A 144,179-nucleotide genomic window follows, 5' to 3' on the forward strand; every position below is an offset into this window, starting at 1 on the left:
TATCTGTCTGCCAAAACCCAATAAAAACATTTAGACAAAAACAAAAAAAAGACACTGCTGTTCTAAATGTGTCCACTGGATGTCGCAATAGCAATTCTGTTACGCAAGCATACTATACCTGACAGCTGGCCCGGAGCTGCCTTGTCGTTCTGCCTGTTACGTCTTCTACCACGCTTTCATTGCCCCAACATGTCTCTGTCAAAAAAGAGAAAAGTGGACACAGAGTGCAGAGTTTTCCATAATGTCAGTCACTTCAGTTCATAAGGTTGGTTTGTTGAAATTGTTCATGCATTTTTCATGCATCATGCACAATTTTTATTTTTCTATCAATAAATAGAGTAGCCTGAAAGGCAGGGATTTACTCAACCCTCTTGAATAGTTTCTACCTCAGTATGTGGTGAGTTAGCTCAGGATTAAGATGTGGAAATGATAAATGCAGTATTTGATACCTAGAAGAGTATTTCAATCCCACATAGGCTGTGACTTAAAGTTGTATGCCTTTGTAGTTACACTGAGATGAAGTCTAAGTTTCAATCACTGAGGCATAGTTTTCTTGAAATTGCACCATTTTTTTCCTCAGAATGTTCAACTAAGTGTTCTGTAAAGAGCATTATTTGTGGTGTGTACATTTTCAGAATATGCTTGTACTATTTTGGACCAAAGTAAAACAAAGGAAATAAATCTGAAGTTGCCGTTATTTTTAAGTTATTATGCCATGATTTTACCGGTCCGGCCCACTTCGGAATAGATTTTCCTCCATGTGGCCCCTGAGCTAAAATGAGTTTGACACCCCTGAGGGGTATTCCACCAAACTCGCTAATTAAGGCGGCGCTTACCTGGTTAAGCCTGGTTAGAACTAACGCCAACTTCCACTTGCGGCTAAACCCATTCCATTAACGCATTTCAGCCGCGCCTTGTTAAGGCTAATTCAAACCAGGTTAACGTTGTCGTGTGTTACGCGCGTTCACGGGATATAAAGCCAGCCCAGAACCGTGAATGTCGAATCATTGAGAAAATGGCCGAAAAGACCAGAGCAAAAATTATTGATGGAACTGTACGAGGAGTACAAACCCATCATAACCAAAAAAAGGGAATACTGTAGTAATAAATAAAAATTGCGCGGCTGCTTGGGCAAGAATTGCCGAGCGATTAAATGCGTAAGTACCGTCAAGAGTAACACGTTCTAATACTGACAAGGATTTCCTGAATGTGAGGATAGTGTAGACGTAACGTGCCAGCCAGGGTTCAATTCCTGACTATGGAAGTTTGTGAAATTTCTTTCTTTAGCCAGAACTGAGTTTTAGTGTGAAGTATTTCTCTCTCTCTCTCTCTCTCTCTCTCTCTCTCTCTCTCTCTCTCTCTTTTTAGATAGGCCCTTTATCATTGGGATCTATAACATGCTATTAATAATAACATCTTTATGCCTATCATGTTTTTGCAAGTTATATTTGGGTTCTGGGGAAATTGTATGACATATTTATCATAGTTAAAGTAAAATTTGGTCTAATTCTGTGATCTAAAGACAATCATGCAAGCAAAAAAAAACATACATATCCTCGCCGGGTTTTGAACCCGGGCTGCCTGCGTTTGGGGGTAGGTGCATCACCACTCACCTAACTGGGGGGCGAACAACCTGCAAAATACATGTATTCAGATAATAATATGGCAAGTCGGTGTTCAGGAAATGAACGATTTATTCATATTTTTTTTAATTGCAAGCATGTATTCTTAGACACTTGATGAAAATATATTCTGTTTGTACTTCATATATGTAATTTTGGTAATTTTTGGTCTTTCACGTGACGAAATCACGAGGACTAGGCTTGGCGGAACCTTCTGCTGGTACAGTTGTTTCCGACAGATGGACTTCTCTGAAACCCCGCTTAAGTAAGCCTGATTGAGTTTGGTCGGATAAATTCCCATGGTTACTTCGCGGAGAGTGCCTCAAGTCACGTTGAAGGAACGCAACTCTGGCTAAAGGTAGCGAGGCTTATCAATATTAGCCCGGCTTTGCGCTTAGCGAGTTTGATGGAATACCCCTCTGCCCTAGTGTATGTGTTGTTCGGACCCTCCTCACAAAGGATGCAACACAACTCTTGGTCCAAGCACTGGTCATCTCCCGCCTTGACTACTGCAACTCTCTCCTGGCCGGACTCCCGGCCTCTGCGATTAAACCATTGCAGCGTATCCAGAACGCTGCAGCACGTCTTATCTTCAATCTACCCAAATTCTCCCATGTGACCCCCCTCCTCCGTGATCTTCACTGGCTCCCTGTTGCAGCAGGCAAGACGATCTTCAAGACGATGACACTGGCCTTCAGGGCCATGAATGGAACGGCACCCATCTACCTTCAAACACTGGTCAAACCTCATGCCCCGAAGCGAGCACTTCGCTCCTCTACTTCAGCTGGCCGGCTGGTACCACCATCGCTGAAATCAAACAAATGTCGCTCAGCAAAGTCCAGACTCTTCTCTGTTCTGGCGCCTCAGTGGTGGAACGAACTCCCGACCAATGTCAGGACAGCTGAGTCATTTGCCATTTTCCGAAAAAGGCTCAAGACTCACCTGTTCAGACTTCACCTCGACTAGCATGACCCTGCCCCCCCCCCAAAAAACAAAACAAAAAAAACCTTACCTATAGCACTCTGATCGTAGCACTGTTGCTCTTGAACTACTAGTTTACTCAGATGAGGACCTAACACTTGTTCTATTTTTAGCTCTTACTTTATCGGCAATGATTCGTTGTGGTTTCCTTGTTTCCTTCTTTTGACAAATGTACTTATTGTAAGTCGCTTTGGACAAAAGCGTCTGCTAAATGACCTAAATGTCAATGTAAATGTAATGTTCCCCTGTCTGTTTGGCTCCTCCTGTGTCCCTCCCCCTGTCTGTTCTGTGTGTATGCATGTGGGCGTGGTCTCTTTCCAACAGGCAGCAGCCAGGTCGATCCAATAGGCAATCAACCAGCTATAAAGCTACTGGATTCCCTTCCGGCAGATCGTTGATTCAGTATACGTGGTTGTACTCCTCATGGTTCGCCTCTGTACCTTTTTGGATTCTGTGCTCCAGTACTAGCTTGTGTGGCTAACTCCCTGTGTTTTTCCAGTCGACTCAGATTGCCGCGTTCGCCTAGCAGCCTGTGCTGCTTCTCTGCACCCTTCAACCCTTACAGAGCCTAGTGATCTGGTGTATAATGAGAACAGAAGCGGTCCTAATACTGAGCCTTGAGGGACACCCATGTCCAGAGAACAGGGTTTGGACATAGAGCCATTCCATGTGACCTGAAAGGTGCGATTTGTATTTGGTATGATGTGAACCAGGTGAGAGCAGAGTCAGTTATGTGTCTCGCAGGGACTCTGTCACTGTGAGGAGGGCCGTCTCAGTGGAGTGAGCAGTCCTGAATCCAGATTGATTAGGGTCAAGGAGGTTGTTCTGTGAGAGATAGGATGACAGTTGGTTGTAGGCGGCACGTTCCAAGGTTTTAAGGCTCGGTTATGCTTCCGCGTAGTGATCACGCAATGGCCACGCAATGGCCACGCAGTTGCTGGGAGACCATGATGGTTCTGCGTTGGGTTTACGTGTCGAAATGCAATTCAATGCCACACCGGTAAAGGGCGCTATGTTTTTTGTAAAGAATGACCAAACGGCCGAGACTCTTGACGTATATCGTCGTTAGCCTCGTTATAGCGATTATTTGTTCACTTTTTTAAGAACTTGGTGTTTTATTTCTTTGTGCAAAAGCGACAAGGTGCGAACAATAAAACGAGGTGCAAACAATAAAAGTAGCCTATTAACAGTTTAAATGGCGGTGTTTATGAGTGGAAACCGGAAAAGCGGTCTCCAGCGGATGTAGCTAGCGGACCAATCACAGCCAATGCCGCTGCGTTGGTGTTGTGTCGCCTCGACGCGCGTCTAAGATTTTTGGGAGGTGCACGTCAGGCCCTTGCGTTGGACGTAAGGGGGGGAACATGGAGAAGAGTTTCCTGGGGTTGGAGGCAGAAAAGTCGATCTTTGCCAGATAGAAGGCAGATAAAGCTGCTGAAACAGTTGAGGTGAAGTCAGAGAGGAGGTGGTGGTAGTGAGCAAGGTCCTCGTGCTGGCCTGATTCCTTCCATTTTCTCTCTGCTCCCCTCGCAACACTGATCTGTTGGTTCGCAGAGATTCGTACAGCCAGGGAGGGGAGGGAGATGATCGCGCTGGTTGTGAGATGGGGGGACAGAGAGTGTCCAAAGAAGAGGAGAGTGAAGACATCAGGATGGAGGAGGCTTCCTCAGTAGGCATTAAGGAGAATTGTTCTGTGGATGATAGTGATGAAAGAACAGTTGAGGAGAGAGCGGAGGGAGTGAGGGATTTCAGGTTGCGGCGGCTGGTGACAGTTCGAGGCGTAGAGGGGAGGGATGTGGTGGGCTTCATGGGGAGGGAGAAAGTCACAAAGTGGTGATCGGACAAGGTGAGCGGGATAACAGAGAGTGCCGAGATGCCACAGGATCTTGTGAAGATAAGGTCAAGTTGGTTCCTGGCCCGGTGAGTGGGTGGAGAGGGGGAGAGTGTGAGGTCAAATGTGGAGAAAAAGTCAATGCATTCAGATGAGTGCAGCTTTCCCGGGTGGATGTTGAAGTCACCAAGGACGACAAGTGGTTTGCCATCATCAGAGACGGCGTGGAATTCAAGTGCAGATCAGGGTAGGTGGTCCAGGGAAGGACTATCACTGCCATGCACCAGCACACTGTTTATTAAAGTCTAACGACACTGGGATTTATTTGCTTTGCACCAATACCAATGAATTGTATTCTACATTGTTTCATCAATCAGCTGCATATTTAAAATGCTTGCACATATCCTGTAGATAATTAAGAAGTCAGGATACGCAAGAGCACACAGAAGCCATATTCACTGAAGAGAGGAAGGACAAGAGATAACACTGATTTACTCAGAGTTGAGGGAGTCAGAAGAGGAACTTCAAACAAAGCAGATGCGCATGAGCAGATGAGCAGAAACAGGCAGACGGGTCAATCTTTTTTCTACAGGGTGTCGATTTCAGGAAACAAGGTGTTGTGTTGCCATGGAGCGGGGCCAGCGAAGGGAGGGCCAAAGTCTAAACCACAGTTCCTCCCCACCTTTTTTTTTTTTAACTCAAAAGTATGTTTTATTATTATATATACTGTATATATATATATATATATATATATATATTGACTATTATTTATTGATTGTATAGAGTTTTTAGTTTTTTTTGTGCGTGTGATTATGTGTGACTTGGAATTGTATACTATCTACTGCGCAACAAATTGCCCCATTTCGAACAATTTAAGTATTTGAACTTGAACTTGAACTATTACACTTTGCTGCAAGAAATTGTCCATCTTTTTCAGGGCGATTGGTTCCAGTTAAATTCCATCCATCGAGCCGATCCCAGCTGACATTGCGCGAAGGCGGGGTTTCCACCTGGACAGGTTGCCAGTCCATCGCAGGCCCGACATGTAGAGACAGACAACCATTCATGCTCACATTCACACCTATGGGCAATTTGGAGTCATCAATGAACCTATTCCCATCCTGCATGTCTTTGGACTGTGGGAGGAAGCCGAAAACCTGGAGAGAACCCACACTTACACGGGGAGAACATGCAATCTCCACACAGAAGGAACCCAAACTCAACCCAGGAATCAAACCTGGGACCCTCTTGTTGTGAGGCAACAGTGCTCAGTGCACTACACCACGGTGCAGCCCTGCAGTTAACGTCCTAGTTGTTTATCAGCTTTGATGCCTGCGATTTTTCAAACAGAAAAAGTCCTTGAGCTCTTGATTTTACTTAATGATGGAATTCTGAATAAATAGTTAACAGTACGTCGTAGTCTGTCTCCTCTTTAGTCTGTCTCACACATCTCAAACAAACGAACGCACTTAACACAAGTAAGCCTTGATTCTGAGAGTGTAGTCCTCTGGCAGGACAGTAGGGTTTAACCTGTCTTCTAGTCAGGCCCGCCGACGGGCCGTTTTGCACTAGTTTTCCCATTCATTCTGTTTACTCGCATATTATTTTTATGTGTCTGAGTCATATTACACATCATTTGAAAGCTACGAGTCTCGCGAATCGAAAAAGTACGCCGTTTTATGCTCACGGAAAACACATCAAAAGCAAACACAAGTCCAAAAAGTCCATGTTGCATGCTAATCCTTATATCTAGAGAACGGTAAGAGTCCAACGAACAAAAGTAGCTACTTCGTTTAGTGCCACGAGCACGCGATCTCCGGTAATCATCCATAACACGCCATGTGTTGACGTTGTGAGTTTCTGAACAAAAGATTGTTTATAGCTGTTTATCGCTAGTTATCGCTCTTCGATGACGGACTTTGCTAACTCCGTGTAGCGCTACTTCCTGGCGACAAAACAAGCCCCCTTCCACGATCCTACGATCCGGATTGGCTGAAAAATCTGTCCATCAAGAGAGCCAGTGCGTCACTGCCTCTCGGCTGACCAACCACGAGAATCCCCAGGCAGAGAGCCAATAGGCAGAGGAGTACATTTTTGACTGACAGGTCTTATAGCCAATGAGTTTACGATTCCAGCGGTATCTTACATGAGGGGAGGGGGCTTGAGGCTGAGAGCGCAGCAGCTCAGAAAGGTCAGACTGTGACCTGCAGATATGATAGTTATGCAGCGTCTCATTACAGAAGACATTAAAAAAATGTTGGTTTTATTAGTAGTAGTTGTAGAACTGGTGAAATAAACAACAAAAAAAGTAGAATTATATACCTAAAAATACCCATAATCTCATTTGGAACACTTTGTTCCAGATGCAGCTCCGTCTGACATTGCCCTACAACACTGCACTTGCAAAGCTCATTTTTGGGTGTCTTTTTATCTACTTTCTACCAGTTGTTGGTCAGGCTTGTGGCTGTGGCTTCATTCAACTTTTAGGCCTATCTATAACAGCCACAGCGAACTTGTTTCATTCAAAAAGAAAAATTATTTAGGCGAGGCAAAAAAAATGCAATTTCCACTATGTTTGAGCTGCAGTAACTCAGTGTCAGTAACACTTAGAGTATATCTGACACCTGCAGAAGAAAATTCAAAGGGTTATCTTTCAGGAATGCTCAGCTTTGTGCCTGTAGTCATAAGGGTTCAAAAACAGTAACTTAATAAGTAACAGTAACAGTAATTTTACTTTGGGTATGTCGTTTTCAGCCTTTTCTTCAAAAATAGGACGGCAAAGCAAGCGGGATCAGCTCTTTCATGTATGATGGTACCTGACCATTAATAGCCTTGTAAATGAGGAGAAGGATCTTAAATTCTATTCTGGATTTAACTGGGAGCCAGTGCAGAGAAGCTAATACAGGAGGAACGTGATCTCTTCTTGTAAATTTAGTTAGAACACGTGCTGCAGCATTCTGGACCAGCTGGAGAGATTTAAGGGATTTATTGGAACAGCCTGATAATAAGGAATTGCAATAATTAAGCCTTGACGTAAAAACTGCATGGATTTGTTTTTCTGCATCTTTTTGAGACAGCATGGGCCTGAAAGAAGGATGTCATTGTCATTGTGTTTAATGTGTGAGTTAATAAACAGAAGTATACTGAAGCCAGCAGAAAGGCAGAGCTGTGTACACTTTGATACCATTTTATGTATTGCTAGTAATATCCTTGTTATTCAACAACGTTAGCTGATATCTTTCTCATATTGTTCAAGCCTGTTCTAGTTCGTATATTTCTAACGGACATCTCACCATGTTCATTTATTATTGTAATGCTCTTACGCCCTATCTATTGCGCTACGCAATAAGATTCAATTTAAACATTCATGATATTATGGTAAAGATGTTTCACAGAATTGATCAAATAGAAACAGATGCAAATTTGAGTTTGCATACATGCATGTCATATTACTCCATAATGTGTACTTTTTCTCCTGCAGCTACTTGGGTTGGAGGTGCCTTTATCATTGGAGTCGCAGAGTCGGTTTATGACCCCACCAAGGGTCTGATCTGGGCTCTCATTCCTCTGCAAACGTCACTTTCCTTTATCATCGGCAAGTCTCTCTGAATATCTATCAACATTATTGAGTCTTCAGGTCCTTTTTAGCAGCATTCAAATAATAATAAAAACCCTGTTTGTCAGAGGTACACTCTGACTTCTCTGAGTTCACATTAATCTCTAAAGGAAACTTTTAATGGATTACAAGATGATTCAGATTTTTGGATTCTGATTAGTGCTTTTGTTCGTCTGTCTCTCTGATAATACCGTCCACATTGAACTGTGTTGTATGTTATACAGGGTCCAGTATGAAAAAGGGTTTCCCGCATTACTGATTTCCTTGAGTACACACATGCAGTATCACTCAAATAAACCCTTTCAGGGTCTGACCCATCTCCATCCATTTTCTCCAATCATGCTTTTCTCCATCCTGTGTTATGTCTGTGTGCTCCAGGATCCACCATGAAGACGGTTTTAGATCTGCCCTTCAGTGTCTGCATCTGGATCTCTGCTGCCGTGGCAATCATCTACACCGTTCTTGGAGGTCTCTATTCAGTGGCTTACACTGATGTCATCCAGATGTCACTGGTGCTTCTCAGCTTGGTGAGTTTTACACAATGAAACATGTGTTCTTCTTTATTTAGATGTTCTTGAGTGTTTCCCTCTCTTCACAGTGGCTGTGTGTCCCTTTTGTACTGAGTGATCTTTATACAAACATCACTGAAGCAGCGTTCAACCACACACATCAGGCCTCCTGGCTCGGCCAGCTGGAGTCTGATGATGTCGGGAGATGGATTGATACTTTTCTAGTGATGGTAGGATCAATAACAACTCAGTATGTGTTAAACGTGTGACCACTCAACCACCATAGTGTTTCATGTGGTTTAAAGTTTTGTTAGAAACAGATGATTGTCTGATATCGGCAATAAAAGAAACTATTCACTCATTGAGCAACAGAACAGATATTTGGTTATGATTATTTTAAAACCCAGCTCCTATTTTCTGTTTGATCAATACATCAGCATCGTAAGGTCGGCAACATTCCTAAGATATCACATGTAAATTGATGTTATATGAAGGTGAGGACAGATATGAACTTGGTTTCTCTCACCTTTCTAGAGCGTGGGCAATATGGCAATTCAGGATTTCCATCAGAGGACACTGTCCTCCTGCTCCACATCTACGTCCAGAATCAGCTGTTTTATAGCAGCAGGAGGCGTGATCATTGCTGGAATCCCATCTATCCTTATTGGAGCTGTTGCAGCTTCAACAGGTGATTGTGATCTTTATGCCATGTTGCTTATATCGGCAATGCTGTTGTCTTTAGTGATAATCATTTTCTACTATTATTTCTGCCATAACTACTCTCATTAAACATATCATTTATGTCCTATGGATTGACTATCTTGTCATGTTTGTTGTTTATTCTGTTATTGCAGTATTTATTATGGCATTTCATTCTATATTTCAGACTGGAATTCCACCTCTTATGGTTCTCCTCCTCCACATGAGCGGGGCGAAGCGGCCATGGTGTTGCCCATCATCCTTCAGAATTTAACCCCAACCTACATTTCTGCTTTTGGCATCGGAGCCATTGCTGCTGCCGTGATGTCATCCGCTGACTCGTTCCTCTTGTCTGCAACCACCATCTTCACCAGCAACATCTACCAGACCATCAGGAGTCAGGTGCATTACCATGTGTTTTACTATTTTCATCCCTCATCACCTTCATTCTTACTTATCCCCCACCCTTTTCCCCAAACTAAGCATGGATTGACTGTTCGTGAGGTATACAGGTACACGTATTTCCCTTCTATGCCCATCATCTGCCTGTATTTCATTGTACTGTATTATGTACTTTGCTTTTTAGGCTTCAGATAGAGAGCTGCATTTTTGTCTGGAGAAAGGAAGGAAGCTGCTTTGTATCTTGTTGGTAAGTCAGAAACTAATTGTAGATTTGGGTTTAGGCATTCTGTGAGTAGAGCTAGTTGTAGCATTTAGTCTTGTCTCGATAGCTTGTTGTTTAAATTCTTGTGAAGCTGATCTTACTGAGTGGGCAATTACCTAGTTTCAGCCAGCTCAGATAGTCAATAGACTTGATTGGAGGGAGGGGCCTCAGTCTGCGCATGAGGTAAACCAAGCACTTAAGAGCTTGTCACTACAGCGTCAGCTGCCGCGTCAGGACAGCCGAACGAAGACAAGGGAGTCTATCTGTGGGAGTCCATCGAGGAAGTCCATTGAGGTAGGCGTAACATCTCAACCACCACCCATCATAGCCATGTGTCCTATTCCAGTCAAGACATCAAACCAGAGAAGATTTCGCCAGAGATCCATCGCTCAAGGCTTTAACCGATCCAATCTCTGCCACCCACCATTCTCCACCGGTACAGAACTTGAAGTACTAGGGGGGCTATGGAACTGCGAGTCTGCAGTCAAGAAGGCGGACACCATCTCAGCGTATGCCTCCCTGCAGACCCTCCACTTCCTGGCCCTTACTGACACCTGAATCACCCCAGAAAACACTGCCACTCCAGCTGCTCTTTCAACTGCCTACTCGTTTTCACACTCCCCAAGACGAACAGGGCGAGGAGGAGGAACTGGGCTCCTCATCTCACCCAGGTGGTCGTACCAGTTCCTTCCTCTGGACCACCTACCCCAATCTGCACTTGAATTCCCTTCCTTTCAAGCTCAACATCATAGTGATCTATCGCCCACCCGGTCCTCTCTGTGACTTTTTAGATGAGATGGATGCCCTCCTGAGCTGCTCCCCTGATGATGGCACACCACTCGTTGTCCTGGTTCACATCATACCTGACAAATCGCACCTTCACATGGAATGGCTCTGTGTCCAAACCCTGTTCTCTGGACATGGGTGTCCCTCAAGGCTCAGTATTAGGACTGCTTCTGTTCTCATTATTTACCAGATCACTGGGCTCTGTAATCACATCACATGGATTCTCTTACCATTGTTATGCAGATGACACCCAGCTATTCCTCTCTTTTCCCCCAACCTCCGACACTCACATTGCAACTCGCATCTCGGACTGTCTGGCTGACATCTCCGTCTGGACAAGTGCACATCACCTCAAGCTTAACCTGAATAAACCCAAACTCCTCTTCATCCCGGGGAAAGACTGCCCTCGCATGGACCTGTCGGTCACTGTCGAGGACATCACAGTATTGCCTTCCTCAACTGCGAGGAACCTGGGGGTAATCCTCGATGACCAACTATCCTGCACCCCCAACATCACTGCTGTGGCCCGATCCTGCAGATTTGCCCTCTACAATATCCCCAGGATTCGGACTTTCCTCACAAAGGATGAAACGCAACTCCTGGTCCAAGCCCTGGTCATCTCCCGCCTTGACTACTGCAACTCTCTCCTGGCTGGACTCCCGGCCTCTGCGACTAAACCATTGCAGCGTATCCAGAACGCTGCAGCACGCCTTGTCTTCAATCTACCCAAATTCTCCCATGTGATCCCCCTCGTCCGTGACCTCCACTGGCTCCCTGTTGCAGCATGCATCCAATTCAAGACGATGGCACTGGCCTTCAAGGCTATCAATGGAACGGCACCCATCTACCTTCAAACACTGGTCAAACCACACGCCCCGAAGCAAGCACTTCGCTAGCCATCTGGTACCACCACCGCTGACATCAAACAAATGTGGCTCAGCAAAGTCAGACTTCACCTCGACTCTGCATAGCATGACCCACTAGATTTAAAATGGGGCTACCATCAATTTGAACTGACTCCTGATTCACGTGACATCACCACATTTGCCGTGCACAACGGAGTGTACAGGTACAAAAGACTTTTGTTTGGTGTGTCATCAGCCAGCGAACAGTATCAGCATTAGCTGGTATCGAAGGAGTAGAGAACATATGTGTTGATGTGATCATACACGCACCTGACCAAGAGACTCACAACAGACGGCTGCACGGAGTCATGGAAAGACTCAGGGACACAGGATTAACACTGAATCCGGAAAAGTGCCAATTCAATATGGACAGACTGATTTTCATGGGTATTCTGCTATCGGAAAGGGGCATTGGTCCAACAGAGGAGAGAGTGCGAGCTGTGACAGAAGCACGGGAGCCAGAGACCACCACAGAGGTGCGTAGCTTCCTTGGGCTCGTTGGATACAGCAGCCGATTTATCCCACAGTTTGCAACTCTGTCAGAGCCACTCAGGCGCCTGACCAGGAAAGACATACATTTAAATTTTGGGCCAGAGCAAAAACAAGCTTCCAGCGCTCTCAGAGCAGCACTTGCGAAAGCAACCACCCTTGCTTACTTTGACAAAGAGACACCAATCAGGTAATAGCCGATGCAAGCCCTGTCGGGCTAGGCACAGTCTTAGTGCAGAAACAGAAGGGAATTAAGGTCCCTGTGTGCTATGTAAGCCATAGCTGAGTGTGAACGGAGATACTCTCAGATAGAGAGAGAGGCACTAGGCCTAGTATGGGCCTGTGAGAGGCTTCACCCATACTTGTACGGGCGACAGTTTGACCTAGTCACAGACCATAAGCCACTGGAAGTAATATATGGTCCCCGCTCAGAACCATGTGCACGAATAGAGCGGTTGGTTCTTCGCCTACAGCCGTACCAGTTCAAAGTAGTACACATAGCAGGAAAAAGCAATATCGCTGACTCGCTATCAAGATTTCTGCCAAACACAGGTGAACAGGCAAAACATGCACACGGAGCTGAGGAGTACGTAAGATTTGTGGCAGTGAACGCAACTCCAAAAGCACTCACCACTCCAGAAGTGGAGGAAGCATCTGCCACTGATCAAGAGCTCCAAGAGGTGCGTAAAGCCATAGAGACTGGACATTTTGAAAAGTGCCAACCGTATGCTGTTGTTGCAAATGAGCTGTGCAAAATAGTATATCTTGTTCTGAGAGGCAGTGGCGCCGCCAGCCGGAATCCTGTACGCACTGTGCGTACTTTTTTTGAAGGTGGGCTAGATATTTAAATTTCAGCGGGTGACACCAAACAACGTCTGCCCAAGCAAGTCAGAGCTTTTCTTTCGCTCACACAGTGGAGAGACGCAGCCGCATTTGAGAGGACGATCGTGCGTGTGTGCGTAATAGCGCATAGCGTGTGTTGGTCCCTCTCCACTACACAATACAGCTCGGCTCTAGTCTCGTCACCTCTCTGCTGCTGAGCACTGTGGGCCGAGCCGATGCATGTCTCTCTCCCCTGGCCGGGAGAGTTATCATACCGTACTGTGCGTGTGTGTCCAAGCGTGTGTGTGCGTGCGTAGTGCTCACAAGCGTGCGCTTGTGTTTAGGGCGGGGATGGAGGGCACAAAAAAAATATTTGCACCGGGGCCTATCACCATGATATACGTTGTATTTTGCCGTTTCTGTGTGTACATTGAAATTGAATCCTGGCGGCGCCACTGCTGAGAGGCACGCGTATAGTGCTACCCCAGGCAGTGCGAACACGCAACATCTGAGGACTAAAGTGTGATGGCCGGTTGTGGACAGAGCAGCTGAAAGACATTGTAAAGCCTGCCACGGATGCCAAATAGTTGCTAGACCTGACCCACCTGAACCACTGAGACCCACACCGCTACCTGATGGCCGTCGCAGTTGACCTACTGGGACCTCGTCCGTCCAATCACTCGATTCTGGTGGTAGTAGACTACTTTAGTCGATATTATGAGTATGATGTTATAACCACCACCACAGCAGAGAAAGTTATCGACAGTCTGGAGTCAATCTTCAGCAGACACGGACTGCCAGTCACATGCAAGTCAGACAATGCTCTACAGTTCAGATCTGAACAGTTCAGACTGTTCTGTGAAAAAAATGGCATAACACACTTGAAAACCACTCCAAAATATGCTCAGGCCAATGGAGAGGTTGAGCGTCACAACGCATCACTCATGAAAAGGATGAGGATTGCTCAGTCAGATGGACTGGACTGGAAAAAAGAACTGAGAAAGTATGTGTCAGTCTATAGGAGCATCATCCATCCAACAACAGGTAAAAGCCCTGCTGAACTGCCTTTCAAGCGAAAAGTAAGGGGAAAGCTGCCTGAACTGATTGAAGTACACACTGATCAGGAAGTGTGTGATCGTGACACTGAGCAAAAGACAAAGAGCAAGCTGTATGCAGACACTCACAGAGGTGCACAGTTATCCGAGGTCAGTGTTGGTGACACAGTGCTCTTGAGACAAGACAAAACTGACAAATTCTCCACCATATTCAGTGCAACACCACAAAAAATCATCAGCAAGACAGGAAACAAGGTGGTTGTTGAATCGCCAACAGGAGCGAGATATGCAAGAAATACCACTTTTGTGTGCAAAGAAAATGGACTGAAACAAGGGACATACCAAGAAAAGGGGGAAATACAGGAAGCCAAGGATGACGCCGGAACCAGCGAGGCGTTAGAGGAACACACACACACCACTGACACAGACACACAGAGTCCACAAACCCAAAAGGACATAGACACACAGATACAAACACACATACCATCCAGGCCGCAAAGGATCAAACGAAAACCCAAGGGGTTGTCTGATTTTATTCTTGAATGATTTTAAAAAAAAAGGAAAAAAAGAGTTTTCACATTGTTCATGTGGCATAACCTGTATGTAAGATATGTGTTTGATTTCTAGCAATAGAAGAAAATATTGCAGTTCAGACATTGGAAGTTTCTTAAATGAGAGCAGTATGTTCACAGAGTAATTAAGTGATTTTGATAACCTAAGCACATGTTTGTTTGTGGAGATGTTATGGAACAGATCTGACTACGTGGAAAGTATGTGGTTTAAGAATTCCTGAAATGTGAATTATAATCTTGGTTTTATTTTCTGTAACTGAAAGTTTGATTCTAAGAAAAGGGGGGACATCATGTCCGTGATTAACATGCTGACCTATCAGAATGTCCAGGGGTATTATGGGTAGGGCGGAGAAAGTTGTATTCTATTAAATTTGCGTTTGGTAAGCAACAGACGTGTCTGTGTGTGGTCCATATTATTAAGATTCAATTCTGCAATATCTCCTTAATTCAGAAGTAAAGTTGAGATATAACATGACCGTTTAGGGCTTCCGTAGATTTTCACTCGCAGAGTGTAATTTTAACACATTCTGATTTAAATGCCGTTCAGTGTTGGAGTTATTTGACAGAGTTGATCACATCAGCGTTAACCCAACTCTGCAGAGATGTAATTAAGCTCCGCCCATGCATTTCTCTTCTTCGGTTGGAGACAGAGGATACAACTCAGCGCCATTTTCTCCCTCTCATGCAGTACTACACGGTAAGTGCAATTAAGTCAAACTTACTGAACCAATTATAAATTGATGCTGTGAAGTTCAGTATGAACAATGAAACATCTACAGAGAATATATGCCTTACAAAACCGTGTTTGTTGCCAGGACTGAACAGCAAATTTGGCCTGGTGATTAGCTAGCTAGCATTCTATGGCAAGCAAGCTAAAAGTTTGCTACTAAAACCCTCGTCAACTTTATCAATGATAATTTAACAATTCACATGCATGCTTAAAGTGAGGAAAAACAAAGCTTTATGTTTTTTTTACTGTATAAAATCTTGTTTGAGGCTGGAGCTAACAGTCTTTTTTTTTTGCCTTCACTTTGAACATCAAAGGGGGCAAAAATCATGTCCCAACATGCAGACGGGCGTTTCTAGTACTGTATTTGGTGACCCATCAGATTCTGTGACCTGCAGTGTTGGAAAAGTACTTTCTTAAGTAAAAGTATATAAGTATTACCAGTTAATGTACTTAAATTACTAGATTAAAGCTTAAGTACAAAATTAGCAGAAAATCAGGCTGTAACTGATATATTAAATACATTTTACATTTAAAGGAGAAATCCGGCCATTTTTGACCCCATTTTTGTTATCCCCAGGGTCATCCCGACTTATTAGAAGCAAAAAACCTGACAAAAAAACGACGTTGCCTAGCCTGAGATCTGTACCTGCCTGGCAGCCTTCAAGACTCGCTCCAATGCTAACCCATTGGGGCAACTTTTATCTGCTTTTCTAGGCCTCAGAAAATGGTAAATGGTCCTCATTTATATAGCGCTTTTATCCAAAGCACGTTACAGTAATGACTGACATTCACCCATTCATGCACACATTCACACACCGACGGCGGAGTCAACCCTAATTGCTCCTGACAGCCAGCTCGTCAGGAGCAATTAGGGTGAGGTGTCTTGTTCAGGGACACCAGGCACTCAGCTAGGAGGAGCCGGGGATTGAACCAGCAATCTTGCGGTAGCCAGCCAACCCACTCTACCTCCTGAGCTAAACCCCCCTAAAATAATTCCAAGACCTATGCAACACAAGTTGGGTCCGTACGAGACACTACAGCACTCGTTTGGCTCAAATAGTGTGGCCGAACGACATAAATGTGTGTTTTTGCATGGAGTTACTCACCTCAAATCACCCCGTAGACATTAGCAGTAGGTAGCCGAGCGCCTGTCATCCCTCCCAGTCACCGCAGAAACGAAAACATTTTCCTCATAGTTTTGATTTTGTATCCATAAAGAAACAATCGAGCAGTGCAGTCTTCATGTCCATAATAAATCCACAAAGCTGTTATGTCCATATGTATGACTATGTTACAACATAGCAACCATTGCTTACAGCTAGTAACGTGCCGGGTGAACACTCGTCCGTCCGACTCACCGCAGAAACAAAAACGTTTTCCTCGTAGATTTTGTATCCATAAAGAAACGATCGAGCAGTGCAGTCGTCATGTCCACGTCAATTTTTGTCGGGTTTTTTGCGTCTAATAAGTCAGGATGAGCCTGGGGACAACGAAAATGGGGTCAAAAATGACCGGATTTCTCCTTTAAGTGCATCATTAAATTCTGATGAGTTGACGCATAAGCAGCATTTTAATAACTTGTAGTACTTTGACCAACACTGCAGGTCACAGCATCTGATTGGTCACCAAAAATGGTGTAACACTGTCGACATAGCTTTAATTTTTACCGTTCTTCCTATAAATGTTTATTTACTTTGTCAAACTTCCTCGCATGTCTCGGTAAAAATGCAGGTCCAGGTGAAGTACAGCAAACAGCAGAAGTATGTTAGGTTGGATGAGGATGAAGGGTAGTTTGACTTTCTGCAATTCCATGAAAAGGTTAGCATGGCTTAGAAAAAAGGTTTAAACCACACTCATGTTCTTTTAAAAGCTCATTCTGCAAGCTCCTTAAAGGAAAACACCACCGCATTTCCATACTGAACTATGTTCTGCTTAGACGAGGTGATACATACCTCCCTCTCCTCTGTGCGTGCACTCAATGGCTCTTGCGCGCACTCCACGCAGCGCTAATTTGCTAGCATGTAGCTTGTCCTTAGGATCCAAAGGGGGGTGAAGTTAGAAGCGACCAAGCACTTCCACGTTGTCCCTATTTAAATACGGTTACGTGAGTAGTTACACGACCCAAGTTTGGTTACACAAAATGAAACATGCCAATTTTTCTAAGCGGATAACAAGGATAACTATATAGTATGGCGGAATAACAACTGGAAGCACTTCGACGTCGGCGCAGTAATATCATCACTCAAAACATGACGGGACTATATACCTTCTGCTTGTTTTCACAACCCTGTACGATGCACGTTATAACCATGATGTTTGATTGTTCACAAACTATCTTACTACAACCTGATGCTTCCTCAACTGTGCACAAACTACTACAGGTAGTGCAGGCGACGGTGTGCAGGTCACGTAGGTTCTATTGACGGAAGTAAGAGGGGGAGCGGAGTGATGATATTACTGCGCCGACGTCGAAGAGCCATTGAGTGCACGCACAGAGGACAGGGAGGTATGTATCACCTCGTCTAAGATCAGAGCAGAACATAGTTCAGTATGGAAATGCGGTGGTGTTTTCCTTTAATGTTGTCGATTCTGATTTCTTTACATGCCTTTAGCAGACTCTTTTATACTGTAAATGGGGGTAAATTGCGAAACATTTTCAGTTCTGCATTGTGTGCTTCATAGTGTGAAGCATAATATACACCAAAACAGTCAATAAAAAAGACAATCATCAATTTTTAAATTTGGACTTAAGAGGGAATGGGTTTTGTGAATGCTCTAGGTCTATTTAATGATTATACAGTGGGGAGATTTAACGTGAACATTTATTCGCTGTCAGGCAAGAAACACTTCTGACTTCAAAAGCACATTCAGTTTTATCTTACTATCTTTTCCAGTTATCGAGAGATTTTGCCTGCCAAGTGCCAACTGATGCAAAAGTTATATACAAGGATGCAACAGGGACAGATGTTGATGCAGAAATATTCAGTGACCTCGTTGGACAAGGCAATGTGGTTCTGACAGTTTTCTCAGGTCAGGGTGAGATGTCAAGGCAGGTATAATAAAGCACTGTACACCTTACAGAGAATAATTATTTACATTTTTTCTATGCCTTTAGAATTCTCTGATTGCTCCTTGTCTTCTGCTTCTGAGACGTCTGACTCAAGCTTCAGCTCAAGTGCATCAACTGTAATCGTAGATGAGGTCCCTAGCAAGAGACAAAGAATAGAGGATACACGTGATGCTGTCTGCTAAACAGGTTTCTTAATACTTTCACATTTTTTTCACTCTGAGTCTCTAGAAAAGCTGTTTATCACCGTGTTTTGTATTCTGATGTTTTTGTTTTTTTATTAGTGGATTGAAGCTGTGCTGAGAAGCAAGTCTGGAGGTGAAGAAGTACTAAAGGAGTACCAGTAACAACAGAAAGCCTAACAGATGCTGCAAGAAGACAAATGGTTAACATCCTGGTGGCTCACATGATTGACAATGATGGGTATGTCTGTATTATATTGTTTTAATTTGTACCAACTAACTGCATGGTTAACTACTTATTTACTATTGCACTAATAATGTAATATCTCCTCTCAGGCACCTCCCCACTAAAGCAATCAGAGAAGATTTTGCACATGGGATAGTGATGCTGTTCCCTTCCCTCAAGGATCCATACTCCAAGAAGGGCTATGTAATAGGCATTATTATTGTTTACACTTTTATGTCATGTTGTGACACCAAACTGTGTGGACGACATTGATATTTGAATTCCGTGAGATTTCTCATGGACCACACATTTAATTTTTTTAAATTTTATTTTAGGAACACTTCTATGATGCTGCAAGCAGCACAGGATACATTTCTTGGCGTCTGAAAACAGTCCAGAGGAAGATTCGTCAAATATCTGCACTGCCACCAAGTAGCCAAATTCACTTTTCTCAGGGAGGCCCACATTTCCAAAGGTCTGTTAATGTTGAAAGGCAGCTTGATGGTGATGCTTGCCAAGAGGCCATGTCTTTGCTCAACCATAGCCTACTGCAGAGAATGTCCTGATTTTCCAGAAGATGAGAGCAGCACCGTCAGAAGCTTGTTAATGACCCAGGCAGAAGTGTTGATATCCTCTCCAGCTTCCCAAGATTCCTGGATACAAAGGGATTGGTAAGTTTGGGATGAGATGTTTAATGGCTTGAAATTTGAAAGTATTTCCTGTAGTAGTAGTTTAATATCTTCTTTCTCAAAGGTGGACCAAGTCTTTACTCTCCTATTTGATGACGAAACATCCTCCAGGCTTCTTCAGAAATGGGATTTGTGTCACGACCTGGGACAGACTGAGGGACTCAAATGCACGACTCTGTTCTTGGTGTTCAACAAAAAGTATTTATTTTCCTTTTCTTTCGTGGAACAAACAAAAAACGCTCTCAAAAGAGGTTGCAAATAAACAAACAAAAGGCGCTCACAAAGAGGATCAAATACAACGACCTACACCAGATACTGAACAGGAGTACACCTAAACTGGGCGAACGCATCCATGACATGAACAAGACGAACTGACAAGGACAAAGGGAGACGAGGACTATTTATACATGAGGGGAGTGAACACAGGTGAAGCCAATCAGGGGCGGGGCAGACAATTACCAAGGCGGGAAAATAACACAAAGGGAGGAAGTCTGGGTCTGAAACGAGAGGGAAAAGGTGAGTACAAAAATAAAACAGGAAGTGCTTGAACACAAAACACTGAACATGAACATGACTAACTTCAACATACTTGACGAGACATAATTTGTTCTTCAAGCCAAATGTCATAAAAGAGGCTAAGCGGCTCACGTCAACACCAGAGTTGCGTCGCTTGGTGCATTTAGCAGAAAGTCACCCAGGAAATGATCTTGATGAGGCAACAAGTGAGTTTTTTTGTTTTGTTTTGTTTTGCTTATTTTAATGCATTTGCTATAATTGCAGTTAAACTGTAACTGCAATAATATTTCATTTGTTTATTCTGTGTATCTCTGAACGTTGACCTGATTTTTGGGGTAAATGTGACTAATAGATGGATGACTGTTCAAAACTTTCTCATAATGCCTCCCTGTTATTCAAACTTGAAAAGTATTAAATTTGAAGAGTTTTCAGTTAATTCTTGTGACTCTTTGTCCTCAGCCTACGACCAAGAAATGGCCTCCCTGTTGTTGCTGTTACATCTCCGTCCACCACCTCCAGGGGGACTGAAGTCTCCAAAAATTAGTGCATGTGATGCAGTTGAGAGACTTGTTGTCTTTCATAAGGTAATTATATTATTAAGGTGATTATAATAATTTGTCACGTCACCTTCTTAGCCACATATGTAAATGAGGGTTGTTAAAAAGTGGATGGAATTGTAATTAAGTCTTCATTCCCATCTTGTACTAGCCAATGAGAAGATGTTGGAATAATCACTTCTGTAATGTACTTTTCTCTGTGGCTGCACATTATTCTTGTGTCTAATGTTCAGTTTTCTGATCTCAACCCTAGTCATGCTGCAGTTTGGAGGAGCATTTCCGCAACAAGCGGGGTCTGCAGCCGTACCTCCTTGCTGTTGGGCGTCAGAAGAGCAAGATTGACAGCTTCTATATCACCATGGATAAGCGTCTCATCCCATGCAAGGCAAACCGCTCCCTCGGGGCATGTGATGAACTTTTCAAAGCACATTTTGTTTTTGATTTGTCATACGATGTTGCACTTGTGAATTTTTACACATTCCTGCATGACAACAGTGTATAGCATTGATGTCGGGAAAATGAACCAGTCACCCAGAGTTAGAGAGCAAGACTGCATAACCAGCCAGTAGCACTCTCACCCTGTGAGTAAGAAGCTATAACAATGCTGACCTGTTTCATGTGTCAGAATAATTATCCCAGCAGTTGATTTCACATTTAAGAGTTGAACATGGCTACTATACTGGACCCAAGTTCAAATTGAATTTTGATGACCATCATCATGCATTCAGAGTATTACGAAGTGTGGAAAGATGTCTATTAAAAATCTCTGAGCTTAAATTCCATAAACCGTTTGATATTCAAAGCTCATACAATGTTTCAGATGAAAGTTTGTACATTATACCTTCATTCACAATGTTTTAATTCAACTGACTGCAAGGGAGAAAAGGCACAAATAATGTATTTGAAAATGACTTTGTTTATTGGAATTAATTCTTGTTAATATAGTATATATTAAATAAATTAGTAATTAATATTTAATACATTAAAAAATAATTGTAACATTTTTTCAGAGTAGATAATTGACACTTTAGGGAGTGAAAATAACACTACCCAAATAGTTAAAAAAAAATTAACTCGGAGCAGTGTTAGTTGTCTAATCCCTTAGTGTTACTTTAACTCCGTTTTGCGAGTTAACGAAGGAACTCTGGCAGAGTGTTAAATGTTTAACTATTTTGAAAGTGTTAATTTAACTAGAAAGTGTGGAGCGATATAAACCCTCAAAAAGTGTTGAAATCAACTCTGTGGGAGATAATTCAACACTGGACTTTTTGCTGTGGAGGAGCTTGAGGGCTGAAAGCCCTGGCACCCACTGTACTTTTGAAGACTTTAGGAACGACAAGTAACCCTTTATTCTGAGAGCATAGTGCTCTAGGCAGTAAGGTTTAATCAGCTCTTTCAGGTATGATGGTACCTGACCATTAAGAGCCTTGTAAGTGAGGAGAAGAATTTTAAATTATATTCTGGATTTTACTGGGAGCCAGTGCAGAGAAGCTAATACAGGAGAAACATGATCCCTTCTTCTAGTTTTAGTTAGAACACGTGCTGCAGCATTCTGGACCAGCTGGAGAGATTTATGGGATTTATTGGAACAGCCTGATAATAAGGAATTGCAATAATCCAGCCTTGAGGTAAGAAATGCATGGATGAGTTTTTCTGCATCTTTTTGAGACAGCATTGGCCTGAAAGAAGGATGTCCTTGTAATTTATTTAATGTGTGGGTTAAAGGACAGATACCGATCAAAGATAACTCCAAGGTTTCTTATGGTGGTGTGTGAGGCAATTGCAATCCCATCAATAGTAGGAATATCATTAGACAATGAAGTGTTGACAGTTGTCCTTTTACCTTTTTACTAAGGACACCTGGCATTCTATACTGACTTGGTGAAATGCCTTCTTGTATCGCAGGGTGTTTCTGTAAAAGCTGGAACAGTGAAGTCAAGACATTAGTCACCTTCATAGGCAAAACCACAATGGCTCTCAATATCGGCGGACTGTTGGTGATGGTGGCATTCTACCTGCTTGTGCTGGGAATCGGCATCTGGGCATCTGTGAAATCTAAGAAGATGGAGACAAATGCACACGGTGGACAGGCAGAGGTTTCTTTTCTTGCTAACCGGAGTGTCGGCTTGACAATTGGAGCCTTCACCATGACGGGTGAGTTTTGGTTTAGGGCCGCACAATGAATCATTTACTTAAATTTGTCATTGCCATGTCAAGTTTTCTATCAACACACTATTAATAAATAATAAATAAATAGGAATGTATTATAGATTGCAATAAAAGGAAATGCCAATAAGTCTATCATGTTGAATTTTCATGATCAGGATAATCGTGATGATAAAATCCCATATCATTCCATCCATAGTGCTAATTTCTTTCCTTTAAAAAAAGAAAAAATTCAGCCAGTAATTTATTGTGTTTACAGTTTTTCTCCATTGGTTTGGCTCATTTCTTGAAACAGAAATGACATTCTGAAAACTCTAAGATCATTTGGCATAACAGTCTTACAGTTCAGCACAACACCATGGCTCACCTGCAAAAGCTCATATCTCTCCCAAAACACTCATGTATCAAAACCAAATTTCTTTCTCATATAAATGCATCATGCCTTTGGCATTGTAAAGACTGCAAGTCAAAATGTTTGGATGTTTTGTCACTATGGCAGAGGACCATTGAAATATCCCTCATGTCCACTAAGTCTTAGCCCAGTCCTTCATTGACAATGGTTACTGTACTAGTTTTTTTGTCTAGCTAACAGAATACAATTGTGTGTAAAACTGAAAAAAAGATAGGATTTTATGGTAAGAGTAGCCTCCAAGGTTTGACATCACACATTGCACTCAGACTGCCAAGGAAATTGTAACCATTATTATTCACAAACTCCTCACCCTCCCGGCCGTACTCCTCGCCCTCCTGGCCACCGTCCTCACCCTCCTAGCCTTCCTCCTCACCCTCCTGGCCGTCCTCCTCACCCTCCTAGCCTTCCTCCTCACCCTCCTGGCCGTCCTCCTCACCCTCCTGGCCGTCCTCCTCGCCCTCCTGGCCACCGTCCTCACCCTCCTGGCTGTCCTCCTCACCCTCCTGACCGTCCTCCTCACCCTCCTGGCCTTCCTCCTCACCCTCCTGACCGTCCTCCTCACCCTCCTGACCGTCCTCCTCGCCCTTCTGGCCACCGTCCTCACCCTCCTGACCGTCCTCCTCACCCTCCTGGCTGTCCTCTTCACCCTCCTGGCCGTCCTCCTCACCCTCCTGGCCATCCGCTGCTGTCTGTCTGGCCACAGATTCTCATCCACATCTTCTCCCTTGCGATGCAACGAGGGAAGAAACAGCGTGCATGTCGCAACCATCCCCTACACTGATCTCCTGTTATGTCTTCACACGCAGCGTCCATTGCATGGAGCAGGGACCTTTGATTTTGCGCCTGAAGCTCATACACTCTCCACCTCCAAGCGGAGAAAAACTCTTCAATGGGATTTAGGAAAGGAGAGTAAGGTGGTATAAACACCATGACCATCCTTGGATGGGTAGTGAACCAGGCCCTGATGAGCAGGCCACGGTGGAAATTCACATTGTCCCACACAATAACATAGCTTGGTAGGTGAGGCCCTACGAGACCTCTCTCATTTTCAGGGATCAAATCTAAATAAAGGCGATCCAAGAAGATGAGGAGCTTCTGTGTGTTGTATGGGCCAAGACTGGGAATGTGAGTGGCCACACCATTCTCAGAAATGGCAGCACACATAGTTATATTGCCCCCTCGCTGGCCTGGGACAGCCACCGTGGCCCGGTGGCCAATAATATTGCGGCCACGTCTTCGGCCCTTGGCCAGGTTGAAACCAGCCTCATCCACAAACACAAGGATATGAGGGGTCTCATTTCCTTCCAATGCCATTATTCACTACAAAAAGAAAACATCAAATATATTCTTCAAATGATAATTGTATCATACAGTAAGCTGCAGTTTTCTGTTGCAGTTTTGAGGCAAAATGTTGATGTCAGATAAAGCAAATACAGGTAAAATGGGTACTGAGGCCAAAAACATTTGGGAACCACTGCTTAATTGTAAAAAGGTTATAATGATAGACAAGATAACTGACTTACATGTACATACTGGTACCGCAGCTCTTTCACTCTATCAGAGTTCCTCTCAAATGGTACCCTGTAAAGTTGCTTCATGGTCATCTGATGCTTCTTCAATACCCGGTCTATTGTGGAGATGCTTATAGAGTTGACATTATGGAATATGGCATTGTCTTGTAGGATCACGGATCTGTCTCAATGTGATGGCATTATTTGCTATCACAATGTTACAGATCTCTTGTTCTTGTTGTTGATTGAGAAGTTTTCTTCTGCCACCCGTGCCAGGTTGTCGTTCAATCCTAGACATAGAATTCAAAGGACAACACTCCTTTCGTAATGTATGCCTTATGTATTTCTTACAGACTGAGTTACCAATTAAATTGTATTGTTGCTTTACTTACAGTAATTTTACCACTATTCTAATGCATCACTGAACAGTGACTGGAATACTACTGTAAACTGTATCATCAATAATTCCATAGTTTATTTTCTCCAACATTTTTCTTGTCATTATTAGTATCATACCATCCCATTGAGGTACGTTACTGCAGGCCTAAAACACACAAACAGACACACACACACACACACACACACACACACACACACACACACACACACACACACACACACACACACACAGTAAATGAATACGTAAATTAGTAAATAAACACATTTCTTGTTTTATGCACACACAGTGTCCTGTCCTACAGTATACAACATATAATTCAATTATTGACTGATGTGAGTACATACTTGTTTTCCCTGCGAAAGGTTTGGATGATGGAGGAGACTGTAGAGCGAGGTACATTAGGCTGCACTCTGAGACCTGCCTCCACCATTGTGAGGCGGTGGTTGACAACATGGTCTATAGTTGTGGCCCGAATTTCATCCGGGACAACATGGTGTCTTCGTGCTCCTCGGCCTCTTCCCCCTATTCCACCACCACACACCCTTACTCTTCTTCTTCTTCCTGGAGCAGGCAGTTGCCCTTGTTCATTTGCTTGGCCAGGTGAAAATCATCTTTTGTGAATTGATCTTAATGCCTTAATTAAAAAAATGAGGAAAAATCCTACCTTTTAGGACACCAATTTTCTTTGTGAATGAATAATGTATCGTAAAGAAATAAATGTTCTTCATTAAAATACAGGGTGCATAAGTATGGGCACCCCTATGTTAAACTCCCATAGAGGCAGGCAGATTTTTATTTTTAAAGGCCAGTTATTACATGAATCCACTATGCATTCTGATAAAGTCACCTAGGCCTTTGGAGTTAAAATAAAATCCAAATCCTCACATACCCTTCACATACCTAGAGAAAATCATGGTGCTTTTCAGTTAGCCTATTTTAGCCTAGGTTTGATTTGCATTGAGAAATCATTAGGCTAACTAGCATGCTATAGGCTATCTGAAAAGCACCATGCCAGTCTCTAGGTATGTGAAGGGTATGTGAGGATTTGGATTTTATTTTAATTCCAAAGGCCTAGGTGACTTTATCAGAATGCATAGTATCATGGATCCATGTAATAACTGGCCTTTAAAAATAAAAATCTGCCTGCCTCTATGGGAGTTTAACATAGGGGTGCCCATACTTATGCACCCTGTATTTTAATGAAAAACATTTATTTCTTTACGACACATTATTCATTCACAAAGAAAATTGGTGTCCTAAAAGGTAGGATTTTTCCTCATTTTTTTAATTAAGGCATTAAGATCAATTCACAAAAGATGATTTTTTTTATTCCTCTTTAGCATAACTTAGGCATGGGGTGCCTAAACTTATGCATAGCACTGTTTATATATATATATATATATATATATATATATATATATATATATATATATATATATATATATATATATATATATATATATAGACTGAGAATCGACAATCAGTTTAGATCAACAAGATCTATTCACTTGGAAATTGTGCTAAATGTAGGCTACCTGTACTTAATCATTTGCAAAGATGTAATGAGATATTGAGACATGTAAGACAATTGCAATTTGATGAAATTAATGAGCAATTCTGTTGTGAGCAATTGCCAAGTGGTTTGGAGATTTGTCCATGTTGTTTTGAGAATGTAATTTCTGTTTCAAGAAAAGAGCCAAACCAATGGAGAAAAACTGTAATAAACAGAAGTAAACTGAAGCCAGCAGGAAGGCAGAGCTGTGTACACTTTAATATCAGTTTATTTATTGCTAGTAATATCCTTGTTATTCAACAATGTTAGCTGATATATTTCTCATATTGTTCAAGCCTATTCTAGTTCGTATATTTCTAACGGACATCTCACCATGTTCATTTATTATTTTAATGCTCTTACGCCCTATCTATTGCGCTACGCAATAAGATTCATTTTAAACAATTATGATATTATGATAAGGATGTTTCACAGAATTGATCAAACAGATAGAAATTTGAGTTTGCGTACATAGGCTACGTGTCATATTACTCCATAATGTGTACTTTTTCTCCTGCAGCTACTTGGGTTGGAGGTGCCTTCATCATTGGAGTCGCAGAGTCGGTTTATGACCCCACCAAGGGTCTGATCTGGGCTCTCATTCCTCTGCAAACGTCACTTTCCTTTATCATTGGCAAGTCTCTCTGAATATCTATCAACATTATTGAGCCTTCGGGTCCTTTTTAGCAGCATTCAAATAATAATAAAAACCTGTTTGTCAGAGGTACACTCTGACTTCTTGGAGTTCACATTAATCTCTAAAGTAAACTTTTAATGGATTACAAGATGATTCAGCTTTTTGGATCCTGATTAATGCTTTTGTCCGTCTGTCTCTCTGATAATACCGTCCACATTGAACTGTGTTGTATGTTATACAGGGTCCAGTATGAAAAAGGGTTTCCTTTTCTCTCTTTTTCCTCCTTTTGAAGGTGGACTGTTCTTCGCAAAGCCAATGAGGGAGAACAATTACGTCAGTATGATGGAGCCATTTCAGAGGAAGTATGGAAAAGCACTGACTGCGTGTCTTGCCATCATTCCAGTCATAAGTGAAGTTGTCTGGATTCCCGCATTACTGATTTCGTTGGGTACACACATGCAGTATCACTCAAATTAACCCTTTCAGGGTCTGACCCATCTCCATCCATTTTCTCCAATCATGCTTTTCTCCATCCTATGTTATGTCTGTGTGCTCCAGGATCCACCATGAGGACGGTTTTAGATCTGCCCTTCAGTGTCTGCATCTGGATCTCTGCTGCCGTGGCAATCATCTACACCGTTCTTGGAGGTCTCTATTCAGTGGCTTACACTGATGTCATCCAGATGTCACTGGTGCTTCTCAGCTTGGTGAGTTTTACACAATGAAACTGCACAATGTTGTTTCACATGTGTTCTTCTTTATTTAGATGTTCTTGAGTGTTTCCCTCTCTTCACAGTGGCTGTGTGTCCCTTTTGTACTGACGAGTGATCTTTATACAAACATCACTGAAGCAGCGTTCAACCACACACATCAGGCCTCCTGGCTCGGCCAGCTGGAGTCTGATGATGTCGGGAAATGGATTGATACTTTTCTAGTGATGGTAGGATCAATAATAACTCAGTATGTGTGAAACGTGTGACCACTCAACCACCATAGTGGTTTAAAGTTTTACATTTAGGGCATTTAGCAGATGCTTTTGTCCAAAGTGACTTACAATAAGTACATTTGTCAAAAGAAAGAAACCACAACATATCATTGCCGATAAAGTAAGAGCTAAAAAATAGAAACAAATGTTCGTCCTTGTCTGAGTAAAGTAGTAGCTGTTCAGCAAACACCAAATAGGTAAGGGGTTTTTTTTAGGGGGGGGGGGGGGGGGGGGGGGGTGTTAGTGGGTCATGCTATGCAGAGTCGAGGTGAAGTCTGAACAGGTGAGTCTTGAGCCTTTTTCGGAAAATGGCAAATGACTCTGTTGTCCTGACATTAGTCGGGAGTTCGTTCCACCACTGAGGACCAGAACAGAGAAGAGTCTGGACTTTGCTGAGCGACATTTGTTTGATTTCAGCGATGGTGGTACCAGCCGGCCAGCTGAAGTAGACAAGGCGTGCTGCAGCGTTCTGGATACGCTGCAATGGTTTAATCGCAGAGGCCGGGAGTCCAGCCAGGAGAGAGTTGCGGTAGTCAAGGCGGGAGATGACCAGTGCTTGGACCAGGAGTTGCGTTGCATCCTTTGTGAGGAAGGTCCAAATCCTGCGGATATTGTAGAGGGCAAATCTGCAGGATCGGGCCACAGCAGTGATGTTGGGGGTGCAGGATAGTTGGTCATCGAGGATTAAGCCCAGGTTCCTCGCAGCTGACGACGGCAATAGTGTGATGCCCTCAACAGTGACCAACAGGTCCATGCGAGGGCAGTCTTTCCCCGGGATGAAGAGGAGTTCGGTTTTATTCAGGTTAAGCTTGAGGTGATGTGCAGTTGTCCAGACAGAGATGTCAGCCAGACAGTCCGAGATGCGAGTTGCAATGTGAGTGTAAGAGGTTGGGGGAAAAGAGAGGAATAGCTGGGTGTCATCAGCGTAGCAATGGTAGGAGAATCCATGTGATGTGATTACAGAGCCCAGTGATCTGGTGTATAGTGAGAACAGAAGCGGTCCTAATACTGAGCCTTGAGGGAAAGTTCTGTGAGAAACAGAGAAACAGATATGCAGATGATTGTCTGATATATATCGGCAATAACAGAAAAAAGATTTACTCATGAGCAACAGAACACATATTTGGTTATGATTATTTTACACCCCAGCTCCTGTTTTGTGTTTGAACAATACATCAGCATTGTAAGGTCGGCAACATTCCTAAGATATCACATGTAAATTGATATATATGAAGGTGAGGACAGATATGAACTTGGTTTCTCTCACCTTATAGAGCGTGGGCAATATGGCAATTCAGGATTTCCATCAGAGGACACTGTCCTCCTGCTCCGCATCTACGTCCAGAATCAGCTGTTTTATAGCAGCGGGAGGCGTGATCATTGCTGGAATCCCATCTATCCTTATTGGAGCTGTTGCAGCTTCAACAGGTGATTGTGATCTTTATCATTATCATTATGTAATGTTGCTTATATCGGCAATGCTGTTGTAGTGATAATCATTTTCTACTATTATTTCTGCCATAACTACTCTCATTACACGTATCATTTATGTCCTATGGATTGACTATCTTGTCATGTTTGTTGTTTATTCTGTTATTGCAGTATTTATTATGGCATTTTATTCTATATTTCAGACTGGAATTCCACCTCTTATGGTTCTCCTCCTCCACATGAGCGGGGCGAAGCGGCCATGGTGTTGCCCATCATCCTTCAGAATTTAACCCCGACCTACATTTCTGCTTTTGGCATCGGAGCCATTGCTGCTGCCGTGATGTCATCCGCTGACTCGTTCCTCTTGTCTGCAACCACCATCTTCACCAGCAGCATCTACCAGACCATCAGGAGTCAGGTGCATTACCATGTGTTTTACTATTTTCATCCCTCTTCACCTTCATTCTTACCAATCCCCCACCCTTTTCGTCAAACTAAGCATGGATTGACTGTTCATGAGATATACAGGTACACGTATTTACTTCTATGCCCATCATCATATTTCATTGTATTGTATTATGTACTTTGCTTTTTAGGCTTCAGATAGAGAGCTGCGGTGGGTGATTCGTCTCTTCATAGTGGTGGCAGGACTTGTGGGAACATCCCTCACCTACCTGGACATCAGTATCATGATGTTCTGGATCCTGGGCTCGGACCTGTCTTACACCATTGTATTTCCCCAGCTGATATGTATCCTCTTTGTTAAGGTTTCCAACGGTTACGGGGCGATCGCAGGCTACCTTGTCGCGGTGGTGATGAGAGTGTTGTGTGGAGAGCCGCTGTTAGGGCTCCCTGTTGTTCTGCATTTCCCAGGTTGCGTTTTAGAAGATGGCGTTTACATTCAGCGTTCTCCTGTCAAGACTCTTTGCATGCTGACTGCTTTAGCCTCCATTGTGACATTTTCATATGTGGCCTCACTCCTGTTCAACAAGCGGATCCTTCCTGAGAGGTTGGATGTGTTTAAGGTGAAGTGTCAGGATGCAACAACACCAGCAGGTGGTGCCAGAGAGGTCAATAGTGATGAGCCTGATGAAAATGATGAAGTTGCCTCTGAGCCAATGCTGGATACAAAATGCTAAATAGTTTTATTCACATGTCTTTGTGGATATTATTGTTAGGTTATAACCACAGACATCTCATCATTGATTAGTGTGCATTATCGTTATGGAAACAAAAAATTAGCATTAAAGTATTGTTAGACATAATGCAAACAGTAGTTGCTGTTAATTTGTAGGTTGTATGGATTGAATGCAAAACACAAACTGTTGGGAACACATTGCTTTTTTTAGAAGAGAAATATTCGGTTTTACATGTAAAGTGAGTTACAATGACAATGGAGGCAGATTACAATGTGATTATGTTCAGGAGAGGTGTGCACCGTGATATCCGTCATAGTAATATTTTGGACTTGTTACAAATAAGGTTTTAATAAATGAAATAATGCTTTAATTAAATTCATACTTCAACTGTCAAGATGCATATCTCTGAAGTTCCCTTTTGACTCTGGTTTGGTAATTGATGGTCTTTTTTTTGACACACAATGTTTTTTTAATTTGTCAGGTTATTCTGCTGTGTCATGTCATTTTCTTTACCATACATTCTCAATACATTGAGAAACAAAGTAAGTGTCCAAAGTAACAATTTTATGATTTAATTATTGTTTTAAGTGGATGGGACTTGTCCCACCCTTATACAATGGTTCTGACGATTAAAGCATTTCGTTTTTTTAAATCAATCAACTGTTTCCCCATGGGAAAATTACTAGACTAACGGGTACAACACATTTATTTTAAAGGTATTATTTCCCCCAGATGTTTTGCCAATAAATGTTATCTAACTAAAGAAGGGGGGAAAGGAAAACGTTGAGTGATCGTGTTTATCATTAGCGCGAGCTCTGGCTGCAGTGTCAGTGTTCTACCACCAGGATCGTCACACGAACAAGTGTGAAGGAACAACTGAACAGTAAACTGACCGACTATTATCAACTGTCCGGTTAACTGACGTATAAACGCAGTGGAGGGATATCATTTAATCAAGAGTAACGGTCAAGGTAGGTAACGATGTATTGTTGTATTGTAATTACACTAGGGTTTTAGTGCGGTAACAATATCAGTAGTACAAGTTAGGAGGTGGTTAGCAGCATGCTAGCAGGCCGCGGAGCCTCGTGTTTTCTTGAGTAAGTAGGGCCGGGCCGAAGAGCATCGACGGGGCCGAGGTCTGCTAACGAGGTTGCGATCAAACAAAAAGGAACTACACGTTTCACGAAGCTTGAGAAACTTAAATGTGCACATTGTACGTGGTTTACTCACGACGTAGAAATGTAATCCAGTAGAAAACAGGAACTTTTTTCTGACTCTGACAAAGAAATTAAGACTAATAAATTAGTTAATTTAAGAACCGCCGAAACTGAGTGTCTCTACAAAGCCCCACTTTTAATCTCATGTTTACTGGAGATGTGCTCATAAATCGGAAGTAGTCTGGAAATGAGTAATTCAGCATGAAAAGGGAATAAATAACTTAGTCGACTAAGACCTAAACAACTTATTAGTCGATAAAGAGGGAGTGGTATACATTTGATTAGATGCATATTCATTTCTCCTAATTTTTTTCCCTCTGTAGTAATTCTGAAAAAGCCAATGAACATTTCCTCACATTGCACTGGCGTTGAATACTTAAAATCTATTTATTTATTTATTTTGAGTCTTAGACTATTTTTCATCATACAAGTCATTTTGCCATTACAATAACTACCGTCCACTACTCTTCCCAGCCAGTCAGCAGTTTGAAATGCATTTCTAGGCAGGGTTTGAATAAAAAAAAAAAAAACGAAAACATTTTTGCGTGGAACAAAATTACATTTCCTGGCCCAAATACATTATGGGGAAATGATGCCAGGTTGGATCTTTTTGTATCTCAATTTCCGCTAAAGCCTGGTGAGGGCATTCCTGCTGTCCCAACATGTCCAGATCACATCCATGTCGAGCCGTGATCGAGCCTCGTTGGCCCTGGTTGCCATTGGATCGTGTCCCTGTCATAGTACTTGGTTTTGACAGCGATGAGTCATCCTGGACTAGTAGCGGCATGTCTACACAGAGCTGTGTGATTAGATCAGCTGGTACTTTCAGTTTAACCATGAACACAACACACTGCTGCTGACTCAACCCTGAGTGGCTCTGTTAGGCTCTGATAGGCCCCAGCTCGGCTTGGCTGGGCCCTTTAGGCTGGTCTAGTCCTGACATGTCTGAGCAGATCTATAAGGAGCTGCAGCGCTGCTCTGATCCACTCTGACTGCACTTTATCTTTACTTTGCACAGAATGCACTGCTGATACTTTCTACTCTGTATATACAGGTAAGACTGTTTATTTCTATCTGACTTATATTCAAAAACACTGTGTGCATGATGCATAACTATATAGCTAAAAAGACTGATTCATAATAGAAAAATAACTAATGTAACTGTTTCCCTGATGATGTATTGTTTTACATTTTTGTTGTAAATTAGTGATCCCAAGAGAATCGAACTAAACTGGAAAAAAAATGACTGGTTTCATTTTTAGTCAGTTTTTCAGGGATCATGTATAATAGAGGTGAGGTTATTGCAGTGAAGTTTTTAAATAATTTTATGTCATATTGTCTTCATTGATTTGGCATGTTGTGACATATCCATTTGGGACTTCGTTTGATTAATTTGGCAGTCATCATTTGGCTTTTAAGTTGTGAAATGTGCTGATCACAATATATTTAAGAGCATATTGAAATAGATTTTGTCCAACGAACGGCTGGAAACCTATAATAGATGACTAGAAAAACCATCAAATATTTACATTTGTTGCAGAATGCAATAGTATATCAGCTGAGTCACTCTGACAGAGATCTTTGGTCTGAGGGGTTTCAGTGAGACTTTGTGTCTTTCAACATCAGCAAGTAGAAGTTACCTTAATGCTAAAGAGGAATACTGGCTGTATAATGTAAAAGGTGACTCTCATATGTTTTTATAGTGGAAATTATCCCCCACCCAGTTTCCATCACGCAGCTGTTTTCAGCAAAAATAAACCCACTGACTGTACACATCTCGTCTGGCAGACAGACAAGATGAACATAATGAAGCATTATTCCACATCCAACATATTTTCATAAGAGTGCTTTCACAGGGTTTTCACTGTTATCCATCAAGTGATTTCTCAAAGCCTATTGGCATTCTCTCAACTTGTTGTATTGATTATTTAAATTAAGTTGCTTTGTTTTAATTTACTACTTCTACTTTTTCTTTCTCATATAGCTCCTTTTGCTCAGAGTTTTACAGCTGTTTTATTTTTCCAATTGGTTTGGTTTAAATGCCATTTTTATTTCTGTCTTGTAAAGCACTTTTGTAACTTTGTTTCGAATAGTAAAAAAGTATTAGAGTAAATAGTAAACTACTTAGTAGCGAAAGAACATGATATTTTTCTCATGAGTAGATGAAGATCAAAACAGTTAAAATAGAAGCACATATTTGACTTAAATTCATTAGGTTGTCAGAAATATGACTCCAATAACTAGTGATGTGTGATGCCACTTTGTTTTGTTTCCTTTCCGATCCGAAACCAAGTAAAACCCAGGCTGGTATCACCGATACCAAAACCGATACCTTTTCTGTATTTTATATTTATGATTTTGCAACTTCTACAATCAGGACCGACTGTTACAAAGCAATTTCCCGGTGGAGATTAATAGGTTTTCTTCTTCTGATTCTGTATTCAGAAAAAGGAAATAAAACGTAGGCTGTACCCATGTGGTTGATATAGCAATCAGTCATTCACAGAGCCATAGTGCCTTTTGACTGTAACAGGCGGAAGGAGAAGTAGTTCCTCTCACAAGGTATTTTTCCTGGTGATAGCGTTCTTACTTTCTGATGTGTCCCCTTGATGATAATAATACACATTTAGCCCAAATGACAGAGTTTACATATGGATATTTTAATATGACAATCAAAATCCTAGAACAGAAAACGTTGGGATTGTAAGTATCGATATTTTGGTATCGATCCACACGTCACTACCAATAACTGCTTCCATTGCTGTGTGTCTGCTGGATGTGTAAATAAGCAATGGTTTGCAAACCTGAGGGGTATTCCACCAAACTCGCTAATTAAAGCGGCGCTTACCTGGTTAAGCCTGGTTAGAACTAACGCCAACTTCCACTTGCGGCTAAACCCGTTCCATTAACGCATTTCAGCCGCGCCTTGTTAAGGCTAATTCAAGCCAGGTTAAAGTTGTCTTGTGTTACGCCGTTCACGGGATATGAAGCCAGACCAGAACCGTGAATGTCGAATCATCGAGAAAATGGCAGAAAAGACCAGCGCAAAAAATATTGATGGAACTGTATGAGGAGTAGGGCTGGGCGATATGACCTCAAATCAATATCACGATATATTGAGGAACTCACCTCGATAACGATAAATGAACGATAAGTAAACCCCCCACCCCCCCCGCGCCTAAAAAAAAGCCACTTTAAAGGTCTGTAAAACTACACTGTAGTTAAGATTTGTATTATTTATTTGGTAGTATAAAATAACAAAGTATTAAAAATACAGTCTCTACAAACAAATTCAAAATATGGAGTTGTCAAGTAATCAGGTTCTCTATAACGGGAGAAACAAGTTTACATTTCACATTTTTCTGATCGACATCGTCCTCGCTGAACCCAAAATGTTGCCAAACGATCGATGACGCATTTCTTTTGGGAACGAGGTGCTCTTCCTCCTCGACCAGATTTACTTCGGCTGCCGCGGCAGCAGCCGCTTCATCGTTTAAACCGGCGGGCTCCATTTTCGTCTCAAGGTGCGTGTCCACAGGGGCGATTTTAAACGCGTGTGGACGCGCCGCTTCCCAGTATTGCACGCTTGGCGGGCTGCCACTAGAGGATGATTGACAGGCGCTCTCCTTTAAACAACACATTTTTGCGAGCGTTCGCGAGCGTTCCCGAGGTGGCGAGTCGAGCCCGGCGCCTCTGATTAGCATAAAGTAGATTCGACTTCAATTTTAGGCAAATGAGGAGCGGCCAACTCGCGCGCCGTCTCTCGACATTCGCCGCGACGCTACCAGAATGCATTGCACAGCTTTTCACATAGACAATGAATGGGACGCGGGGAAACACCGCTGCCTGTGGACACGCACCTTCACCCACACTTTCCCTTCTTGTTACAGACTGGATGGGGTGGAGTCACGTGACTGCACACGCTGTATACGTAGTACAGTACAGCCGAGCGTCTTAAAGGGACATGAACATACTGGTAGCCGATTATCGGCACCGATATTCAGCATTTTGACGCAAATCGGCATCAGCCTTTTTCTTTAATCCGACGGCCGATAAGAGATCAATTTAAAACTGGGTTATTTTGGCTCTGATGGAGCTGCGCCTCTCTGTCTGCAGCCACTACTCTGTCTCCAGCATTGTCCCACCCACAGCACCATCTGATTGGTTACACACAGAGCCATGGCATGGGTAACAGCCAATCAGCAGTGAAAGCTGTGCATGCTCAGTGCTGCTCACACACGCGGCGGCGAGGAGAAAAAGTTTTGCCGAGTGGAGAAGCTGCGGAGGGCAGATATACGTTTCGAAAATAAGTTAACGCAGCAGACTCTCCTGAAATTTTAATAAACATCCCAGTCCTTTACAACTCACAACTACTAGTAACGTTACCATGAGCCGTCATAAGAGCGTCATAACGCCGTAATGGTTTGCGCTAGAAACATGCGTTTTTTTTCCTCTTAAACTATAGAAACGGGGCTAAATAACGGTACCCTGCTTGCTCATGTGAGCGATTTATTTCTGACAACAAAACGAATGCGTAAAGTTGTAAAATATGTGACTAGATGTCTCCTCGTCTCCGTGACGCATTTCTCCGTTTTGTTTATGTATATCGTTGATCACTTCTCATCCGCCATCTTGCTAGTGACGTATAGAGTTACGTTTATGTCTCGGACACTCCTATTGGCTCCCGTAGCAGCTTTTACAGCCAATCGGAAAGCCTGATTTACGCTTGGCCGTGAGTTGTTGTGTTTGCCCAAACGGGAGACACAGAGGAGTTCAGAGCAGAGCAAATGACGGTCAAAAAGTTACTGTAGTGATAGAGAAAGTTAAATACATAAATGGCACAGAAGAAGTACACTATATACACACATTTAGGGCAGGGAGAGGAAAGGACCATTGCTGGCAAAACAAAACGCCCATGGACACTACCCAAAATAATATCCATATTTCATAGACAGAAGCAGCTTATTATTATTAATATTATTATATTATACATGTTGCAATTCTGAAAAGCTGTTTAATAAACATATGCTTAAAGGCATTTAAAAGAAGTTAAGTGTTGGTGTATTATTCAAAATTTTGACACCAGTATTTTCACTTTTACTGCAAATGAATATCGGCTCCGAATATCGGTTATCGGCCTCCTTGACTACTAATAATCGGTATCGGTATCGGCCCTGAAAAAACCATATCGGTCTATCTCTAATGGTTACTTAGCGGAGAGTGCCTCAAGTCACGTTGATGGAACGCAACTCTCGCTAAAGGTAGCGAGGCTTATCGAAATTAGCCCGGCTTTGCACTTAGCGAGTTTGATGGAATACCCCTCTAGCAAGTTCACTTCTTGTTACATTTGTAATAATACAATCAAACTGGTAATCTGTCATGTTAAAAGAGAGTCCAGTCGGTCAGTCTCAAAGATGGCTAAATACTCAACAATGTCAGTTACACAACATCTATCTTAGCTAACAGGTCTTGAGGAATGGCACTACATTTAGTTTCCTCAACAACAACAAAAGGCCTTGGATGGAAAGTTGAATTTGAAATGTGTGTTCGTATTTCCTCCTGTAGGGAGTAAATGTATTCGTGTGTGGTTGTGGTCAGGAGACCTGAACGTGGGATTGTTGTGAACATTGTTGTGAATTGTTGTGCTACAGGAGCTGTGATGCTCCATGCCATTTAGCACACCTTCAATGAACTTAAAATCATTTTTCATTGGTTAATCTATCCACACATTTTCTTCTACATCATGGGGAACGATGATCATTGTTTTCCATCACTCTTTCACACTCGTACAGATATTGAATTAGTGTTCTAATTAGCTGTTTGTATGCAGGAACGATCAGCTTTACGATGTCAGCTGACGGGGAGCTCAACACAGACGCCGCTGACGACAACAAACTGGTGAGAGATCGGGTTACTAACCCTACTTTACTTTCCTACTTCTTTACTTAACTGGTTGATTTAGGGTTTGTGTTAACGTCTCCCTCTTTGTGTATTTAGGTCAGACCAAAGGTCGAGTTTCATACTTTACTGCAACATGCAGGAGCCACGAAAGACGTTTTCACCATGAAGGAGGTACTGTTTGTCTGTGGTGTCATATTTATAAATGGGAACGTGGAAAATAAATACTCATCTAAATCAAGTTTCCTGTCGGGAGCTGGCTGTTGTCTGAGGTCTGGTTTTTGCATGTGTCCCGTGATGCATCTGTGGTGTTTTGTCTTTGTAGGTGATGTTCTACTTGGGTCAGTACATCTTCCAAAAGCAGCTGTATGACCAGAAGCAGCAGCACATCGTCCACTGCTCCCAGGATGCACTGGGGCGGGTGCTGGGAGTCGACAGCTTCTCCGTTAAAGAGCCACGGTGAGCAGAAAACAGGAAGTTGATGATTCATTGTCACCGTTTGTTTCTACTCTGCAACGTTGGTTTCTTAAAGAAGAGTTTCTCAGTAATGGAAAGCATCATATTTTGTACTTTTAACCATAAAACTTCTTTATTGATGATTCAATAAATCAGGTGTTACAGCAGCACAAAGACAGACATAACACAGATAAAGGGAGGGGAAAACAATTCCAAGTATATCAAATAAGATAAAAGATTACATGACTTAGTGCACCAACATCCAGTTCACACGACTAGTGTTGTATTTGAACATAATCCACTGTACCATATTATTATAGTACAGTAATAAAGCATAGAATATAAAATAGTTAAAGGATAGTAATACATAATGTGTGTGTGTCTCTACACAAAAAAAAGAAAAGAATGAACGAACGAACACAAACGCTTGTTTAAAGGCCCGGCCCGACCCACGGGAAATTTCCCACCACTACCCTCGGGATATATATATATATATATATATAGACGCTGAACGCTGAACAATCATTGCAAATACAAACTTTGCTATCCGTTTCCGACACCTTAAAAAACGTACACACCGCCGACATTCTCCCTTGCTCTGCTGCAAGTTGAAGTAGGTGATGTGTGGCGTTGCGATGCGCATGCAATCCTCACGCCCTCCGGCATTTAATCTGATTTAATCAAGGAAGTAGCCGTCTTTATTTATCGGTTTAATATATCGGCCGATACCGATACCTTGCCGATAATATCGTGTGTGTGTGTGTGTGTGTGTGTGTGTGTGTGTGTGTGTGTGTGTGTGTGTGTGTGTGTGTGTGTGTGTGTGTGTGTGTGTGTGTGTGTGTGTGTGTGTGTGTGTGTGTGTGTGTGTGTGTGTGTGTGTGTGTGTGTGTGTGTGTGTGTGTGTGTGTGTGTGTGTGTGTGTGTGTGTGTGTGTGTGTTGCAGTCTTTGGCTGTGAGGTAATTACTATTAATTGTATTTATTTTTCAGAGTTCTGTTTGCTATGATTACCAAGAACCTGGTGGCGGTGAAGAATCAAGGTAGGACTGCTCTTCTTTCTCTGTGTCTCCATGCGACTGTCACCACCCCACACTGCAGACTTCAGTTAGTGCTTCCAACGCCACACAGGACTTTGTGTGGACCATCACAACGTCACTGAGAAAAGTTCCTCTAATTCACAGCCAATACATTTTTTTTTTATGTATTACAATGTTTGAATTGTACATGTAATACTACCAAAAATAGTTGGTTATAGTGCACGGAGTAATTCAAAATAATAAACTACAGATTTTATGCGTGTGCTACAATAATGTTAATAGTGTTTTGGAAAAATACCTGTTAACTGCATTTGCAGTGAAACAAGTGAGGTCTATTCTCTTCTTCATTCAACTTCTTGTTCTGTTTTTCTTCTTCTCCCCTTTTATTTTTTCTCCAAACCTGATGATGATGATGATGATGGTGATGATGAAGAGTGGAGATGAATTTTGAGCTCTTTGATGTCACCATCTCCTCATGCGTTTCCATGTGTTCTCAGCTTCCTCCTTCCCCATCTTTCAGACTGAACTCAACCCGTCTTTCTCTCTGTTTTTTCCAGAGTCACCGCCAAGCCTGAGTGAACCACACAGCGACAGTCAGACAGACAGGGGGACAGAGGTACGACGCAGTCTAATGATACAGCCGGGAACATGAGTGTTGTTCCACTTCATTCAAAGTATTTTAGGACATATTTGTGGTGTTGTTTTTGAGCACATAACTTCACATTAGGTTCACTGTCTGGAGCATTTTGGAATGAAATATATCAACTTGTCTGGAATCGTAGTACTAAAAGACAATAACTCATTAAAAGCATGTAGCACATCATCTCCTCCAGGGTTAATATGGCCAAAAGCAAGGAAAACAAAGTTGACTATTCACCTTGTTTAAGTTCTAAACAATAATTTAAAAGATCACAACAAATTGGAGACTGGATTTGTGTTTGTGCTTTTAGGAGGCAGATTCAGAAAGTTGCTCTTCATCGTCAGACCTGAGGGGAAGGCGGAGGAGGAGGAGGAGAAGCTGCAGGAGCAGTGACCCAGGTGAGTTTGTCCTCTGAGGCGCCGTCACCCCGAATCAGAGCTCATAAACAAAACTTGTGACATTAAACCCCACCCACCGGTTCTCCTCAGGGCCCTCCCACAGTTCAGAGGGCGACGAAGGTGAAGGGGGGTCGGGGGAAGAGGAGGAAGAAGGCGGCAGGAAGAGGAGGAGGTCCGACAGCTACTCCCTGACCTTTGACGAAAGCCTTTCCTGGTGCGTGATTGGTGGACTGGGAAGTGTACGGGACAGACACAGCAGCAAGTCATCAGACTCACACAGCACAGTGAGTGTTCTACAAGCACATCATGTTCTTCACGAGGTGTTTTTGTATTGGTTTGTAACACAGACTTTGTGTTTAGTCCGGGAGGTCAGAGGTCACGGTTGCAGCCTCAGACACAGAAAGCGACAACTTCAGCGTGGAATTTGAGGTGGAGTCCATCGACTCTGACGACTACAATGAAGACGACGCCTCGCTGTCTGCAGACGACCAGGTAAACATCTCCAACACTTCACCGCTGAATCCCTCCAGGATGCGTCTGGTGACGGGAGGCAGTTTCCACGTCTACTGGTCTGGGGTCTGCACTTCCACCAGCTTGAGTTCATGCAAGCCACCATTTGCACTCAGACATGTTCTGGTAAATCAGGGTGCTAAATCCAGCTTGCATTAGTAATAACCAATGTGACAACATGGTGAATACAATATTGTAGTTATTCACTCATGCATGTGTTCATCATCTTCCACTCGGAGTGGCTGCTGAGTCAAGTGTGACACCTAGTGGTTTAAATGTAGTATACCAGTCCAGTCAGCTGTTTTGCCTAAAGTTGAGCTGAAATGAAAAATGCCCTTTTAGGTCACACCCTGGTTATATTATTTACCTATTTACCTATATATGCTGAAAAAGCTTGTTTTGTATTTTTAACATCCAAATCCAATATCTTTTTTCAATTTTTTTTTCATTTTGTTTTTCAATTTTAACAAATTGCATTCCTCCCAATGTTCACACCAGCCTGAAGCAACTGGTGACATTCAGAATTGTTCTTACTGTCAACAAATCCAATAAAAAGATTAAACAACAATGAATGTATCTAAATACTGTAGTGAGTAGCAGCTCCATTAAACACATCAATGAGCCTCACTGCTCTTCCTCCATCACCATAAACACACTGTAGTTTATTCTGACTCAACCTCCCATACAAATACTAGAGCACCAAATGTGGATTCATCTGCTGTTGGAGAAAGTCCCCAACACCTCCTGTTTGATTAAAAGATGACTAAACCCTTTTTTTAAATATATCTTTATAAAATATATCTATATACTTGGGAGATGTTTTAATATCAAGTCCGACAGTATTGAGGGACTAATACAATGTTGGATTTTGGTCTTTTCATGGAATTTAGAAAAATACCCAACTTTATCTTTTACTGCTGTGACAGACTTTGCCAATTTGAATTTGTTTATATTAATTGAGAATTTCAGTGATATCTCAGTGAGATGTTTTAATTATTATTATTATTATTATTATAAACTCAGGGTGTATGTTTTTATCTGTGTTCAGGTATATGAGGTCACCATATTCGAGGCAGAGGATAACGACTCCTTTGATGAAGACACAGAGATCACTGAAGCTGTGAGTCGACACAAAAACACACAAACACACACAAAAACACACACACACAGATACACTGCTCTTCCACACTGTATGACTAAACAGCGTGTTTCCTTCTCAGGACTACTGGCGCTGTGCAAAGTGTGACGAGTTGAACCCACCTCTCCCCAGAAACTGTCTCCGCTGCTGGACACTGCGCCAGGATTGGCTGTCTGGGGTGTCCCTCAATTTAACAAAGTCCGCCTCCTGCAGTCCTAAAGCCCTGCCCCTAAAGCCAACCGACCAATCGGCAGCCAAAGAAAGCCCAGGTAGGGGGAAACTACGCTGATTGAATGACAAACTAACATTAAAAAGGATTGATGGATGGACGGACTTGATGAATCCTGTATTTTGTGCTACAGCAGCTCTTTATCCCACTATAGTTTAATCTAGACAGGATGGGGGTTGCACAGATCAGATTCATACTTGATTGATCCCTGGGGAATTTGGGTCACATTTACTTGACAGACATTCATGTGATTTATTTTTGTTACTTATTATTGACATCAAGCCAGTATTTAAGTGTCATAACGGTTAAAGTAAGAATTATGGCAAATAAACAACTGTTGAATATTTATCATTTTCAAAATAAATTTACAAAAAAATGTGCATCTGTATTTTCTTTGATTTCCCTATCTGTCTGGGATTTTATGTACCGTTATACCCCTATAAATTAGACATAATCGTGCAACTGCTTTTTGCTGTTTTTGTATTCAATTAAATAAGTTAATATAGTAGTATAACAGTGTGCTAATTCACTAGGGGTGGGTAAAAATATCGATTCAGCAATGCATTGCGATTCTTTTCCCCGCAATTCAATATCGATTCAGCAATCTTCTGAATCGATTCAAGCCCCTGGCCAGTGGGGGCGCTGTGACCGACACCCTCGTGTGATTCGCGCTGTACGGACGGGGGCCGCACTAGACCAAACCATTACAATATGGCGACCGGAGTGAGTACACACCGGCCGTGGAAGCGCCGCGAATAGGCGCGTAGCGGAGCCCGCTTCCTTTCGGCGCCCCTGTTAAGCTATGGTGTCGTTCACACCAGACACGGAGCGCCGCGAATAGGCGCGGCCGTCCCGCGCCGTGAAGCGATCGTTCCGGCGTCTGCTCTATTTTTTGCGCGTCCCGCGAGCGAACGCGTCAGTTCTGGCAGTAAATCACACAGTAGCTGTGTCCCAATTCAGGGTCTGCAGCCACAGCTAAAGAAACACGAGACAATCTGGCCAATTTTCAAAATAAAAGCAATTTTCAAAATAAAATACCGCGATTGACAAATGCGATCATAGTTGTGTATCTCAACTCGCACTGGGAAACAGGAAGAGAAAATACATTTAATAAATGAGTGAAGAGTAGATAAACAAATATGTGCATTTCAACGGTATATCTGCACTACTACTGTCTACTACCATAGCTTCCGCGGCGGTTACATGCACTGTAGTTCAGTGTTTAAGTAGTGTCCTGTTTTATCATGCTATGAGTTATACCACGGCTGTTCATAAGGCATGAAACTAAATAAATTATTTGAAAAAATGATCTGGTACTCTTACTTGTGTATTTCTACTTGAAACTGAATCGATATCAAAGCATTTCAATCAATATCGAATCGAATCGATATTGAATCGAATCGTGACCCAACGAATCGAAATCGAATCGAATCGTGAGATTCTAAACAATACCCAGCCCTATAATTCACCTTGTGGAGGTTATAGAAGGAGCAATATAAGATATAACAATATCACAAAACATCACATTTATCAATAACAAAGTGATTGAGTAAAAAGACTTGTAGAATTTAAGTCCATAAATGTCTCAAAACAAGTTTTAAATTTAGTTGAGAAATCACACGGACCCAGATTCAGCTTACTTCTCCTCCAAGTCTTTACTGATTGATGTTTCTCCTGAAGGTTCTGATGTCGAGGAGAACGAAGGACTCGATGTTCCCGATGGGAAAAGAGCGAAAACTCCTCTCCTGACGCCCTGCCTGTCGGACTCCACCTCCTCTGCACCAAACTCCCAGGATCTACTCTCCTCCTCCCAGTCGTCCTCCTCCCAGCAGAAGCTTTGGACTCCCGACTCCCAGCCCTCCTCCTCCTACTCCTCCTTGGACTCCCAGGAGCTTCTCCCGTCTTCCCCCACCACCTCTCCTCTTCCCGTGGTTCCCGAGCTGGAACGCAGCGTGTCGGCAGAGTGGCGGCTGCCGGACTCGTGCCTCGACCCCTGTCTCATCTGTCAGTCCCGGCCGAAGAACGGCTGCATCGTCCATGGACGAACGGGACACCTGATGTCCTGCTACGTCTGCGCCAGGAAGCTGAAGAAGAGGAACAAGCTGTGTCCCGTCTGCAGACTGCCCATCCAGTCAGTCATCCTCACCTACCTCAGCTGAGATGCCCGGTCTGTCTGTCCTCAGCTGAGACGCCCGGTCTGTCCTCAGCTGAGACGCCCTCCATACACGTAATACCAGTAACCATAGAATAACATTGATCATTTACCAAATTAAAAGTTTTACTTTCACTCCTCTCCTTCTGTCCGTAGGCACATGTCCACTATTTCTATCTCTCTTAGTCTCTGAATATAATTAATTTAGTTCTATATTAAAACTGTTTTTGCCAACAAAAAAAAACATGAAAAGACCAAAACCAACAATATTTTTGTCCATCTTGTGATACTTTCTGCTACTCATTGGTTCCCATTGACGATGGAAATCTTTAGATGCGACTCACATCTGGGCACTATAGTTTTGTATAGGGCTGAAACAATAGGTTTATTTGCCCGTTCTCTATTTTGTCTTATTGTGAAAAGCCTAGAATGTGACGTATTCAAGCTTGTTGGTTGTGAACCTCACTCCCAATTTGAAAGATTTACAGTAAAATAAAACAGGGAAAAGGAGCAAAAAGTAATATTTGATTGACAATCCATTCAGCATTTTTGGATTGAGGTCAGCAACAGATGCATTTGTGGGGTACTATTTCCAGCGGTGGATTAATTCACATTTAGTGCAGTGGGGCGGTGTCGGGCTTCAAGTTTTGGATTAACATACAATACATTGGCCGCGTTTCCCAGATTCGTTAAGAAGCTCTTAAGTGCTAAGATCGTCTTTGGAGCGCTCTTAAGAACGCTGTGAAAGAAGGATGTGTTTCCCAGAGTCGCTCTTAGCCTAAGAAGATCGAGCTGACCCACTGCGAGCTGAAAAAAAACTTTTCATTGAATTACACGTTTAAGTTTTCCACACACATCTGCATATATGAGTTTATAGTACTACACATAAAAACACATCAACAACCCTGTGGCATTTCACAGATATCAAGGAAACAGATGTAATTGAACTCAGCTAAACCTCATCCAGAGAGGCTCCACCTGCTACTCTATATAAAGGCGTTGCCAAAGTCCGCGCGTGTGAGTAACCATGGCTGCAATACAGCACATTCTCGCTGCGAACCAACAGCGTCGCCGTGCGCGAAGCCAGACGGTTTCCATAAACGCATACGTGCATCAGCACTTCTCCCCACTGGACGTTCTGTCAGACCGGGCTGTCCAGACAAAGTACCGGCTGGAGGTGCAGCTCCTGGCTGCGCTGCGTTTTTACGCAGTGGGGAGCTTCCTGGAGGTGGTGGGGGACGGCACCGGCCTCAGCAAGGCGTCGATGTCACGGAGTGTGGCAGCTGTGACACCGATTCTCCTGCGCCATGCCCGGACCCACATAAAGATGCCCACCACACGGGACGATGTCCGCCAGGTCCACCAAGGGTTCCACGCAGTGGCTGGGATCCCCCGGGTGATCGGTGTGGTGGATGGCACCCTCATTCCATTCTCACATGTGTGTGCCTATATCCACGGGGGTATATATGCGCTAATGGGCTTGATTACTACTTGGATACAGCTGTTGGTACAAACACACACACACAATACATGCGTAGCCTAATTGCACCTGTGTGAGGCGACCACGGGGCACTGTGTGTGACTTACCGGTATGCGCTGATAAAGAGGTGGGTGATCGATTTACCTGGCATCCATTGATTCAGTTTCAGCACCACCGCGGTGGACAGCTCCCACTAAGAGCTTCTTAAGAAGCTTCTTTGGCTTGATCTTAAGGTTCTGCTAAGAAGGCAGTTAAGAACGCGTCTGGGAAACACCCGTATCTTAGCGCTCCTTCTTAGCCGAACCCTTCTTAAGAGCCTTCTTAAGTCCTTAAGAACGATCGAATCTGGGAAACGCGGCCATTGTTAGTTTTGATCTGTTAATGGTTCAAGTTGACAAAATTATTACTTTTATCCTTTAAATGATGCTTAAACATCGATGTCAATTAAATTATTTTTCATTTATAACAAATCTTTGTTTTCAACGGCTTCAACTCACATTTAGAAAAAGGAACACTCAATAACCTTCCTGATTTATTTTTTACCCAAAGTCAGATGAGGTCAAATCGGTTTTATCTCCAGTCCAACAGATGCTTAAAAACTGTTTATATTTAAAACAAATATAGCTGCCAAAAGTCATTTCCACCATCTTTTCTTCTGAATTTGGGTTAAAAAAAAGAAGCCAAATCAGGACTCCCCAAAATGTCTGATTGTTCCTTTTAAAAACTGTCTTAAGATCCGGTAACACCATTTTATGTAATGTTTTATTTTATGGGTCTATAATAATATATTAACAATTCCTGGAAAGAATCATTTGATAAATTAAAAGGAAAATAGAATTTCCTCTAAAGCGTCCTGTGTAAACCTAAATCCATCCGTTGATGATTTCTTTATAAGCATACTAATGAAATGCTTGGAAGTCTATTTTCCACATACTGACATAGTTCTTTCCAGAGATATTAGGAAATTATACAGCTATGACGGACCCATAATATAAAGCTTTGCCTAATTTTACAGGTCTGTAATTTCCTAATGCTTTCAGTTTCCTGCAGAGACGCATGTCATTTGGTTGTAATTATAGTAAATTAGGAATTTCCTTGAATGACAAATTGTCATTAATTTATCTTTATTTGCCATATTAGATTTGATTTTTATGCTTGCATTGTTGCACTGACTAAAGATCCAGGTTCAACTGCACCTGTAATTAACTCCCGATGACATCATCCTACCAGGAAACTTCCAGGGTAAATATTAGGAAATTACAGCCCCATAAACTGAGGTGTTACCCAACATGTTTATTTATTACATGTTTATACAAGATGCTTGTGTATATTTAAGAAGAGAGTTTTATATGAGCTCTTAAAATAGAAAGATGAATAAATGAGATCTCTAATATTTTCTGTTAAAGATTTTCTGTGAACTCAATAAAGTTTAACGTCTGTTAACATGTACCATGAGCCTGTTATTCATTCTAATATATAGATAATATTTTTCAGATATATTTATGAATTAATACGAACCGATATGTAATAATGCCTGACATTTCAACATTGTACGCTATCATGTTGGCATTTCCAAGTGTATAAAGGTGCCCCAGTGGCGGATGGATGAACTGCAACTGTTATGACTGGATGGCAGCCTTTTCATTCCCAGTCTCTGTCTCTGCTCACCCCCACGCAGAAACATCCATCCATCACTTTGTCACAAAGCAAGTCGCACAATTGGACTCTGTCATATACTAACATCCATCTATCGTCTACCATTATCCTGAATTCAGGGTCGCGGGGGGCTGGAGCCAATCCCAGCTGTCATTGGGCGAAGACAGGGTACACCCTGGACAGGTAACCTGTCTATCACAGGGCTGACATGTAGAGACAAACAAACATTCACGCTCACATTCACACCTACGGGCAATTTAGAGTCACCAATTTACCTATCCCCATCCTGCATGTCTTTGGACTGTGGGAGGAAGCTGGAGAACCCAGAGAGAACCCATGCTTACACGGGGAGAACATGCAAACTCCACACAGAAGGAACCCGGGGCCGACCCGGGAATCGAACCGGGTCGGATCAAACACAAAACACGACAGTCCCACCCACTCCACCACCAAGTACAATATCACTATATAAATACAAGTGTTTTCCGTTCCAGTGCTTTCTCTTTTTTTATTGTCCTGAACGCCATGTCAGCTGTTTCAGGAAAGGTCTGCATGGATGCCTTCATCTAAAAACACTCAATATATGATTTACATATGATAACTGTGAATTAATCAATAGTGAATTAAAAACCCATCCATCCATCCATTTTCTACCGCTTATCCTGTATTTAGGGTCATGGGGGGGCTGGAGCCGATCCCAGCTGTCATTGGGCGAAGGCAGGGTACACCCTGGACAGGTCGCCAGTCTATCACAGGGCCAACATGTAGAGACAAACAAGCAGTCACGCTCACATTCACACCTACGGTCAATTTAGAGTCACCAATCAACCTATCCCCATCCTGCATGTCTTTGGACTGTGGGAGGAAGCCAGAGAACCCGGAGAGAACCCACGCTTACACGGGGAGAACATGCAAACTCCACACAGAAGGAACCCGGGGCCGACCCGGGGATTGAACCCTGGAGAAGCCCGAATTAAAAACCCCTTAAATATAAATAATTCATTGATGTAATTTTTACAATGAATGTATTTCAAGAAACACTACACCACAGCTACCTCCGTCTTGCTGGACTGTTGTCCAACGTGTCCTCTGGATCTGATCTCCACCCAGTCTGTTCTCATTTTGAAGTTCTCACTGTGTAAGAATTGTTTGCTACATATAATAATGCATACACATGAAATATATGTACACAATATTTGATACAAATATTAAATGTCTTTGTAAGAACTTTGTAAGTTGTTGGGCCACTACGTTTTCACGCAAGAACAATGTGCTCCTTGGCATTTAAATGTCCGGACCTAAAGTGCCACCTTCATGGTTGTACATCATATCCTGATATGAACAGTATTCCACAAATATAATGGACTTATTTTTAAATACATGTGGCTTTTTGAGGAACCAATGCTAAGTTTACATGTTTAATACCACATTAATTGAAGCAGAACACAAAACACAAGTAGTTTTTTCCATTTCAACCAGCTCAGTCACGGTCTTAAACCACCTTCAACATGTGATGGATTTCGATGCCTGTCAAGCCGTTCAAATAAAGACATAGTCTGGGTCAACCTGGACAAGAATCCTTTCAAACTTTCTTAAAACCTCTCAAGGATTTGTAAAATTTGTTACAGATCAATGCTGACCCCTGAACAATATAGTTGAATAACCCTGGTATAGATTATTGAAAGAAACTTAAAAGTCAAGAGTATACGATGTAGGAATAAGTCAGAGTCATTGTAAAGTATCAGGGAAAAAGTAATAAAAAAAGTAATTGTTAAAATAAATAAAAACTTAAATGTTTTTATAAAAAGGCATGATATAGTTTATTGTAAAAAGAGTATGTCTTAAAAAAAACGTCATTGTATGTATTTTTTTAAGTCATACAATTCACATTAACGTTACACCCCTAAAACAGGACATACAGTAGGTGTTCAGGTTTTAAGCACAGCACAGTTTGCCATTGAAATGTTATTCATGAGTCATTTTATTATTTAGACAGAAAAAGTCATAGTATATTATTTCATTAAATGTCAAAAAGTCATAATATAATCTGTCATTGAAAAATGATTTTTTTAGTAGTTATAATATAGTAGGTGGTAAATTCATATTAAAGTATGTCATAAAAAAGTCAAAAGGGCTTGACATAGTATAGGATGTCATGAAAAACGCTCTAAAAATCTTCATAAAAAAGTAATGTGTTTCATAAAGTCAAACTATAGTAAGACAATACATTTCATAAAGAAGACAAAATCTAATTCATTTTAGTTATTTTTTATTTCCCTTCTTCTAAAGTATGACACTTGATGTTCCGCAACAAAACTTAATTTAGGGGACAAAACAATTGAATAAAAATATACTTACATTTTCAAACATGTGCCAGTAAAAAAAAACAGCAACATCATCATATGATTCCATAATAAAAACAATCAAAACCAATTAGTAATCTAACAAGGTGGTTTAAGATGTTACATTCATGGCTTATTGTGTTATGATGGAGTGTGTTAACTCACACACCAGAACATCAGATTATTTCCTAATATTTAAAAAAAAATGGCAGCAGATGTTGCGACAGACAGCAGTTTATGTTTAGATATAAATATATGACAGCCCATTCCGACATCAAAAACCAATTAAACACAAAAGCTACTTGAGTGTTATAATATATTTGATTTCAAGCATGTGACCAGAGGACAGTGTATACAGAAAAGAGCAACAACAAAGACTAAACGTTTGGCTAAAACCTCCATTAGTAACATTTCAATTCAAGAACTGAATATACACTTGTGTATAAATCATTTATGAGATACTAATGAGAAGTTGATATATTTAATCATACCTAACCTCATATGTTTTGATTTTTTTGGTTTTGTTTTGCTGTAATGGGCTTTCATACATAATACTCCCCCCAACACAAAAATATTTTTGACAAATTCCTTAAGTTTGTTCCCTGCGGCCACAGTGTGAACAGAAACATAGACTATTCTTTTTGACTCGAGCGTTACATTTTTTTTTTTTTTTTTAAATATGAAGTTAAGTTAGAACACACTGATATTTGGGGAAATCCACTTGTCTAAAAATATCAATTTTATTGTCTTCAGCTAATTAAAAATAAATGTTCTCTTCCGTTATCTTAGTGTACATGCAGAAATTCTTATATTTGCTGAATATATTTATTATTTAACCTTTGTCACTAATTATGAATTCCACTGTATTTCTAAGACCAGCCCTATGTAGGTGAGACGAGTGGGAAGCAGTGGGATTCATAATAACGCAGTACACACCAGGCTGTGTATTAAGTGTACTAATGGCATGACATATCAACCAAAGTATCAGCGTGTTCCTCCACAGTAAATGCACAAGGTAAGTTACAGAGCATGACCATTACATGTTACATGGGTTAAACGTGCAGTGCTGAGTGGGTGTTGCCAGGCACCGATGGGGGCGTGGCCATGTGTGTTCAGGCAGTGGTGGCAGCCTCCTTCCTGCCGATCTGACAGTAAAGAATCATGGACAGGACCATTCCGAAAATCTGCAGACAGTGAGAAAATGTTTTAAAAACCGTCATCATAAAAATAGAATTATTAAAATGTTGTGTTTAATTAAAACACTCTCTATTTGTATTATAACGTCTTGACTTTAAAATGATCTCCAAACATGACTTAGCTGAGGTTTAGACTGGTCTGGGTCTTTGTTTGTACCAGGGATTTCTATTTATAGAGTAAATCTTTATTTTGGTGTACCCCAGGGTTTGATCCTGGGCTTACTTGTTTTCCGTAATTAGATTTTACAAACAAGGCAGGTGTTTTCCTGAAGTACAAAATGCATTATTACAGTGTCAAAATACTGTGCAACAAGTAAATGTCTATACTGAAAATGTAGACATTTAGTATTTGTACTATTTGTATTTGTAAACTTTTTCAAATACTAGCATCAAAATATGCCTAAAGTACCAAAAGTAAAATTACTCACTATGCAGAGTGACCCATTTCAGATTAAATCCACTTGTTCATTATATGTTGTATAATAATCTGAATTAACATTTCACTAAGGCTAGAAGTATAAAATAGCATAACACTGAAATACTCAAGTAAAGTAAAAATTTACTTGACTATATTTTCTTTTCAAAATGTTTTTTATACAGAACATTTATTTCAACTCACACACAACTTAGTTACCTTAAACATTCTTTCAATTTCTTTTTGTGAGTCTAATTTAGTTTTCTGTACTTCTAATCTTTTGTATTGCATGTTTTGTATGTTAACTGGCTCCATGATATATTTGTACAAATATGTGTGTGTGTGTGTGTGTGTGTGTGTGTGTGTGTGTGTGTGTGTGTGTGTGTGTGTGTGTATGAGAGAGAAAGAGAGAGAGAGAGAGAGAGCTCACCAGCAGGATGGCGATAGCAAAAGCAATCCCCAGCACCACCACCATGTCTTTCTCCATCAGATTGATGATTTGTGTGGAACAGGGCTGCAGGAGGAGAGCATGATATCATACTTTCATCATCATACTGTTCTCGTCCATGTTGCATCAAAACATTAAATTGGCCCTGAATCCTTCAATGGTGCAAAAAATATTCAAAACTATATGAAAAGGTTTATAGAATTATAGCATAGCATGTCAAAACAGTCATTGAACAGTATGCAACAAAAATATAATACAAAAATCATAGTATGTGTCATTAAAATGTCATAGAAAAGAATGTATAAGTAATAAATAAATCAGAATATATATCATAAAAATATTTTTTAATTAAATAAAAAAAAACTATTAATTAACAGTATGTCATGACATGAAAGTTGTGATATAGATATCCTGAAAATTACATATAACTGTTGTAAAAAGTTATAGTATAGTATGTCATTCAAATGTAAAAAAAAAAGTCATAATGTAGAACGTAAAAAGACATATGTCACAAAATGTCAAAAAGTACAGTATCTCATAAAATATGATAAAATAGTAATATTGAATGAAATGTCAGTGGTGACGTGAAAGATTAAAATCTAGAGAGAACACGAGTAGCGTCCACAGCTACGTCCTTGTGGGGTTCTGGTCTCTGGTCTCTGGTCTCTGGTCTCACCGTGTTGTAGATGGCGGCCGACTTGCAGTCTGACTCGGTGGCATTGCAGCGGCAGGAGTCGGGTACTTTAGTCCAGTCTGATGGTCCATTCACGAGACCGCAGCACTTCAGCTGGGAGGAAAATACAACAACGCATGAGATTGTTCTGTTTGCTCAGTCTTCATAAGAGTATTTTACAAGCGCTAAAACCATTTTTACAATACTTTTAACAATGTTCCTAAACTCGTAACGCAACATCACATCTACCAGACACAAATGTCAAAACAATAACTCCAACATTCATTTTCAAAATACAATGTTACATTTTCACAATACACTATGTCTACCAAACACCAACACGTTTTCTTCCAACAGGAACATTTAGTCACTCATAGCACAATGTCATAAATAACAATAACACCAGATGAAATCACAGAAACTGCATTATTGTATACTGTATGTCAGGTCTGTCCTTATACAATAGACACTATATTGTAGAGATCATAGATTGTGTAATGCACTGCAGTTTTTTTTTAAGTTTCTCTACATTTGTGTTTCATTAGGATTAGTAAATGCATGCATTTTGCTGTAGAAATTCAACTTAAAATTGTCGGCGCTCGGGCCCTAAAAATGAATGACCCATCTCAGAGTAGCGATATAGAATGTACGGTTTATGAAAAAAAAATACACTCTTCCTTGTCCTTGTACTCGTCTTCCTCTCCCTTGTTCTGGTACTCGTCTTCCTCTCCCTTGTTCTGGTACTCGTTTTCCTCTCCCTTCTCCTGGTACTTGTCTTCCTCTCCCTTCTCCTAGTACTTGTCTTCTTCTCCCTTGTTCTGGTACTTGTCTTCCTCTCCCTTGTTCTAGTACTAGTCTTCTTCTCCCTTGTTCTGGTACTTGTCTTCCTCTCCCTTGTTCTAGTACTAGTCTTCTTCTCCCTTGTTCTGGTACTTGTCTTCCTCTCCCTTGTCCTGGTACTCGTTTTCCTCTCCCTTCTCCTGGTGCTTGTCCTCCTCTCTCTTTTCCTGGTACTTGTCTTCCTCTCCCTTGTCCTGGTACTCATCTTCCTCTCCCTTGTCCTGGTACTTGTCTTCCTCTCCCTAGTCCTCATACACATCTTCCTCTCCCTTGTCCTGGTACTTGTCTTCCTCTACCTTGTCCTGGTACTTGTCTTCCTCATTCTTTTCCTGGTACTTGTCTTCCTTTCCCTTGTCCTGGTACTCATCTTCCTCTCCCTTGTCCTGGTACTCATCTTCCTCTCCCTTGTCCTGGTGCTTGTCTTCCTCTCCCTTGTCCTGGTACTCATCTTCCTCTCCTTTGTCCTGGTACTTGTCTTCCTCTCCCTAGTCATCATACACATCTTCCTTTCCCTTGTCCTAGTACTTGTCTTCCTCTCCCTTGTCCTGGTACTCATCTTCCTCTCCCTTGTCCTGGTGCTTGTCTTCCTCTCCCTTGTCCTGGTACTCATCTTCCTCTCCCTTGTCCTGGTACTCATCTTCCTCTCCCTTGTCCTGGTGCTTGTCTTCCTCTCCCTTGTCCTGGTACTCATCTTCCTCTCCTTTGTCCTGGTACTTGTCTTCCTCTCCCTTGTCCTGGTACTATTCTTTCTCTCCCTCTTTCAGGCATTTTTCTTCCTTTCTTTGTGTTGCTCTATTTTGTTCCTTTTCCACACAGATCAGCCAAAAGAGATTATCTTTTACTGGAGACACTTGAGTGTGTATCTGAGGTGCGATTCAGCTGTGACTGATCTATTTGCATAATTTCAGCTGTTTGTCAGTAGCAATGGAAAAAAAATACACGAGACATATTTGTGTTCCAATCTAGAATATGAATTGCAGTTCACTTTCACTTTAGTGTATACATTGTTAAGATTCATTTCAACTTTATTGTTACTGTGCAGAGTACATTTACAGAGACAACAAAATACCTGCCTGCGTGTGTGTGTGTGTGTGTGTGTGTATGTGTATGTGTGTTACCTCCCGTTGCAGTATCTCCAGGTCTTTCTTCACATCCTCTGGTTGTGATGACAGTGGCGTGAACTTCTCTAGACGCTTCTTCACCCAGTCCTTCACCTGAACCCCAAACACAGAGAAACACATCAGTAGTGATCCGACCAGCAGACGTGCCGACCAGCAGGCGACTCGTTTCCTGTCCTACCTTCTTCTCCTCCACGGCTCCCAGGATACCCAGCGCCAGCAGGAGGATGAAGATGATGAGGAGGCTGATGAAGAACTAAGGAAATGGAGGAGGAAAAGAAAAGGGCTGTTGATTTCTGTGTAATTACGTGAAGATGAAAATTATCCATCCATTGTCTCCTGCTTATCCTGTATTCAGGGTTGCGGGGGGGCTGGAGCCATGAAAATTATGTTTTCTAAAATGATCTCAAAATACATAAATGAGCTCAAATGTTGACGAATCAATAATATACATTCTCAAACAGTGACCTTTATGTAGGTCCTAACTCCATAGTATGACATTTTATCACCATACAAGTAACGTCAAATGTCAAATATAATGAGATTGATTCCCACCATCAGCAGCATGCAGCGGTTCTCTCGGATGGCTCCACAGCAGCCCAGGAAGCCCAGCACCATGATGATGACCCCGATGGCGATCATCAGGTCGATGCCAGGAATAGTTTCATTGGTGATCTGGTGGGAGACAGTCAGGGATCTGATCTCAATCATTCAATTACGTTTGTGTGATCGGCTCGATGAAACAAGAAGACACTGATGCTAAATATGACTTTTGTCTCACCAGGTTTCCGTCCTTGTGGACTTTCAGGTAGATGGAGACACCGAGGATGATGCAACCACTCAACTGCAGAAAGAGAAGGATGAAATGAATTTCATTTAAAAAAAAAAAGTATTTACTGACTCTGGGGACATCTGGTGGAGAAAACCTTCAGCAACTCAATCTCCAAACTCCACAATGTCAATTTTACATCTCAAAAATCAGCATATTGGTGATCCCTTGGGGATGAACATTTAATCATCCATCCATCCATCTATCTTCTACCGCTTATCCTGTATTTAGGGTCACGGGGGGCTGGAGCCGATCCCAGCTGTAACATTTAATCAATTCATTTAATTTAAAAAGCCAATTGGCCTTCCCTCATTGACAGCCTCAGGACAAAAAGAGACACCTTCTTCAGCTTGATTTTTGTTTCTTCCACATAAAAAAGGTAATTTCAAATGCTGAGCACACCGATTCAAAATACAAAGGAACAAACTACATGTAACTGTATGTAGATGCCTGAATATACGACTTATATGTGATAATTGAACATGATTCCAACACCGTCATAGCAGCCTCCACTCTTCTGTTTGTCATGTGATAATTAAAGATTAGATGGAACTGTAACTATGGAAGCCAAGTGAAAAAAATTCCCAAAACAAATTCTGATGATTCATTTTCAGTGTGAATTAAATAGTTTTCTGTTCTTTTGTCAGGATTTTGTTGTTGTACTAGTTTGTGCCACAAGAGGCCGAACTGCACCTTTACCACATGGTCCTAATAAGACTAAAACATTTCATTTCTCTTCACTCTAAACACAAATATATTGTGTGTTTGTATGTAAATTAAAACATGTGGAAGAAAACCTGAATGCTTGCCTGGATCTGGACCAGGACTCTCTGAGGCCTACATGGAGAGGCTTTAGTACAGCAGGGTTAAGGACTAACGAGACATGTATTATTCAACACTGCCTGAAGACAATTAGCAGACAACAAACAGGCTACTATGAGTTATTATCTGCCATCAATATTTCTGTCTGCAGGCAGCAGAGACAAGACAGAGCCGGAAACCAGGAACGAGAGACCAGAAACCAGACTACAGCGTTAACTTTGCACAAACACAGAGCGGCTAATTACAGCTTAATGTTGATGAAATGTGAATGAAGAAACATACAGAAACAGGCTGCTCCACCTCAAAACAAATTCTGTAATTTTGTCACTATGAGAATTACTAATATCAAAATGTTATCATATTGATTTTGCATGTTTTCCTTATGCAAAGTGTCCTAAAGTTATATATAAATGAACGCAATACTATTTTTTTTATAAATAAGTAAAAGCTTGTTCTGATCCTCAAAATACATAAATAAGATTAGATTTGAGAATGCAAAGTTTCTAAACAGTAAATTAATTTACTTCTTGATGTCATAAAATAACACCTTATTATTATTATTATTATTATTATTATTATTATTATTATTATTATTATTATTATTATTATTATTAATAATAATAATATTATTATTATCATCATTTAATAATATATCACTTGCTAATAAAATAGCAAGAAGACTATAAATAAATCAGTTAGTTGATTGATAGACATTCTAACAGGAACTACTGTATTTTTAAAAACAATTGTGTGAGTAAAACGTTTTGTTTTAGATTTGGGAGTGTTAGGTATACACCATAAAAATCAAATTTCCTTTTTTTTCTTACACTTAATGAACCAAAAAAAAAACGGATCAAGAAAATAATCTAACAATGATGAAAATAATCATGAGCTTTACTCTTAAACCAAACTATAAATAAAACCAAAAACTACAGTAAAGTCAAAACGATGGATGAGTCATTCCACTTCTGAATGAACATAAACAGACGTGACAAACAAAAAGAGGATGTGACCTCTGTGATTACAGCACACACACACACACACACACACACACACACACACAGACAAGAAGGCAATACAAGATATGAGTCAACGTTTATTTATTTTTCGTTGGGTTGTCAAATGGGATTTTCAAAGCTAAACAATTAATCCAGAAGAAAATGTAGCAACAATGACAATAATCAAGAGTTTACTCCAACTTCTTTATCCCATTTTATTGAATGTCCATATTTTCCATTTACTTCCCATTAACTGTGTTGTATCTCTGAAAATGTTTTATACTATAAATAAAAACTTAAAACTACAGTTAATAAAAAATCATAACAGATTAGTTTCAGCTAAAAGACGAAGCTTGAAACCAACAAAGAAGTCAAAGAATAGTATTATTATATTATTCCATAATTACAGAAAACCTGTATTGTATTGCTCATCGTCACAGAAAGTAGACGCAGCTCAACTACTTCTCTGAACTCTCACTTTGCAGTTAAAGATCCAAACATTTGCACATTTATTTCCACCACTCTGTTAGAATAAAATAAAATGTCATTTACCATCAAATTCAGCTCCAAAAGGAACCAAACAGGTTTTTGTGTGTTTGTAGGACAGACGGTTTCAGTAGCCACGTTCTCATTGTTTGAACAACAAACACAAAGTCTGCTGGTGGAAACTCTGAAACCCTCCATCGGTGTCACCTGTTTGTTGTTGATACGTGAGCCCTCATCACATAAAGAGCTGGAAGAAAACTCAAACTCAACCTGCTTTCAGAGCAGTCTCATATTCTACTCCATTACGTTCACTTCCTTTCACTCTTCACTTCTGAACTTTGTCACATTACTTTACAAATTAAGATTTCTTTTGTACACAATCATCTAGGAGTCAAAAAACCTGATGTTTTGTAATAAATTTAACCTGACTATTTATAAAAGTAAAGCTGAAACAATGAGTCCACTGAGAGAAAATGATATGAAACTTTTTTTCAGAATTTTTTTATTTTGACCTTTTGTTGTTGTTTTGGGTTCCAGATGTAATAATGTTAAAGTGGCAGTCTGTAACATTTTCATCTATTTAATTGTCTTTTTGTGATATTCATGGACAGGATATCGAGGAGTAGTTGGGGGGAGGAGGGTTTGCAGTTCGGTGTGCTGCGGATCACATCGCTGCTTTTTGCAGATGATGTGGTCCTGCATCATCGGTCTCGGTCTGTGACCTCCAGCACTCACTGGATCGCTTCACAGTCGAATGTGAAGCAGTTGGGATTTGAGGAACAGCACCTCTATATCTGAGGTCATGGTGCTCAGCAGGAAACCGGTGGATTGCCTGCTCCGGGAAGGGAATGAGTCCTTACCCCAAGTGAAGGAGTTCAAGTACCTTGTTTGCGAGTGAGGGGACAATGGAACATGAGATTGGCCGGAGAATCGGAGCAGCGGGGGTGGTATTGCATTCGCTGTATTGCACCAAAAAAGAGCTGAGCAGGAAGGCAAAGCTCTTGATCTACCAGTCAATCTTCGTTCCTACCCTCACCTATGGTCATGAGGGATGGGTCATGACTGAAAGAACTAGATCGTGGGTACAAGCGGCCGAAATGAGTTTCCTCAGGAGGATGGCTGGCGTCTCCCTTAGAGATAGGGTTAGAAGCTCAGTCATCCGTGAGGGACTCGGAGTAGAGCCGCTGCTCCTTTGCGTCGAAAGGAGACAGCTGAGGTGGTTCAGTCATCTGGTAAGGATGCCCCCTGGGCACCTGCCTAGGGAGGTGGTTCAGGCGCAACCAGCTGGGAGGAGGCCACACTGGCCTGGGAACGCCTCGGGATCCCCCAGTCAGATTTGGCTGATGTGGCCCAGGAAAGGGAAGCTTGGGGTTACCTGTTAAAGCTGCTGCCCCCGCGACTCGACACCAGATAAGCGGTAGACGACGAAATGAGATGAGATAATTGTCTTTTAAGTTCCTATCTATCACAGAGTGAGTTAAAACAATGGTGGTTGATCATGTGACCACTAATGAAAGTGCTTGTTGCTGCTTTGCCCAGAAATAGGATCTCCATGACTGTGGTGACATTCCCTCTAAACTCTAAATGAGTTTTATCTTTTTCCGTCAGTCAGCAGCGGTTGGTCTGCAGGTGGAGCTACTCACAGAAGTATGCTGTGTTTACTTGGAATGGGAAATCGGTAACTTCCAACTGCGTCCCAAGAAAAAGAAACAAACTAATGGAAGTGAAGAAGGAAAGTCATCAAGAAGCGTTTGGGTTGATTTCAGTTGGAATTGAAAATATGAAAATAAGCGTTAATGTTTGTGAAAGAGCTACAGCAGCTTTATCTGTAGTAACACTTTCAATGTGTGACTTTTACTTGTCGTGGACTACTTTTACAGTGTAGTATATGACACTGTCATATACTACACCTCCACCTTTACCTGGATGTGGAGCCGTGATTTATGAGCAGGTGTTTTCATTGAAGGGTGTTGCCGCAAAAACACACAACACTGCACGCTAACATTCAAAGTGTATGTTTGTTCTTATCATATCTGCAGGATTAAACCTGCGTCACCGCAATAGCAGCATGAACACGCAGAGGAAACCTGCAGAGCGACATAGCTCCACTGCCCTCAGCAGGTCTGGAAAACGAACACACCCTCAAGATCAGGGACTTCATCTGGTTCAAGATTCCAGGTATCAAGGATAGGAGCAGTGCAATCAAGATTACAGTTGGTTGGATTCACATGTAAGGAGGACAGATTACGACATTGCCATCAGTCGAGATGACATCTGAGCAGCATCGATGTTTATTCTAATTAGAGTTGATTAGAAGCTAAATGAATTTCATGAATGATCAGGATTGCACCTGATCGGGATGTCGATAGAGATTTTAGTTGTTTGGTTGATTAGTTCATTACAGTTATAGTCAATCAGGATCAAATCTCTCAGGGCGGGGGTTGTTTGAGATTACATTTGATCAGGATTACAGATCATTTAGATCTAAAGCGATTTGGATACATTTAATCAGGATTACAAAATTTATGAATTCTATTATTTGGGAACACGGTTGACCTGAATTAGGCTACAGTATCAGGATTCAATTGGATTTGGATTATAGTTTATGGGAAATGCAGCTCATCAGGATTCAAATAAATAAATAGTTTTTCGTGCATTACAAGCACGTTGAAACTGTTTGTCTATAAATCAGAATATATGAATACGTTTGACGTTACCGATGTTCCCTGAGGGTTCCTGCAGATGAATCAAACTGTATGTTGAGATCAATATTGTTTACTACACACCAAGTATTTCTCCTTCTTGGGAAATGACTAATAAACATTGTGGTACAATCATAATTACAAGGTGTTCATTCTGTCCATTAAGGCGGAGAGGGGGCGGATTGTGCCTCAGCAGTGACTCACAGGCAGGGAACACTGAAGTAATCGTGCAACCGAGACTCCCTTGATCCACTGGATTACCTGGAAATCTACAACTACAACCACACACACACAGAATAACAGCAGTGTCGAAACGAGCAACAGCCAGGTGTGTGGAGTCATGAGTCCAGCAGTCCTGTGAGAGAGACACTGGCTTTGGGCCCTGAGGTCTCGCTGGCCGTGGTAGCAACCTGTCAATCACAAGGTAGCCCCGCCCCCTAAAGCATCCCCTGCTTTCTGGTCTGTTGGACTCTATGGACCAAAATGTACTAAATGAACATCATGCTGGATTGAAGAAGACTTGAAACTAGAGATTTAGATCATAAACTCATGTTTACAATGTTTACTGAGATAATACATCAAGAGAGAAGTAGGACCATTTTCTCATAGACTTCTACACAATCAGAGAGGAGTTGCCCCCTAGTGGCCAGAAGAGAGAATATAAGCATAAGGAACTTCAGCGTGGGCTTCACTTTTCGGAAACCTGAGGTTGGAGCCTGATTTGAACTATTAATGGTAGATTTTGAAACTTGAAAAAGAACATGGTAGCTGCTCTGGAAACAGCTTTTAAATTATCAACCAACATCAGTTTCAAAATACATTTCCAATAGAGACTCTACTTTCAACAGTGGTGGAAGAAGTAATCAGATCCTATCATTATGTAAAAGCAGTTATTTCAACTCTTCATTATGAGTAGTCCTACATTCATTATATAATATAACAATAAATGCATAATGAAGTAACTGAAGTAAACGAAATACTCCAAATACTATCAGCTAACAGCTAATGGAGCTGACACACAGACGTTTGGTGAGTTTCATTTTGTGTTTGGCAACATTATTGTAAGTTTACTGCCTCTTCAACTGAATGCATTTAGTTGGCACGAACTGAATCCACCTGCAGTTTGCTCCATTGCTAAAACGGGTTTTCTTTCTGTTTGGATCATCAATCATCAACTTCCTGTACAGGAATGGTCCCTGAATGCAGCATCTATTATTCATAGAGTAAATGAGCACTCTGCTATGAGGCGTTAATGTACAGAGACAGAGATTCAGATGATTGGTTATCTCTCGTCCATCAGAGGCCATAACAGCACTGCTGTTTGACAAGATGGCCGCATGGTTGGAACAGTATTCTGGAGACTTCAGCCACAGAAACCACAGCAGACAAGGGGAAGGAGTCTAGTAATGTGCTGTCACAAAAAAGAAGCTTGATAGTCCAAGAGGACGTCTTTGTACGTCTAGATGGGGCTGCAGAGCGTTCTTTACAAATACTATTATTATTTATTATTTCGTTTAATGGTACAGGCTGTGTGATGATTCAACCTGACTGACAAACATCCCTCTGAGCAGCAGTTCAATTAGAGAGAAGATTTAAACGGGAGCAGCTTCCTGTTTCGGCCTGGTCTCATACAAATGAAGTTCCCACGCAACTAAATTACATTATGAATTGTGTTCTAAGGGAAACATATTTCCTCGTAGATAACATTTGTTCTCAATTTATCAGAAATCAGATTCAAACAGTGCATGGAAGTCCACATAGGGAGGAGGTCTGGGCGGTGGATGGGTCAAAAAATCACAGGACTTTCACCTAGGAGACAGATATTAGTGTCACGTGTGAATCAAGTTGTTTTTGCATTTTTGTTTTGTTTCTTGGTCATTTCAAGCCAAACCACGATGTTTTAAAAAGAAATGAAGGAAGTCGTTTTGTTGTCTAAACCATGTAGTTTTGGTACATCAAAAGGTGATGCAGTGAGTACAGTGTGGTTGAACAGGAAGGCCATTGTGGCGGAGACAGTTTTGCCCGTTTCAGTATCACATGTGTGAAGCTAATGCAGCTAATAACCAGCTGGAATCAACTGGTTGCTTCTCCAAACTTCCCAATAGAAGCAGCATGTGACTCTCAGCTCTCCAATCAGAGGACTTACTCAATATTTCTTGGCTGCAGCTGCACCGTTGTTGTTCAATTGTGATTATGAACAACTAATTCAAAATTCAAGTTGAACTCCGGTCATGCGACACATTTCAATCAAACTATTTCATATGTAAATAAAATGTTTGGTGTTTTTATAATGTTTTTATCTCTTTAAATAGATATTAACATCAATATAACAGCTGATTACAAACTTTTGACACAGTCCACAATTACGCACTTTTGATTTTAACCAACAATATTCCTTTCTTTTCCACTGCGTCCGTGTTTTTTCTCCTTCAGGAAGCAACTCAGAGCTCCTGCAGAGCCACAAGTTCACAACTTTACAGTAAATAAGAAGATGCCCCACCCTCACCATCATCACCAACCTCACCATCATCACCATCATCATCATTAGCTACACACAGCATGTCCACCATGCCCACTGAGTGGTCAGAATCAAGTTAACATCGATTTAACATCCTTTCTGGGAAAGCGAGATGAGGACTGGAATAACCTCGGCAGCGGTCAGACGGGAGCTTTGTTAAAATCACTGAGCTAAAGATGGATGTTGGATTTGTTTGGATTATTTCTGTCACGTCTGCATGTATGTTTGCAGGTTGGGATTACAGCTAATCAGAATGAAAGCTAATCAGGATTTGAGTTAATTTGGAATACAGTTAATCAAGCTATGATCAATGAACAAATTTGTTGATGATTATGATCCATCGAAATTAAAGAAAGTTGGGATAATAGCTGATCAGTTTAAATGTGATCAAGATCAAAATGAATTTGGATGATTGCTAATCTTGAATACAGTTATTACAAAGTTTACAGTTAATGAGGATTCCTGTCCCAGTATCTTCTTCTTGTCTCATGAGCTGGTCTCTTAATGTTTGTTGTTCTTGCACTAAAAGCACTTTGGCGCTGACTTGTGGAGGAATCAGACAACATGGTGCCCAGCAGTGAACAAAATGCCAGCAAAATGGTGCAAGAGCTACAATGTGTTAGCTGTTAGCTCTCATGTCACTGAGTGTCGACAAGACAATATTTGAACAGGAAACATGATTTCATTTGGCGACAACACTTTCTGGACATTAGAGTATTTTATTTTGCGCTGCGCAATTGCATATAAAGTCAATTCAAAGACCCGAATATACGCTTACTAGCGCTACTTACAAATGAGGCGATTTTCTTATTTACTATCTTAATTACAAAATCTACATGGGGCGAATAATTTGCGTGGGATGTTCTCTTCCTGTCGTCACTGATACAGAAATTGAGACATGGTGGTGGTCTGTGGCCTCCCAGAGCTCCACCATACACTTGTATGCGTGTACTTCAGTTTCCTTTTCATCCATTTATTGCAATTAAATCACAACAAAATTGTTTATTTTGGGTTCATACCGCTGTAGTAAACCAGCCGATGTGTTTCTTGCTATTCATGGTGAATACAGCTAAATTAAATTCACCAAGCACCTTTTGGCGTTTAGTTTCCCGGCGTATCTGGGACTTCACAACATGTACAAATCAGCAATAGTGGTTATTTTAGCCACGATGGAGGAAACCTTGTTGGGGTCTACGGGGAGGGTACCCCCGCCAGGTGGCCCGAATAAGAACGCTTTGCTTTTGGTGCGAACACCTCAAGTCCAACACTTCCTGTCTGTTGAGCAAGAAGTTCAAAACGACTGAGTGGAGTTACAGATTAACCAATGCAGGCATTTGGTTTTAATGGCAAAACTTGCAGCAGAAAAGGAGGAAATACAGAAGTGCAATGTATTTATCCAACTTGTTTACATTTAAAATGCAAATGTGTGCAGGTGTCGGGCGTGATGCGAAGCGGAGCGGCGAGCCACGCCCTGAAACTGAACAAGTGTTTGTTGGCGGAGGGAGAGGTAGACAGCGCCCACACAACCTGTTCAACACTACTGACCGGTTGACTGAGGCTCAAAAACAAATGAGACGAACAGTGGGCTCCAGACAGTATTACAACAATAGACAAAGGGATTCATTCATTCCAAAAATCAAATGAGTAAGATAGATAGTTAAAATATGAAAGACTGAAGTAATAACCTCTAACACCTGCTCACCTTAAACTCTCAAAACAAGTTGAAAATAGGCACAAAAAAAGATAAATAATATTTATCTGTCAGTAAGTCAACTGTGCTATGAATGACTCCTGATTAAAAACATTGAAGTGAGGAAACTAAATAAATGTACGATTGAGACTCTTGGAAACAAGATTAATAGGTTTTAAATGTGGCGCATAATCTAAAAATAGACATGATTAAACATTTACATCCAAATGTAAAAGAGAAAATATGTTCAATGAATCAAATGACTGTTTTGTTTTCCAGACTCACCCAGAAAAGAAGGTTGAAGAAGAAGAGAAGGAATTTGATGCATTTATTGACAGCCATGGTTTGTATCTCTCTGTATTCCTGCTGAGCGGCGTCTCGCTGTGGACTCTGCCTTCAACACAAGCTTCCTGCACAAGTGAGGGAGACACCCTCGTAAACACAGCAGCCTGCTCTACCTGTTTCCACTCAGGGAGGGTGCGTCCCTTTTGTCCTTTCTCCTTTCCTTCCCTGTTCCCTCCTTTCCTTTCCTATGCCTCCTATTCTCCTACTCCATATTCCTTCCTAAGGCTGAAAGAAACTGTACAAATCGATATGTCAGTCTTTGCTCTTTTAACAACGCTTACAGTTTTTTAAAAACTCTAACTCCAGTCTGCACAAACGGGAGGAACAAAAGGTGAGCTTTATTTAAAAAAAACATGAAAAGGGGACAAAAGGCAAAGTAGCAAAACGGCGAGACAAAGTATCAACCAAAAACCAGCAGAGCAAAGTACAAAGGAAAAAGGCAAAGTTCAAATCAAACATGGCAAACTGAAAACCAAAACATACCAGAACGGGCAGGAACATGAACATGGGTAGCAGCAGACATGGACAGAGGCAGACAGATACAATGACCCGACAAGAACGAGGGACAGGTGAACCACATTAGGGCAGGCAGGGTAATCAACACGAGAGGGTGGGGAAGTCAAGACAGCAGAAACAACAAGGACCAGGAAGTACAAGACAAGGACTACAAAATAAAACAGGAAACCAACACTACAAAAACCCACAGTCATGACATGGACAAGACAAAAAAAACAAGCAACAAGACAAGACAGAATGACTACAAAAACCCCAGAAACCAAAACGACAAAACCCATAGTCATGACACTGGATACGCTGCAATGGTTTAGTCGCCAAGGCCTCTGTAGATGTAGTTATAACATAAAACACTTTCAAACGGAAAATAAAGGCTTACAATATTCTCGAATATTCTCACTGGTTTGCTCACTGGTAAATCGAACTAGTGTCTTCACTTCTCAACCATCGCCTCGAGTCTGAGATTTCACGCATGGCAAGTGCTTCAGCCTTTCTGATTGGCTGGCACAACGGCACTTGTTGAAAGTGACAGAACATCTATTTTAACATATCACACATATAGAATAAACTAATAATAAAAATGAAATATTAATGCTTATACTATTTATCTGATTAAATTATTAACTTTGTAGCTAAGATCATAAAATATACTTTAGTATTTTGTTACTATGTATTCAATATTTATTTACTTAACCTTTTTTCACCTTACACATGGGTGTGGTGCTCATTGCCTGCCTGGGCCAAGGACTTCCCGGCTACTCCTGATCCCCATCCTACCCCAGGCAAGCAACCTGTTCCTGGGAACTTGCCTGGCACGGGGAGGGCCAAGGAGCATCCAGCTGGCTAGCCGCCACTTGGCAGCCCTCTCGCAGGAGAAGGCACAGCCCTGGGAAGCAAGACTTCCTAAAACGGCCCAATGACACCCAGCCTGTTCCGGGGTCGGGGGTCCCGGCTGACACAAAGCTTGTTCCGGTGTCGAAGGGCCTGGCTGACACCAAGCCCGTTCCTGTCCCGAGGGGGGTCCGCTCGTCTCCTTTTCTAAAGGGGTCCATCCGTCACCAGCGTCACGCAGCCTGATGGGATCCGTCCGTCCCCTGGTCCGGTACCGACGGAGGTCCGTCTGTTGCCTGGTCCTGTACCGATGTGGGTCCATCCATCACCTGCACCTGTCCTGATGGGGGTCCGTTTGTCAACAATCCAGATAATGGCTCGTCCGTCACCAGTCCAGATGGAGGCCCCTCCATCACCAGTCCAGACGGAGGCCCCTCCATCACCAGTCAAGGCGGAGGCCCGTCCGTCACCAGTCCAGACGGAGGCCCGTCCAGAGTCTCAGCAGCCTGCTTGGTCGCTCTCTTGCCCAGCCTCCCAAGCAATGTTTCCACACCAATCTGTAGTCATTTTTGTGAGCTTATTATTTAAATAAACCTTTTTTTAACTGCATTTGGGTCCATAACTCCTTCATTCCGAGTACATCCATGACACATTTACTTTTGAATTTTATGCTATACCACACTCTTAGAAATAAGGGTTCCAATAGGGTTCTGTTACAAGGGCTGAGGTTCTACCTGGAACCATTTGCTTCTGAAAAACCCTTTCCCGAAGAAAGGGTTTTTCAAGGGTTCTTGGTAACACTAATGGTTCCAGTAAGAACCATTTTGATCGAGAGAACCCTTTAAAACCCCGTTCCTGAATAAAAGGTTTTAAAAGGGTTCTTGGTCACGCTAAGGGTTCCAGTAAGAACTATTTTGATCCAGAGAACCGTTTTTGGAAGAAAGAGTTCTTCAGGGATTGTTGGAAGCATGGATCCTGTGTCACCAGGGACATACTTCCTGATAACACTTACCAATAATGGTGCAAAATACAATTCCTTGTGACTACTGATAGAAATATTTTCATATCCATTTTTTTTTTTCTTCTTCTCCAGATCCTGTTGATCAATCTGCAACATAATTGCCCATCTTGGGATTTGAACACCTGCCACCCAGTCTAAAGTCACTGGCAGTAGTGACCGAGCTAACCTGCTAGCTGGGTGGAGTCATCAGGTCCACCATACTAGTCTATCACCTTACACATTCTGATCAGACATACAAATAATGGCAGTCCTGAAAATGTTCTGTTACCAATTTATTTTCACAACCATTAATTATAAGAAAGCAAGACCTTCATCAGCCAATCTTGTTGACCCAGGCAAAGATTAGCTGTGACTGGGATTTTAACCCCCACCCTCCAAATCTAAAGTCTGTACCATTACCCACTGAGCTATCCAGCAGAATGTGTAGATCAGGGACTCCTCTGACTCGCCACACAGCCAGGTTGACAGTTCCTTCATGTCAGTGGTCAGACAGAGAGAGCTGGTCATGTGTCTGTTTAGCTCTGTCTGTACAATGTGTGACTTCTGCTTTTAGGTCACAGGTTCAATTCCCATGTTGACAGATGTATTACACCTTGCTGAATGCACTCCCAGACAATTAGCTCAGTTTGCTAGGAGCTGGTTCTTGATGCCAGACAATGTGGGTTCAAGCCCCAGCAAGGGTGATAATGGTAATACATCAAAATACCTTCTAGTCTTTGTGAAACAAATGTACAAAATTTTAGAGTCATGGTAGATGATGTTTGACAAAAATAATTTTTATCCCAAAAACAGATTTTTTTTTTTTTACAGTGGTTTCAAATCTGCCTGCGCGACAGTGAATGGCTTACTCAATTTGTGAAGCCACAGTTGAGTTGCCATTTGCCAATTAGCTCAGTGCGATAGACAATGGTCTTTGGTTCCAGAAATTGTGGATTTCAGCCTCAACTGGTGCAAAATGTGTAACATTACAATGTCAACTGTCTTGCCTTCCTATTCTCCTGTTTGTTGCTCAGAATTGCCTAAAGTTGCCAAAAATAGTCCGGACCCGACCCATTGCTGCGCAGCAGCTATAATTGTGTTTATTTTTTAAAGTTTAGTTACACTACTCCCTTCTTCAGGAGGAAATTGACACACAGCAAAGAAGCAGCCAGGGGAATTGAACCCTGGGTCCCTACAGCAAGGATATAACCCCTCTTTCTGGGGCATCTAAGTGAGCTATACTACTCACTGTACAAAGGCTTTTGAAAGTTTGTTACAAGTCACGTGATCTAGAGATACAGTTTGAAGTTGTGAGTTCAAGGCCTGGTTCATGCAGAGTGACCATGTTAATGCCTACTGAGGTGATGTGTGCATTAGTGACAGACAATTTGAAAAATATTAAACACTTATTTTACAGACAATTTTACTCATGTATTTGTCTCCTCCTCATACTTTTCCATGATCGGACTCATCCCATGGCTGCTGTACCCTGCTGACTGGCTTAGTCAAGTTGTGAAGCTGCACATAAGTTCAGTGATAAAGGAAGGTCTTTGATGTCAGAGGCCAAGCCTTAACTGATGCAAAAATCATATTGTAACACTGACTTTGGGGCTACTACATCAGGGTTTGTTGATGCCGGGAATTGAACCTTGATCTCCCAGGGGAAAGGGTGAGGTTTGGTGTGTTGGGCCTGGGAGCTGGCCCCATGGTGGCTGTCATGTGTGAGTTAAGAGCTGGTTGCCCCATGGATTGCACCATATGGTCTGGTCTTCCCCCTCTACAAACCAGGTGTGACGTACCAATAGTGATTACTGCGAACAGAACAGAACAAAGAAGAACAGAAGAGAAACTTCAGAGAATCAAGGTGAGCTAAATATAATATCTTATTTCAGCATGCTTGACCCTAGCTGAGGACTTTTATGGTGAAAGGTGGACTAAGCATTTGTTTCTTGTTATGTTTTGTTTGTTTGCTTGTTTGTTTGTTTTCTTGTAGAAATTACTTACAGAGCTTGGACGAAAGCCGAAGTGTGCCATTGGCTTGAAAAAGAGGGTTTTGCTGAGATTTCCATTATTGTTATAATACGTAACATTTTGAGTACTTGTTACATAACACTGAAAAGTGTTTTAACATTATTTAAATCAATGTGAAAACTTTGTGGGGTTCCCTCACTTTTTCATGATTCTGTTCCACTGTCACGATAACTACATACAGTATGTACTCTGATTCCTTTCATTGGACCATGCATTATTTTATTGTTTGTAGATAGCTTACAATAACGCACAGTAAATGCACCTTGGATTGAACTAAAACTCTTTTTTTGTCTCCCCTTTCTGCCATGTCACCATTGCTGGAGATTACACAAATCCACGACTGAGGACAGCATGATGTGTCTGGCCTGTCATGTTGCTGATTCCACTGGACCTATGCTGACTTTTGACCTGTTCTCCCCTGGGACCTACACAGCCTGTTCTGTTGGACTATCTTTAAATAAATGTTTTTCTCATTAAAATGTTTTGAATGTTTGTTCAATGTCAACATGATAAATGACCACAATATAATATGAACGTATCTGATCTGTAGAATACAATAGTTCTTTATAGAACCCTCAGAGGACAAGACAGTTATTTGTGAAAACCTTTGAAAAAGGATGTTTTTAGAACCCCCTGTGTGAGGTCTAGATGAAATCCTTGAAAAACTAAAGGGTTCTTAGTGGAATTCCCTGTGTGGGTTATAGATGAAACCCTTGAAATATGAAAGGGTTCTTAGTGGAACTCCTTGTGTGGGTTCTAGATGAAACCCTTGAAATATGAAATGGTTCTTAGTGGAACTCCATGTGTGGGTTCTAGATAAAACCCTTGAAAAACGAAAGGGTTCTTAGTGGAACTCCCTGTGTAGGTTCTAGACATAACCCTTGAAAAACAAAAGGGTTCTTAGTGGAACTCCCTTTGTGGGTTCTAGATAAAACCCTTGAAAAACGAAAGGGTTCTTAGTGGAACTCCATGTGTGGGTTCTAGATAAAACCCTTGAAAAACGAAAGGGTTCTTAGTGGAACTCCCTGTGTAGGTTCTAGACATAACCCTTGAAAAACAAAAGGGTTCTTAGTGGAACTCCCTTTGTGGGTTCTAGATAAAACCCTTGAAAAACGAAAGGGTTCTTAGTGGAACACCCTGCCCCCTCTCATGGGGGGTTCTCGGTAGAACCTTCCAAAAGTGTTCCAGGTGGAACCTTTATAAAAGGTTCTACCTGGAGCCAAAAAGGGTTCTCCTATGAGGACAAGCCGAAGAACCTTATATGGTTCTACTTAGCACTTTTATTTCTAAGAGTGCAGTCACAAGGCTAAGAAGCACTTCTGCAGTTGAAAAATGTGTACCGAAACAGAACCGTAACCGTAAATATTCAAAACATCAGCGTCAACCAGGGACATCAGGATTTAAAGGCAGGGGGGGGCTTAGCCCCCAGGAGAAGCATCTTGTTAGTACTGTATTAGAACTACAACCAGTGAAGAAGTCCAGCTAGTAACCAGTTAAAAGCAACATACATTGTCTTCTTCTGTTGAGCAAGAGTTACTGTCATGTTAACTTTTAGACACATTAAAGCTGCATGCTTAGAACCTGATTATGTAAATGTGTCTTAAAGTGATACCGTATCTAATTCCTCTCTCCATTAGATAAGCTGCAGGTCTAAAGAATGGACTTTAAGTAATGTAGATTGGTTCAAACAGTGTGATTCTGCTCAGTACTGTTTCTGTCATAAAGTATACAGTAGAATAAACCAAAAACGTCACAGCGAAATCTGACTACATAAATATGAACTTTACCCAAATAACTGTATTTGTATGTATTTATTCTGCATTTATTCCAGCAAAATGAGGATTCAGTGTCTGTAAAAAAAAAAAAAAAAAGGCATTTACAGAAGTGCTTCTTTCTAAAGTATATTCTTTCTATAGACTTTGATGATAAAATCCTAAAATTCTATGTATTCACTTTCATCACTATGAGATTATTCTGAAATTAAAGACAAAATAAATTAAAAAATTAAAAAAAGCTCCAGCCCCCCTAAAATAGGACTAACAACGTCACTGGCGTCAACACATTGGCATGTCATTAAATCTGTACTGTCATCTAGTGGCCGCTGTGTGACATTACAGCTCAGACAGACACTTCCCTCCGGGTTCTGTTGACTTCCACATGTTCCTCCTCCCCACCTGTGAGCTAACAGCTACAGATCTCCAGAGATAAGAGCCGAGGCTAAACGGGGACGACGTAAAGCATTTAGACAAACAACAGGATCGCTGCCGTATTTATGTATAGATGACAATATTTATAATTTCAGTACTTGCTGATACTGAGCAACTACATGAGCACTGAATAATACCGTTACAGTTCTAACAATATTTTTATTTTATTTTAAATAAAATCCTCACTCTGACTGTAACAAATTAAAAATACAACATGACACTGTTGCTGATATGTTAACATTCAACGTTGTGTTTTCCCTATACAAACAGAGCAGAGTTTGCATATAAATATTAATAATTAACTGGTGAACCTGCTGTCAGTTACACAGTTCAAATAAATATTAAAGATAAAAAGCTAAGAGACTCAGAGGAACGGCTTGTCACTTAAAGAAGACTAAACCGTAAAGGGCAACCCACCTTAAGTGTTGCTGAGCTCGAGCAGCAGAGTTGTTGCTAACTCCAGGGCTAACTCCCTTCACTTTCATTACCAGCTGGCTGACAACAAGATGTAACATGTTTGTTGAGTCATTCCATGAAAATGGTGCATTTTGAGTCCCCGTCTCCTCTTTAGGTGTATTTTATCTACTGGGTCACAAAAATCTATATTTTAACAACTTTACATATACATTGAAATGTCTCCTTTAATACAGTGTAATAAACATTAATACAATTTTATCTTTTTATGAGAAATTGTATTGTTTTTTTTGTTGACACCACCTATTTCCTCATGTCCCTCATGGCCTTCAATTAAAGTATACTTAGAATATACCTAATAAAACTATAAAAAGTCCATACATTTTGATATAAACCTAAACATCTATCTGTGCTTATTTGTTGGTGATGTTTTTTTTCAAAATGAATTGATAATTATTTATTAAAATCACATTATTTAGTTCTGTACCTGAGTAACCCCTCAACCCCGTTACACGAATGATTCTTCCCCCATAAAAACAATGGTATGATCCATATGAGCATGTACACCAGGAAGTGACATCACTCAAGTCTTTTTGACAACAGGACACCAAAGACAGGCAAGTGGCTCCCTTCTTTTACTTTATTTTGGTCATTTATCTTGTGGTATTGTGGTCGTCAAACTCAATGACTCAACACCGTCACATGTAAAAAAGAGAGAAAACTATTACTTATGAAAAAAGTTGTTTTTATTTCAAGAATACATGCTAATTCTGAATCTCATGCATGCCATGTGCTCTCTCTCTGGTATTCACTATGTACAGCGGTGGCCATTTTGTGCTAAAATCACAACCCCGTCACACTCAACCCTGTTACATGTTTAATTGTAACGGGGTTGTGAGATTGTGACGGGGTTGTGATTTTAAGACTTTGGTTGTTAAATTATCCAATTATTTACATGAATTATTATTATATTTGATAAACATTCTTTTACCACATGCATGCTGAATGTAATCTATGTAAAAGGCAACTGTCAAGGTGACGTTTAAGAAATCTGTGGAGGGCACACAAGAGGACCTCATGGAGCTCTTCCACAGCTACATAAAGCGATTCAAACAGCATCACTTTAACATTAAGCAGCAATATGCCTTCTGCCGTGAGCTGAAAAAGGAAATGTCAGGGGAAGAGGCTTTGATACATGTTGACTTTTCCGAAAACTACAGCTGTAAATACAGCTCCCAAATTCAGGCGGTCCACTTCGGGGCTTCACATCAGCAGGCCACCCTTCATACTGGTGTCTTGTATGTTGGCAGACACCCAGAGCCTGTGTGCTTCAGCACCATCTCCCCCAGTAGACACAAAGGCCCTCCAGCGATATGGCAACACCTACATCCTTTGCTGGATTACCTTCAGGCCCAACATCCACAAGTGTCTGTGCTGCACTTTTTAAGTGATGGCCCCTGTACTCAGTACAAACAACGAGGCAACTTCTTCCTTTTCACCACAGAGCTGGACAGAAGAGGATTCAAGGCTGGTTCTTGGAACTTTTTCGAGGCTAGTCACGGGAAAGGAGCACCAGATGGTGTCGGGGGGGCCTTAAAAAGAGCAGCTGATATGATGGTGGCAAAGGGCCGTGACATCCCAGATGCAGCAGAGTTATACAAGGCATTGACTGAGACAAACACAACAGTGAAGCTGTTCTTTGTGAAAAGTCAAGATGTTGAGGAAGCAATGGAGAAAATGCCAAAGCTGATACCAGCAGTTCCTGGCACCATGAGAATTCACCAGGTCATTACTCTGGCTCCAGGAGAACTGCTATCTCGTGATGTCAGCTGCATGTGCACAACCCGGAAGCAGTTTAACTGCAAGTGCTTCAACACCCAGTGTTTCAGTTTTGGCCAGAAGAGAAAAACTGCTGTGCCACAGCCAGCCAGTGGAGGGAATCCAGAAAACGATATCCAATGGGAAAGTCCAGAGCTGATTGGGAAATGGTGTATCCTCAGATATGATGATGATTTGTATCCAGGCGTCATTCTAAACATACAGGAAACACATGTCCAGGTCAAATGCATGCATCGTGTCGGGTCAAACCGATTCTACTGGCCGCATCAGGATGATATCCTCTGGTACCTGTTTGATGATGTCCTTGAAGTCATTCCACCCCCACAGCCTGTGACAAAGCGCCATGTGGAGGTATTGAAAGAGGTGTGGAACCGACTTACAGGCTGAAGTCCATGAAGCTAGAGGCACATGCATACACACACAGATACATACACACACACACACAGAAATCATTAACTGTTTGATTAATATTATCAATTCATCAGTTCACAAGTTTAATTGTATGTACAGCAACAGGCATAAGGTGTCTTTTAGTACACCACTCATGAGTTCTTTAAAAGTATATTTGACCAGACAAGGCTTGGCTCTTATGCCTGAAAACACAGGATATGCATACTCACAGAAATGCACACACACACAGACAGACGGACAGACACACACACAGACTCCACATTATGTTAACATTTGAGCTATTCCGTTTACAATGTTTTGATAGATTATATGTTGTTCTAGTTGCCATTGTTTGTAATTTGGGTTAATAAAACTCAGTTCAACTGTAATTTCTATCTGTTCTTGAGTAGGTTTGATTTTGACATTGGTGGGGACATTCAAGGCAGCACTCATGAATTAATGTTTTTTTGCATTTGCAATCATAATTTCATGTAATGTAGAGATGATCAAATAAACAAGCTAGTAATACATGATGAGACCTCTTTGATATTAAACTCTGATTTCAAAGCCATGAGTGAAGCGTTGTTATTCAAACACACACACACACACACACACACACACACACACACACACACTATACTGGCCTCCCTCTTTGTGCTGAAGTAGGTTATCCAGCTAGCCCAAACAATCAAGTATGCCCAGAAAAGACTCACAGACAGGACAGGTGTCGTTGTCTCTGACCTTTACTGAGGAACATATCTTGACTGTGAAACTGCAATACACAATATCCACAAATACAGGTTTTTAGAATGCAGCCATACAAACAGAGAAAAGGTGTTGTAGAACGCTTCAAAATGAATGTAATAACATGAATCAGAACAATATCTGAGCTACATAGTTAACAAGTTAACAGCTGAGCAAATCTGCCTCTTATACATGCATACATGGAAGAATTATTACAATGTATGACATAAAAACGATTGTAATGCACAACCAATCCTCACCAAACTTATTAAAGCATAAACACTTACGGATATGGCCTTCTGTGGCTTCCATGACAAACTAAAATCTTTCCACAGCACAAAGAACGATGAGAATCGTCTGCAGCACCAGCCACGTGCTCTCCTTATCCCAAAAACGAAAGTGAAACTTAACTGATTGGGAGTTTGCATTTGCATTTGCAAGTCTGCATTCAACCTTTGCGTCCCCAGGGGCAGCATTGCCCTCAAACATTTAAAACATCATATAGGTTACCAGTTCAGCAGGCCATGACACACACGCACCACTATCACAATTGATAGGGACTACACAGTAGTGCCTGGATATTGTTGCTGGACCCAACAATGAAATACAATGTTCATAGAAAATCCTATACAGTGAATTTGAGAGTTAAAAAAAAACAAGCTGTATTTGTCCCTTCAACCCCGTTACCATCTTCAACCCCGTTACCCTAGTCTCAACCCCGTCACACCTACATTTTCATACATTATTTTTAAAAAATGCATTAAAAAGTAATTTAATGTTTGTTGACATCTGTCTAAAATGTTGAGAGCTATCACAAGCTTATTGATTTTGGTGAAAATTCTTCAGTTAAACTACACTTTTGATGAAAAATGACAAGAGCCCTTTCACGAAAAGGGACATTTCAGGCTTTAGTATAGCAAAAAAGGGAGATTTTATATAATTTTTGTATTTACAATTAGTGAATTAGTGTGGGGGACATCTAATTAATATGAAAATATTGATTTCTTTAGAAATGCATTTTATGATCATATTCAGAGAGCTTCCATTTTGTACATAACGGGGTTGAAGAATAACATTGCCCAGATCTTGAAATAATGACCAATAATGATAGAGAGCTAATGCCTGAGATGGGAAAATATGTTTTTCTGATAGTTAAAAATATCCTTAATGCTGTGGGGTATACAACAAATGATACATTTTAGTAAAAAATATGAAAAGTCCAATTTGAACCATTCTCGTGGAATGACTCATCAGGTTATTGTTGCAGCTGGGCGACTTATTAGGCTCCATGGTGAGAGGTTAAGATCACGTTGGTGTCGGGCGAGGTTGTATCAGAGTATTATGAGTAGTATGAGTACATGAGCACCCGGTATCGTGCATCCCTAGTATTTGGTTATTTTACATCTCTTCATCTGTTTATTGTAATGAAGTCGTAGATAAATCGTGTATTTTGGGTTCATCCAGCTGTAGTAAACCAGCCGAAGTGTGTCTTGCTAGATCCAGTGAATCAAGCTTGGTGGAATTCACTTAGCACCTCTGGATGATGTCATGAACTCAGGACAGGAGTTGGTTTCCCGGCACACTTGGAACTCTTAACATGTACAAAGCATCATAGCCATGATGGATGGAACCTGGTTGGGATGTGCATGAAGGTCCCCTCCACCACCCACCATCCCCTTTAGTGCCAATGAGGCAAATAAACACCAATAATCCCGTGGCCAAACCTCGCGCTAGAAACATGAGCCAAAGATTGACTTCATAAGGGCAGAGGACGTTCCATTTTGGGCTAAAATGGACTAAAAAAAGCAATCCCAATCAACAAAACAGGACTAAATACCAAAGAGAGTGCAGCATAAAAAGGCACAGTGAGAGCCAGCAGGAATAGTCTGAGTGCATTGTATTGTGTTGGGTGTAATCTGTTCTATAACTGGAATAAATGATACATGTATCAATAGAGGGAGAGAAAGAGGAGGGATAGGGAGGGTCTGTGTGTGTCTACGTGGCAGAGAGAGAGAGAGAGCGAGCGAGCATGGTTTGAGTGTGTGGAGGTGTAGAAGCAGCCTGTCAGTAGCAGCCTGTCCATGTATGGTCTGAGCACCGTTCTCTCTTCCTTCACCAGCTGAGTCCACGGTCTGCTCCTGGTAGCGGTCTAGGTCTTTGTGTCTGTGGAGCTCAGGAGTCGTGAGCTTGTCATGTTGTCGGCCGTCTGCAGGGATTCACTGAGTTTTTGATCGGGCGAAACCAAAATGTCTCCACGTGCCCCTGCTTGTAAGTCCTTCTTTTTTTTTGTTTATTGGCGGGTTGCAACCGTTTTCTTGGTGCATACCGCTGCTTGTAAGTCCAGAATGTAAAGTCTCTTTCATGGGTTTGTTTTCGGTGGTACGAGCATTAACTAGTGATGTCACTTCCGAAACGGGCGTGTCGGCGCTTCTCTGAAGTCCCGGATCGAAACGCTTCGATGCCGAAAAGCGGTTCTGAAACGCACATGTCACGTGACTGTAGTTCAGTGATTGAAGGAACGCCTCTATGGTTTGAAACGGCTATTCCAAGACGGGCAGATCATTTGAAATACGTGCTGTCTTCCCTAATTTGTACCAGCTGACTAAGACATTTTTAAGTGTCCCTGCAACAAGTGTACCCTGTGAAAGGATTTTTTCAAAAGCAGGTGTTATCGAAAAAAAGAAACAGACTCAGCTCAAAAAGAGCTGAACAAATATTATTTTTGAATACAAATCTTTGATTATTGTATTGCATATAACAATGTGTCATTTATTTATTTTTAATAATGTTTCTTTAATTCAACCTGTATTCTACTTAAATTAAGGAAACCTAAGACCGGCTCATTTCATAGTGGCACATAATTAGGAGTTTTCTTTGGCCAGAGCATGTAGTTCACATAAGTGGCCACTAGATGCCCCTGTAGAGTTAGGTTTCATATTCGTTTCAAGGCTTCAACACAGACTGAAACATCGCTTCGAACTGTTTCGAAGCTTCCCTTTGCCCATCACTAGCATTAACAGTGTTTTACAGCCCCAGTGCTGTGGGCGTGTTTTGTGTTGTTTTCTTTGTCCCATTCAGTGACAACCTCATCCTCCCCCTCCTCCTCTTCAGTGTGTGGAGCACTGGCACACCGGGGGACATGCAGAAGTCTGACCACCTGAGCTAGGAATGTTTTTTGTTTAGAACAATAGCACCTTGAGTAAACGGTGTTTTTTCTGGCTTGAATAAAGCAGTTTTGAGTTACCGACCGTTACCCTTTTTCCCTTTCTTTACACCCGGTTTATTTATTTAACTATGTTACTCCCTTCATCTCCTAGCCATATGGGACGTAACAGACTTTTAGTCGTTGTTTCCCCCAGCGAGTCTCTTTTTGGTCCCGACTGAACTCTGTGTTAGCTGCATCTAGAAAGTCGAGCTGAAATGAAAAATGACTTCTGGAAGAGAAGTTTCAGTTTCGCTTTGGCTACTTGCTCTATTCCCAACATTGAGTTTGTCCAGGTGTATCTTAAAACAATCCTCACATCCCCTGAAGTGCTTCCAGTGTAAAATCCACGTTTATTTGAAGGTAGTGTGAGGCTGAGGATTCCACTGCAGTCAGACACAAACAGCTGAGGAGCAGCAACGTCTGTCAGGAGAAGAAACAACGTGGCCGTGACCTCCTCAGGACAAGTTTAACAGGTAAGATTACTGTTAGGACATATGTGATTAAATCAATACAGAGCAGCCGTGTAGAACATATTTACACAGGGTCACCCATAAAGTTGGAATAATTTGCAAATGTCTTGTATTTTATAGCACCAACCAAATGTTATGAATTAATTAATTTCACCTGGGTAATTGCGACACATCATCAAGTGATTACCGATGCATTTAAAGGGGCCCTACTATGAAAAATCAACTTTTCCATGGTTTTCAAACCTAAAATTGGTCCCTGGGGTGTTAATAGGTCCCCACAGTATCAGAAAAGACCACCATCTCTCTTTTTCTCTTTCTCAATTTGAAAGAAATGCTCAGAATAAACGAACGTTTTTTGCAGACTGTGCACTAAATGACGTCAGCGGAGAATTTTCCTGTGTGTTATATGGGTTATCTTGGCTCATTACAACGTAAGTTAACTATGGTTCTATGAGACCGAACAATGACCGTCACCACGGTCTTTACCTTTAATGATGCAATCCTTCAACCTATCCTCGAGACCTTTATGTCAACAAAGTCATGTGCCTGACCTTAGGAGGCTTGGCTCACCAAATATATCCCAGCTACGTCCCCATTTGGAAAACAACCAACTGTGAACTGTCAATAACACGGCACTTCTTATGATATTGCTTGTTGCCAAAATAGCTCACAGATACGTTACTTATAGAGCAGAGAAAGCCGCATTAGTCATTGTGGCTAGCGCTAGCTACACTTACATACACAAAGCGTTACACAAACATGTTAACTAACCATTCAGAAACGTCCTGCTGCATCCGAGGCATCGGAACTTCTGCAGGAGCTGCTCCTGGTTCTGGGTCTGAGTCCGGTTCAGAGCAGTACGACTGGACCGCTGTATTGTTTGTAGTGCAGAACCATAACCATGGCAACAAGCTGGACGCAGACAGCACGCGTAGAGACACAACCACTTTCTCAGGAGGAGCGGGGTCAGGGGTCATCTCATTAGCATAAGGCTACACCCTGTCAGAATCACCCGTTGAAGGAGTGGGGTGAAAGGGGAGAAAATAAGGAGTATGATCCACTCCGAAGTACATGTTCCGTTAGTTTCTTCCAGTTGAGTCATTCGAACACCAGATCAAGAGACATCAATAACGTATATTAACTTGTTGAAAAATAGCATAATAGGGCCCCTTTAAATAGGAATAAACGGAGAAACCCAACTCAATATGTCGCATCAGAAATATTAATTAATGGTCAGTTATTAATATTTCACATCAATAACATCGTTTGACGAACATCTGCTCCAGTTGCAAAAACTCGCCGACTGTGTGAATGCATAAGTTAATATGTGTATAATGTGAATGCCCATTATAAGAGCACTACTAGATCTGACTGATTAATCGAATGTCTTAAGTGCTCTGATAGCTCAGTGGTAGAGTTACCACCTCATGTACCGAGACTCCCTGCAGCTGTCCCGGGTTCGAAGCCCTCTTTTAAAGCATGTCGTCCCTCTCTCTCACCCCTTTAACTCTCACGCCGCAATAAAAAGCCAAAAAAAATAACTTTAAACAATGAGGGCCTGATTTACTAAAGGTTTGCGTGTGTAAAAACGTGTGCGAACTTGATTGCGCGCGCAAACACATCTGCAGCTGATCTACTTACCGGACGCAATGAGGATTGCGTCCCTCAAACGGGCAAAATAGCACCCGCATTCCATTTAGCGTGTTTGCCTTAATGAATATGTAAATATGGGCGTCTCTGCCAGAACACGCAAAATATTGGGAGGAGTAGATGCAAATAGATTAATTTAGCGCACGCAATGTGATTTACCAAACCTGAAACCAATTGCGTTCGCTGATTTTGCGTCTTTATTTAGCATGTTTGAAAGTCATGTATTAACTGGCACAGCTTTATGCACACATGGCTGCGGTCGTTGTAGCAAGGAGGAGGCATAGGCACAACGAAAGGCAACGGGGAGAACAAGTCTTTCCTGCTCACTCAACATTTTTGGAATGACTGAAGAAAAAATAATAGAGACATATCGAGCATGATGCCTTGGACGTGGAGGAGAATCCACACCGGCCACATGTAGGACGTCAACACAATGCTGCGGGATTGCAGACACGGGCCAATCTGATTCAAAGCCATTTTCATAAACCATTTGAGAGGTGTGCATTTGTTTTATTTTTCACACAATTAAACAAGGAGAAAAACACATTCCTCAAACACAACAGAATATATTGTGGCCCATAGGCAGTATAGCCGGACTATCTCTAACCAAACAGATCAATAACAGCCACCAAAAAACGAAAACCCAGCCTAAATTTAAACAAAATTAATGTTGAAATTGCCATTATCTATTCTCTTTCCGTTTTCGCAGGTTGCGCTGGTGTCCACTAGTGCGTAACGCGCGTCCATCTCTTCCTGCGATCTCCCCTCCCTCTCCCGGCGGCTCAGATGAAACACCACTGGTGTTTAATGACCTCCCGACTCTCTGTACGCCATCCTCGATCCCTTTTGCCTTCAACATCCACCCGGGAAAGCTGCACTCATCTGAATTCATTGACTTTTTCTCCACATTTGACCTTACACTCTCCCCCTCTCCACCAACTCACCGGGCCGGGAACCAACTTGACCTTGTCTTCACAAGATCCTGTGGCATCTTGGCACTCTCTGTTACCCCGCTCACCATGTCCGACCACCACTTTGTGACTTTCTCCCTCCCCATGGAGCCCACCACATCCCTCCTCTCTACGCCTCGAACGGTCACCAGCCGCCGCAACCTGAAATCCCTCACTCCCTCCGCTCTCTCCTCAACTGTTATTTCCTCACTACCATCCTCGGAACAGTTCTCCTTAATGCCTACTGAGGAAGCCTCCTCCATCCTGATGTCCTCACTCGCCTCTTCTTTGGACACTCTCTGTCCCCCAATCTCACGACCTGCGCGATCATCTCCCCCCCCCTCCCTGGCTGTCTGAACCTCTGCGAACCAACAGATCATTGTTGCGAGCGTCAGAGAGAAAATGGAAGAAATCGGGCCAGCACGAGGACCTTGCTCACTACCACCTCCTCCTCTCTGACTTCACCTCAACTGTTTCGGCAGCTAAATCTGCCTTCTACCTGGCAAAGATCAACTTTTCTGCCTCCAACCCCAGGAAACTCTTCTCCATGTTCTCCTCCCTCCTCACCCCTCCTACCCCTCTCCCTCCCTCCTCCCTTACTGCCGATGACTTTGCAACTTACTTTACCAAGAAAGTAAATGACAGCTCCTCATTCAAGCCTATTCCCTCCCAGAAAACATCTCCCCCAACTCTCAACTCGGATGGTCTTACCAGCTTTAGCCCCCTCACCTCTGAAGACGTTCACGCACTTGTTACATCTAACCGTGCCACCACCTGCTCCCTCGACCCGATTCCCTCCTCTCTTCTCCAGGACATCTCACACGACATCTTGCCATTCCTCACCACCCTGATCAACTCCTCCCTCACCTCAGGTGTCATTCCAGCGGATTTTAAGACAGCTACCATGAAGCCTCTCCTTAAAAAACCCACCCTAGACGCTACTGACATCCAAAGCTACAGACCTGTATCTCTTCTTTCATTCCTCTCTAAAACCTTGGAACGCGCCGCCTACAACCAACTGTCATCCTATCTCCCGCAAAACAACCTCCTTGACCCTAATCAATCAGGATTCAGGACTGCTCACTCCACTGAGACGGCCCTCCTCACAGTGACCGAGTCCCTGCGAGACGCCAGAGCCTCATCCCACTCCTCCGTTCTCATTCTCCTCGACCTATCTGCTGCATTCGACACAGTCAACCACCAAATCCTCCTCTCCACTCTGGCTGAACTTGGCATAACTGACTCTGCTCTCACCTGGTTTACATCATACCTGACAAACCGCACCTTTCAGGTCACATGGAATGGCTCTATGTCCAAACCCTGCTCTCTGGACACGGGTGTCCCTCAAGGCTCAGTATTAGGACCGCTTCTGTTCTCACTATACACATGGACCTGTCGGTCACTGTCGAGGGCATCACAGTATTGCCTTCATCAATTGCGAGGAACCTGGGTGTAATCCTCGATGAACAACTATCCTGCACCCCCAACATCACTGCTGTGGCTCGATCCTGCAGATTTGCCCTCTACAATATCCGCAGGATTCTGACCTTCCTCACAAAGGATGCAACGCAACTCCTGGTCCAAGCACTGGTCATCTCCCGCCTTGACTACTGCAACTCTCTCCTGGCCGGACTCCCGGCCTCTGCGATTAAACCATGGCAGCGTATCCAGAACGCTGCAGCACGCCTCATCTTCAATCTACCCAAATTCTCCCATGTGATCCCCCTCCTCCGTGACCTCCACTGGCTCCCTGTTGCAGCACGCATCCAATTCAAGACGATGGCACTGGCCTTCAAGGCCATCAATGGAACGGCACCCATCTACCTTCAAACACTGGTCAAACCTCATGCCTTACCTATAAAAAAAAACGTACCTATAGCACTCTGATCATAGCACTTTCGCTCTTAACATACTACTTTACTCAGATGAGGACCTAACACTTGTTCTATTTTTAGCTCTTACTTTATCGGCAATGATACATTGTGGTTTCTTTGTTTCCTTCTTTTGACAAATGTACTTATTGTAAGTCGCTTTGGACAAAAGCGTCTGCTAAATGACCTAAATGTAAATGGATGTCCTGTGCCTCCACCTGTTTTATTTGCCGAGGTTTTATTATAAGCCATTTTTTCCTTTGCTCTTCTTCTTACATCTTGCCATCTTCTCTTAATTTCATCGGCCGCCTACTCTCTCCCACATTCTCCATGGTGAAAACTAGTAACACGCAAAAACCTCATTTAAATAGGGCGGTTTCCAACACGTTTGCACCTGTTCATCTCATTGCGCGAGCGATCTTAGTTGATCGCCCACAACACGCAAACCAACAGCGTGTGCTGTTGGTAGAACGCGCAATCAATTTTGCGCCCCTTATCTGGGATCTTAGGAAATCAGGCCCTGAATGTGTTGCTGAGATGTATTTTTATACTATTTGAAATGTTAACAACAAAGAATATTAAGACATATTTTCCTCTGGTGGTCCATTCCATAAATACCCAACGGTCCCATAGCCACTATGATGACTTTGTGTTATAACACTTAGCTGTAAATTTGACTTAGAATTATGAAGCTTGTTAGCAGCTTCAGAATCCAGATGGATCCAGTAAGGTTGCTGCTCTGCTGCTTGTGTTCATCAGATCCACCCGTCGCTCCTCTGCAGTCCAAATATGGCCACTTCCTTCACTGGTTGAAAAAATGTCAAAATGTATTTTGTCATTTAATATTTGTAATGTATTGATATCAGACCTGAGGTTGTGTAGTATCTGGATTTTATTTGTCAAGATGAGATCAGAGCTGGAGATGGATTGGTTTCTAAGTGTGTGCCCGTAGACTGTATGCAAGAACTGCAAGTCACACATTGGTTCAAATATGATGATCAAATATAGATTATCAGACAGGAACCTTTTCCTTTTTTTATATTCAACATTTTTTTGAAAAGCTATTGAAATAACAAGGCTAGACACACACAGGAAGATAGGTGAACAGAGAGATATGAGCCCATTGAAGAACCTTGACTGAACCTGCTTGGCATGCGTGACAGGGACTCAATCTCCCACGTACTCGCTACTACCTACAGGAAGCAGGAAGGATGTGGTGGGAGGTCCTTTGTGAAGAGCCGCGAGAGTGCATCTGGTTTGGTGTTCCGGGAACCTGGACGATAGGTGATGGTGAAGGAGAAGTGGCCAAGCTTGTGTGTTACTTAAGGTGGGCTGACCTTTAAGGTGGACCAGCACTTTTCTCCTTTAAGTGACGAGCTGCTCCTCTGAGTCTCTGAGCTTTTTTATCTTTAATATCTATTTGAAATAGCAGGTTAAACAGTTAATTATTAATATCTCTACTGCAAACTCTGTTTGTCTAGATGAATGGCTTCAAAACCAATTCAAATCCACAGCTCCCCTGTGATTAATCTGAATAAAATGTGTCCTCGTTTGACAGCCTTATTGTTTGTTGTTGTTCCTAGGGAATCACAATGGCAGCACTAGATCTTTGGAGCACCATGGAGGAGCTGTCTGATGAACAGTTCAAGCAGTTCAAGTGGTTCCTGAAGCAGGGTGTCATCCCCAAAGGCTTCTCAGGCATCTCCGTGGCCCGGCTGGAGAGGGCAGACAGGCAGGACACGGTGGACCTGATGTTGCAAAAACATGGCTGCCCTGGAGCTCTGAAGATAACCATGAAGATTTTAGAGGAGATCAGCAGGAACGACCTGAAGCAGCGTTTGTCAGACACCAGCTCAAGACGGAAAGGTCAGAAATGATTCCATTCATAATGGATAATATTATGTATAGTTTTAAACAATTATTGTGTCCTAAGAATTGGTCGATTTTGATGGATCGCATAAAATGAAGCCGATCAAAGAACGTTCCTTTCTTGAGAAAAAAAAAAAAATTTGACAAAGTGCTTTGACATGTCAAATGTATACACATAAAACAGAAACGCATAAAACAGATCATATACAGAGAATACATTAAAAAAGCAGTGAAAACACGACATCAGATGAAAGCCAGTCAGTAAAAATGTGTTTTATGGAGTGACTTCAGGGATTACCTTTCATTTAGGGGCAAGTCTTTGGAACCAGAAGGGCCCCCCAGCTGAGGATCTGAGGGTCCGAGCGGGTTCATATGGGGTCAACATCCCTGCTATGCAGCTTGGGGTCAGACCCAGATGTGCATTTAAAGTGCTCTGCAAATTTGAATATCAATTGTAAAACAGACAGGGAGCCAATGGATAGAAGCCAGGATAGATCAGGGTGGAGGACAACATAAACAGCTCTGCAGTCAAGCTACTGCAGGTTTATTTGTCATAAGCAAGAAACAGAGACTCCAAGAACAAGCTCATAAGAAATAATCTAACTATCAACAAACACTAATAATAAATAATCTGCTTTACTTAGTCTGACACTGGTAAAACAAGCTTCTGCTAAGAAAATAGTGTTTTTGACCACTAGGTGGAGCCATAAAACTTCTCTAGCATATACAAAATAAAACTTACATATTCTGACGTAAAACTAATGAGAGGAGGGAGTTACAGTGAGAAGATCTGATAGGATCAGAGCCAAAAACCTTTATCAGGACTTCCTGTCCTTAAAACAGTAATCCACACAGTAAAACACCTGACGGTAAATGATACAGAGAGCTTTAATACTGACCACATGTGTTTGTGTTCTGCTTCGTTTCAGACCTCAAGAGCCACGACTCCGTCCCTCTCAATAGTGATGATGGAAGACATGAGGCCAAGCTGCAGGAGACAAAGGCTGAAACCCGGCGGATGATCGTGGAGAGGCAGACGAAGATCATGGAAATCAACCGCTCAGCAAAGATCAGCAGTACCTCTGCAGACAGACATATTGAGGACAGCGAGCAGGTCTTTGCTGTTTTGCAGCATTCCATTAAGAGATGTCTAGATAATCTCATCCAGGAAGTCAGAGAAAAGCAGAAAGCAACACAGAAACAGGCTGAAGGATTAATCCAAGATCTGGAGCAGGAAGTCTGTGAGCTGACGAAGAGAAGCGCTGAGTTGGAGCGGCTGTCAGTGGATCGTCCTGACTTCCTGCAGACCATCTCCTCACTGAGTGCTTTTCCACTCGCCGTCAACTGGACACAGGTGTGCGTCCCTCCACCGTCATACGGTGGAAGTGTGGGGGCCGCGGTCAATCAGTTCGAGGACGTTTTCAGGAAAGAGAAGGAGAAATTGTTTGCGAAGGCTAAGCTGAAGAGGGTCCAGCAGTTTGCAAAGGATGTGACTTTAGATCCGGACACAGCAAACGCCAGGCTTGTTTTGTCAGACGATGGGAAACACGTTTATTGTGACTACGCATTACAAAACCTTCCAGACAACCCAAAAAGATTTAATCCCGCAATAAATGTCTTATCGAAGCAGAGTTTTTCCTCGGGGAGGTTTTACTACGAGGTTCAGGTTCAAGGGAAGACTTCCTGGGATTTGGGTGTCGTCAAAGAGTCGATAAACAGGAAGGGGTCGATCTCAGCAAGCCCCAGGAACGGCTACTGGACTATATGCCTAAGGCAAGGAGATAAGTACAACTCTTCTGATAGTCGCCTCAGTGTAAAGACTCCGCTGAAGAAGGTGGGCGTGTTTGTGGATTATGAGAAGGGTTTAGTCTCCTTCTACGACGTAGATTCTGCAGACCTGATCCACAGCTTTACGGACTGTTCCTTCACTGAGAAACTCTTCCCCTTCTTCAGTCCCAGTCTTCATTATGACGGAAACAACTCCACTCCGCTCATCATCTCTCCTGTCAGTTACTATGATCAGATTTGATCAGCTACATATATATGTATATATACAGTTTATGATTTTTGTACATATGCACATCCAACTCCATTAGAAAGGCTTATTATTATAACTGCTACAGCTTCTATGATTTCTCGTGTAATAATTAGTTATAATATCACTATTATTTTTATTGATAATAATGTTGCTGTTATCATAATTATTGCTGAAATAATTTGATAAAATCCTTTTTTGAACTGTACCTGTAATGTTTCTATGTGTTGACACCCAATTTTGTTATTTTGAACAAACAAAAGGGGACGAGTCCGAACATGTTGGGGAACGTTTGTAGCTAATCTTTGCCAGAAGATGGCTTTGGAAAGTTATTTTTGCATACAGGGGGATTATGGGAGTTTGTCCCATAATACTGTCAGCTAATAACCATTACAGTTTCATTTCCACGTTCATAAATCTTTTATTGCCAGATGTGGGGTTTATAAACAGTATCTGTGGTTTCATGTCAAACATTAACAAATCCCAGCAGATTAAAGTTCTTTAATCAAGTACAAGTTGGTTACACTTAGGACTTTACTCACAAGGTGGGTTAACAGGGAATATAGGTAGCAACAGCAGACGTTTCTAGATGCTTATTTGTATTTACACTGTTATACACTTTACATTCTATATTATATTTGTTATTGTAAAAAATCAGTTCAATTCATTCAAAAATTGACCTTCGGGATTTAGGATTTTACTCCCATGTCTGTTATTGATTATTTGAATAGCACAAATCAGGAGGTCTTGAGTGCACGGACTGTGGTCCACCTGTTGGGCCACATTCACACTACACACGAATGCACTCTAGAATGCTGGTAGGCCCCCTCAATGATACCCCCAACATCACTGCTGTGGCCCGATCCTGCATATTTGCCCTCTACAATATCCGCAGGATTCGGACCTTCCTCACAGAGAATGCAATGCAACTCATCCAAGCACAGGTCATCTCCCACCTTGACTACTGCAACTCTCTCCTGGCCGGACTCCCGGCCTCTGCGACTAAACCATTGCAGCGTCTCCAGAACGCTGCAGCATGCCTTATCTTCAATCTACCCAAATTCTCCCATGTGACCCCCCTCCTCCGTGACCTCCACTGCAGCACGCATCCAATTCAATTGATTCATTGCTTTCTATGGTGATCCAAAATCCCGACTTTCCTGCAGGCAGCTGTTCATCTGTGTTCTTTCCTTGGCGGGACAAGGGATATCCTTACATATACAGTACATACACATATCCTTGATGACTTCTTTATAGATAATGTGTTGCCGTCCTTTCAGCAGTTACAAGAGACATTTGATATTTCCAAGGCACATTTCTATGGTTATTTGCAAATGAGGCACTTTACATCTTCTCAGATTACCTCGCATCCCTTTTAGTGAAACAGAGAGATGTATTCATTTAAAATGTTATACATTATAAATATGTTATTCCCTCGTTTTATTCACTGCTAAATATCTCTCTCAAATGGGAAAGAGACTTCGGTACTGAATATATTGACGATGATTGGCTGGCGACTATAGACCTGATTAGATCCATCTCTACAGGTAACAGACTGAGGGAGACTCAAGATACTTCTTAGGCTTAGTGCATTATTTGTGTTGTGATGTTCTCTGTTTAAACTCAATAAACAGTATTTAAAAGTCGTGCTGAACGACACACACAAAAAATGAATGTGTCCTTGTAAACAAACCGATTTCCATGTTGTGACTGTTTCACAAACGGACTGTTGTGAATGTACATGTGGATGTATGAGATGGAACAAGGCAGTATGGGAAAAGACATGGTAGCACAAGGCTGGCTGTGTAGAGTTAAAAGATAACGCATGGTACAATGTGACAGATGACGTGAGCTATTTAAGGGAGGAGGAGGCTCGCTCCTCCTTCTTCAACAGGACGTTGAGTGAAAAGAGTCGAGACCAGAACAGTAAACAAGTCACACGTCTGTAGATCATAACCTCATATGGACTTTATGAACTTGGAGGTGCTGAATTTAGCAGGGTGAGTTTTTGATAGCGTAGTTTTCTGTGCTAAATGGTTCATTGTTTAAATGGTTAGGACATGTAGCTGGTTTTAAGATCCATCCTTCATCCTTGCCTTTCTTTTGGAGAGATTGCTTTTTTTTAAAGTTTATGTCTGTTCCGTGACCCTATAACACTATAACTATACTCCTGTGTGAGGTTTTTAAAAGCAAACAAAGGTGATTCAGAAATACAATTGGAGTTGAAATACAGAATGATTCTGCATGAGATGATATGAAATATGCAAACATTTGCTGCCGGTTTCAAGGAGATTAGAGCAGGGTGTGGTTTTAGTTTGGTGCTTTCACTTATGAAAACACATAGTAAAATGTGGCAAAAGTTGGCTGAGCATCATAGAAGCTCAGTAGTAATGTTAAAAGACCAGTCTTATTGTGACTTCTCTCCATCAGCAGAGATTCTCGGTCTTCAACACACGACGAGTGCTTTAGTAGAGCTCAGTCGGCCAGTTTTAACTCCCGTTCATGTCGAAACAGGTTGTATTAAAGGTTGAGTAGGTGATTTTATTCAGAAACACTTTGTTATATTACTTGAAATCCTCGTAACATACCGATAGCAATGAAAACATGAAATGCTCTGACACAAAAAAATATCATCTGGCTGTGTGAAAATCACTGCATTGTTTAATTGATCTAAAATTACTATATGACTTAAATAAAATCTAAGCATGGATATCATTTCACATCTGTGTCCGAAGCTAGAAGCAGGTTTTGGGTTCACTTGTTCTGACTGTTCTCTGACACTCTTCTCTCACCCAGATGTAATTTCCCTCCTGGAATTAATAGGTTAATCTTATCTCATCTTGACTCACCTTTATAGATACTGTTTAATCCTACTCTCAAGCAAGGAGCAGATACTTTCGGTTTTGGCCCAGTCTATTTATATAATAAAGACTACACACCCAAGCGTAGCGCAGCGTCTCTCTGCAGCTACGATGCCAGGATGTAACGTTCCTCACACAAACAACAGGTGTTGCTCATTCTTTCTCTTCCTGGCTGATAAAAAGTTGGTGGATAAAACATAATCTGGTTAGATAACTTTACATTCAGGTGGAAACCTCCACTTGCATTCTCTCTGCTTGCCATCAGGGGGCGACTCCTCTGGTTGCAAAAAATAAGTGTGATTACATGGAAGTCTATGAGAAAATTACCCTACTTCTTACTTGATTTATTATCTCAGTTTATCAGAAATCATGGTATGCTTTAGGGTGTGGCTACCTTGTAACCTTGTAGCTAACTTTTTTGTTCGTATAATTCAGCTTTGGAGCTGCTGAGAGGATTGTCCTGTGTTCAACTACAGTAAACGACAAGGTCAGAATGATTGACCTACTGCAGCTAACCACGGAACCTACTCAATGTATCACAAGATATAGCAGCAGAGTATGGAAATTCAGCCATAACAGCATGCTGACCACCTTTATCCTCAAACACGCCAATGAAGTAGTTCAGTGCTGCCACACAGGTGGTGCTTTCTGTGGTGATGCTGAGCAGCTGGGTGCCGATCTCCATCAGAGGTCTGTCTGGGAGACAGATAGGGAAGAAGATATGTTTCTGCAGCAGAATGGCTGCAGGGATGTATAGCAACACATCTTCTTCTCGCCCTGAGGACCAGGTTCATGGAGAGGCAAAGTCCTGCCCCTTCTGGTGTACCCCACGGGAAAAATGTGCACGGTAGTCAACGGCGAGAGTCAAATATTTATTACCACATATGATGTTTATCCATTTAAATGATAAAGATACAAGTGAAGAAAGTCTCAGGTTGTCATAGGTTTGTTGTTTTATTTCTAGGTATCTCAAGTTTTCCGGGGGGTTTCATCCATCAAAAAACTTTCCGGAAGGTGTTTTGATCACTCAGAGCCAATGTAGACAACACAAACATCCAAAATATAAATAAACAAGCTCATCCACCTCGTCACTCAAAGCAAAGCGCTGTATGACTACAAAGATGCGCAGATGAAGGACAGATTGTGGCAAGCGATCGCCGAGCAGTTTGGGATCGGGGACGTTCAGGTCAGGTGCTGCTTACTGGTCCTGAAGTCCACCAGGACCCGACCAGGATCGTTGAAGAGATCGTTGATTTATTTGTTTTATTGTGAGACAGATAAGACGCACGTTTTTTTTTTTTTTTATTGAACATCCTGTTTAGTGATAAACAATCTACAACAACATCAAATAAACAAAACAAAAAACAAATAAGATGGTCATAAATGATAAGGGCTCCCTGCATGAAAAAAGGATTTTTGTAAAAAAACAATGACTTTTGTATCCTGTATATTTGAAATCAGACTCTATTTTTGACTTGTCTACAATGATAGGGAACTGGACAGCTCTTTCAACTTACTATTTATACTGATACTTGAAATTCACCACCATCAACTTATTGTTGAGTGTGTTTTTTTAATAATACACATAAAAATATATCTTTCTATTGCTTATGGCAACATGCAGTTACAGTGGAATGATTAGCGTCTTCAGAGAGTCGGTGGTAACTGAAGCACATTAATAACAGGCGTCACATCCAGACTGATCATAGCAGCTATAATTGTAACCAGTATTGGTTTTGGATGCAGTGACAAGATGCAAAGGCATGAAAATAAATTAATAGTAAAAGTGATTTCTTCCCTCTCCCTCCACAACAAAAGAGTGAATTGCGCTCAGCTGTAAAACCGTGTTTGTTCTGTAAAATCATCTTTTGTAATTCCTGCTCCTATCAGTAGCCACAATCCTTTCTTGAATTCACCCCAGAACCCCTCATGAGCTCCTGATCAGCAGCTGACCTTCGACCTCCTACTTTCAACACCAGAAATGATAATGGTGAAGTGCAATATTTAGTCATTATTACTCCCCATCAGGTTTCCGCATGCCAAACTGCCCTCAGTGTCCAGAGTTATTGCCTGACCGTTTGTGAACTCCTGAGATATGTGAGTTTAAAATAAGTTTGTTTGGTATTTCTTCATGTAATGCATAAAAACCAGGTGGTACATTGGAAATTAGACATAATTATATGATATGAAATACACATTTGAGATATACCATGAAAATCTCTATTTTGAATAGATGTTCGTTTTGTTTGTTTGGAATTTCAATCGAACTAAGTCACTTTGGACAATGTAACGTATTCAGCTTATATTTTGTGTGGATTGTGACGAGTTTCACAACTTAGTAGAAAAAAAGACTGAAACTATGAAAATATCCAAATTTGGCTGATCTGTTTGCCAAGCGACAGATTGATTGAATTCAAGATGTACATTTTAAACAACTGTACTTGTGAAGTTGCATGAGATGAGTTCAATTCATTTTTGTCAGCTTAAAATGTCCCTTGTTTTTCAGCAGGAAACCATAATGGCAAAACTTAAAGAGGAGCTCTGGACAACTCTGCAGGACTTAAAAGAAGATGATTTTGAGAATTTCAAGTGGTTCTTAAAGGAGGATGACATTGTGGAAGGCTTTTTAGGCATACCTGTGGTTCACTTGGAGAAGGCTAAAAGGCAGGATACAGTGGATCTAATGGTCCAGAAGCATACTGGTCCTGGAGCTAGGAAGCTCACAATGAAGATTTTAGGAAAAATTGGCAGGAATGATCTGGTGCAGCGTTTTCAAGTCAACTTCAGCAAAGGTAAGTTGGGTGGGTAAAAAAATTAAGTGTCACACTCATCTCATAATTGAAAACATGAGTTATGAACAATCTATTGACGGATGTGTTAACAAAAAAGGAAAGACGATTTCTTACTTGTTCTGATACGCCACCATTCTTAACCCCAGTGTCCAAAATATACGGCCACATATCTGATGAAACAAAGAGTATTGATCCTAATGTAACCCTAGGTAACATTAAGGAATGGTCAAATACCAGACAACGCCACCTAAGGCCTTACACCTTAAGACTTAACAATTTCACACCGTATTGAAGTTTCCCCCCACACTTGGTTCAATTGTATAGACAAGACAGACAGGTGTTCCAGTTGACTGGGCAATATTTATTTATATTAAGCAATGGCTATAAAAATCGGAAGCAACAATCCCTTGGATATAAAAAAAAAATGTAAATGTATTTTATTACAACAAGCAGAATGATAAAAACACGCACAAGCCACGAATAGGGATAAAGGCCGTAAAATAGCAAGCCGAGGGTACTGGCAGCACTAAAAAAACAGCAGCAATAGGCAGATTAATATTGGGATCAATGAGCGTAGTTACCTGGCATACTGGGGGAGAAAGAGAGAGAGAGTTCCACACGGCAACCACTTCGAGTGCTCCTATATCTACGAGAATCAAAAACACACACACACACACCACAAGGCATAGGCTGCACAGCAAACCGCAATAAAAATAAGGTGAAGGTGCTCATTAGCCTTACACTTAGTCCACCGCAAATATTGTGAAGGGGAAAAGGAAGCACCCAACACCCCCAATACGCTGGAACCACGTTCACTGGCTTCTGTTAATAGAAAGAACAACAAGGTCAATAAGCTACTTTAAGTTTAAGCTAGTATACCGGCCAGTACCCCAAAGCAGAGCTTAGTAGGAAAAGCAGCTAGGATAAGATGAGCAACAAGCCATCAAACATTGCCCAATCCAGCATCTCAATGTCACAGAAAAACAACAAAGAAAGCAAAGTACATACAACAGGTATAACCTGCGTACAGAGGCAAGCAAAACAAATACATAAAATTAACCCTAGGGAAAACAGCAATGGCAGACTCCTGCAAATACATACATAAAATTAGTAATGGTATTAAACCATATAAAATCCCAGCAATAAACTGTACCAGCAGTAAATTCAGCATACCTGTAACATAGCACACACACACACACGTAGACCACACATACCCGTTGCCCTCAGACACAGCGTGAATCTAAAAAGGGAGCACATTATCGTTACACTAAAAGTATCTGGATACATAAAGCGAGGAGATCGTAAAATATGTTTAAGAAAAGAAAATACCGTAATCACTGTTCATCACACGTACCCGCACCGTAGCCCAAACACAGGAGAAAGGATACCTGGCGACTGTTAGCAGACACAAGGTTTAATTTAGAACAGTTAAACGTACAACATACAACCACCATCAACTCACCCACCTCACCAGGATCCCCACACTCTCCACAACTGGATGTCAGAGCGAACAGAGAGCAAACGTCCCACAAGCTTCCTTCCTGGTCTTATACTCATTAGCGTGATTGCGAACTCAAAACAGCTGTGTAATAGGCTGGGTGAACCCTGCCTGAACTTCCGGGAAATTTGGATTTCGCTCGGCAGTTTAGGCTGGACACCCTCAGGCTTACTTTCGCTGTTACATTGCCAGAATCTTTGGCTCCAATCAGAAACGGCCATTCTCTCCTGGCACGCTATTGGCCGGTGACGTGACGATGACGAAACATAATGGGCATCGTTCATTTGAACGATGCCCATTGATCCCGCCTCTTGAGCAGTAGAAACAAAGCGCAGCTTCCCGGCCATTCTCTCCTGGCACGCTATTGGCCGGTGACGTGACGATGACGAAACACAATGGGCATCGTTCATTTGAACGATGCCCATTGATCCCGCCTCTTGAGCAGTAGAAACAAAGCGCAGCTTCCCCAGACTAATGTTCAATCTTAAAAGATTGACCTTAGTATGGTGAAAACCAGACTAGCTGTGTAATGCATGGGCTCGCGTTCCCGCTAGCAGCCGTTGCTAACGTAAACAGTTACCCAGGAAGTAACCCGGAAGTACTGTTGCCCGTGACCCACTGGTTACACTAAGTTTAAGATGCTTTCATACCAAATAGTTTTATGAACTGCCTTATGCATGATCACAGTTTTTGTTATGGACTAGTCTGTCGTTTGTACAGAAGTCCAGAAATGTTTCCACTGTAGCCCACCTTGATCTAGTTGCTGTCACTTCACCTCCCACAACACCTCTGGGTCCAGGTCCATCCCCACCAGAGGTAAAGTAATTTTCCGAAGCTGGGGGTCTCTGTAACATTCGCCAATCGACTGATAATGCACCAAACCCTTACCCAAGGCCTGGCCATGTAGGTGCAGGCCCAGATTCCAGACCTCTCCCAGGACATGCTACAGGAAGGGCCCTGGTCTTTTAATTCCACACTAGGCTGTTCTGCCACTTACTGGCCAATCAATAAAGCCCCTTGAAGCACTCATGGTCTGGTCCTTGAAAGACCCAATAACAACCCAACAACATACTGTTGCTACTGGGGTCACAGAGACACACAAAACCAACATAATGGTGATTTTCAGAGGTGGTCCCTCTATCAACTTTATCATAAATCTGATCCATCTTTGAACCTGTTGCTGATCAGATGACAGCTCTGCTAATCTATAATGGTACGATCATCATTTCAGTGAAACTGCCGAGCCCATCAGTAAAGATCTCTGGAAGACCAAATAGCTGTTTGGCATATGGAACAGTCATAGTCCTCTCTGCAACATGCAGCTGGTCTGAGGTCAGCTTCTAGTTGTGATCCAAACCAGCCAGGCCTTAGGAGCTTTCCCCTTTCTCTTTGAGCTTGCTCTGTGTGTCAAATTGAACCTAAACATACCACATTTGGATCAAAATCCTCAACAAGAGATGACTGTTACCAGTCAAGTCCGCTCTTTTCCTGAATTTGCTTTGGGAAAACAAACACATTGCGTTCCTATTTTTGAGGCAGGCCATCCAACTGAATTTCAGTGCCCGATAATGCATTTCTCTTTTAGACTCAGTACAAGTGTGAGGTATAATGAGGTTAAACCTTTGCTTCCTACCTTTTACATTGTATTATTAAGCCTGTGTGTTCTCTGTCTTGTTTTAGATGGTGAAGAGTCTAAAAGAAAGAGCCCCCAGCTACAGTGGGTCCAACAATTTGCAGTGGATGTGACTGTGGATCCTGATACAGCACATCCTCATCTCATCCTATCTAGTGATGGGAAACAGATATGTCACGGTGATGTGAGGAAGAAACTCCCAGACAACCCTAAACGATTTCACAGATGTGTGAACATCTTAGGGAAGCAGAGTTTCTCTTCAGGAAGGTCTTACTACGAAGTTCAGGTTAAAGGCAAGACTGGCTGGGCTCTGGGAGTGGCCAAAGAGTCGATCAAGAGGGCAGGAAGTATCACAGCAAACCAAGCAAATGGCTTCTGGACAATAATGCTGAAGAATGGCGAGTACCAAGCTAATGGCGATGATCCATGTACTCTCTCTCTGAAACACCAGCCTCAGAAGGTGGGAGTGTTTGTAGACTATGAGGAGGGTCTGGTCTCCTTTTATGATGTAGACACTGCAGATCTGCTCTACTCCTTTACCGGCTGCTCCTTCACCGAGAAGCTCTACCCATTCTTTACTCCCTTCACTAACGACGGTGGTTCAAACTCTGCCCCTCTGATTATCTCTTCTTACAATCAACCACTGGCGACCTATGACTTTGTTAGTCAAAAGGAACGTGAAAAAAAGATGGCTGCGTTAAAGGGCGCCCAGCAGTTTAAAGTGGATGTGACTCTGGATCCGGATACAGCCCATCCTAATCTCATCCTGTCCGATGATGGGAAACAAGTACATCATGGTGATGTGAGGAAGAAACTCCCAGAAAACCCTGAGAGATTTTACAGATGTGTGAACGTCTTAGGGAAGCAGAGTCTCTCTTCAGGCAGGTTTTACTTTGAGGTTGAGGTGAAACAGAAGACCGCCTGGACCGTCGGAGTGGCCAAAGAGTCAATCGAAAGGAAGGGAGACATCACACTGAATCCTATATATGGATTCTGGACTATTTGTCTGGAGGATGGAGATGAGTATGAGGCTATTGATAACCCTTTAGTTAATCTCTCTCTAAACCACCAGCCTCAGAAGGTGGGAGTGTTTGTAGACTATGAGGAGGGTCTGGTCTCCTTTTATGATGTAGACTCTGCAGATCTTCTCTACTCCTTTACCGGCTGCTCCTTCACTGAGAAACTCTACCCATTCTTCAGTCCCTGTACGAATGACAATGGAAACAACTCTGCACCTCTGATTATCTCTCCTGTCAATCATCCACCCTACCTCGGTGACCAGAAAGAATATGAACAAAAAAAGGCAGAGCTGAAAGAGATCCAGAAGTACAAAGTGGAGGTGACCCTGGATCCGCAGACCGCACATCCTGCTCTCATCCTGTGTGATGACGGGAAGCAAGTAACTTGTGGTGACGTATATGAAAAACTCCCAGACAACCCTCAGAGGTTTAAGAAATGTGTTAATATTTTAGGGAAGCAGAGTCTCTCTTCAGGAAAATTGTACTGTGAGGTTGAGGTGAAACAGAAGACCGCCTGGACCGTCGGAGTGGCCAAAGAATCGATCGACAGGGGGAGAAACATCACGCTGAGTCCTGACAACGGCTACTGGACGATGTGGTTGAGGAATGGAGATGAGTATGAGGCCATTGATAAGCCATCAGTGCGTCTCTCTCTGAAACACCAGCCTCAGAAGGTGGGAGTGTTTGTAGACTATGAGGAGGGTCTGGTCTCCTTTTATGATGTAGACACTGCAGATCTGCTCTACTCCTTTACCGGCTGCTCCTTCACCGAGAAGCTCTACCCATTCTTCAGTCCCTGTACGAATGACAATGGAAAAAACTCTGCCCCTCTGATTATCTCTCCTGTCAATCACCACTGAATCTGGAGACATGTGCCACTGGTGATCAATAAGAAGTAAAGAAAGAAAGAAGGCTGAGCTGATGAGCATCCATCAGTTTCTATCGGATGGGACTCTGGATCTGGATCTAGTCAAACACGCTTCACCCATTTTGCTGCTTGATACAAAGGAAAACACGCATGATTCTCATTTTCCATGACTCACCATGCTTATGAAAAAATCTTTACTGGAGCACAACATTGCTTTTAGATCTAGCCTGAGTTTGCTCAATCAAATTGATGCATTTAGCTTCAATTATACAACATTTAGAGTGAAATATTTGTGTATTTTTTCATATGAATAATTATCACGCAGCTCTACTTGCAGGTGTTTTCGGGGATTGTAGATGATTAGAGTTCTGCTCAACTTGAGCAGAACTTGACCCGCATTTTACAGCGAATCACTTGAGGTCACCAAGCTGAAGGTACAGCAGCTTTAAGAATATTAAATGTCTATTTTGTCTCAGTTTAAAGTAGCCAGTGGAGTTATTGACCACTTTTGATGAGCAGGTTCGACATTTGTCTCCATCTTCTTCTCTATCGGCTAGACAGGACACAAGTGTAGGCCATGTCTTATCAGATGAAAAGAAAGCTATTCAAAACTATTCAGTGTGACGTCCTGGGTTTCACACAATTCTCCTGATCGAATGTTGAGGGCAAAGAAAAACCAACATGGTTGTCACACCTCTACCTCAGGTATGGGTAGTGTAGGGCCTTGGAGCCGGGGTGACATTAAATAGATGGACATGCTGAAGTTTTACAGAGTTTATTCACCCAAGTGGTTTAACGTGCACAATGACAGAAAAGACCAACACATTCTGTAAAAAGAGAGACAACTATAAATAATCTCAAACACGTTGAATGTATTAATTGAAATAAGGAGTTAGAATCAACAAACAAATAAATGAACTATGGCAAAACAAGCAAATTAACTTAACAGTCATGACTTAATAAACAAACAAACTTCACCTCCTCAGAGACAGTTGTTGCACCTCAACAGACCAGCAGCATAGGGAGAACCGAGCCTCAGCTCACCCCCTTTTAACCACTTGGCCCCTCCCACTAAACGGGCCGATCACTGACAGGGGGGGGGGGGGGGGGGGGATTGCAGACAATCCCTGTCTTTAAATAATTATTGCACAAACACCATAATAACATGACTTTAAATACACATAATGTAACCTATAAAGTTCTCTTAATGTCTTTGTTTCTTTGATATCTTTTGTACTTGCTTAACAAAAGTAAAATTAGAGATGGTGGCATCCATTCAATCAGCCACAACCAGTCTCAGGTGTGTCACCTTACCCCTGTGTGGTCACTGGGAAGCAGGTGGATTTAATTAAGGACATACTTGTGACCTTGATGTTGCTCATATCCTCCTCACAAGTGTGTGCCCTCATCAGGAGTCATAGGTCTGGAAAGGCTGTCCTTTTAGTGACAGTGAGGGCTCACACTGTCACAATGGTGCAAACAAATGTAGCCTTTGTTTAACATTTAACACGTGCAAGGAAAGAGTGAGGGAGATGTCAATGAAGTCTGTAGGCCTACATGTCAACATGGACTAATAATGCAAAAGTGTAATCAACGTGAAATTTTGAATTCAATAACATTTTGCCTGGCTTCACTGGCTTCATGATGAACGAATTGCAAATAAAGAATTTCATAAGCTTTACTGAATAAAATCATTGTTTTGTTTTTTTGTGAAAACAAAAACTAAATCTGATATTAAATACTTAAAACTCTTCTGTGCGTTCAATACCCGTACTACCAAAATACTTTATTTAGTATGCTACAAAAAGATTCAGTTAGCCCCAATACAAAGGTCTACGGAGCTTCCCAGTATTGCAGGCTTGGTGGGCTGCCACTAGGACGATACGTGTCCACAGCCAGTGTTGTTTCCACGCTTCCCATTCATTGTCTATGTAAGCAGCCGTGCAATGCATTCTGGTAGCGTCGCAGCGAGTTTGGAGAGACAGGACTCATTTAAAAAGAATTCAGTCCATGTCACCTCCGGGGCTGCGTAGGTCACATTTTGCCGTGTGCAAGCCTGCACACTTTTCTGACCCACAATCCTCTGCACAGCAGATAGATGAGTGGGAGGGTCAAAGTTCAAGGTGCCATGTTATGAGGAAGTTTGTCCCAATTGAATGCATATATACAACAGTACATACTTTATGAAGAATGAAGGCAGATGAAGAAAGCACTGGAGTTTAGTTTGGAGAGTTGCCAGAATCGCATTTTGGCTTTTTTTTCTTTTTGAAAATCTCTCTGACGTTATAGTTGGGAACAGTATCACTGATCTGATAAATATGCTTTTACAATAAAGCTTCTGATTTTAGAATTATAATAATTATGAAATCAAATAAATATAAAACACTGGTATCCAACATGGACACATGAGCACCTTGTTTTCCACAGGCACGTTGTAAAAATAGCACACTAGAGTCAGTCAAGTGTTTTTTCCTGAGGCAGCATATTTTTTCATTGTTTTGTTCTTCAGTCAGAGCGAGTACCCAACCTCAGCTGAAAAAACACTGCCTCTTTCAAACACACTCAGCTTTTGATCTCATTACTGTTACTGTAATATATAATATAATAATGTGTACGATAGCTACTGAATAACAGTCACAACTCCTCAGACTCACCCGTTAACTTTTTATTTATAGCCTTACAGGATCATATCTGCTATTGTACAACCAACTAAAATATACGTCAGAGAAATGAAATACACTGAATACTGAAATTCTAAATAAAATACAAATTCCAGGATCCACTCACTGAAAATAAATGCATATTACATTTTGTACTTATTCTACAGATGTATAAGAAAAAAAAAAAAAAAAGACGTTTCCTGCATTGTGAACAAAATGCAAATAAAGAGCGTTTTGTGTAACTCAAGACATGCAGCTCCAACAGCATGTGTAATTAATTATCTATTTTCCTATTCTTACAGAATATTTTTGTACGATAAATAATACAAACTACAAAGGACATTTTGTAAACAAACTGAAAAAAAAAAGCCCAGCTTCAGTATACTCTGCTGAAATGCTTGTTGACCTTTAAAACAGGGATGTAGACGAGGAGGCTGATGAGGAAGAACTGCTTCTGCTCCTTCAACCATACCAGCTTCATCGTGACCCGACCCTCCGGGTTTCGGAAACGCATCACAAAGTGCTCGCCGCTGTAGTCCAAAGACAGCTGCCTCTTCGCCCTCATGATGACGATGGACGAGCTGACGCACCAGAAGGGTTTCTGGAACTCGTCCAGCAGAGTCAGCGACATGACGCAGCAGTTCTACGTAAGAAACAACCATCAGCTGAAATAACAGCTGAGCACAGTCCGTCCTTTTCTTAGTTAGTTACATGTAGAGTTACTTTTTCAGGATTCACTCATTCATACTAATACTTTTAGAAGACTTTTCCATACTGTGGAGGGGAATTTTCATGTCTTCATGTCTTTCAGTCAGTGTATGAATGAAAAAGAAATTAAATGAAATATAGTTTTCAACATCAAATCAGGTAAACACAGCAAACTTTTACCTGAACCACATATACTCTGTTCTACAGGTACTTCTGAAGGACATTTCTATGATTTTTCCAAAACTTCGGGGTTACTAACTTTTCCAGACAAAAAAAAAAAAAACAGATACAGACAGAAGAGTGGTATCAATCTGAACATCTCATTATTTGCAAGAAACTCCAAAAATGTTGAACTATTTCTTAAAGTTGCTATTTAAATACATCTATTGTTTCATGGTCCTCATTGAGGGCTGAGCACATGATTTTAGTGTTGTATTAACAAGAAAGACCCGACGTCATGACAGTGAACCGGATTATGTTTTAAATAAAGGGCAAACTGCAACTGGTGATGTGTGTGTTCTTGTACATGGTGTGTGATGTCTTTATTGTGTTGATGTACCTCCACTGAGCCCTCCAGTTCCTCGCACTTCCAGGGAAGCTTGATGTTCCCAGACAGCGATCTGTGCTGGGTCAGGTTGGTCCTGTTGATGACCCTCAGCTGCACCTGCCCACGCTCGATCTCAACTGATCGCAGCAACACAACACACTTTAGTATTTACACCATAACCAGGAGAAAAGAAACGCACACACACACACACACGCACACACACACACACACACACACACACACACACACACACACACACACACACACACACACACACACACACACACACACACACACACACACACACACACACACACACACACACACACACACACACACACACACACACACACACACACACACACACACACACACACACACACACACAGCCAGCAGGGGCGCTGTTTTACAGGGAAACGTCTTATTAACCCTGTCACACCCCTTGTTGTAAAATTACAACGTTACCTTTAGCCATCCTAAAAAACAATCTGGTATATTTTATTTTGTTTTTTTACCACATATACATAGTCATTGGGTTCTATTGTTCAGTCTCACAATGCTATTGGATCATACATTTGTTTATAAGTCCCGCTTTATGACCATGAACTCACACAACCTCTCAACAACATCTCTCTGTTTCATTGGACTGGATTCATCAGATTCAAGTAAGTAAAAAATATTTTAGTGTAGGAAGCAATCAACCTTGCAAATTAACCCTTAGTTGTTCTGAATTCTTGTTCAGACAACGTGAGCACAAATACAGGAATTCTGCTCCCATCTAAGCCCAATTTTGCAATATTATTATTTATTATTATTATTCTCTAAAATCATACATAAACATGTTTTTTTAACTCTTTAATTTCTGCATCAAAGGCCTCCTACAACAACATCTGAAAGGTAAAATAACTTTTTTTTTAGGTTTTTCTATATCTGGGTCTTACAGGGTTAAAGTCCCAGTCGGCAAGTCCGGCGGATGGAGGGCACTCTGTCAGATTTTGAATGTTTCCAACTCTCACGCTCCCTCACGACCACCAAGCTCCTTCCCCTCGACTCCGTGCCCTTTGAAATCCCTTAGATCACGCCACCTTTGAAACGCGGCTCCGATGTTGACTCTGGTTTTATCACGGGCACCGTCGCAATCTTTCTTTTTTTCCTTCTTTTCCTTGGTTGTTTTTGACCTCCTCGTTTCAGTTTTTAACCGAGGAACTGAGGGCTGCTGCGTGCTGATTGGACAGGATGAACCTGGGCTTTGTTGATATTTTGCAAAACAAACAACAGACTCTACGTGCACATAGAGGCGCTTTTTTTCTAAAACCGGATGATTATGTTGTTCCATCGGAGCATAGTGTCAGCTTCGGTGAATATGATCAAAAAAATGTTGCCGACACTAAAGAGTTTTTAGTGCCTTAAAATAATGTTTCCAAAATAGTTTCAGTGGTTCATCACCTCAAAACCGGGTGAACAGCACTTCAGCATTCACTCTGCAGCCCTCTATGGGCTGTAACCGCACTATGTAACTTTGCCTCGTCGGGTAGTGTTTTTGTAGTTCTAATGAGACTACAAATTTGACCTGCTTTACGGCAAGTGTTACAAAAGCCATGACAAAGAAAGAGTCCGAACGAGAGTGAATATTGGACCGGCTCACACTCGTTGGTGAGAGCTGAAGGAGGCTACAAAATGCAAGACGGATGGTGACTTGGCTTTGTTGATGCTGGACTTGTAAATAATACCGGTAATCATTTTTTTTCCCAACAGTGTGCATCTGTGTACAATTCAATAGTATTTATGTGACATCAGGGGACATCAGATCACTACATATCATGCACATTTTTCAATTGATACATTTTTTCTTTTTAACATTTTGAATTAATAGGAGGGGGTGGGGGGGTTGGCCTGCCCCGCTGCTGAAAACACTATGTATATTAAGTATATGATGATAACCTGTGCGACAGAAGAGTTGGCGGAAGTGTCCCGACATGATCTCAGTGCTGGTGTTGTGCAGGACGAAGTGCAGAGAGTAGCCGTGCAGACCAAACTCAGGGTCAGAGTTATCTACAGGTGGAAGGCTCACAGTCTCCAAGAACGGGCTGCAGGAAGGGACAAACAGAACCAGCGAAGCCCTTCAGATTATTTTCAAGAGATTGAACACAAACGATGTGCGATTTAAACAAAGCTTATAAAAGTGTAACTGAGCTGATGCAATTTCTTTGAAAGTTATTTTAGAATCACTGATCTAATCAATATATTTATTCATATCTTATAACAGCAAATTAAACATGCTCCACACATTTCTACATTTTGCAAAAAGGAAAGATTTAATGGTCATACTGATGATTCAGATTTGGCATTTTGAATGACGCTGCAGTGATTTGTTGTGACCAGCAGAGGGGGCTCTCGGCCTCACTGATAGATATATAAATGTGAGTTTACCAGACTGGAGATCCCAGCAGACTCTTCTCCACCAGCTTGTGGAAGTGCAGGGTGACCATGATGAAGGCGACACTGTCCTCACCCTACACAAAGAAATTCATTTTCAAATTTTCATTAGTTCTCACATAATAAAAAAAAAAAAAAAAAAAAGGAAACTGGATGTTTAGTCAGTTTGAAAGACAAACACAATACACCTGTAAGGCCTATTTCATCAAATATATGGGCAGGCATGTTGGCAACAAAAGTGTTTTATCTAAACCATCCAGACGAGTTAGAAGCTTAAATGTTGAGTTAAAACTGTTCAGACAGGCTCACGAGTGTTTCATAGCAGCAGGTGTTTCAGTGGAACTGGGGACTCTCAGCTCGCAGCAACATCAGGAAATGGGAGGCACAGATCATGAAAGCAGAAAACTTAACTTGATTGAAGACACCTACATGTTCTGTTGGTGCTTCCGTCACTATGAGCAACTACGGGAGAGTCACCAGTCGACACGGGCACTAGTTAAAGTGATGGTTCGGAGTAAAATGCTCCAGAGGTCATTTCCACCATGACATCCAGCCAAATACCCCCTCGGAAGCATTTTTAGCGATGGTCAGCATTGGTCAAGACAGGGCGATCAGCCGAATGGCTTAGTACTAGCGCTATGGTACAGGGGGTATATCTCGTAAATTTCCCCACTAATAATGCATGGAATGTTACCAAACTTCTGCAGTAGTACACATAGGGTCTGTACTCACAAAACGAGGCATTTGAAAGTTTGTAAGTACATCAGGAGTATATTTAAAAGAACACTTGCCTGATAGCTTCTACTGCTAAAGCTACCGCTGTTGCGTAGACGGCACTTCCGTGTTTACCCAGCTTCTTCTTCTTCTTCGTTGGTGTTTAATGGCAGTCGGCATTTACCCAGCTGATGCCGTGACGTGAGTTTCACGCGAGAGTATGAAAAAGTTTTGCTGACTTTTTATAATTGCTTGTATTATCATGCATTTATAAAAAAAAAATTAAGCGAAACTTTTTCATAACAGTGAACAGTTCTTTTCAAAACTGACTCTTGCAAAGAATCGCTTCCGCTCAAGACTGACTGACTCAAACTTGGAAAACCAGCTTCGAGTAGCATCATCATCACTGCCAGCTGACATCAGACGCCTCGCTAAAGAAAAACAGTTCCAGCCATCGCATTAGGTGAGTTATGTGTTCATAATAATATGGCCCTCTGAGAACTTTATGAAATTTAAATGGCCCTTGATATGAAAAAGGTTCCCCACCCCTGATTTAAATGGTGAAGCCATTGAAAGGTGTGTTTACCCTCCAGGTGCCGATGATGAAGCAGGGCTGGAGATGCCTCAGCGTGACCAGGCTGTCTCTTCCAATGAACCAACCACGCTGAGTCTTCACATCCAGCTTCAACATCAGAGAGCGCCAGCTGGGCCTGATGGAGAGGAAGAGGAAGAGGAGATGTGGTGGTGGAAGCGGTGACGCATGGTCTCTTACCTTCTGGCTTCGGGGCGCTTCAGCGTCTCCTTCCTGACGCCGTACAGCTGGATGTTTCTGATCTGATGGTATTTGGGGAAGCGTGCTCCGCTCCAGACGACGACCACGGAGGACTCGAAGAAGAACACTTGATTCTGCTCCATCGTGATCTCCTGCCCCGAACTCCCACACAACGTCAGCTCCCAGCTCACATTCAAGTTCCTGGAGGAAAAAAAGCAGACAACCAGATGTCACTGATGTTTAGTGTTTTACAAGTTCAACACTTTTTTTAAACAACAAGCTATGTTGATTCAAAGCCTTGAACAGTCAATGTCAGATGTGATCAAATACACATTCATTTCCCCCAAAGTCCATGTTATCATTCTATAGCTCAAAACAAATTATTAATAACTAATCAATTCATTTTTGGATTATTTTAATAAATCATTTGGTCAATTACATTTTAGAAAACAGTTTAAGCTGTCGTCTACAAATATCTTGTTTTGTCCAACCTTGATGAATTTGGGTTTATAATGTACAAAACAAAGGAAAGCAGCAAATCTCCACAAAAGAGAAGCTAGAACCGGAGACTGTTTGCCATTTAAAAAAAAAGCTGCCAATTAGTGATTTATCAACTCTAAATTATTATTATTATCTTCTTGGTCATAATGGGCCAATATTAAAAATTTCATGTCATGATTATCGTGGCTAAACTAATTGCGATTCATAATATAATCCCAATTATCATCCAAATATGCTTAAAACTGTTAAAATGGCACATACACATACTGGCATCACTTTACATTTTGTTAAGAAAAAAAAAGATTTGTATTCACAGATAAGACACATATCCATCCATCCATCCATCCATTCCTCCATCCATTCCTCCATTCCTCCATTGTCTACCGCTTATCCTGTATTCAGGGTCGCGGGGGGGCTGGAGCCGATCCCAGCTGTCATTAGGCGAAGGCAGGGTTCACCCTGGACAGGACGCCAGTCTATCACAGGGCCAACATGTAGAGACAAACAACCATTCACACTCACATTCACACCTACGGGCAATTTAGAGTCATCAATTAAAGGAAAACACCACCGCATTTCCATACTGAACTATGTTCTGCTCTGATCTTAGACGAGGTGATACATACCTCCCTCTCCTCTGTGCGTGCACTCAATTGCTCTTGCGCGCACTCCGCGCAGCGCTAATTTGCTAGCATGTAGCTTGTCCCAGTATATTCCTTAGGATCCAAAGGGGGGTGAAGTTAGAAGCGACCAAGCACTTCCACGTTGTCCCTATTTAAATACGGTTACGTGAGTAGTTACACGACCCAAGTTTGGTTACACAAAATGAAACATGCCAATTTTTCTAAGCGGATAACAAGGATAACTATATAGTATGGCGGAATAACAACTGGAAGCACTTCGACGTCGGCGCAGTAATATCATCACTCAAAACATGATGGAACTATATACCTTCTGCTTGTTTTCACAACCCTGTACGATGCACGTTATAACCATGATGTTTGATTGTTCACAAACTATTTTACTACAACCTGATGCTTCCTCAACTGTGCACAAACTACTACAGGTAGTGCAGGCGATGGCGTGCAGGTCACGTAGGTTCTATTGACGGAAGTAAGAGGGGGAGCGGAGTGATGATATTACTGCGCCGACGTCGAAGTGCTTCCAGTTGTTATTCCGCCATACTATATAGTTATCCTTGTTATCCGCTTAGAAAAATTGGCATGTTTCATTTTGTGTAACCAAACTTGGGTCGTGTAACTACTCACGTAACCGTATTTAAATAGGGACAACGTGGAAGTGCTTGGTCGCTTCTAACTTCACCCCCCTTTGGATCCTAAGGAATATACTGGGACAAGCTACATGCTAGCAAATTAGCGCTGCGCGGAGTGCGCGCAAGAGCCATTGAGTGCACGCACAGAGGAGAGGGAGGTATGTATCACCTCGTCTAACATCAGAGCAGAACATAGTTCAGTATGGAAATGCGGTGGTGTTTTCCTTTAACCTATCCCCATCCTGCATGTCTTTGGACTGTGGGAGGAAGCCGGAGAACCCGGAGAGATAAGACAATAATCAATAATCAAATTAATGATCATGAATGATAAAGTCTCCCTGCATAAAAAAAGGACAAATACATTTAAGAAGAATTGTACTGTGCATTTTTTAAACTAGGCTCTATTTTTCACTTATCTGCCATGATAACGGAAATGAACTATGATCACTTTATATTTAATGTATACACCTCCACTTACTTCTCCAGCTCTTCCCGTCTGCTCCGTTTTCTCCATACATGGATGGTGAGACAGTTAATTGGCGAGCTACTATTTTACCGTCGGCTGATTTGTCCATAGAGATGCAGCTGCTTTCAGTTTTGTTTGAAACCGAATGTTAAAATCCCAGTCGGCAAAATTTTTTTGATCATATTCACTGAAGCCGACACTATGCTCCTATAGAACAACATAAAGAAAAAAAATGTGCCTCTACATGCACGTAGAGCCTGTTGATTGTTTTGCAAAAATCGACAGCACCCGGATCGTCCTGTCCAATCAGCACGCAGGGCTGTGTTCGTGCGCACACAGAGCCCCTCCCCCCTCGGGTTGTTCCACTATCACGGGGGGAGGCGGAGGGAAGTAGTGACAAGCTTCCAATTCCTCGGTTAAAAACTGAAACGAGGAGGTCCAAAACAACCAAGGAAAAGAAAACACCGGTGGAAAAGAAGGAAAAAAAGAAAGATTGCGACAAAAACCAGAGTCAGCATCGGACCTGTGTTTCAAAGGTGGCGTGATCTAAGGGATTTCAAAGGGCACGGAGTCGAGGGGAAGGAGCTCGGTGGTCGAGGGGAAGGAGCTCGGTGGTCGTGGGGGAGGAGCTCGGTGGTCGTGGGGGAGGAGCGTGAGAGTTGGAAACGTTCAAAATCTGACAGAGTGCCCTCCATCCGCTGGACTTGCCGACTGGGACTTTAAAAAAGGTGATATGGAGGTGATATTACTGCGCCGACGTCGAAGTGCTTCCAGTTGTTATTCCGCCATACTATATAGTTATCCTTGTTATCCGCTTAGAAAAATTGGCATGTTTCATTTTGTGTAACCAAACTTGGGTCGTGTAACTACTCACGTAACCGTATTTAAATAGGGACAACGTGGAAGTGCTTGGTCGCTTCTAACTTCACCCCCCTTTGGATCCTAAGGAATATACTGGGACAAGCTACATGCTAGCAAATTAGCGCTGCGCGGAGTGCGCGCAAGAGCCATTGAGTGCACGCACAGAGGAGAGGGAGGTATGTATCACCTCGTCTAACATCAGAGCAGAACATAGTTCAGTATGGAAATGCGGTGGTGTTTTCCTTTAACCTATCCCCATCCTGCATGTCTTTGGACTGTGGGAGGAAGCCGGAGAACCCGGAGAGATAAGACAATAATCAATAATCAAATTAATGATCATGAATGATAAAGTCTCCCTGCATAAAAAAAGGACAAATACATTTAAGAAGAATTGTACTGTGCATTTTTTAAACTAGGCTCTATTTTTCACTTATCTGCCATGATAACGGAAATGAACTATGATCACTTTATATTTAATGTATACACCTCCACTTACTTCTCCAGCTCTTCCCGTCTGCTCCGTTTTCTCCATACATGGATGGTGAGACAGTTAATTGGCGAGCTACTATTTTACCGTCGGCTGATTTGTCCATAGAGATGCAGCTGCTTTCAGTTTTGTTTGAAACCGAATGTTAAAATCCCAGTCGGCAAAATTTTTTTGATCATATTCACTGAAGCCGACACTATGCTCCTATAGAACAACATAAAGAAAAAAAATGTGCCTCTACATGCACGTAGAGCCTGTTGATTGTTTTGCAAAAATCGACAGCACCCGGATCGTCCTGTCCAATCAGCACGCAGGGCTGTGTTCGTGCGCACACAGAGCCCCTCCCCCCTCGGGTTGTTCCACTATCACGGGGGGAGGCGGAGGGAAGTAGTGACAAGCTTCCAATTCCTCGGTTAAAAACTGAAACGAGGAGGTCCAAAACAACCAAGGAAAAGAAAACACCGGTGGAAAAGAAGGAAAAAAAGAAAGATTGCGACAAAAACCAGAGTCAGCATCGGACCTGTGTTTCAAAGGTGGCGTGATCTAAGGGGTTTCAAAGGGCACGGAGTCGAGGGGAAGGAGCTCGGTGGTCGAGGGGAAGGAGCTCGGTGGTCGTGGGGGAGGAGCTCGGTGGTCGTGGGGGAGGAGCGTGAGAGTTGGAAACGTTCAAAATCTGACAGAGTGCCCTCCATCCGCTGGACTTGCCGACTGGGACTTTAAAAAAGGTGATATGGAGGTGATTGGATGTTTCCCCCCTCCCCTAGCAGACTTCTTGTTGTACCTGAGGACCCATTCTGTCTGCCTGGGTAAACCGGTGAATGGGCTGACGTCTTTCATCTCTCTCCTCCACCTGTCCACGTCGTGTCCAGCTACAGTCCTGAGGTACATCTTCTTCCAGTGGCCTGCCGATGGAGCCTCCGCTGGGCAAACCTCGAGCGCCGCATCGCCCGCCGCTGACTTTGGCCTCCACGTTTGAATCCCAAAATCTGACATGTAAATCTTATGCCAAATGACACTATAGTGAAAGAAGGTAAGCGGTGAGCGAAGTAAAAGAGTTTAATCCATTTGTTGATACAAGATTACAATAATATATATATAATGTATATTCAATAGACATTCAGAAATATCCTGTTCTGATCTGCTGACTTAAATATACTGAAAATATACTCGCCTCACGCTGTCTGCCTCACAATAAAAGCCTCACACTGTCTGCTTCAGAAGAAAAAGAACCATCCCAGCCACTTCACAGTAAAAGCCCTCTCGTTGATTCACAATAAAGACGTTGTAGTAAAAGACTGCCAGCACCAGAAGCCCTTCAGCAGCTTCACAGTAAACTTAAGCTGTTTTACATGATACGTTTTCATGCATAATTAAAAGTTAAAGGTCATATTGATAACAATTTTATTCAAACCAATAATATTTAAAAATAATACATCCACAGAGCTTTTAGAAAGGTGCTGAATCAAAGTATCACTTCTCGTGAAAAAATGTTTTGATTGTGAATTAATCATTTTTAAAAATGAATGTTTTGTATACCTCTGTGTAGATGTGTGACTGTGAGTCAAGAGAATAATGACATTGGTATCACATGGGGTGCAGTCGAATAGTCTTTTTTGCTTAGGAAGGTTCCTAACTGAAGAAGTGACCTGGAAGTAAACAAGTGGCCGCCATGATAAGAGCTGTTGGGATTCTCTAAATGCAAAGGAGAGGAGCTCAATGCTTCCTTTCAGAGCTCCTTTAGCATCGGATGCAACGGACCTTCCTATAGGAAAGGAAAGGAGATCACGCCGACACACAATTCTTTGCGAGAGCAACATTGAAAGTGCTGCACACTTTGGCCGTTCATGAAAACAAACCATATGTGTATTTGCATATTTAACATTAACTTTCATGCAGACATATAGTCATTGGAATTGTGTTGATAAATGTGTGTGGACAGTGATAATTGAATGGTATTTTTATTTATTTCAATCATGTTACAAATGTTTCTCCCCGTGTAAGTGTGGGTTCTCTCCGGGTTCTCCGGCTTCCTCCCACAGTCCAAAGACATGCAGGATGGGGATAGGTTCATTGATCACTCTAAATTGCCCGTAGGTGTGAATGGTTGTTTGTCTCTACATGTCGGCCCTGTGATAGACTGGCGTCCTGTCCAGGGTGTACCCTGCCTTCGCCCAATGACAGCTGGGATCGGCTCCAGCCCCCCCGCGACCCTGAATACAGGATAAGCGGTAGACAATGGATGGATGGATGGATGTTAAAAATGTTTGACAAAAACGAAACTAAAATCACAAATGAAATGTAAATACAGCAACCGGTCAAACAGGAAGGAGGAGCTGCTGGACCTGAAGCCGGTCAGTGAACCAGCTGTTTATAAAACCAACATGTGGAGAAGTGGACGATGCGCTTTTTGTAGTCCATTATTGTAGTTTCTCCAGCGCAGACGCACGTCAATCGCCGGTGCCGATCATCAGCTGTCAATCATCAGCGGCCGTGTTATAATGACGTAGCTTAGTGAAAGTCTGGTCGGATTCTGAGCACCGCGGTAGACTTTTCCTAAATCCTTTTGAGTTCTCCTATCGCCTTTCCTTAACCCCGTGACGTTTTCCCCAGAGGTCAAGGAATAGGAGATAGGAATAGGAGTTAGGACCTTATTTTTTGACTATTCGACTGCACCCATGGTATCTTTGCGGGTCAGGGGTCAAGAGTCTTTGGGGTTGCCAGTTAGTGGGGGAAAATGGCTGAGTTTGATGGTAAGTGGGCGGCATTTCGGTACCAGTCCCAAGTGATAAGAACTGGCAACCCATTGAGGGGCATGCACTTTGAGCAACAACTGTGTCTTAACGTGAATGAAATGGAAGGGGGAGAGCGACATCTAGTGGCTGGATGTTATCAATGTTGTCAACAGCACCTTTAAGCCCAAGTTATGCTTCCGCGTTGACAAAACGCAAGGGGGCTTACCGACCCATTACGTCCTTGCGGACCCCCCTTACGTCCACCACAAGGGCCTGACGTGCACCTGCCAAAAATCCTAGACGTGCGACGTGCGTCGAGGCGACGCAGCACCGACGCAGAACCAACGCAGCGGCATTGGCTGTGATTGGTCCGCTAACTACATCCGCTGGAGACCGCTTTTCCGGTTTCCACTCATAAACACCGCCATTTAAACTTTTAATACTTTTATTGTTTGCACCTTGTCGCTTTTGCACAAAGAAATAAAACACCAAGTTCTGAAAAATTGTGGATGTTTAAAGCCGGAAGGTAAACAAATAGGCTATAACGAGGCTAACGACGATGTACGTCACCAGAGGCTCGGTCGGTCAGTCAGTCTTTACAAAAAAACATAGCGCCCTCTATCCTGTGCCCTGTGGCATTGAATTGCATTTCGACACGTAAACCCCACGCAGAACCATCACGAACTCACGACTACGTCCAAGCAACTGTGTGGCCATTGCGTGATCACTACGCGGAAGCATAACCGAGGCTTTAGAGCTTTAAAGTGGTTCAGCAGTAAACACCACCTAGCTGGTTCACAGTAAACACCACCTAGCTGCTTCACAGTAAACACCACCTAGCTGCTTCACAGTAAACACCACCTAGCTGCTTTATAATAAACACCACCTAGCTGCTTTATAATAAACACCACCAAGCTGCTTTATAATAAACACCACCTAGCTGCTACACAGTAAACACCACCTATAAGGGTCGGCTACTATGGTCACATGTTCAGAGAATTATTCTGCCTCCACCTACGCTCCGCCCACAATCATATTTACCAACAGAAAAGGGGGGACCTGTGTACCAGACATACTCGTCATCGGCGAGCCGGTGGAAGAGCTTGCTGACGTGGCTGATGCAGGACAGCGAGGAGGCATCGAGGTACGACAGAATCTTCAGCAGAATCTCAGACGGCAACCTGAAGAAAAAGTATATACACAGCATCACTGAACAAAATGCATTTACTTTCTGAACACATTCTACCAACTTGGAAAGACTAGAAATGCAGGTCCATTTACCATTCAAAAACGTTTAGGAGGCCTCGAGAGAACAAAAATGATTCGGGATATAATATGTCAGAAAAACAATGGTAAAAGTCCCCAAATATTTTTACTTTAGCAATAACACAGTGTAGAAATAGAGTAAAGGCTCTGCCTTACTTAAGTACAGTAAAGTGATTAGCATGAAACTATACTAAAATACTAATTACTCATTATACAGTATGGCCCATTTCAGATGAATATATATTTTCATTGTTTTATAACTATTGATGCATTAATGTGGTAAGTGTGTAAATGTGTAGCTAATTTAAACCGCTTTATATGCTGCTAGGGAAGTTTTAATATACCAGTATTTATAACCATGATATTTAGAAAATGGTAAATGATATGGACATTTCTCTCTCTATCTCCCTACACTCTTATTTTGAATGTAATTAATTTGCCAAAAAGGCAAAATGTAAAATAAACAAAGCTAAAGATCAATTCAAAAAAACGGATTTTCTTTTTTATTATTATTTTCTCTATAATAAACTTACTGTGAATTATTGTGGCCACGATAATAGTTTTGTGGAATTTTTATCGTGACCATTAGCTGCTAGTGAATTGCCTCCTTATCGTAAAATACTGTTTGTCTGTTTTGGAAATACATGTGGCAGGACATTTGTAGATTTATCTTGGATAATATTATCTGCCATTTGAACTATAAGTTAAACAAAAATGTGAGTCTGTGCTCCCAATTTAATGTTTTCACTTCGACTAATAACATTAATACATAATATACATGTTTACTTATGTTGACCCATTTTGTTGCTTAAATTTACACAACTGTTGTGTTTTTTCTTCTTCCCGTGATTTGCATTTCTATATATTCACGTGTCTGTTGAACGTTCAGTAGGCCTACTACTGTGTATGTGTATTAGAAAAATAACAAGCTAGCTTACCTTTCCACGAAGTTTTCCTTGGACATAGAAGTATTCATTTTGGCTAAATCTGCATTATTTTCCTTTATTCTTGGTTCTGGGCATCTGGAACATAAATGCATACAAATATAAAGGATTGGAATTATGTAAAAATGAAATGTAAATAAAGCTTTGGCGCTCTTCGCCCTGTCACCTGCGACTCTCAACGCGACCCGAGCTCGCTGCTGCTTTTGGCGGCCTCTTCCTCCTCTTTCCGACCGCTTCAACTTTACTAAACGAACCCGCCAGTCTTTCTCCCGGACCCGGTTTACGAACCGGCTGTGGTCTTGCCGGAGCCGTATGGGCGACAGGCTGTTCGGGGTTCCTCCTCAAACCCTCCAAGAAACTCGGCAAAAACTCCCCTCGTCCAGCCGCCATCATGAATTTTCTTGAAGCGACCGTCAGTCTTAATGAGGAAACGGGTCAATAGCGTGGCCAGACCGCTAGATGGCAGTCTAGTTTTGTCTACATGTAGGTAGATTATGTTATGTCTTATAGTTTTTGTCAGTTGCTTTGGTGCTTGTCTCATCACTATTATTTGCACAGCAGTTAGTGCATTTCTCAAGACAATTAGTGCAAACTGCAAAACCTAGTGGATGACCTGCAAAAGCACGTCACTTGCTCAAAATGGATAGTCCATCCCTCAAAAGCAAGTATTCATGTCAGTGAAACTGCCAGTGTCATCAAAATGAGAAGTCTTGACACCATCGTTTATGAACAAGATATTAAAATGGCTTTGTCATGTTTTCATTATCACAGTTTATTCTCTCAGTGTTTTCCAATGCAAAAAAAGGTGAGAACTCTGTGACACGACCTGAAAATGCTCAAGACAGCAGTATACACTACTGGTACAGCCATTTGAAAACTACAGTAAAGTTACACATTGCTGTAGTTAGGGCACTAAGGGAGTACAAGACACTGAATAGTACAAGGATAAATCAAGGTGTATTTAAATAAAATATAATATCATCAATATTTTGAATTATACTCTAGTCTGTTTAATTACAGTTTTTCTCAGTCGCTTTGGTGCTTTTCTTAGATCAGAATGAAAATTCTCATAACTATTAGTTCAACCTCCACAACATTGAGTCATTTGTGCACATCATAGTAGCAATTTCTCCTTCCTCTGAACTAATTGCAAATGCTTTTGGACATGTATCAGCTGCTTTCATACAATTTTCTGCTGTTTTATAACATTATCATTTGCTTATCATGTCAGTCAAAATTAACTATACTTATGGATGCTGAATAGTCGTTCCCAATAAGACTAATAGTCTTCATTTCATTGCTTGAGTCATAGAAAATTGTTGAACTAGTTATCAAATTGTATACCTTTCTTTATCATTTTTTCCTGGAAATGTCTCCTAAATTGAACAATTGCTCTCAGGTGAACTTCAGCTTTCACTCACGAGGAGGTGTGTGAAGTATTAGTTGTAACCATGACAAGCCACTTGTTCACCGTCACTCAGGGATGAATCCCATGAACCCTCACTTGGCAAGTATATATGAACCGAGCAGGACATAGTGTGGACCATTTCTACAAAACAGAGGAAGAGGGAGAAGAGGCCAAATACATCGCCAGATTCCTACTGAAATTAGGGCTACAGTTGTGGACCATGTTGTCAATCACGGCCTCATGGCTGAGGCTGGTCGGAGGGTGAACCAAATGTTGGAAGAACCACTGTGAACTGAAGCTCTACCAAAAGAGTGTTTCTTATGTTTGTTCTAAATAAGTGACTGTAGTGTATTTTCCTTTTACCCAATGCTGTAGAATTGCAAAGAGCATATACAGTAAAAATGTGAAAAGTACGTATTCAGTGTCTTGAATATGTAGGCTACCCCCATGTGGTAATAAACAGATCTCACCGTGAAGTGTTTTCACTTTTTTAAACCTCTGGCAGAAAATAGTTTAATACTTTTGAATACTGAATACAACCCATTGAAGTCTGTAAATTATTCAGAGACTGGTGGACATTATTTTTCAGAAATCCAAACTTTAGTGACTGAGCACCACAGCTATTCCTCCATTGTACTTTGATAGAAGCAGAAATGGTGGTGATGGAACTAAGTACATTTACTTTAATACTTGTACTTGTATATTTTTTGTTGATTTCCCAAAACTGTCATCATACTATAAGAACACACCACCTCAGAAATGTGGAATCTGTGTTTGCATTCGTCCCCGTAACATTCAGCATCGACTCGACATTTGGTGCACTGAGCTTCAAATCTTTGCATGTAAACTTTTAATTATGAATCCATTGTCATTTTGAGAATCAACAAAGTGTAAAGTAAAGTGTGTCGTCAAAATTACGTCAGCCATTGGTGGATCTGGATCCATGTGGATTCTGGTGTGAAGCTGCTCACAAAGTTGGCTTCATAATTCAGGGTCAACTTTACAGCTAAGTGTTAAAGTCATCTTAGTAGCTAACTGCATTGGTAGCGACCTGTCAATCAGCAGGTAGCCCCGCCCCCTAAAGCATCCCCTGCTTTCTGGTCTATTTGACTCTAAATGAATCATAATGTACTACACACAGACGTAAAAGTCGGAAAAAGTAGCCAACGGCCAAAAACGGAAGAGGAAACAAGATGGCTACATCTACAAAAGTTATTCTCGCGATTGCCTTGTCCGAATATAAACACCTTCTGGACAAATATGCGGTCCTTCTGCAACCTGCAAAGACGGTGGATTAAGAGAAAACACAAAGTCTTTCTACGTATTTCATTCTTTACAAAAAGTATCGATCGCCCTTTGATCGGTCATCAGTAACGTTACTTTTTACAACCGGGGCAGCCATCTTTAAATGTCAAGTCGGGCTTGTGTGGATCGTCCGTACGTGAGTACTTTCTCCAAGTACTGCTCGCTGCAGAACCACAAAGGTGGCGCTGCACCAGAGTCAGCCCCGCCCAGCTGGTGCAGCCCCGCCCACCAGAGTCAGCCCAACCCCCGCCGACTTTTTTTTTTTTTTTTTTTTTTTTAACTTTATTGCAAATGAATCCCCGCCGACTTCTTTTCTTTTTAAAAAAAAACTTTATTGCAAATGAATCCCCGCGGACTTCTTTTCTTCTTTTTAAAACTTTATTGCAAATGAATGAATTTACAAGCAAATCGCGCAAATAATCATTTTCTATAATGTTTGGTTTTTATTGAAAATACTTTTAATGGTTAAAATAATAAACAAGGATTACACACAAACTAAGGGGGGGCGCCGCCTTAGTTTACATTAGTAAATTTAAGTGTTCACATACTAAAAATATTAATATTCGTACCAGCAAAAAGATGAATGCCCCTGTCCCCTCCCTGATGGATATCATATGTCCTCGCAGGTTGCAGGTTATGATCTTTCCTTCCACGCTGTACAATAACAACTCTGGTCATTACTTACAGTCACTCCGCACTTTACACATGACACACATTGCACATTCATTTCTAATTTTTGCTATTATCAACATTGACCATTGGTTGCATATACTTTTATGTAATACATTGAATAGTTTATTCTTTATATATTTTTTTATTCTCCATGTTCTCACTGTGTAATGCTGCTGCTGCACTGTAATGAATCATCTTGGGATCAAGAAAGTAGGCTATCTCTTTTCTCGCAGGGCCGCTAACTTCATAAAAGACCTTAATCATCTGTCCCATGGCCTGTTTCCCCTTCTGTTGTCTGGAAAAAAACATAACCTCCCCTCAAGATACAGTAGACTGCTGAAACAGTTTCAGGCAATCAATATTATTATTGAACTAATAATAATAACTATATTTATTATTTCTTTAGTATGCATTATTGATTAAATATCTCGGGATACCATTGTTTTGGTAACAGTATTACTTTGTGAATGAGAAATGACAAGTTATTTTGTAATCTTGTATCTCGTAGCATTGAATAGCTGTATGGATTATGAGGATGTTTAGACAGACATACAGGTTAGGATAATTGCTGAATGGCCTGTAGGTGTGAAAAGGAGTGTGAATGTTTCTCTGTATATTCTTTGCTCTGTTATTGAATGGTGACTAGCCCAAGGTGTACCCTGCCTTTCTGAGTAAGTCTGCTGAGACATACTCCAGCCACGAGTGAGGATAAGTGATATTGAAGATGAATGAATGAATGAATGAATGAGAGTTTAAGATATACATCATTGATGATTTTATTTTACAAATACTGTTTTGCAGAAAGGGCAATGAAAGCCACTGCAACACTTGCTGCATTGCTGGAGGTCCTCAAGGGGATCCTGCCCTCTCCTAAGTATTGTCTGATGCATCTGTGCAGGTCAAACACACACAAGCACACGTTTTCAATAGGAAAAAAAGTTACTATAAGTTCTCATGATACATACACTGAGCACATTTTAATTTAATTTAATTTTTTTTAGTGCTAATCAAGTGCACTGGGAAAGTCTACCACACTACCTACCGTAATTACCGAGTGTAATTACCGCAGAATTTACCGCACATTGCAAGATAAACGTTTAAAAAATAACCTCATGGTTATGTCAACATAATGACATATGTCTTGGAAAACACTTTAAACACTTAATAATTATGTTTATGTTACGTTGGGTTACTTACAGCCGTCAATCACTTCCTTACAGCTCTTAAATCCAGAGAGTACTACCACTTGCCTCCACTTGGGGCAGGCTAACTGTGGAAGTATATCAATGGGCGGGGCTGCACCAACTGGGCGGGGCTGACTCTGGAGCAGCTCCACCTTTGTGTTCTGCAGCGAGCAGCCTCTCACTTGGTCCACCTCTGTGTGAGTGTGGATATCCCCAAACCTCTGCAAATAAAACCAAAGTGTCCACTAACTTATTACACTTTTAATACCCATATTTCCTCATCTCTGCTCAGTCATGGCGGTCCTTGGTCATGGTGCTCTGTCATGTTGCATTTGGGGTTTATTGGTACAATGTTATCTTCTTTATTGTATATTCCCACATAGTTTCAGTGCTTTTTTGTTGGTTTTATATGCTTCGCCCTGTGATCCATCATTGCACTGCACTCTATGTGTGCTCCTTGCTTATGAATCTAGACGTTATTATTGGAATTCATGAATGTCAGATTTACTGTACTTTTTCTTCTGCACAGAACGATTAATACAGCTGATTTATTCCTGAGTTTTCTTCAGATCTGACACGTCGTGGAGCATCTTGTACTTTTATAGAAGCAACATCCATGTGTGTTTGTGTGTTTGGAGTAACAGAACAACAACCGAAGAGCAGCGTCGCCCCCTCCTCCTTTCTGTTTTAATATCTCTTATGGAAAACACATCACAATGATTCATTATCGTTCCACGAGCCACGATGGACCTGCACATGTTATTCCTACATAAGACCTAAGTTCACTGTTTAATTCATCCTGTGCAGATTTCATAAAAAGTATGCAGTCTTAAACGTCCCATATTTCATAATCCTCCCAATACATTTGTGTACGTACATTTATCAGAATATGATGACAACACTTCAAATAAAAACAAACATCTGAACATCTGTGTGGTGTTTAGGACATTTTATGAGTTCTGAATGAGTTTTTAAGGAAAATAAATACAACTAGCTTTGTTGTTGCTCTTCATCATGTTCTAAGTGTGCTGACGTTTATTGATCTTAGCTGGATATTGATTAGATAAAAATAGTTTATTCATACTGAAATGTTTGGTCAAGTTTGAAGTCGTGTTACTTTCTAGAAAGCTGGTTTAAGCGTTTATGTTTTTGATATTTCTGTCCATTTATTCTTACTATTACAACAGTTTATGCTTTAAGCTGTTTTACCATTTATGCACCCGTTAGCAAGTTTAACAATTTATCCATCAGGTCACTTTTAGACATCTATTTCAACCATTTATACTTCACTATTTCAACTGTGTATCTATTATTTCTACTAACTGTTTCAACTTTTTATCCATTATTATGATTAGAAATCTATGTCAACGATTTAACCATGACATGTAGATGACTGTTCAGACCCACAAACAGGTGTTGGATAGGATTCATCCATTAGTGAAAGCAGCGTCATGGTGGCCTGGAGCCAATCAGCTGACTCACTATGTAGATTTATTTTTGGAAGTCATTTTTTCCAAATAGACGTCCTCAGCAAACTCTCAACGGTATTTTAGGAAGAGTTTCTGAGACATGAGTTATGACTTACTGATCTGCATCCAAGCTGAAAACGAGTTTCATCACTAAAGTCGATGAAGGAGGTTCCTTTTAGCGCCCACACAGGATGCAGCAGCTCGGACCACGACAGTCTGATCAGATTATGTCGGCATCTTTCCAGTGGACTGTTTCTAGTCCTGTCAGATCAGGTTCAGTCTGCAGCCTGTTGTGAACCACATCTGATTGCTATTTATTGCCTCGTGGTCTGATTCTTCCACCGATATGGAAACTGATACACCAGGCTGACATTTGCTGCTCATTACAATTTGCATATGGTTCTGTCCTTTTGATGATTGTTGGACAGCAGACATTTTGTCCTGTTATAGATGTTATGAATGGAGCAACGGCATCATTAATGAGTGTGATCAATCCCCCCCCCCCTTCCCAGTAGAAGATGGTTTGATGTCCTGTCACAGTGTCAAAAATACATGACGATATACAAGAACATGAAAATACATTATGAGAATATGAGAAAAAAAACATGAAATGTGTCTGTTTTGGAATGCCCAAGCACACGCGCGCACACACGCAAGAACGCACGCGCGTCACTCATTGTCGTGGAAACAGAATAAAATTGAACAATGACGGTCAGAGCTGGTATAAAAGAGCTGTCGGCCATTTTGCGTTCTCTTTTCGCACTTGATCTTGACACGACTTGGTGAAACCGTAGAGTGGACCCAAACAGTAGAGAGTTTCAAGCAAAAGACCCCAAAACAGCAGAGAGTTTTACACCGCCGAAGAAGAAGGACCTGAAGACGTCTTTATTCGGAAACCAGAGGATCGTAGACAGCGACTGCGGGGAAGAAGAGGCCGACGAAGGCCCTCCGGGCTGCGGATCCAGAGGCAGCCCCAGGGCCCAGATCTGAACCGCGGGATGCGGGTAAGACAACTTTGTTGGTTATTTCGTTTTACTTGTTGATTCATCCCTTAAAGACGCTAAAAGCGCCCAAAGTCAGAAATCAGTGTCACTTTTGGAGTTTGACGGTGAACAACAGTTCACATCAGTTCACGAGGACTGGTGGGAAAACCGACATTTGGTGAAAGCAGACACTCGCTCCAGGATGTCTTCAATGTAATATTTGTGGGACAGAATGTGTTAAATATGGCGGAGGAGCCGTGGAGTGTTGTTTGGTCGGAAAGTTGTGTTGTTTTGGTTTGAAGGCGTCAAATCTTCCACATCTTCCATGGAGATTTATGAACAAAGATGGCGCCGGTCCATATTTCATAAAATGCTCAACATGGGTTTTAGTGGAAATGACGGAAGTGTGACGTCGGCCCGGACAGTTCGGTAAAGTTGGAAATATATTTACATTTTCAAACTTCCGGGATCAATAAATCTGAAGTGAAGTTATGAGTGGAGTTATTGATCTTTGTTACAGCGTCTTACTCTTGTCTTGTGCGCATAGAGATCAATGTTCTCCGTCCAGCTCGGAGGAGCTTATTTATGTAAGAAATGGGGGTTTTGGTCCTTATAGCTCGTAGTCTATGATATTAATGTGGGACAGAGGCATCATTTGTGTTTGAAAAACGTGTCACTTCCGATTTATTGATCCCGGAAGTTTGAATCTGTGAATATATTTCCTACTTTACCGAAGTGGCCGGATGACGTCCACCGAGTTGTGCGTCGTTGCTTGTTGCTCTTCTGTCTTCGAGGAACCAGAGAGATCTGTTAACAAGCGCTGCAACCTGTTGCTCATTATAAATCACCGAGCCCAATGATCCAAAGAAAGTGTCGGTGGAATCAGCTCATCCAGCAGATTCACATGGTTTTCATTGATTTGAATGAACTATTTCTAGAAATGTGTTTTTGGCTGCTTTTGACTGTGACTTTTAAGAGTTGGTGGTGACAATTTATATTTCAGGATGTGAGTATTTTCTTCCAGAAAGTCCTTTTATGATGTAAATGTTGACGGTATTTTCATTTTTAAATGCAACAAAAGCTTAAAGGTTGTGTTTGTTACTGTCCTTAGACCGTTGGGCGCGTCACCTGGACTTCCGTCCTGCTGCCGGACGGAAGGCTGATCCTGAGGAGGGTCCCGGCTCCCGCCTCCTCCAGCAGCTCCTTGGGGAGCTCATCACCCAGGTTTTCCCCTCCCAAACCTTTTTCCACAGGTTTCCCTGCGACCCTCTTCTCTCTCTCCTCTTCCTCTTCCTCTTCAAGCTCCTCTCCTACCTGCTCCCTTGCCTCCTCACCCCCCAGCCCCCCCTTTTGTTTTTCCCCTATCTCCCCCCTCGCCCCCTTCTCCGAACTCCCCCCTATGTTCTCCCCCTTGCCCCCCATTACCTACTTTGGCTCATCCTCGAGCTCCTCCCCCAGCCCCCCCTTTTGTTCTTCCCCTATCTCCCCCCTTGACCCCTTCTCTGAGCTCCACCCCATTCTCTCCCCCGTTCCCCCCCGAACCAACTCTCCTTGGTCCTCGAGCTCCTACCCCGGCTCCTCCCCCAGCCCCCCCTTTTGTTCTTCCCCTATCTCCCCCCTTGACCCCTTCTCTGAGCTCCATCCCATTCTCTCCCCCGTTCCCCCCCGAACCAACTCTTCCCCAAGCTCCTCCCCCGGCTCCCCCTTTTGTTCTTCCCCTATCTCCCCCCTCGACCCCTTCTCTGAGCTCCACCCCATTCTCTCCCCCGTTCCCTCCCAAAGCAGCTTTCCTTCTACCTCAAGCTCCTCCCCCAGCACCTCCTCATGTTCTTCCTCCTTCTCCCCCCTCAGGCTCTTCCCTGGTCTCTCCCCCATGCTCTGCCCCGTGCCTGAAAAGGAGTCCCGGACTCCTCTAGCTCGTGATCCTCCAATGAAGATCACTCTTAGAACAGCATTAGCTAGTTTAGCTGCGACAGCCTCAGCCCCTAGCTCGACACCTGTCTCCTCCACCTCACAGCCCCTAGATAGTCTCAGAGAATTTAGGCGGATCTCAGCGGGCCCGGAGCTAAAGTGGGTTAGGAACATGCGGGCCCTTTTGCGAGAGAGGAAACAACAGCTTAGCGTAGGGCGTAAAAGAGCTGCTGGACAGCTGGGAGGCAGCCCTCCTAAGAAGCGCCAGCTGTTAGAGTTTGATAGTTTGTTTTGGGAAACCCACTTAGAGGCCATGCTTCAATAACAAAATGGCTTGTAATGTCCCGTCCTGTCCTGTTCTGTCCTGTCCTGTCCTGTTCTGTCCCATCCTGTCCTGTTCTGTCCCGTCCTGTCCCGTCCCGTCCTGTTCTGTCCTGTTCTGTTCTGTCCTGTCCCAACCTGTTCTGTCCTGTCCCAACCTGTTCTGTCCTGTCCCGTCCTGTCCTGTCCTGTGATGTTGTGTCCTGTCCTGTCCTGTCGTGTCCTGTCCTGTCCTGTTCTGTCCTGTCCCAACCTGTTCTGTCCTGTCCCGTCCTGTCCTGTCCTGTTCTGTCCTGTCCCAACCTGTCCTGTTCTGTCCTGTCCCGTCCTGTCCTGTGATGTTGTGTCCTGTCGTGTGATGTCCTGTCCTGTGATGTCCTGTCCCAACCTGTCCTGTTCTGTCCCGTCCTGTCCTGTCCTGTCCCGTCCTGTGATGTCCTGTCCTGTCCTGTGATGTTTTGTTCTGTCCTGTCCTGTGATGTCCTCTCCTGTCCTGTGATGTCCTCCTGTGATGTTTTGTCCTGTCCTGTGATGTTTTGTTCTGTCCTGTGATGTCCTGTCCTGTCCTGATATGTCCTGTCGTGTGATGTCCTGTCGTGTGATGTCCTGTCGTGTGATGTCCTGTCCTGTTCTGTCCTGTCGTGTGATGTCCTGCTCTGTCCTGTCTTGTACTGTTCTGGACATCGCAGGCCATTACAGGACAGGGCAGGACACAACTGATCAGATGTCACGTGTGTCCTTTGTTGAGCCGTTATGTCCCGTCCAAACAGGACAAATGAGGTAAGTAAGAATGTCCCTCCTAGTGGATTCTAGTCGGGGTCCATTCAACAGGTAATAGTGTCCTCTGTGGTGGACTTGAAGGATCAAAAGGTGAGTTGGACAGCTACACAATGTATGATTTGTATTCTTTATGCACCTGGCCTTGAAACTAATTACATTAATTTTGTATGCAGGATTCCATTTGATTGTCTTCAGTACTGCCTTGGACCCAAATTGGAAAGAAGACCCAGAGGACCCTCAGGACCCCCAGGACCCTCAGGACCCCCAGGACCCTCAGGACCAGACCACAGAGACGAGGGAAGCAATGCCTTGATCCTGAAATGGAAGAACCAGGTAAGGTATAACTGTATTAAGCTGCTTTTATTATTATTATTATTAGGGCCCGAGCGCCGACAACGTCGGGCTGCGAAGCCCTATTGTTATTCGAATGTTTATTATTATTATTTTATCACAAGTTCGACCTGCGTTTTGGGGGTGTTCGCCTGAAAAGAAACGAACGCAAATTGGAGTGTCTATAGGGTCTGGCGAAAAATTTGAGAATTTGGCGTCTTCGCATTCACCCACGAAAAAGTTGCTCGCTAGCGCCACCTAGAGTGGAGAATCGCCAGCCCCGCCACACCGTAACTCCGATTGACATGAAACTTTGCACACATGTGCAAACATGTCTCCTCTACAATAAATCCTCTTGGAGTACCAAAGTCCGCCTAGAAAAATTTTCCGCCATCTTGGATTTTATGAAAAACAGGACGTTGCGCATTTCTCGGACACCGTTGGTCCGATTTGGACGAAATTCGGTACGCATACTCTTTAGACCTAGCTATGGATATGGTCCGAAAGTGTTTTGAAAATATGCATTTAATCAGGAGATATCGGCCAATGAACATTAGAGGGTGTGGCTACCAAAATGCAATTAGCATAACTCTATAACCTTTGCCCCTAAAATTACGAAACTCGAAACCTATGTTGACATCGCTTGAAAGAACATGTATGTCAAGTTTCATCTAAATGGAGTCATATTTGCCACTTCGAAAAAATCCCAAATATTGCCAGCTATGCCTGTTTTTGGCTGTTTTTGCCCTTTCACAGGGGTCACGCTAAATCAAAAACTGATTATACCGTTGATCCGATCGATACCAAAATTGGATATGTTGTTGGAAAGGCCTTACGGACAAAAAGTATGCCAAACATATCCATAATATTTAGGGGCGTGGCCACGGCGACGCCTTGACTGCGCTACTATTTTCATCCTTCGCCATTGGCATCAAAGCTGTTATAACTTCACCGTTTCTTCTCCCATCTGCTCCAAAATATTCATGCTTGTCAACAGTCACGTCCTGAACACAACTGCACTGCAATTTTAACTGACAGGTAGAGCGCCACCTAATGGCAAAATGAAATGTGACCGATTTTATGCCCATCTTCTGAGCAACAGCCCCCCCTCTAGGTAGGGCGTACACGCATGAATCATTTTTTCCTAGATAGCCCAAGTGCAGCTGTACAAAAAAGCCTCTTGGACCCACCGCCTCAAGTCATGATAAAGTAGGTAAAAAAAAGTTTTTAGCCAAGTGTGTAAATCAGCCAGGTTTTCACTCAATCTTCACTCGGGGAGCATAGAGGGGAGAGACACAGGCGCACAGCGACCACCAGATGGAGTCAGAGATCTATCAGTGACACATGGAGATCTGTGAATCTCACATGCAGCTCAATCTGCCTCACAGCAGATCAACAGCCATGCCACTTTTAATTCCTTTTTTTTAATTCCTCTCATTACAGCCTGGACACAAAGGGAGGAGGAGAGATGACACACATCTCCACATGCACCTCACACAGCTGTCAGTTGAACTCTGCCATAAACATAATAACTTCAGTGTTTCTTCTCTGATCTGCTCCAAACTTTGCACACTTGATTAGAGTTCCTTCCTGAACACATCTGCACTTTGATATTCACTCACAGTCAGAGCGCCACCTACTGGCCACAGGAAATGTCATTGATTTTGTGAATTTTTCCAAGTTAAAGCCACACCTGATTTTTTTTATAACTAATTCCTCTCATCTCACCTTGCAAGGAGGACACAGGGAGAGGAGGAGAGGTCACACTAGGGGGAGGAGGAGAGATGTCAGGAAGGCATGAACATGTGTGTGAGCTCTGTGACTGAAATGTAGTTTCACTTTGGATCACACCAGATCAACAGTCATGCCACTTTTAATTCCTTTTTTTAAATTCCTCTCATTTCAGCCTGGACACAGAGAGGAGGAGAGATGACACACTTTACATGCATCTCACACTGCTGTCAGCTGAACTCTGTCATTAACATCCATAATGTTATAACTTCAGTGTTTGTTCTCTGATCTGCTCCAAACTTTGCACACTTGATTAGAGTTCCTTCCTGAACACATCTGCACTTTGATATTCACTCTGTCAGAGCGCCACCTACTGGTGACAGGAAATGTCATTGATTTAGTCACTTTTTCCAAGTTAAAGCCACACCTGATTTTTTTTACAACTAATTCCTCTCATCTCACCTTGCAAGGAGGACACAGGGAGAGGAGGAGGAGAGGTCACACTAGGGGGAGGAGGAGAGATGTCAGGAAGGCATGAACATGTGTGTATGTGACAGACAGATGGCTTTAAATGTCAATCGCTTGTGTCTAAACTCGCGCCACGAGGAGGTGGCTGCTGCACAGGTAGGCGGCTGCCACGCGTGTGAATGCAGGCACTCCACGACCGCACGTGACAGACGGATGCCTTTCGGTGTCCATCGCTTGTGTCTCGACTTGCGCCAGGAGAGGCGGCCGCGCCAACGGCAGCGTCCACGACACTGCCCTGTGACCGCAGGCACTCCACGACCGCATATAAGCTCGGGCCCGTCACGATACTGCTCGCAGTTTTAATTATTATTATTATTATTATGCTTGATCTAATACATTTACCTTTGTTTTCTTCATGAAGTCAATTTAAGAAATCAATGAAATGTTTTTTTTTTCATTCATAAAGAAGCCAAAGGATGAGAAAGATGAGCAAGCGCCCAGAGATGAAGATGAGGGAAGCGACGTGTCCACAGAGAACATGGACGAGCACAGCGAGGCATCAAAGTATGTGAACTTGATTATGTTGCAGTGACTTTATGTGAGCACACGTCTGTAAAATGTCTCTCTAGATACTGTAAGTTTCCTCCAGAATATAATAGCGTTGCTCCCCACTGCTGCTCTAAGTGTTTTCTGTTCTTCTTGTCCTTTCTCTTCAGGTCCATCAGGTCCAGGTCTATGAAGTCTGTCTGTCTCCTCACCAGCAGCAAAGCAGCAGAGCGTCTAAGCTCCAGAGAAGATGCTCTCCTCCAGAGACGTGTCCAGACTTCTGCTTATGAGAGCTGAGCAAACAGCTGACCAGTCGGCAGAGAGCATTCTGGGAAGTGCCAGCTGAAAGACATCTCCAGTGTCTACAGTACATCATCAGACCACCCAAACAGTTCCTCCAATAAAAAGACAAAAGTCTGTCTACGTTTACGATTGGTCTCTGTCTTTAATGTTGGATGTAAAAGAAAGATAGAAGCTGAAAACATGGAGTGGACTCAAACGTGTAAAATCATTGTTCTCAGTCACTTTGCTGCAGTTATCAAATTCAAATAGTTTCACATCACATCATCATGGAATCAGTCTGGAACCACTTTGAGTAACTTCTATATAGAAACAACCTTAGAATGTATTCTAAACATACATCCTACAGATATCATAAAGCCCTCAGATAACTTCAGATAGCAGTGAAACAGCACCATCTTGTGGTGGCCGTGTGTTGCTATAAGTCCAACCAGAAGCCTCCGTAAACACTGTTGTCACGGTGTGTTACCTTTCCAGCTAATCGGCCCTGAACCCTAGTTGGGAGCACGCTGTGGATGCTAACGTGACCTTTGCTCGTTCTGCTGGTGACCCGCATTTCTAGTGTCCGGGTGACACGACCAGAAGAATGACAGGAGAGATCCTTCACCATCCAACCAGAGGCTTTCATTGAGTCGTCTACAAGAGGACAAACGCTGCAGTCTTGTGAGGCTGTAATCTTGAGCTCATCTAATACACTTCTGCTGGCTAACAACACTCATTTGTACATCAACTTCACCGGCTGCAGCGAGGGAGCAGCGGCTTCTCACATCCACACACATCCAGGGGGACTACGCTTCCCATCACACCTCACCTCACATACAGGTACGCAGGTTACCCATAAGGCCGGCAACACTACCCCCACCCTGGATGATAATTACATCCCTAATATCACTCCAGCATTAATACACTGCTGAAATATTCCCCATGAAACCACATTTCCCACAGTCCATGAAGGGGTCCTCTCCCAGTGAGAGAACTTAAAGGCGAGGATGGGTAAAGGAATATCCAACAGAAGTCCATTGAACACACCGTGTGTCCTTCGTCCATAAAGGGAGCTGAGTGTCCATAACATAACATACTTCTGCAGACTGAAAGGTTCAATACTGCTAATGCAGCGTTTAGCTCTGGCGTCGTTTGACATCACCCTGTGGTTTTCTCTTGTTTTGATGTAGTTTTCCATTTACACACATACCCCTCTACTGGAATATCACTTAACGTGCAAATATGGAATCATGTAATGCAGAAAGTATTGAGATTACTCTACAGTTTACCATCTTAGACCGACACATAGAAAACAATTTCTGGAGCTTTTTCCCTCCTCATCCTAGAGGGGCGCTGTATCGGCCAAAACCCCAGCGCAGGCATCTGAGGAGGGCAGCGTTGGGCGTACAGCCAGCCTCAGGTAAAGTGGCGGTCTCACAATGCTCAGTGACCGACACAGTCACCAAGCAGGTCTGGTGCACTGCGGACCCTCCTCCGTCTCAGTAGAGCTCAAAGGTGGGCCAACAGTCTGCTCCCCGACAGGATCCTGGGTCCCAGCCTCATCCAGTTGAGGCTGAGGGAGGATGTCAGGAGGCCGGCGGCCGCTCGGTCAAGACGGTGGCGAAGAGAAGACACCCTGCGGTGATTCAAGTTTAACATCAAAGTCAAAGAAAAGCCACAAACCCGGAGAGGAATGCTATCTGTAGTGAGCTCAATCTAAGACCCTCTTGGGTTCTTGGCCTCCTAAACACCGCCTGTGAAGGGTCTCCTCCAAGAAGTTTGTAAACAAAGTCATGGCTGGGATCAACTCGTACCCAAAGTGACATCTGAAAAATGGCTCAATGGAGCAATGGACTTCTGATCTTGTCAAGTAGAACGCTGCATTAAGCCAATACACTTTGGGAAACCAGTTCATGCCCAACGACATCATTTTTCAGATGCAGCTACGGCTACGGTCCAGTCAGCTACCTTCCACCAACTAACAAAAGAGGAGAGGTCACCATCCCAAGAATGGAACTGACAGCTGCTATGTTGTCAGTCAAAGTGGACAAAATGCTCAGAGCAGAATTGCAGTTGCTACTGAAAAAATCAGTTTTTTGGACTGATAGTCAAGCAGTAATCAAGTACATTGCAAATGAGTCAACAGTCAGAGATAACACAAATGTATCAGGATGGAAGGATGTGGAGACCACGTTAAATCCAGCTGACGATGCATCGAGGACTAAGTGCTGGAAGATTTGTGGATGGAAAAAGACTTTCCTGTTGAGGCCAGCCAGTGAACGGCCAAATGCACCATGAAATCCCAGCACTTAATCCAGATGACCCTGAGGTCAAAGTCAGGTTGGTTGTTTTGAAGGAAACAGAGACCCTACCACCCAGCTGCTCTCTGATGCCTCCTGTTGGCTGAAGAAAGGCTGTGGCATCATGGGTATTAAAGTTAAAAAGGCTCTTAGAATCTCACGCAAAACAGAAAAAGGAAAAGGAATCCTGTGTCGACCGCCCGTACACAAGATCACAAAGTAAAGTGACTAACTCAGGCTTTTTTTCAGCTTTTTACTCATGAAGATATTTTTATAATTATCCTCATAATGGAAATTCACCACGATCATCTTATTGTGAGTTCATGATGGAGGATTTTCCCATTCCTAATCTGGGGTATAGTTGCTCTTTAAATTGGCAGTTCACATGTATAAGTGTTTATCTCTGGAGTTTGGAGACTCCGTTTGTTACTCCAGCCATAGGACGAAGGGTGATGAATACAATATTTGCCTGTGGAAAAGCAGATATTCAAGTAAAGTACTTGGACCTAAAAACTGTACTTTAAAGTACTTGAGTAACTTCTTCATTCTGTGTTGTTAGACCAAAGACGACATGATACTCTGATCAAAGACTCCACGTCAGTGTGCAGGTTGTTATCATTCCTGTAACCGTGGTTACCGTGCTTTTGAATCCCATTCAAACTCTTCCTCCTGGTTTCCAAAGCAGCGGCTGGTCTGGCTCCACAGAACATCTCAGACATGAGTGTGAATTGAGTTTTTGTGTCCCATGCAACGAGAAGTGGATCACCCGGTGGTTTCATGGACTACCATTCTAAAGCCTCAAGTTCATAATCTGCTTTCTGGTCCATTTGACTCTAAATGGACCATCATTTACCAAATGAACATCATGCTGGAATGTTTTATTAAATGGCATAAAAGTAGCCAGTGATGGGACAATATAGGATTTTATTGCTTAAAAAAAACAAAAAAAACACTGACAATCCCACCATCAGGATGACGGTAAATATCATCACTTGAACTGAAAAAGCTGTCGTGAAGAGAAATGAAAAACAGAGCCGTACTTTTAAAAAACAGGCTTTGGGGAATGATGAGAAAGAACAGACTCATATTGTTTTAAAATGTGTCCAAAGTATTTTACTCAACTGGAAGGACAGATCCAAACTATCAACCCACCATTGGCTTAATCTATGAACCGACCATGCACATCTGGAACAGCTTACCTCACTGTTGGTACTATTACTTGTTAATACTACCACTACTGCTAGTATTACTACTACTATACTACCACCAACACCAAATACAGTTGGAACCCAAGGGCCCAGATTTCTGCCTAAAAGCCCATTACATATTATTACACTGTGGCTGTAACGCTCCTGGTGATGTTGGGACTTTGAAATTGTATTGACTCTGGAGTGTATTCTAGTCCTGCTCCATGTGTTAAGATGACTTCTGATGTGACACTATAAATAACATTGAATTGAATAAGATTGAATTGGATCATCAATAAAAGACAATATGACAGCATTCAATCAAACTTGGTTTTCTTTTTCTCTTTACTTTCACGTTTGTTTTTCTTCTTTGGTGTTTGTTTTGGTTTGTAGCTTTTCTTGTGTATGTATTACTATTTTGTTTGTAGTACTAGTATAGTTGCAAATACTTATATTTCTATGTAAAAAACTCTATTTTGTTCTCTTGTTTTGTAAATTCTTGTTTTGTCACCGATAACTAAATAATAATAATAACAATAACAATAATAATAAATTGTCATTTATATATTGTTTTCTACTTGTGTTCTCTCTATATTAAAAGAAAAACATCATGCCAAGTATTTTTTTTTCTAGAAAAAGGGGAATAACACTTATCTTATCTTTTCTATTTTAAGTTACATTAATGGATATTATGGATATTTAATTTACTTGGCTTCTATTTTTTAACAGTCTTATTATTCTATCTTATTTGAAAACGCACGTGTACACATGCATGTACATAATCAAATACAAGTACAGTTTAATGGAAAACAATCAAAATGGTTTAATTGAAAATGAATGATTGGTGATTTATGAGATGAAAAGTACATATTTGACCTTGGAAATAATATTGACTCAAGATCACCTTTGAAGATTGTGATAGAAAGCTCTTCAAAAAGATAGTAAGTGGACATTTCGTTGCGATTATACGGATTAAATGGTAAATTATTTGTAACTTAATTTACATGAAAGAATCTCACCTGGCAACCACCGTCTCCGCTCTAAAACCTCTCCGGCTAACAGCCTGACTTATTTATTTGTTGTTTTTGATCGACTTAAATGATTTGGAGCAGACATAAAAATCTACATTAATAATAAATACATATGTATTTTAAAATGCATTTTGCAACTATAGATTGTAAGGAAAAGAAAAAAAGAAAGTTTCCGCTCTCATATCGATCGGACCACTATTAGCGACGAACCAGATGTTCAAGCTCCAAAAAACAAACCCCACATTTTGACGCTTGCAGCTGAGGTTTAGTAAGGATATGGCGGAACAACCAGTGAGAGTGTAAGTTTAACTGTAGAAATACTTCATATAAACTTCAATCTTGTTAAAATACCATGAATATGTGGTCCTTTTTAAAATGTGTATTTCATCAGGACCATGGTGTGACAGCTTGTGTGTCAGATTTCATTGTCTGGTTTATGCTAGTAGCAAATCTGCTGGACAAGGGAGGCTTTCTACGTAAATAAACGTGATACAAATCCATTTAGTTCGGCTTATTTCTGTGTGTTAAAACTTGATGAACAAACATAAATGTATGCAGTTACCTATTTTGGCCAATAGATGGCGATGTTTAATTGTTTATGGCGTTACGCGATTGGTGCTGTTTGTCCTTTACCGGACACGTGTTTGCAGGTATTTGCTCCGCGGGCCGCCATGTTGGTTCAGTGTTTGTTTATGGTTTGCAAGGTAAGCACTATATGTATCTCTCCACATCTTAGTGAAATATCTTGACCATAAATCGTTAATTCGCTGTTCCATTGAAATGATGTGTTTATTGAGATGTTTGTCTACCACCATGATGAAGTGTTGGGATTTATTGCCTGGTTTTATACGAGTATGTCGGCTGTGATTATGGCTAGCTTTGTTAGCTGTATGTGTGCTAGCTCCGCGGATACTGTTAGCTATTAATCTTCCTGTGGGTTTTCTCTCATGCTCTGTGTTTTGAGCTGGAACCTTGTTTTAAGGGGTTTAATAGCTGTGAGGGCCCATCGCTTTATTCTGAATACTGTACAGTTACTTTATGACTTTATGACATATGACTTGACTGACGTCAGTGTTTGTTTATGGTTTGCAAGGTGGAGCCGCCAGCATCGACACTTAATAAACCGCGCGGTCTCAGCCACGATCTTGACCGTCCGTGTGTCCGACTCGTCCCTCGCATTGACCCAACAAAATCCCACATCAACACAACGCAGAGTCTCCGGGTGTAGAGAGGCGCCATCTCACACGGGCTGGGTTACATCTTTGCTGCCGTGACCCGGATGGTGGCGCTTCGAGACCGAAGAGGAAGTGAAGCTGTCGGCTGTCAGACTGGGCAGAAACCTCCACTACGCTGCTGTATTGAACCGTTCTTCTCCAAGTGGATCGTGTGACGAACTGAGCTACTAGTGTGGAGATGCATTGCCAGGATCTTCATCCTCTCGAACATATCCTTTGAAGGTTGAAGTGCATCTTATTGTGTTGTTATTCATTTGGAAAAAAAGGAGAACATTTAAAGTTCCTTGAATAGTGAATGAGTTTATTCTGTGTGGAACATTTCCATAAGGACAATCTGTGATTGATATTAGCAAGTGTTGCTGGTTTATCTCATCCATATTCTCTGTGCTGAACATAGCTGTGTTATGACGTTTTGAGTTACATTTCAGTTTAACGTGAGTTTTTGGGGTATCAAGTGATAATTGTGCCACACATTTTATTTTGGTTAACGGGCCCGTACGATACACGCCATCACATCCAGAACTGTCTGTCTGCCTGTCTGTCTGCTGCAGTATTTGTACGCCTTCAACATCGTCCCCATGAAGTCCATGGATCCGTCGGAGCTGGTGAAGCAGCCGAAGGACGGGACAGAAAACCCGTACAGAGCCTCGGCCAAAGACAAGACCGACAAACTGAAGGTGGACTTCAGCGCCGCACAGGAGGAGGTACCGAGAGCTTTCATGCCTTTCTTATGAATATCAGCTGATCAGCCACAGACTGTTATCAGCTGGTAGTCGTTCTAATCCGTCTGATCGGTGAGCCGATCTGATGACTCGTCAAATCTTTGTGGAAATGTTTTCACAACTCGTCTGCTTTGAAGCCTGCTCTTTAATTGGCTCTCAGAGGGGCGTGTCCTGTCTGAACCGCTCAGGTTCTTAATAAATACACGTGAACTAACCTACCTCATTTACATGTATAGGGTTTTAAATCTAGTAGCATTTTATTATTTCAACCAGCTCTTATCATGACTGCCAGTGAGATCCTTTAAAAAGAAAATGACACTCCAGGTCACTTAGAGGTGCTGAATGTGGTCATGTGATCCATTTTTATTCTGTGTCTGTCCTTCCTGTCGTCTGTTCAGGAGCCGGCCCATCAGTTCTTCTTCGACCTGAGCCAGAAGCAGGCGGGGGGTTTCCGGGGCCGCGGCAGGAAGAGACATCCGGACGAAGACGGACGAGGACGAGAGCAGCAGAGTGACCGAGGGGACGGGGGTCCTCACGGACAGACCAAGCAGCCCCGCAGGCACCGTGAGTCCAGCCGGTCTGGGAGAACAGCTCTAGTGCTGCATTTTCTAAATGGGGAGGGTTTCCAGTCTAAACACTGGACCCTCCATCAGATCAGGACACAGTCTCAAAAACCTCAGAACATGAGGAGGGTCCGTCTACCAGGAACCACCGAAGCACCATAGAAGTGTTCAGAATAAGACAATAGTTAGAACATAGTTATTCCCCATGGCAGAAATGCACTACGACGTGTCATCAGAGCAGTGCTGCAGGAGAAACGCTCATAATAGTAAAAAGTCATCAGCAGCAGATGATGGTGTTTGTTGTTGTGATACTCATTTTGGCCACAAGAGGGTGAAGAGGACCACGACTGACACGAAAATAATTCATGTTTTAAGTAACATAATTGACTAAAACACAATATGTGCACCTCGTGTTTGGAGTTTTCCACCTGTTTCAAAGATGAAAAACAATCAAGGAACTGAACAACATCTTTTTTCAGCTGATTTTAAGTAATTAACAGAGGAGAACATTTAGATCAGGTGCTTTTACACAGAGGTAACGCTACAATCACGCCTTCACGCCGGTTTTGTGGAACCAGAGAGGCCGTGACGTGTAACAAGTCGCCGTCGCCAGTTGCGTGACGTTTTAAATGAGCGTCAGAGATCCGATCAGCTGGAGGGGAGGTGAACTTTTGCTCGTCGTGCCACGCTACGTGTTAGCTACTCACTAACATATGAGTGAAGTGGCGATCACTAACATTAAGACAAAGGGTGCCGTCCAATAGTCTATTTGCTTAGGAAGGTTCCTAACTGAAGAAGTGAGCCGGAAGTAAACAAGTGGCCGCCATGATAAGAGCCGTTGGGATTCTCTAAATGCAAAGGAAAGGAGCTCCAATGCTTCCTTTCAGAGCTCCTTTAGCATCGGATGCAACGGACCTTCCTATAGGAAAGGAAAGGAGATCACGCCGACCCACAATTCTTTGCTAGAGCAACATTAAAAGTGCTGCACACTTTGGCCGTTCATGGAAAAAAAAACGTATGTGCATTTGTATATTTATCAATTCCTTTCATGCAGACATGTAGTCATTGGAACTGCGTTGATAAATGTGTTGTTGGAGCCGTTCTTTATTTTGTTTCTAGTTACCTATTTTAAGACGTTAGAAATGGCACCACCTGGTGTTGACCGGTGGTAGTGACAGGAGGCCTTTATGATTAGGTCTCTGATGACACGCAGGTGTGCAAACCAACAGGTGAATGCTGAGAGAGCACAGTTTTTACTTTGTTAGGTCAATAGCTTCTACGAGTGGTGCTTAGCTAAAGCCTTTATGCTGTCCAGAGATTCTTACGTGCTCCGTCTTGTTCTCCGTTGATGTCGATACCAACTAGTGATGGGCAAAGGGAAGCTTCGAAACAGTTCGAAGCGATGTTTCAGTATGTGTTGAAGCCTTGAAACGAATATGAAAGGCAAGCTGCCTATTACAAATCATACACCTCACCTTATTTGGGGTTTCCAGTGTGAAATGCTCCCACACCACAGATCGTGTTCTCTTGGGTGGGACTTCCATACCTAAGCCTCTAATCTTATCTAACAATAAAGTATAATATCTAATAATACTAATATCTAACAATAGGCTATATTACTAATATATAATAATACTAATCCTAGTACCTAAGGCTATATTACTAATAACAATATCTAATAATAATAATAATATCTAACAATATATACTCACTAAGTCACTCTCACAAAATCTCTAATTCTCTCTCTCAAACTCAAACTCTCTCTCAAACTATGTCTCAAACTCCAACCACGAAAACCCTCAAAGAACTTGTGTTTCTGCATGGTTTTTAAGCTTTTGAGATTGTTAATTGAACCAATGTAGTAATTGCACTGCAAACCATGACACCTGTCGAAACTCGGCGATAGCCGTTTCGAACCATAGAGGCGTTCCTTCAATCACTGAACTACAGTCACGTGACATGGGCGTTTCAGAACCGCTGTTCGGCACATCGTTTCGAAACGTTTCGATCCGGGACTTCAGAGACGCGCCGACACGCCCGTTTCGGAATTTACATCACTAATACCAACACTAAGTGACACTTAGAACGCTACATTTTAGATATCACAACAGATTGTGATAATAGTGTATGTTTTGTTTATTTGTACTTTTTAGTTTAATTCAATTGGTGCATGTTAGAGCTGCGAGCCAACACATGCACACACTCGCACACAATCCACCCATAACCAACCGGACAGACGACAAGCAAATCAACAACCAAGTAAGTGCAAACTCGAAGCACGTAAGAATCCCTCGACAGCATTAAAGGCTTTAGCTAAGCACCACTCGTAGAAGCTATTGACCTAACGTGTGTGGACAGTGATAATAATTTAATGGTATTTTTATTCATTTCAATCATGTTACAAATGTTTGACCTAAACGAAACTAAAACCACAAATGAAATGTAAATACAGCAAACGGTCAAACAGGAAGGAGGAGCTGCTGGACCTGAAGCCGGTCAGTGAACCAGCTGTTTATAAAACCAACATGTGGAGAAGTGGACGACGGCTTTTCTTGTAGTCCATTATTGTAGTTTCTCCAGCGCAGACGCACGTCAATCACCGACGCCGATCATCAGCTGTCAATCATCACCAGCATTATTATGACGTAGCTTAGTGAAAGTCCGGTCGGATTCTCTGAGCACGGCGGTCGTCTTTTCCTAAATCCCTTTGAGATCTCCTATCGCCTTTCCTTGACCCTTTGACGTTTCCTCCAGAGGTCAAGGAATAGGAGTTAGGACCTAATTTTTTGACTATTGGACTGCCCCCAGAGTGAAACTTTACTTTAACTGGACATCCAGAGCAACAGATTGGTTTCTGACCATCACCTCTGATCATGTGACTAGGGATGGGCAGAACGAGGCTTTGTGAAACAGCGAAGCGTTCGAAGCAATTGCGCCGGAATTGTGTCGAGGTTTCGAAACAATCCGAAACCTGGTTCTCCATGGTGACATCTAGTGGCCAGTTTTGCTAACATGACAATTTGACTGTGAAACTCAACTGGTTCAGACAGAGAATATAAATAGCTGTCAGGTAGTCAGCCCAACCGCGAAAAGTAACGTGGCCTAATGGTGAACAATCGCATAGTACACCCGAAAGTCCGGTGTTCAATTCCCAAGAAGTGCCACCAACAGTGTTTTTAAATATAATTTTTTTTAAATCGAAATTTGCCAGATGTTTTGTTATTTCAGGTTCATAGTAGCCTACATGATTCTGTTTTAAAATGTAGGCTGATGGCCCAGGCTTTTTCTTGAGAACATGTTGTAGGGAAAGGATAAACGAATTGGGAAAGTTAGGCTATGCTAATCAGGTTCAACATGGACAAATAAAAACACATTTTTTGTATGTCAAGATACATTTTTATTAGGGCTGTCAAAGTTAACGCGTTAATAACGCGTTAACGCAACATCCTCTTAACGCCGTTAATTTTTTTAACGCGCGATTAACGCTCGGTATTTAAAAAAAAAAAAAATGCGCATTGTATGATTTATGGCCGTCGGTGGCACCTGTAGTCTTGATCCAGAGGGAAGGTGCCTGTCCACAGGCAGCGGTGTTTCCCCGCGTCCCATTCATTGTCTATGTGAAAAGCCGTGCAATGCATTCTGGTGGCGTTGCGGCGAATGTCGAGAGACGGCGCGCGAGTTGGCCGCTCCTCATTTGCCTAAAGTATAAGTCGAATCTACTTTATGCTAATCAGAGGCGCCGGGCTCGACTCGCCGCCTCGGGAACGCTCGCGAACGCTCGCAAAAAGTTGTTGTTTAAAGGAGAGCGCCTGTCAATCATCCTCTAGTGGCAGCCCACCAAGCGTGCAATACTGGGAAGCGGCGCGTCCACACGCGTTTAAAATCGATTTGTGAACGGCAAATTCACCTTCAAAAGACTGCCAGATGGTTCAGTCGATAAGACCAAAGTCATCTGCGCGTACTGTGGGTATGAAATGAGCTACCATAGAAGCACGTCCAGTCTGAGATATCACTTGCAAGCCAATGCACTTATATCCTAACTGTACTTATCTCCTGTTACACTATCTCCTGTGACATGTTCACTTTAATTGTTTGTGATATATTCTTATAACCCTGTTTTGATCCCATGTTTTGGTAAGGGGATATTTGAAGTGTTAAATAAACATTTTCATAAATCAAGTATATTTGCCCTTATGTTGTTAAAAGTATTAAGAATATGAAAAAAATACATTAAGGTACATTTAGAAGAAGAAAAAAAAATGTGCCAAAAAATGCGATTAATTTGCGATTAATCGCGAGTTAACTATGGACAAAATGCGATTAATCGCGATTAAAAAAATCAATCTTTTGACAGCCCTAATTTTTATTTAAGAATAATAGTTGTTCTGCAGTCTTGGCATTTAGTCGGTTTCTGGTTTTGGACAAAACCTCCCCAGCCTTGGAAAAAATCCTTTCACAAGGCACACTTGTTGCTGGAATACACAAATATTTGTTTGCCATTACACTTAAATGTGGATAAACAACTCTCCTCTCTTGCCAGTACTTCAACGGGTCAGCTGTTCTTGGGATGAAGGCATCAGTCAGATATTTCTGAACTTCCACTGTGGCATCTGCAGTGGCGCTCTGAATGTTTTGCGTTTCACCAACACGATGATAAAACAACTCCCATACATTGTCTGATGTGGATGTTGGTGATGATGATGATGATGATGATGCTGATGGCTTTGAGGACGTTGTTGCTTGTGGCTCTACTTTGATAAAAAGAGCAGTTAGTTATACAGCATATGCATACATATATTACGCCATGTTAGGCTAAAATGAACGGACACTGCTCACCATCAGGTGTTGTTGTAGCTGAGCGCATCAGTGAAGCACACTCTAAAGTTAGCTTCTGCTCAGCGGCCGTGGCCTTTGTAGGATTTCCAAATGCCAGGTGTTTGAATCTTGGGTCAAGCAATGTTGCCAGGGCTAACACTCTAAACCCCTCATAAGTCCCACATCTGGAGCGTAGCTCCTTCTGAAGGCATGTGCCTAATGTACAAAACAGAAACCAAGACAAAACATGAATTATCAATCAACATGCTATGACATGTATGGTCAATTATAGTAGACTACTGTTATTGCAACTTACCTAACTGCACAATTGGCTCCTTTGTGGCAGTTGACAATTTGTCACTAATTTTGAACTGTAGCATCCTGTATAGTGGTATCAGTTTTGATGCAGATACTCTTTGTTCCTCTGACATCTCCACAGTTGCTTGTTTAAAGGGCTGGAGAAGAGACATGGATTCCTTTATGAGGTCATATTCAAAGCTTTGCAAAGGACTAACATCACTACTCAGGTTGGCAAGGGCGGCAGCTACGGCTTCATGCTGATCATATAGTCTCTCCAGCATGTCAAATGTGCTGTTCCACCTGGTCTCTACCTCCTGAATCAGTTTTAGGTTAGGCCTGCCCATCATGGTCTGAATCTGAACAAGCTTGTCCTTTGCCGCATTGTCGGTCACCATGCACTGTACCTTCGATGTAATCCCCCACTCAGCCATGAGCACAGTGTTGGCATCCATAATGTGCTGGGCTGTGTGAGTTCCTACAAATCGGGTGACACCAAGTAGCACCGTTTTCATTTTTGCCTCAGATGTGACATAATGGCATGTCACACCAAAGAAGCCATCCATATTCATGGATGACCACATGTCAGCTGTAAGGCTTACAAAATCAGCCTTCTGTAGATCATCCATGACTTGCTCCTTGGTGCGGTTGTACTTGTCGTCCACCATCTTAGTCAGCGCCTTCCTGGATGGGAGTATGTAGCTGGGATCCAGCTTAGTCACAAAGGCCCTGAAGCCTTTGTCCTCCACAATGGTGAATGGTTGCAGATCTTTCACCACCATATCAACCAAAGCCTCGTCCAACTCCCTCTGCCTGCCTATAAAAGAGCATAACATTCACTTTTACACATAGTCTACACTTAGGCCTACCTTGAGAAAATACAGGACATCTTCACATAGTTTAGCCTATGTTAATGCTGTTTTAAACAAATCTTGTATCAGGTTAGTAAATTGGATTTACAGCAGCAGTAGCCTACAACGGTTTATGAAACATTTAATCCAACATTTTAGATGTACAAGTTTTTGCTTTTGTGACTTTAATATGTTTACCCATGTCCGCCATCGCAAGCACGGTGGCGCAATGGTAACGCTTAGAGATTAGAATCGGGCGACCGGGGTTCGAATCTCGTGGTAATCATACATTAGTATTTCTAATATATCTTACATTTTATATGTTTACTTTAACTTAACACATTTTGGGCATTCCCTGCTAGTCACAACACCGTGGGATTTAATTTATATTTTCGAACGTACCTCTGTTCATTGACCCAGCAGCAGCAGCAGCAGCAGGCCTAGTAGGAGCAGCAGCACCTTCCAACACTACAGGGTGACTGGTCCTCAGGTGGCGCATCATGGAAGAGGTGTTATTGCAATAGGAAAGGAACCTATCGCAAATGATACACCTCACCTTATTAGGGCTTTCTAAATGGAAATGCTCCCACACGATAGAACGTGTTCTCTTATGTGGAACTTCCATCTTTAGCTTATCTGTACTAGCCTGACTAAACACTACCACTAAGCCTACCTCGCACTAATCTGCTATTCCCTAAATATTAACGTCACTTTATCTATCTAAACTATCGCTCACTGTCTGTCTCTAGCCTGTCAATTAATCTATATCACTAACTTTACTATCAATTGCAAGAATACACCAAATTGCTGTCGCTATGTCACTATATCTCTCAAAATCGCTCTACTAACTCAATATCTCTCAAAATCTCTCTCCTCACAAAAACCCACAAAGATGAGATGTGTTTGAGTGGCTTTTAAGCATTCTGGGGCTTTGTGTTTTAGATTAACCAGCTGTTTAATTAGGCAATTGCCTCGCGCGGTCAGCGCCACCTGTGGAAAACAGATTGAAACCTGAATGAAACACTACGAAGCCTGTGGTCACGTGACACGGGCGTTTTGAACCACATTTCGAAACACTGTCCGCAACACTTGCGTTCCGGAAGCTCGACACTGTTTCGAAACATCAGCTTCGAGCGTCACATCCCTACATGTGACCTCTGATCATGTGACCTCTCATCATGTGACCTGCTTCTCTCTCTGTCTCAGCTGCTCCTCACATTTTGTCCTTTCAGTGCTGAAATGATGAATCATCGACTGTAGAGTTGATCTGTTGACTTCTATAGTTTGTTAAATTAAAGTCCATTTTTAAGGTAAACATTAATAGTTTCAATAACGCACCAGGTTAGAGCATTAGTTCTGTGAAAATCTCTTTCATAACCAAGAAAAATTGGTATTGAATCTGTAATCTTTCTAAATGAATCCAAATCAAATCACTCATTAGGGATTCCCTGCACTAGTAATATGAAAAGTGAATTTGTTTTCAAATATGATATCCAGTGTGGTATCGCTCTCTTCAAAGCAGCTCATCTGTAATACATATTTTTTTTTAAAGCAACACTTAAAGTGATGGTTCGGAGTAAAATGCACCCGAGGTCATTTCCACCATGACATCCAGCCAAATACCCCCTCGGAAGCATTTTTAGCGATGGTCAGCATTGGTCAAGATAGCCGCTATCAGCCGAATGGCTTAGTACTAGCGCTATGGTACAGGGGGTATATTTCGTAAATTACCCCACTAATAATGCATGGAATGTTACCAAACTTCTGCAGTAGTACACATAGGGTCTGTACTCACAAAACGAGGCATTTGAAAGTTTGTAAGTACATCAGGAGTTTATTTAAAAGAACACTTGCCTGATAGCTTCTATCCTCTGCTGCTATGCTACCGCAGCGTAGACGCCACTTCCGTGTTTACCCAGCTGATGCCGTGACATGAGTTTCACGCGAGAGTTTTTATAAATGCTTGTATTATCAGGTCAACAAGTGTTGACCTTTTTAAAATGTGTATTTCATCAGGACCATGGTGTGACAGCCAGGGCGTCGTATGCCAAGGTATGGCAGCTGCCACACCTTGGCTCCAGGGGAAAATGTAAATGCTTGTTTTTTTTTTGATACATTTATGGAATTTGTGGAATTTGCTTGTGTCCGCGTCGGCACGCGTCTTTATTTGGCTTCACCAAACCTTTTATATGCAGGTTTAATAATTAATTGACATGTGTTCATCATTTGCATTTTTCCCCCTGTCAAAATACATTGCCATGGACGGTGTTAAAGTGTGGGGTTTGCGTGTAAAACAGATGGGTGCACACATTTTGTGAAACCATGCCAAATTTTCACTCGCATTTCATTCATTCTTTCAATCAGTCAATCGCGAAATAATTCCGTTTTGTTACCATAAAATATTGATCAGACCTGGAAGTTTAAGGTTTGTACATAATGGGGTGTAAGAAAATATGTGATTGTTGTACTACCTTTGTTTATTCATTGTGTTAAAAGTACAACGCCGCCTTACCGCTGTATGAGTCGTTCTCTTCCTGCTGCGTTAGGAAGCGGGCGCCCGTGCTGGGACGGTTTTATGGTTCGGGCGCGTTCATGAATGAAGCACGCGCATCGGCGCTAAATCAATTATCGGTATTTAAATAGGAACTGTGAATGTAGTGGCATGTGTCCACGCATGTATATTAAATGTAAGGCCTGATCTAGTGATATTTATTGTAGGTACCTTTTTAACTCTGTTTAATGCATATTGGTTTGATAAAACGTAAACACCCCTGTCTGAAATGAGTATAATGGTATGAATCAATTGGAAATGTTCCGTCTACCTTATAAAAGGGATGTGTTTTAGTGGTGAAGGTGGCTCTCTTGATGGAGAAAGCAAAGCTGTGCTTTCCTGCACCCTCAGATAAGTGAGGTGTTTTGTCACTTAAAGCTGAAGTGATAGAAGTGCTTTGGTTTAGCTTATCATAGCTCTAGTCTTTGTATAAAAAGTATTTTTCTTTTTTCCTTTTTTCCCCCCATTTTTGCATAATTTTTTGTATGGATGTCCTAATACACCTGGTGGTGAACAATAAATTGCAGCATAAACATAACTTTTGCCTCACTGCTGATTTTTGTGCCAACCCTTGAGACCGTCGACACACCACCTTTTAACATTTGGTGGCAGTGGTGGGATCCAGTGGTCCATAAGGGTCAGGCACTCAAGAGCAACAATGTCACTACAGACGCATCAAGCCACTGCTGCGGCACGGAGAGGAGCCACCGGAGGTACAACGTCGGAAGCCGCTTCAGCCCCAGACGACACCGCCCAGCCCAGGCCGCAGTCAGCGCCCCCAGATGACCGCATATACAGGCTCGAGTCTGCAGTAAGAGCTTTCATCCAGTCCCAGCAAACTAGGGAGGAGCGATGGGAGCGGGAGGCACAGCAGCAAAACCAGAGATGGCAGGCACTGCATCACCAGTTCTGTCAACTGCATTCGCTGGTGAGCACTCAAAGCCGCGATCGTCAGTCCCCAGAGGAGGATGAAGACGCACGCCACTCGCCAGGCTTCGCTCCATTTCCAAACCCTCATCCTGACACACGGCAGACGGCATCACTTCCCGCTAGCAACGTGCCCAGACCGGACAACGTGTCACATTCGTCTAGCCCTCGCTCAGACGCTCTAGGGCCCTACCTACCACCAGCACCGCTCAGATGGAGTCCACCCAAGATGACCCCATACAAGGAAGATGAGGACGTCGAACATTACTTGACC

At 42.2% G+C, this 144,179-nt stretch overlaps 7 protein-coding genes and 2 long non-coding RNA genes across 9 annotated transcripts; 6 read left to right on the forward strand and 3 right to left on the reverse strand.

The window, feature by feature from the left end:
• Positions 1 to 22,485: 22,485 nt before the first annotated feature.
• Positions 22,486 to 30,748, forward strand: LOC311032195 (high-affinity choline transporter 1-like; the record flags this gene model as incomplete). Its single annotated transcript, XM_084038833.1, has 8 exons — positions 22,486 to 22,669; positions 27,077 to 27,190; positions 27,486 to 27,641; positions 27,752 to 27,900; positions 27,990 to 28,133; positions 29,453 to 29,606; positions 29,813 to 30,027; positions 30,206 to 30,748. 8 exons carry the CDS (start codon positions 22,486 to 22,488, stop codon positions 30,746 to 30,748), a joined length of 1,659 nt encoding a protein of 552 aa, XP_083894959.1.
• Positions 30,749 to 31,589: 841 nt separating this feature from the next.
• On the forward strand, positions 31,590 to 47,339 carry mdm2 (MDM2 proto-oncogene). Its single transcript, XM_084038519.1, has 13 exons — positions 31,590 to 31,719; positions 32,984 to 33,019; positions 37,796 to 37,863; positions 37,963 to 38,037; positions 38,189 to 38,322; positions 39,308 to 39,357; positions 39,912 to 39,970; positions 40,305 to 40,392; positions 40,483 to 40,676; positions 40,753 to 40,884; positions 41,951 to 42,022; positions 42,123 to 42,309; positions 43,950 to 47,339. The coding sequence occupies exons 3-13, from the start codon at positions 37,813 to 37,815 to the stop codon at positions 44,426 to 44,428; spliced, it is 1,521 nt and encodes a 506-aa protein (XP_083894645.1). The 5' UTR covers positions 31,590 to 31,719; positions 32,984 to 33,019; positions 37,796 to 37,812; the 3' UTR covers positions 44,429 to 47,339.
• A 2,470-nt stretch (positions 47,340 to 49,809) lies between these two features.
• Positions 49,810 to 65,080, reverse strand: LOC311031949 (tetraspanin-8-like). The gene is made up of 8 exons (XM_084038546.1): positions 64,920 to 65,080; positions 55,371 to 55,433; positions 55,145 to 55,264; positions 54,771 to 54,845; positions 54,590 to 54,685; positions 52,635 to 52,745; positions 51,941 to 52,024; positions 49,810 to 51,083 (listed from the first exon to the last, which is right to left on the reverse strand). Exons 1-8 carry the CDS (start codon positions 64,974 to 64,976, stop codon positions 51,012 to 51,014), a joined length of 678 nt encoding a protein of 225 aa, XP_083894672.1. The 5' UTR covers positions 64,977 to 65,080; the 3' UTR covers positions 49,810 to 51,011.
• Positions 65,081 to 72,868: 7,788 nt separating this feature from the next.
• LOC311031964 lies at positions 72,869 to 76,790 on the reverse strand. Its single transcript, XR_014599123.1, has 4 exons — positions 75,236 to 76,790; positions 74,918 to 74,976; positions 74,103 to 74,212; positions 72,869 to 74,006 (listed from the first exon to the last, which is right to left on the reverse strand). It is a non-coding gene; the product is annotated as an uncharacterized lncRNA (long non-coding RNA).
• A 213-nt stretch (positions 76,791 to 77,003) lies between these two features.
• LOC311032196 (uncharacterized protein) lies at positions 77,004 to 97,802 on the forward strand. Its single transcript, XM_084038834.1, has 8 exons — positions 77,004 to 77,216; positions 78,514 to 78,626; positions 84,678 to 84,960; positions 85,893 to 86,972; positions 88,841 to 88,943; positions 90,295 to 90,346; positions 92,366 to 92,651; positions 95,830 to 97,802. The coding sequence occupies exons 3-8, from the start codon at positions 84,687 to 84,689 to the stop codon at positions 97,659 to 97,661; spliced, it is 3,627 nt and encodes a 1,208-aa protein (XP_083894960.1). The 5' UTR covers positions 77,004 to 77,216; positions 78,514 to 78,626; positions 84,678 to 84,686; the 3' UTR covers positions 97,662 to 97,802.
• Positions 97,803 to 98,810: 1,008 nt separating this feature from the next.
• LOC311031929 (F-box only protein 15) lies at positions 98,811 to 114,426 on the reverse strand (the record flags this gene model as incomplete). The annotated part of the gene is made up of 10 exons (XM_084038518.1): positions 98,811 to 100,972; positions 101,597 to 101,721; positions 103,526 to 103,671; positions 104,015 to 104,097; positions 105,321 to 105,444; positions 105,507 to 105,707; positions 109,876 to 110,109; positions 112,903 to 113,007; positions 114,031 to 114,114; positions 114,203 to 114,426. 10 exons carry the CDS (start codon positions 114,424 to 114,426, stop codon positions 100,706 to 100,708), a joined length of 1,593 nt encoding a protein of 530 aa, XP_083894644.1. The 3' UTR covers positions 98,811 to 100,705.
• A 9,616-nt stretch (positions 114,427 to 124,042) lies between these two features.
• On the forward strand, positions 124,043 to 127,565 carry LOC311032197 (uncharacterized protein; the record flags this gene model as incomplete). Its single annotated transcript, XM_084038835.1, has 4 exons — positions 124,043 to 124,069; positions 124,265 to 124,402; positions 127,068 to 127,162; positions 127,315 to 127,565. The coding sequence occupies 4 exons, from the start codon at positions 124,043 to 124,045 to the stop codon at positions 127,439 to 127,441; spliced, it is 387 nt and encodes a 128-aa protein (XP_083894961.1). The 3' UTR covers positions 127,442 to 127,565.
• Positions 127,566 to 128,437: 872 nt separating this feature from the next.
• LOC311032114 lies at positions 128,438 to 129,714 on the forward strand. The gene is made up of 3 exons (XR_014599158.1): positions 128,438 to 128,539; positions 128,773 to 128,846; positions 129,364 to 129,714. It is a non-coding gene; the product is annotated as an uncharacterized lncRNA (long non-coding RNA).
• A 4,020-nt stretch (positions 129,715 to 133,734) lies between these two features.
• LOC311032003 (CWF19-like protein 1) lies at positions 133,735 to 134,766 on the forward strand. The gene is made up of 2 exons (XM_084038606.1): positions 133,735 to 133,883; positions 134,300 to 134,766. The coding sequence occupies exons 1-2, from the start codon at positions 133,758 to 133,760 to the stop codon at positions 134,624 to 134,626; spliced, it is 453 nt and encodes a 150-aa protein (XP_083894732.1). The 5' UTR covers positions 133,735 to 133,757; the 3' UTR covers positions 134,627 to 134,766.
• The last annotated feature ends 9,413 nt before the right edge of the window (positions 134,767 to 144,179 follow it).

This window comes from Eutrigla gurnardus (assembly GCF_963514095.1).
Source record: "Eutrigla gurnardus genome assembly, chromosome: 21".
Taxonomy (NCBI): Eukaryota; Metazoa; Chordata; class Actinopteri; order Perciformes; family Triglidae; genus Eutrigla; species Eutrigla gurnardus.

What these genes read in the sequence shown, in the direction of transcription:
- mdm2 (XM_084038519.1), top strand. Translation starts at nt 37,813, where the DNA reads ATGTCAGCTGACGGGGAGCTCAACACAGACGCCGCTGACGACAACAAA. An exon ending in TTCTCCGTTAAAGAGCCACG is followed by an intron (nt 38,323 to 39,307) that starts GTGAGCAGAAAA and finishes TTTATTTTTCAG; the next exon opens with AGTTCTGTTTGCTATGATTA. An exon ending in GGTGGCGGTGAAGAATCAAG is followed by an intron (nt 39,358 to 39,911) that starts GTAGGACTGCTC and finishes TGTTTTTTCCAG; the next exon opens with AGTCACCGCCAAGCCTGAGT.
- LOC311031949 (XM_084038546.1), bottom strand. Translation starts at nt 64,976, where the DNA reads ATGGCTGTCAATAAATGCATCAAATTCCTTCTCTTCTTCTTCAACCTT. An exon ending in TCTTCAACCTTCTTTTCTGG is followed by an intron (nt 55,434 to 64,919) that starts GTGAGTCTGGAA and finishes CTCTTTCTGCAG; the next exon opens with TTGAGTGGTTGCATCATCCT. An exon ending in TTGCTATCGCCATCCTGCTG is followed by an intron (nt 51,084 to 51,940) that starts GTGAGCTCTCTC and finishes CACTGTCTGCAG; the next exon opens with ATTTTCGGAATGGTCCTGTC.
- LOC311032196 (XM_084038834.1), top strand. Translation starts at nt 84,687, where the DNA reads ATGGCAGCACTAGATCTTTGGAGCACCATGGAGGAGCTGTCTGATGAA. An exon ending in CACCAGCTCAAGACGGAAAG is followed by an intron (nt 84,961 to 85,892) that starts GTCAGAAATGAT and finishes GCTTCGTTTCAG; the next exon opens with ACCTCAAGAGCCACGACTCC. An exon ending in AGTAAACAAGTCACACGTCT is followed by an intron (nt 88,944 to 90,294) that starts GTAGATCATAAC and finishes CGTATAATTCAG; the next exon opens with CTTTGGAGCTGCTGAGAGGA.
- LOC311032003 (XM_084038606.1), top strand. Translation starts at nt 133,758, where the DNA reads ATGAAGTCCATGGATCCGTCGGAGCTGGTGAAGCAGCCGAAGGACGGG. An exon ending in TCAGCGCCGCACAGGAGGAG is followed by an intron (nt 133,884 to 134,299) that starts GTACCGAGAGCT and finishes TCGTCTGTTCAG; the next exon opens with GAGCCGGCCCATCAGTTCTT.